Source organism: Amblyomma maculatum, chromosome 4 (genome assembly GCF_055883805.1).
Source record: "Amblyomma maculatum isolate TAMU_Amacu chromosome 4, ASM5588380v1, whole genome shotgun sequence".
Taxonomy (NCBI): domain Eukaryota; kingdom Metazoa; phylum Arthropoda; class Arachnida; order Ixodida; family Ixodidae; genus Amblyomma; species Amblyomma maculatum.
In genome coordinates this window covers 180844121-180988299 of record NC_139347.1, presented here as the reverse complement: position 1 = coordinate 180988299, position 144179 = coordinate 180844121, and the positions used below count along the sequence as shown (strand labels likewise).

The window sequence follows — 144179 nt, the reverse complement described above, 5'->3', positions numbered from 1 at the left end:
GGCGCCACAAGAGTGATTATGAATGCGGCATTACTCCCCTCTTTGAAAGGCGCCATCCTCGGAGCTAACCGTGGGGATCTGAGTGACAAGTAACATCGGTAGTGTCGGGTGGCGGGGGCGAACGAGCTTCTAACGGGCGTGGTAGGGCTTCATTTGTTCAACGTGTACTACTTGGGATGTTTTCCGTCGAGAGGAACGAACAGTTCCCTGGGGAAGAACTTCATAGTTCACTTCGCTGAGTTGGCGGACCACCTCATACGGGCCAAAGTATCGCCGAAACAGCTTTTACACGGATTGGGCTCCGCACCCAAACTCGATCTTCGGGCTCGTAACTCGCATTTCTATGGCGTAGGTTATACCGGTGAGCGTCTTTTTCTTGCTGGCGCCGGATACACTGTCAAGCAAGTTGGCGGGCGGCGTCGGTGTGCAGAACGAATTCATCAGCACCCATGACTGCGGGATTAACACTATCAAGACGCAGCATTGCGTCCAGCATAGTCATTGCTTGGCGGCCGTGGACAAAACGAAACGGAGTCGTTTCTTGCGGCGCAGTATTCTACGCGATGGCGACATAGGAAAGTATTGCGTCCAGTTTCGATGGTCGTCGTCGACATATATTGAAATCATATCGGCGATTGTCTTATTAATCCATTCGGTGAGTCCATTTGCTTGCGTGTAACAGGCGGTTTTTCGGTGGCTTGTGCCACTGAGTCGCATAATCTCCTGCGTAAGCGCCGAGGTGAAAGCCATTCCCCTGTCAGTTATGAGGATTGCAGGTGCACCGTGACGAAGTACAATGCTTTGCATAAAAATGTTAGCAATTTCAGCAGCAGTTTCGCGGAGAAGATTGGTTGGTTGGTGGGGTTTAACGTTCTAAAGCAGCTCAGGCTGAGAGTCGCCGTAGTGGAGGACTCCGGAAATGTCAACCACCTGGGGTCTTTAACGTGCACTGACATCGCAGAGCACATGGGTGCCTGGCTTTTCACCTCCATCCAAAAGTAGCCGCTGAAGCCGGGATTCGATCCCGCATCCTTGGGAACAGTAGTCGAGCGCCGTAACCACTGCGCCCCCCCCGACGGGGTCCCGCGTGGAAGAGCTTTAGTTTCATAGTATCGGCTGAGATAGTCGGTAGCGACCACAATGTACCGATTACAGAGCGAGGACTCCGGAAACGGGCCAAGTAAATCCATGCCGACTTGTTGGAACGAGACTTTGGGCGGATCAATAGGTTGTAGCAGTTCGGCCGGTTTAGTACGCGGCGTCTTTCGACGGTGGCACTCCCGGCAAGTTTTGGCATAGCGCCTGACAACTGCATTGAGCTTCGGCCAATAATACTTCTGGCGTATGTGTGCCAACGTTCGGGATAAAAACCCCGGTGACCAGAAGAAGGGTCGTCGTGGGACGCCTGCAGGACTTCTTCAGGAAAAGCCTTAGGTACGGCGGGAAGGTACTTAGCTTCCGTCGAACCGTAGTGCTTCTTGTACAGGATCCCGTCTCGTAATCAGAACGATGACAATCCACGCGAGAAGATTCGGGATGGAGTCAGATTATTTCCTTCTAGACACGCAATGAGATGCCCTAGTTCTTGGTCGTCTCTTTGTTGATGAGCTGAAGTGTCCGCGGAGAGAGCGCCAAGAAAAAGGGAACATCTTCAAACTCAGTGCTGTTATGCTGAAGACCCATGCGGGACAAACAGTGTGCATCACTGTGGTTCTTGCCTGATTTATAGACGATGGTCACATCACATTCTTGAAATCGAAGGCTCCAGCCTGCAAGCCGCCCTGGAGTATATATCTTTGAGGCTCGGCAACCAACAGAGTGAGTGGTGATCGCTCACTACTCGGAAAGGCCGGCCATGCAAGTAGGGACGAAATTTTGTCACTTACCACACAATAGCAAGACACGCCTTCTCGGTAGTAGAGTAGTTCACGTCGGACCGGTACACCATCCTGCCATTGTACAAGGACCGTTGCAATGCCGGCGTTTCTTGCGTTTTTATGCAGTTTTTAGTCGGCTTACTCGTCGAAGTGACCAAGTATAGGCGCCCTTTGTAGAAGACTTCGTAGTTTCTGAAATGACCGTTGTTGCTCTTGACCCCAGTAGAACGGTTAGTTCTCTTTTGTGAGGCGAGTTAGGGGCTCAGATATCAGCGAGAAGTTCTTCACAAAATGCCGATAGTAGGCACAAAAACCCAGGAAACGACGCACGCTTCGCTTGTCGGTTGGAACGAGAAAAGCAGCTACGGCGGCTGTCATGTCGGGGTCTAGGCTGACGTCTTTGGCGCTCAAAATGTGGCACAGAAACTTGTGCTCTTGGAAACCAAAATGGCACTTTTCTCACTTAAGGGACAGACCAGCTGAACGAATGGCTTCCAAAAACGGCGCGCAGTCGCCTCAGGTGTTCCTCAAAAGTGTCGGAAAGAATAATAACGTCATGCAAGACTGTCATTTTAGGTCAAAAAACACAGTGTCCGGCCTCCGCTGGAAGGTTGCAGGAGTCGAGCTTAGGCCAAAAGGGAGCACCCTGAATTCGTACAAACTGTTCGGGGTAATAAAGGCGGTCTACTCCCCGTCGCGTTCGTCCACCTCTATCTACCAATAACAACTCCGCAAATCGAGCGATCAGAAGTATTTGGCATCGCGCAGACGGTCTAGGGAGTCATCAATGCGCGATAGAGGACAAACATCTTTTTGGTAACCTTGTTTAGACGGCGGTAATCAATGTTGAACCGTGTGGGTCCCATCTTTCTTCGCCACTAGGACAACAGGTGACACCCATGGGCTCGTTGACGGCTGGATCACGTCATCCTGGAGCATTTCCTGAACTTGCCGGCGAATTGCATGTTGCTCCTTTGGAGATACCCGATAAGGCGACTGACATAATGGTCTCTGGTTGTCATCAACTATAATTCGATGCTTTGTGAGCGGTGTCTGTCTAACCATGGAGGTCGTTGCAGAACAGTCCCGGAAAGAGTCGATAATGATCTCTAGGCAGCGTTTTTGATTAGGAAGGAGGTCCGGGTTGACGTTGGTTTTAGTTGGAGTCGTCGACGTTTCTAATGACTGATTGCGGACAACGCGTACTGCCCTGCGCATTCCAGGAGTTCTTTAATACATGCAGTTGTTTTGAGGATGTTAAAGTTGGAGACATATAACGTTCCGAGATTCATTTGTTGACACCTTGCAACTGAACAGCTATGTAGGCCACTGTGGAAGGCTTTGGGGAGTATGCGCCGCCTTCTGCAAACGCGGGCACGAAACTAAAAATGTGGGCACGAAAGCAGGGCTTTGTCGCTTGATCATATTTGTCACCATCAAACAGCCAGATCAGCCAACGTAGGTTAGAAGGTGAGTTCATTAGCAGCAATGCGGCACTGAGACGAGGCAGGGCTGGCCGGAGCTCGAAAGAGGAAGACGAAGAACGCCGGGGTCGCTAACGTGGCTAAGGCCAGCTAAAATGTCGGTAGACCGGTCCGGCCGCATGACGGCGCCACAAGAGTGATTATGAATGCGGCATTACTCCCCTCTTTGAAAGGCGCCTGCCTCGGAGCTAACCGTGGGGATCTGAGTGACAAGTAACATCTGTAGTGTCGGGTGGCGGGGGCGAACGAGCTTCTAACGGGCGTGGTAGGGCTTCATTTGTTCAACGTGTACTACTTGGGATGTTTTCCGTCGAGAGGAACGAACAGTTCCCTGGGGAAGAACTTCATAGTTCACTTCGCTGAGTTGGCGGACCACCTCATACGGGCCAAAGTATCGCCGAAACAGCTTTTCCACGGATTGGGCTCCGCACCCAAACTCGATCTTCGGGCTCGTAACTCGCATTTCTATGGCGTAGGTTATACCGGTGAGCGTCTTTTTCTTGCTGGCGCCGGATACGCTGTCAAGCAAGTTGGCGGGCGGCGTCGGTGTGCAGAACGAATTCATCAGCACCCATGACTGCGGGATTAACACTATCAAGACGCAGCATTGCGTCCAGCTTAGTCATTGCTTGGCGGCCGTGGACAAAACGAAACGGAGTCGTTTCTTGCGGCGCAGTATTCTACGCGATGGCGACATAGGAAAGTATTGCGTCCAGTTTCGATGGTCGTCGTCGACATATATTGAAATCATATCGGCGATTGTCTTATTAAGCCATTCGGTGAGTCCATTTGCTTGCGTGTAACAGGCGGTTTTTCGGTGGCTTGTTCCAATGAGTCGCATAATCTCCTGCGTAAGCGCCGAGGTGAAAGCCATTCCCCTGTCAGTTATGACGATTACAGGTGCACCGTGACGAAGTACAATGCTTTGCATAAAAATGTTAGCAATTTCAGCAGCGGTTTCGCGGAGAAGATTGGTTGGTTGGTGGGGTTTAACGTTCTAAAGCAACTCAGGCTGAGAGACGCCGTAGTGGAGGACTCCGGAAATGTCAATCACCTGGGGTTCTTAAAGTGCACTGACATCGCATAGCACACGGGCGCCTGGCTTTTCACCTCCATCCAAAAGTAGCCGCTGAAGCCAGGATTCGATCCCGCATCCTTGGGAACAGTAGTCGAGCGCCGTAACCACTGCGCCCCCCCCCCCCGACGCGGTCCCGCGTGGAAGAGCTTTAGTTTCATAGTATCGGCTGAGATAGTCGGTAGCGACCACAATGTACCGATTACAGAGCGAGGACTCCGGAAACGGGCCAAGTAAATTCATGCCGACTTGTTGGAACGAGACTTTGGGCGGATCAATAGGTTGTAGCAGTTCGGCCGGCTTAGTACGCGGCGTCTTTCGACGTTGGCACTCCCGGCAAGTTTTGGCATAGCGCCTGACAACTGCATTGAGCTTCGGCCAATAATACTTCTGGCGTATGTGTGCCAACGTTCGGGATAAAAACCCCGGTGACCAGAAGAAGGGTCGTCGTGGGACGCCTGCAGGACTTCTTCAGGAAAAACCTTAGGTACGGCGGGAAGGTACTTAGCTTCCGACGGTAATCAGAACGATGACAATCCACGCGAGAAGATTCGGGATTGAGTCGGATTATTTCCTTCTAGACACGCAATGAGATGCCCTAGTTCTTGGTCGTCTCTTTGTTGATGAGCTGAAGTGTCCGCGGAGAGAGCGCCAAGAAAAAGGGAACAACTTCAAACTCAGTGCTGTTATGCTGAAGACCCATGCGGGACAAACAGTGTGCATCACTGTGGTTCTTGCCTGATTTATAGACGATGGTCACATCACATTCTTGAAATCGAAGGCTCCAGCCTGCAAGCCGCCCTGAAGTATATATCTTTGAGGCTCGGCAACCAACAGAGTGAGTGGTGATCGCTCACTACTCGGAAAGGCCGGCCATGCAAGTAGGGACGAAATTTTGTCACTTACCACACAATAGCAAGACACGCCTTCTCGGTAGTAGAGTAGTTCACGTCGGACCGGTACACCATCCTGCCATTGTACAAGGACCGTTGCAATGCCGGCGTTTCTTGCGTTTTTGTGCAGTTTTTTTGCAGGCTTACTCGTCGAAGTGACCAAGTATAGGCGCCCTTTGTAGAAGACTTCGTAGTTTCTGAAATGACCGTTGCTGCTCTTGACCCCAGTAGAACGGTTCGTTCTCTTTTGTGAGGGGAGTTAGGGGCTCAGATATCAGCGAGAAGTTCTTCACAAAATGCCGATAGTAGGCACAAAAACCCAGGAAACGACGCACGCTTCGCTTGTTGGTTGGAACGAGAAAAGCAGCTACGGCGGCTGTCATGTCGGGGTCTAGGCTGACGTCCTTGGCGCTCAAAATGTGGCACAGAAACTTGTGCTCTTGGAAACCAAAATGGCACTTTTCTCGCTTAAGGGACAGACCAGCTGAACGAATGGCTTCCAAAAACGGCGCGCAGTCGCCTCAGGTGTTCCTCAAAAGTGTCGGAAAGAATAACAACGTCATGCAAGACTGTCATTTTAGGTCAGAAAACACAGTGTCCGGCCTCCGCTGGAAGGTTGCAGGAGTCGAGCTTAGGCCAAAAGGGAGCACCCTGAATTCGTACAAACCGTTCGGGGTAATAAAGGCGGTCTACTCCCCGTCGCGTTCGTCCACCTCTATCTACCAATAACAACTCCGCAAATCGAGCGATGAGAAGTATTTGGCATCGCGCAGACGGTCTAGGGAGTCATCAATGCGCGGTAGAGGATGAACATCTTTTTGGTAACCTTGTTTAGACGGCGGTAATCAATGTTGAACCGTAAGGTCCCATCTTTCTTCGCCACTAGGACAACAGGTGACACCCATGGGCTCGTTGACGGCTGGATCACGTCATCCTGGAGCATTTCCTGAACTTGCCGGCGAATTGCATCCTGCTCCTTTGGAGATACCCGATAAGGCGACTGACATAATGGTCTCTGGTTGTCATCGACTATAATTCGATGCTTTGTGAGCGGTGTCTGTCTAACCATGGAGGTCGTTGCAGAACAGTCCCGGAAAGAGTCGATAATGATCTCTAGGCAGCGTTTTTGATTAGGCAGGAGGTCCGGGTTGACGTTGGTTTTAGTTGGAGTGGTCGACGTTTCTAATGACTGATTGCGGACAACGCGTACTGCCCTGCGCATTCCGGGAGTTCTTTAACACATGCAGTTGTTTTGCTCTCCAAACATTGCGGTTCGCAACCGAGTTCGTCACCAAAAGATCGGTTCACCTGTCCTTCAGTTCAATAAGTCCTCGAGCTACACAGACGTGTCGACCCAGAAGCAGCGACATGTTGGCTTCAGCGATGCCACGAGTTCCGGGGCTACTATCGCACTCTACACTTATAAACATGCTGGATCTTGACGGTATCACAACTGATCGTCACAGACTCGCAGCTTGGGTATGTGTTGCTGGGGTTCGGTATCAAGAGTGTGGTGGGCAGCAAACTACACGATTAGGTCCTTAAAGTCGATCACAGCGCCATACTCCCGGAGGAAATCCAAATCGAGTATCAGGTGTTTGGAGCACTCGGAGAGCACAGCGAAACATCCGGGGAAAGTTACGCCTCTGATCTGTATTCGCGAGGTACAGACATCATTCGATGTCACCACACAGCCGCCAGCTGTCCGGATCTGCGGCCCAGTCCAAGGCGTCAAAACCTATCTGAGGGTCGTGGTTAGCCGGCTGCTCAATACCAAAAAGTCAGCGCCAGTGTCCACGAGTGCATTCCCGTTACGGTTGTCAGCGGTTACTGTTATTTCAGCGGAAACCAATTTTTCGCAGCTCGTCGGTAGGCTCGTCAGGTCGAGTCGCCCTCGGTCGGCACGTGACAGTGAATCGTCGGGTGGGCGCTTCCGACTCTGTACAGCTGCAGCAGCCCTACCTCCGGAGGACACCATCTTTAGTTTTCCCACCGTGGGGACGTGCCTCTGAACTGTCCAGAGGTTGACGCACGGTTGGGAGAAGAGAACCTCCTTGGAGACGGGGATCGGGACTGGCGTCGTTGTGCAGTCGGGGGCTTCACGTAGGACATGTAGTGCGAAGAGAGGATAACCGATGGTCGCTGAGGGTAACAAACTGGATTCCAAGGGAAGGAAAGCGTATCAGGGGGCGGCAGAAAGTTAGGTGGGCGGATGAGATTAAGAAGTTCGTAGGGGTCAAGTGGATGCAGCTAGCACAGAACCGGGTTAAGTGGAGAAATATGGGAGAGGCCTTCGCCCCGCAGTGGGTATAATCAGGCTGATGATGATGATGACTATGATGATGATGATGAGTGCTCGATCTCCTGCAGTTGAGGTGCGTTGGGAGAAAAACCCCTGAGACCCATCTGGCGGTAGGAGCAGTCACGCTGAATGCGACCGGGCTACCAGCAGTGGTAGCACAATGGCTGGTTGTTTAGCGATCGCCACAGATGTGCTTTACGGAAGGTGGGCCTGAAATCCTGCTGTGGGGCGGGTGCAGCTGGGACTTGGTACTGCACAGGAGGTTGTTGTATCCAGACGCCAGGCCAACAGGAACAGGAGGTTTTATTCCGAGGTGCAAGCTCGCAGCCTCAAATCAACAACTCTGTACTTAGAGTACGTGCGCCGTCTTATACCTGCGTGAGCTGCCAGAGCAAGCGCAGACATGACGAACGCGATCCATCAACACAATACATAGCTAGCGTCCTACACGCGATACAACACCGCGTTATACCACTCCCTTCCTTTCACAGTTCTAAATGATCCGGCGGCCGTCACTGTCTGGTGCTCCTTCGCAGTGGCACCGGTTGGTCGCCGCTTGTTTGCTGTGCTGGCAATGGTGACGGGGTTGATTCAGCGGATGAATGAAGCCCTACGTCTAACGCGTGTGGCAATTCCACCTCAGGAGCTGATCTTGCACTTGGCATGATGCAGGATCGTCGCAAGTGGTCAGCGTGCACAAACCACCCTTTGTTTCTCACACACACACCAAATACCCGAATTTTTATACCCGAATGCTACGCGCGATACCTTTCTTTCCGCGCAGATACTAAAAATTTTAGGAGGGGCTGCGAACATGTAACACGCTAGTTTCTCGAGGCGTTCTTTATCGAAACTTCAGGGGATGCTTAAACTGTGCTTAATATTGGACGCGACGGCCTTTTCACACCTCCTTTACGTTTCGCAAATGTCCTTCATTTTGAAAACCACATCAATTTTAAAAAATACTTGTTGCTGGAGCACTACTACATATTCCAAACAGACGGTATTTATTTATACGCACCAAAACACGTTCATTAGGCAGTCCTTTAAAAGGCTTGGTATCAACTATCCATTGTATTTTTGTATCAATTACTTCTAATTTCTGAAATAACTAGATTAGAGTAACCACTTTGCCAATATTGACTTTAATTTTTCTCTTCCCCAATTTGTTGTGTAGGTTTGTCTTGAATGTGGGGTAGCATGTGTAGTGTTGTAACTTACATATCATGTCATGCGGTTGTGATGTCATAACCCTGTCTGCAAATAGGAAATTTTCCGCACGAATATCTCTGGCAAGCTGGGTCGCAACCGCGCCGACGGCATTTTGATGGAACGAGTTGTATACGCTTCACTCGGAAGAAAGATGGAAAGTGTATAATTGACCCTTCAGACAAACTGTACCTGATGAAGGCAGGGTTTCGGAATGCTTATGTATGTGATATACCGGTTTGGATGCGTCATTGCAATAGTAATCGGTCGCGAGTCTGAACTTGCCTTCTTGTCCTTGTCTCTTTGTGCGCAGTACGATTTTTTTATCACCTTAAGTACTCTTCTGCTTTTGTGTTAATGAAGTGAAACTAAGCACATGTCTAGAGATATTTTTCTTATTATAAAGCCGAGCTGAGATGAAATACGGGAACAAATAAGTTCATCTCGTAGAATAGCGAATCGTAAAAGGCTGTAGGAAATAGGCATACCCGTGATGATTTTCGACGTGAGGAGAATGCGGAAAACGTTTTACTGTGCTTTTCTACCTGATTCGAGCCCTCTGTCCAGGATCCCAGGCGTCGATTCTGTCCTGCTGGCCCACAAGAGCATGACATAAGATGAAAGGTGGAAGAATGCACGGAGTGAGGAGAACTTTTGCTGTACAATAGTAGTTTACAAGGATGAAACTGGTAGAGTGGTTTAGCGCGAGCTCGAGTGTATTAATCAGCGGAGCTGGGATCCTAAATTGTTTATGCGTATTCGATTTGGGGGCAGAATAGCATTTTGTGCAGCGTTAGTTTTATTAATGTAATGTTAGTTTTAATAATGTTTTAATTAACTCCGCCAAGTATTTGTCCTTCCGAGTGCAGCTACAGGATCTACTAAGCACTAACCCTCATAAGTTTGTTTATTCATGTGTTTTAATTACCACGTGATATGACAGATACTACAATGATTATTAACAATGAGCCTAACAATGATTCATTTGCTACATCTAATGCATTTAATGAGCACTTCCAGCCCGTGTATTCTCGTGACAACGACGTCATGAAGCCAGTAACCATTCCTTGTAGTGACATGCCAATCAAGGACATTAGAATTACTAAAGAACGCGTTTTACATATAGTGGTAAAACCTGGTATTAACAAGTGTACAGGCCCTGGTGGTATTCTGAACTCGCTTTTGGTATGCTACTCATTATGGACCTATCGCTACCCCACTTTCATGTTTTGCACGTAGCTTGCCTCCTGTACAGTGGCCTTACCCTGGAAAATAGCCGAGGTCCTCTCTTTGCACTTAAACATACCACAGCAAAAAAAAAACGCGATCAAATTTTTTTCTCAGGAATGCCAGGCACAATGTAAGCTAAAATGCAGACCTTGTGACCATTGGTAGAATGGGCGGTAATAAAACAATATATATATATATATATATATATATATATATATATATATATATATATATATATATATATATATATATATATATATATATATATATATATATATATGAAGGAAAGAAGCCAACAGTCGGCGAGGCCAAGGAAAGTGTTCGGGATGTTCAGTTCAGTTCAGTCGTTCAGTCGTGTCCGACTCTTCGTGACCCTATGGACCATGCCACGCCACGCTTTCCGGTCTCTCACTATCTTCCTAACATCACATAACTTCATCTGCAGTGCCTCGAGGATGTTACGTTATGTCCTTTTTTTAATGCTTACTTGGATAATCACAGAAATTAGTAATTTAATCTTGTTTAGGGGAAATATAATTAAACACAAAGTAGAAGAAGAAACAACGTGCCGATGGGGGGAACCGAGCCCACGACCTCCGAATATCGCGTCCGGTGCTCTTCCAACTGAGCTACATCCGCCGCTGTCCCCCCTGCTACTTGCTTGGGTATTTATGTTGTCTGTATAGGAACCTTGAGAGTGTTCACCAGCGCCACCCTCAAACATAGCGGCGGACGTAGAACGTCCTTTGTTACCGCCAGCATCACGTAGAACGTGATCAAGAGCGAGGGCGAAAGCTGTGCTAGAACCCTCTTACGCTACCTATGGCTTCAAGACTGCCAGAACCGAGACCCCCGTAAGCTACAAGCAGATCAATTAAGGGGAAATGAGGGTGCTCGTTATAACAGATGAAGGAAAGAAACCAACAGTTGGCGAGGCCAAGGAAAGCGTTGGGGATGTTACTTTATGTCTTTTTTTTAATGTTTACTTGGATAATCACAGAAATTAGTAATGTAATCTTGTTTAGGGGAAAGATAATTAAGCAAAAAACACCATCGGCACGTTGTGCTTTCATCTGCTTTGTGTTTAATTATATATATATATATATATATATATATATATATATATATATATATATATATATATATATATATATATATATATATATATATATATATATATATATATATATATATTGTTAGGTGCTTTGTACGCACGGGGGTTTATTTACAGGGATCGGTCCAAACAGGACCGCGGCGAAGTGTACAAACGTCCCTCTGCCCTTGTTCTTTTTTCTTCACCGATCAACCCGACCGTTCTTCCTTATCTTCCGTCGGCGCTCTACGAAGGCGCGTGACATTTCCCTCCTCGCAGACGAAGCCCGTCTGGCGCGTTACAGAGAACCTCTGGAATGAAATCGCTTGAGGCGGGCTGCATGCACCACCTGAGACTGCCATGACCATCGACCCTTCGCCGTTATGCGTGCTATGACGTAATTCGGGTCACTGATGCATTCTAACACAACAAACGGTCCGGTGTAATGTGACAGCAGTTTCTGACAAAGACCACGCTTACTGAGAGGTGTCCACAACCACACATAGTCACCAGGAGCATCAGAAACTTATCGGTGTCGGGCGTCACACCGGTTCTTAGAGCTTTCTTGTGAAGGTAAAATTCGAACTCTGGCCAGCTGGCGGGCTTCTTCAGCTCTGGAGAGTGTGGTAGCAAGACAAGGCTTGTCATGAATGAAAAATGGCAGTATGGTGTCGAGGCGCAGCGAGGCGTGCGAGCATAGAGAAGGTAGAAGGGACTGTAGCCTGTTGTCTCATGTTGCGCTGTGTTATATGCATGAGTAATGAACGGTAGAATGCCATCCCAGTCCTAATGGTCTGCAGCGACGTACATAGCCAACATGGTGGTAAGCGTCCCATTAGTTCGTTCTACCACACCGTTCGTTTGGGGATGATATGGCGTGGAGTGGCGAAAAATGCAGGCGCTGAGGCGAAGAAGTTCTTCCAAAATGTCCGCTGTGAATTGGCGTCCACGGTCACTCGTGATGATGACTGCAGGAGGGCTGTGCCGAAGAGTGACGAGTCGAAGTAAGAAATTTGATACTTGAGACGCTGTAGCGGATGGTATCGCGGCTGTCTCACAGTAGCGGGTTAAATAATCAACGCACACAAGAATCCATCATTTTCCTTTAGAGGACCGTGGGAAAGGTCCAAGAAGGTCAGTGCCAACTTGCTCAAACGGGGCTGTTAGAAGTGTGACTGGCTGCAATTTTCCATGTGCGCTTGAAGTCGACAGCTTAAAGCGCTGGCATTGCACAAAGCTGGCTAGATATCGCTTGATCGTTGAACGCATCTTCGGCCAGTAAAATCACTGCTGTGTGCGGTGGAGTGTTCGGGCCACTCCCAGGTGACCAGCCGTGGCGTCATCATGCATCATTTCTAGAACTGTGATACGTAGGCTTTCAGGAACGACAAGAAGCATACGTGCTCCCCCAGAGGCGAAATTTTTCTTGTAAAGCACTCCTTCGCGAATGCTAAATGTGTTCTTCATACGATCGTTGGCGGAATCAAACAGAGAAGTTAATGTTTTGTCTTTGCGTTGCTCGGTTCGGAAAACTCGGAGATCGAGAAGGTTTGTGAAATTGGAGCCAAATATTAATCGAAATTGTCTGAGTCGTAATCAGTCGTTTCAAGCGGCAAACGCGAAAAACAATCAGCATCTGCGTGTTTATGGCCGCTTTTATGCACCACAGTAAAATTAAACTCTTGTAGGCGTAAAGCCCATCGAGCGAGCCGCCCCGGGGGTCACGAAGACTCACGAGCCAGCAAAGGGAATTGTGGTCAGTCACAATCGCGAAAGCATTCCCGTACAGATAGGAACGAAAACGCTGTGTAGCGAAAACAACGGCTAGACATTCTTGCTACGTAACCGTGTAATTTCTTTCACATTTACTCAACGAGCGGCTGGCATACGCTATCACGTGCTGATCGCGTCCATGGCGTTGTATAAGTACAGCGCCGATACCGATACCACTTGTGTCAGTGTGTACTTCCATTGGAGCTGATGCGCAGAAGTGGCGGAGGATTGGGCACGAGGTCAAAAGAAACTTCAGTTGACGGAAAGCTGAGTCACATTCGCTGGTCCAATTGAATGGTGCATTTTTATGCAGTAGATACGTAAGTGGGTAAGCGATGTCTGCAAACCTTGGTATAAAGCGTCGAAAGTACGAGCATAGCCCCAAGAAGCTCTGCAGCTCTTTTACTGATTTGGGCATTGTAAAATTTTTGACGGCTTCAATTTTCTTGGGATCTGGTCGAACACCTTCTTTATCAACTAAGTGACCAAGGACAATTGTTTCACGATCGTCAAAATGACATATTTCTTTGCATTCAGTACAAGACCAGCTCGTTTCATGCAATGAAGTACGATATCCAGACGGCTGTTGTGCTCACTAAATGGTTTGCCAAAAACCACGCTTACGGAGAGGTGTCCACAACCACACATAGTCACCAGGAGCATAAGAAACTTGTTGGCGTCGGGCGTCGTAGCAGTTCTTAGAGCGTTCTTGTGAAGATAAAATTCGAACTCTGGCCAGCTGGCGGGCTTCTTCAGCTCTGCAGAGTGTAGTAGCGAAAGAAGGTTCGTCATGAATGAAAAATGGCAGTATGGTGTCGAGAGCACAGCGAGGCGTGCGAGCATAGAGAAGGTAGAAGGGACTACAGCCTGCTGTATATACATATTGCCAGGGGGCGCTCAGAGTGAAAAACGACGTTGAAGTGAATCGGCGCCGGACTCGCAGGACGTACCTAAACCTTGGACCGTGTAATTCTACCTGTACCGGCTCTGTTAACCTAGCCCCAGTCGCCAACACCGTGACAAATCTGGGGGAGGTCAGGTCTGACGTCCCGTACCCATACGCTAAGCAGGAGTGCTGGTCATATATTCGAGGAAACGCCCGTTCACCGCACTAGCCGCAGGCAACGAGGCCTACCACCTGAGTTTTCCCCCCTCGGGCATGACTACCAGTAGCCACGATGTCGTCGCAATGCCTGGCGCGACCCCCCCCCCTACGTGACGTTGCAAAACCCCGCGTCCCTAAGACCTTTCGCGGGGACACAAATGAAGACGTCGACGACTGGTTGCAGCACTACGAAAGGGTAGCTACATTCAACCTCTGGGATGACGCCGCACGGCTTCGAAATGTATATTTCAGCCTCGAAGATGGCGCTCGGACGTGGTTCGAGAACCATGAAGAGCAGCTGTCGTCTTGGAGTGAGTTCAAACGTCATCTTGCGGCAACTTACGGAGGCTCAGATCGCCGCGAACGGGCCGAACGCGCTCTACACGCTCGGATCCAAATGCCTAACGAAACTGTCGCGGCGTATATGGAAGACATGACGCGCCTGTTTAAGCGTGCGGATCCTACGATGTCCGAGGACAAAAAGCTGCGCTACCTCATGCGTGGCGTCAAAGAGCAGCTTTTCGCTGGCCTGGTGCGCAGCCCGCCGAAAACGGTTGCAGAATTCTTTGCGGAAACATCCACTATAGAGAAAGTGCTTCAGCAGCGAGCTTCGGCACGGGATCACACAATCCACGCAGCCTCCGTCTCTGCTGAGTTCCCATCGCATAGCATGGACACATCGGCGCTACGGGAGCTCACACGTTCCGTTGTGCGCGACGAACTCCGACTGATGTATGGCACACCTCAACCAGCTCCTTCCTCCATTGCCAGCGTTGTCCGCGACGAGGTGCAGCAAGCGCTCCGGCCTCCATTTCCAATCGGTGAACCTCGCCCTACTCCTCCTCTTACACCACCGGACTGTCACCGCCCTACATACTCCCAGGTGCTGCAATACTCTCCGCCCTCGTCACCGGCCCTGATTCCTCCGAACGTAGCTGAGCCGAAAACAGCAGTCCCCGTGATCCAGTACGTTACAGATTCTCGACCGCCTACACGGAAAGCAAACGAGTGGCGTACCCCCGACCGACGGCCGTTATGCTTTCACTGCGGCGAACCGGGCCATGCCAATCGGCGCTGTCCCTACCGTCGACTAGGTCTCGAAGGGTTTTCCGCTGATTCTCCGCGGCCTCGCTACGTCGACCGGCCTCGAGCCGTTGAAGATTTCGTCAGTGATAAGCGCCGGATCGTTCCGTCTCGTCTGCGACCATCTATATCAACGTCACCCAGGTCTCGCCCGTCGCCATCTGCTGCGAGTTCCTAATGGGCAGCGCAGGGCCGCTCGCCAGGTCCCCAGAAGGAAAACTGAAACCAGCGACCTTCGGGGGTAGGCTCGCTGAACATCGCGGCGCGGGAGACCCCCCATTGATGCGGACACGGAAAGACTACGCATCGACATTGGAAAAATCCACGGTTACCGATCATAACGCCACCTCGACGCCACCACGACGCACCTGCAACCACGGCGAATTGCCGGTGAAACAGACGACGAAACGACGCACCCGCAACGACGACGAATTGCCGGTGGAACAAACGATGCAAACACGCACCCGCAACGACGACGAATTGCCGGTGGGACATATGACGCAACAACGCACCCGCAACGACGACGAACTGCCGGTGGAACGGACGCTGCAACAACGCACCTACAACGACGACGAATTGCAGGTGAAGCAGACCGCGTACACCGACGCAAAGCACTCAAAGACTCAGAAGCCTGACATTCGCGAGCAGATTTCGTTGGACATACTCGTAGTACTGGATGGTCGCCATGTTCGACCTCTGTTCGATACTGGCGCTGATTATTCTATTTTGAGCAGCCAGTTTGCCGCAGTTCTCAAGAAGGTTTTGACTCCGTGGGCTGGCACAAATGTTCGCACCGCGGGTGGTCATCTGATTACTCCTCTGGGCATGTGCACGGCCAGAGTTCAAATTCAAGAATCAACATTTGTGGTAAGCTGCCTTGCTCTGAAAAGCTGTTCGCGTGACCTGATTTTGGGCGTAGATTTTCTTCGTGAATATGGCGCAATTATTGACCTCCTTAATTCGAAGGTCTCGTTTTCTACTGAGAAAGCAGTGGCCCTTAGCGGTGCAAAGCGACCACTCAATGTGCTTCGAGTTTATGAGGACAGTGTCACTCTGCCACCCCGAACCAGCACCTTCGTTAATGTCAAATGCAATGCCCTTAACGATGGTGACGCAATAGCCGAAACTAACGTATCGTTACTGTTGACACAAGGAGTCTGCGTGGCCCGCAGTTTGATACATCTTCACCGTGGTCAGTCCAAGGTACTTGTTACAAATTTTTCGCACGAGTATCGGCACCTTTTTCGTGACACTTCCGTAGCTTTCGCCGAACGCATCTCTGATGTCTCCGAGTGCTTGTCCACAGAAACCGTGCCACCTCCCACATTCCTCGACAATCTCGATGTCAGCTCAGAGCTATCGGTCAGCCAGCGTGACCAGCTGTTTTCATTGTTACTCGAATTCAAAGAGTGTTTTGCATCGTCGTCAAAAGTGAATCAAACTCCCATCGCCAAGCACCAGATCGTGACGTTCGATAATGTGCGCCCAATACACCAGCACCCCTACCGCGTCTCTTCGACCGAGCGCAAAGTTATTAGGCCACAAGTTAAGGAAATGCTCGAAGATGAGGTTATCCAGCCTTCCAATAGCCCGTGGTCCTCCCCGGTCGTTCTAGTTAAAAAGAAAGACGTCACGTTACGTTTTTGGTCGATTACCGCAAACTGAACGCCGTAACCAAGAAGGATGTCTACCCCTTGCCGCGGATTGACGACTCTCTCGACCGCCTTCGGCGTGCTAAGTATTTTTCGTCCATCAATCTAAAAAGTGGCTACTGGCAGATTGAGGTCGATGAGCGAGATCGTGAGAAGACGGCCTTCGTCACACCCGACGGCCTTTACGAATTTAAAGTTCTACCTTTCGGCCTGTGTTCCGCACCGGCCACATTTCAGCGGATGATGGACACTGTCCTCGCCGGCCTTAAATGGCAGTGTTGTCTAGTCTACCTAGATGACGTAGAATGACGCAGAATCATTTGCACATCTTCAGCGCCTGCGGTCAGTACTCGAAGCCCTTCGATCCGCTTACTTGACACGTAAGCCACAGAAATGCCACTTTGGCTACCGAGAACCTAAATTTCTCGGCCATGTCGTCAGCGCCGCCGGCGTGAAGCCCGACCCTGACATGATTGCTGCTGTTGCGGAATTTCCGATTCCACGTGACAAGAAAGCTGTTCGCCGATTTCTCGGCTTGTGCAGTTACTACCGGCGTTTTATCAATAACTTCTCTGATCTCGCTGAACCGCTGACTCAGCTCACCCGGGGAGACACCCCTTTTGTTTGGACTCACGAACAAGAAGCTGCTTTTGCCGAGCCTCGTCTCCGTCTCCAGTCGCCGCCTGTTCTAGCCCATTTCGATGAGCAGGGGGAGACAGAAATACACACCGACGCCAGTAACATTGGCCATGGGGCGGTTCTCGTGCAACGTCAAGAGGGTGTTGAACGAGTCATCGCCTATGCCAGCCGTACTTTATCCCGCGCCGAGACGAACTATTCAACTACTGAAAAGGAATGCCTCGCCATTATTTGGGCTGCTGCGAAATTTCGTCCCTACCTTTATTGTCGCCCATTTAAAGTGGTCACTGACCACCATTCTTTGTGTTGGCTGGCCAACCTGCATGACCCATGTGGCCGCCTGGCGCGATGGAGCCTTCGCCTACAGGAGTTCGATCTCACTATTGTTTATAAGTCCTAACATAAGCCTGAAGATGCTGACACGCTCTCCCGCGCGCCTATCGAGCTCGCTTCACCAGACACGGATGACACTGGCAGTTTCCTCGGAGCTGTTGATGCTTCAGATATGTCACATCAGCAGCGTGCCGATCCAGATTTACGAGCACTGATTGATTATTTAGACGGTCAGCCAGCCACCATACCTAAGTGATTTTCTCGGCGCCTCTCAACTTTCTGCCTGAGAGGTGGTGTGCTTTATAAGCAGAACTCTAGATCCTTTCCGCGTGCCACGATGAAGCAACATCTGGCCACTTGGGCTATTCTCGCACACTTGCTAGGATACGACAGACATTCTACTGGCCCAACCTTGCCACTGTTGTTAAGCGCTATGTCACGAGCTGTCGGCAATGTCAGCGCCGGAAGGTTCCGCAATCAAAGCCTGCGGGCCTCCTCATACCCATAATACCACCACGAGCACCATTTGATCAAGTCGGCATGGACCTTCTCGGTCCTTTCCCTCGGTCCTCTGGTGGCAACCGTTGGATAATCATCGCCACAGACTATCTGACTCGCTATGCCGAGACCAAAGCGTTACCTAGTGGTACAGTGTCTGAAGTTGCCCATTTCTTTGTACACCAGATCATACTACGGCACGGTGCTCCTACCTGTATTATTACTGATATAGGGACTGCCTTTACTTCAAAAATGATGGCCGAAGTCTTTCATCTCAGCGGTACGGCGCATCGAAAAGCTACTGCTTGCCATCCGCAGACCAATGGGCTGACGGAAAGGCTTAATAAGACCATCGCGGATATGCTGGCGATGTACGTCGACGCCCAGCACAAGACTTGGGATGCGATCGTACCATATGCGACGTTCGCATACAATACGGCAGTCCAAGAGACTACACGTTTCACGCCGTTTCGCCTCATTTACGGCAGGGAGGTTCGGACGATGCTGGACGCAATGCTCCCTTACCAAACAGATACCGAACTTTGTTCTGACGCCGAGCAGTTTGCCCAAGATGCTGAGCAAGCACGCCAACTAGCACGCGTCCACATCACCCAGCAACAGGACAGGGAATCACGCCGGTACAACCTCCGCCACAGACAAGCTTCCTACAGCACCGGGGAGCAGGTGTGGGTGTGGAATCCTGTTCGACGCCGCGGCCTTTCAGACAAGCTAATTTGCCGCTACTTCGGACCGTATAAAATCATGCGACGCATCAGTAACGCCAATTACGAGGTGCTCCCGGATGGATCAGAGCACACAGGCCGTCGGCTGCCTCGTCCAGAGACAGTTCATGTCTTGCGATTGAAGCCGTACTTTGCACGGTGACTGGCAAACTACATCTACAAACTTTTTTTTTGAGGGGGGGAGGTTGCTTTCGTACGCTTGTGTGCACGTGTAACTGTGTGCGTTACGCTTAAGGAGGGAGGAATGCCAGGGGGCGCTCGGAGTGAAAAACGACGTTGAAGTGAATCGGCTCCGGACTCGCAGGACGTACCTAAACCTTGGACCGTGTAATTCTACCTGTACCGGCTCTGTTAACCTAGCTCCAGTCGCCAACACCGTGACAACATATATATATATATATATATATATATATATATATATATATATATATATATATATATATATATATATATATATATACCCTATTGCAAAAACCAGTGCCATTGGGTGCCAGCGCTCCAGTGCCATACCTGATTATGGTCCCAGTATGACGCTGGAAACTGGGCGCACTAGGACGCGGCATACTGGCACGCTCCGCACTGGCGGCACTGTTCGCCCGGAGAAAAAATGGCGTGGGATAAAAATTAAAAAGTAAGAAGTAACGAAACAAGTTAGGTACATAAAAAAACCTAAAAAAGTAAAAAAAAAAATTAGTGCACCAATCGCGCCTCGAACTACGCCCCTAGGTGCTTAATAAACACGAGCTCAGCAGGCTAACCACTCGGCCACTCCGAAAAACTTGACTTTCGTGAAACATTTCTACATTTTATGTCATGCTCGCATTTACAAGGCCGGGACTTCATGTTTTGCAGTCTACAGGCCATTGCTACCGCTCTAACACTTGCAACTTCTAGATCATTTTAGCTTGCTGTCTGCTCTCACGACTTGAAACTAATGTTTTGGGTGCCTATGCGCGCTATTTTGTGCACTGCAATCATTTTAACATGTGGAGTTTGACATCTCTGGCAAATTTACCAACGCCGGCTCTTGGGTGGTGCTCTGCTACCGTGGGCGTAATTTTCGCTGAACACAGAGCTTTAGTAGAAGCTTTCAAGAAAAAAAGTGCGACCGAGCTTCAATACCGGCACGCGCCGCAGCGATGACCCTAATTGCGTGTAACTAAACCTTATTTGTATGTAAACATTGCGGGAAGCGTTGCGATGACCAAGGGCTCGGCTGCTTGATACGCAGAGTAAGAAGGAGCGCAAAAGCTTGAGAAACACGCCAAATATGTATTACAAACGCTGTATGTTGTTGATTTTTCTCTCATGGGCCCATCGCTCGGTAACCTACTCTCTGCCTGGTTTTAATTTTTCTTTCTGCTGTTTATGCTGGGCCGTGGTGCAGGCTAAGCTCGCCTGCGATAGAGCCCGCATTGAACATTTTGGCAGTAATAATTGTGTTAGAGTGCCCTTAAAATCAGCTGTGAAGTTGGTTATGCATGGTAGCCCACATTATTCAATTCCAGCTTTAGTTGTGCGTTAATCGTCAGTGCGTCATGAGATCGAGGCGCGGCGGTCTTTGTCTCTCTCGAAACGCTCGAAACGACCTATGGAAACATGGAAACTCTAGAAAAAAGATGCTGCCTTTGTTTTCTTACAAATGCGCAACGACTTCGCAGCAAAAAGCGCTTGCTTGAACCATATGTTTCATATGCCCCCCGATGGTCGATTGAAAGTACGCTGTTGCCCTGCTGGCCCCTGAGGGATGCTACTCCGGCTGACGCCGCAGGCCGCACCGGCTATACTGGGGCACTGGGACCAGTGCGGCCCCAGCGCACATACAGCGCTTCTCCCAGTGCATCGCCGATGCCAGCGACACACCCAGCGTCAAAAGGCTAATCCCAGCGTTTTTCTTTCATCGCACCAGTGCAGCCAGTGTCTTCCCGTTACTGCTCCAGTGAATAACGCAGACCTCCAGCGTGCCCAGCAGGTCCAGTGCAAAACCAGCGCGAAAATCGTACTGGTTTCGCACTGGAGACGCTGGTTTTTGCAATAGGTTATATATATGTATATACAACTATATATACATATATATATATATATATATATATATATATATATATATATATATATATATATATATATATATATATATATATATATATATATATATATATATATATATATATATAGCTCTACGAAGCGGCGGACCCATGTACGGTCCGCCGCTTTTGCGCACCTTTGCGCAGATGAGAACACAGAGAGAAATGCATGACGGAATAAGCGGCGCCGGTGTCGATGAGGGCTTCAACGTACAATCCTTCAACAATCCCTACTAACATATTCGACGGTCGGCCAGGAGGAATTGTAGATTTCGTACTCGAAGCAGCTTTCCCTCCAAAAACTGCTTCGATTAGTTATCCGTTCTAGGTTGGAAGGGTTGCGAAGCAGGACGAAGCGGTGACGTGCGGCGAAAAGGCGAAGAGCATCGGCGTCGGGAAGGGCGCGAGGACCGTGAAACATCGGTGGAATTCGGAGGAGAGGAAGAACGCCGGTAGAAGTCTGAGTAGGGCAGTGTAGAATCATCAGGCTGGCGTACGCGGGCACGTTCAAAGGGTGCATAACCCCGTTGCTCGTCTTGCTGGCGGCGGCGACAGACACGGGCAATATGGCCTCGTATCCCACAATAGTACCATATAGGGCGGGAAGGGCGCCAGGCTGTAACAGGACGGTGCACTGTAGGATATGGTACCATGGCAGCGACGTGACCGCACACGGGTGCCGAACAAGTAGGGGAAGGCGGGGGGCTGACGTGAAGTAATCTCGGCATAGGTTGGCAATGGATGTTGGAAGGCGATGGAAGGCAGCGAGGGAGGTTTGGAGGCAATGGGAGGTGGGGCAGGTGCCACAGTGCAGTTGAAATTCGTCAGTTCATCTTTGATGACGCTGCGCAAATTCACCGTTTCTGGCGGAAGAGTTGGAGATACAGCAGAGGGGTTGGTGAGGCTGTAGAGCTCCTCTCGGATTATGGTGCGTATTAGGGACCGCAAATTTCAATCTATGAGGAAGCCGCCATAACTGCAGTCTTGCATGAGGCGGCACGACAGTAGATGGTCCAGACGTTGACAGGTGGATGTGATGTCAGACACGGACGACGGATTTTTAACCACGGAGACATTGAAAGCAATAGTGTTGATGCCCTTAATTAAGTGGCGAACACGCCCAGATAAAGGCATAGCAGCGTCGACACGGCAACAAAGGGCCAGAACGCCCTCGATATACGACGTATAAGAGCCGCCGCGCTGCTGGAGACGAGCTTCAAGTTGTTTTATTTGCCGCCTCTAAGCGACCAGCCGGAGTGCTGAAAATTTTCTTTAGCTGGTCCGTGAATGTAGGCCAGTCAGCGATGTCGTCCTCATGATTGAGGAACCAGTTTTGACGACGTCAGCCAAGTAGAAGGCGACGTTAAGCAGTTTATGAGCGTCATCCCAGCGGTTAAATGTACTGACCCTGTTGTAGTTGTCGAGCCAGTCGTCGACATCTTCACCGCGAAGGCCGGCAAAGATCTGGGGATTGCGCTGGCGGCTGGTGACTGTCCAGGCAGGGGCAGCCGCAGTACGAGCAGGAGACGCCGGGGGTGAGCGAGCACCGTTGTCCTCATCCATAGCACAGGGCCGTTGACGCAAGCGAAGGCCTAAACGGAGCTCCAGGGAGAACGGTAGGTGGGTCTAGAGCGAGAGGTGGAGAATACTAATCGCACCGCCGCCGCTTGTAAGGCAGCACTTGCACGAATGTCTGTTCTTTCCAGACCCAGCTGGCACACAGCGCGCAACGCTCTGAGCAGCAGTCAGTGGTGATGATGATGGATCTATACAGATGAAAGAGGTGAAAGTTCACGCGCTGCGCTCACAATATATATATATATATATATATATATATATATATATATATATATATAGTTTAAAGGAGCTGACAGTCTGCGCGTTCAAGGCAAACGCTAGGGACTTTCTTTTTCATGTTTGGCGGCTCACATATATATAAATATTCAAAAACTGTGACAGACACATATCCGCTCCGATCTTTGTAGCACGCGAGCCAGATAGCAAATACAGAGATGCAGAGAGCAAGGAATTACTCCGTGACGCATGAAGGGGGATCAAGTTGAAATCGCAAACAGCTACGTCGCCTGAGGGCGGTGGTTAAAAGAATAAAACGAACGCCGACACAATAACTAAATGCATGCGGCAAAAACAGCGAAGCAAGAGCAGGGTTACAACCTAACAGGATGTACCATTATTAAATATTTCGTGATGCCAACGAAAGCTAAGGCGAAAATTGGTGGTCAAAAAAGTGCAAGACAAACCAGGCTATGACTCGGTAAAACAGCGAGTACACAGCCCAGGCAGAAATTTACAATGTGCACAATTAAATAAAAATAAACACAGAAAAAAACGCCGAAATCTTGAAAACAAGGGTTTTAGGTATGATGCAGGTAACGCATTTCTTTTTTGATCAATGAAATCAAGGGAGTGCTATAGAGGAATCACCCACCTTAGAAATGAAATAAGCCTGAATCACCTCCCTTTCAGTTTTGTTTTTGTAGTCCCCTAACAGTTCGCATTTGTGTCTAGACCAGTTTCTGTGATCCGAAAGATTTGTCTCGAATTTGCTTTGTACTTTGAGGAATGCAGCCTGGCCCTAAAATTAGAACACCGTTCCGCCTGGCCTATGTACACATCACTGCATGGGAGGGGTATCTGATACACCACCGCGGTACTGCAGTTGGTGTATCATTCTGCGCGTCTCGTAGCGCATGCCGCCTGCCTAGATCTGTTATTCGACGCACTTATCTTTCACAGCTTTCACGGGGCGGAAAAGACGTCCTGACATCGTAACTTCGGGCTATCTGTTTAACGTTGTGATACACCTTGTGAATATTGTGAAGATAGGGTATTACTGCCAAGCGGTTCTTCTCTTTTTATTTCGTTATCTTTGCCCCCTCCCCCCCCCCCACACACACACATACACTACGCCCTTTTAACTTTTGCAGCAAGGCCTCCCAAAGAGTAGCGACCAGCGAAGGCGGGTAACCGGCGCGGTAGAGGCGTTGCACTTGGTTGTCAAAGCTTGAGGTGCGCAATGTGGACACAACCCTTAATCAAGGCAGCCTGTAGCACGTCTGTCACTATTGTGCGTTTTATCAGCTTTTGAGCGCGCACTACGAAAAGGAAGCAGACTCTTTTTCGACCTTACGCTATATGACCAGCAAATGTGGGCGTCGCTAAAGCTAAGTAGAAAGTCTTGAAACTGAATTTGCTTATTCATTGCCATTTTGAAGCTGAGCCGCAGGCCGCCTGCCGAGGCTGTGAACAGGTTGGCAATTTCATGAACGGTCTCCTGTAATCGCTTAGCTGCAACGCTATTCAAAACCACAAGGTGATTGTCAACATATCTGTATACCTTAACGACATGCTTATATTTAAGTTGTTCTTAATTTTTTCTCTCCACTGCAGCTAGGTAGATGTCACACAAAACTGGGGCAACAGGCGACTCAATACAAATACCCAAGTTTTGTGCATTAAATTGACCAATAAGAGACACAACGATGGACGTCAGTTAGAACCTGAGAAGCTCTAAAAACGTATCCGCGTCAATGCCAGCTGTATTCTGGAAACCCAGAAGTCAAGTGAATTTTATACTTCAGCAAACCTATTCATAAAGACCATATGCGGAACAGAATATATAGAACATATAACTTTTTGCTGGCCTAGTTGGTACAACATTTCAAAAAAGGACGAAGCACTAACACGACACTCACAAGGAGACAAGGACAAGAGCTTGCTGATAAAATAAGCTTTTATTGAGAGGAAACATATATAAACACACTCTCGCGGCGCTATCAGAGGTAGTAAACCTCACAATGTGAAAAGGCCATAAACCTGATAAAAGAGAATAAGCATAAAACTGATAAAAACAGTTATGATCGGAAAAATAGGCTAAAACGATTGTTTTGATAACAAACATCTATACAAACATCGGGCCAGATGAACATGAAGAAAATCACAAAAAAACAATCAACCATTGTAAAAAGCGACTAAAAATTTCAAGCCCCTTAGCAAAAGATAGATAATGGTTTTCAGTTGCACGAAAATCTTGCACAAAATGCAACCGTCCTTTAAAACAAAGAGAACTGAGAAAAAAGAGATATAGCACTTTCGACAGGTCGCTAAAGCAATCTAGACCTTTCTTTTTTTATGAATCTCACGGGCTGCACGGTCTCGACTTCTATCCAGTGGAGTATTTTTTTTTAGGCGAGGCATGCATTCGCATTTCTTGCAATGAATCGGCAGATTGGATCCAGTGCCTTTCTTAAACGATCTCTCGTGCTCTCCCAAACGCTCACTGAAACACAGTCTGGCCGCCATATACTTTACTTTATACCATATCTTTCATTCATCTAGAACCAGCCAGGAACACTTGCAACAGCTCTTCACAGCCTTTATAAAGCTGCTCTTTGTCTTCTGTAATCTGCGATTTGCTGATGACATTGCCTTGCTAAGCAACTCGGGAATGAACTGAAAATAATGATTGATGACCTAGACAGAAAAAGTAGAAAGGTAGGCTTGAAAATCAATATGCAGAAGACTAAGGTAATGTTCAACAGCCTCGGGAAGGAACAGCAGTTTACATTAGGCAGCGAAATACTGGAAGTAGGAGGCGAATATGTCTACTTAGGACAGGTAGTAACCGCAGATCCGGACCATGAAAAGGAAATAACAAGAAGAATAAGATTGGGATGGAGCGCATTTGGCAAACACTCGCAGATTATGACTAGCAGCTTAACAGTACCGCTCAAGAGGAAAGTATACAACAGTTGCATCTTGCCTGTACTCACCTATGGTGCTGAAACGTGGAGGCTAACCAAGAGAGTTCTACTTAAGTTGAGGACAACCCAGAGGGCTATGGAACGAAGAATAGTAGGGGTAACATTAAGAGATAGAAAGCGTGCAAAGTGGGTCAGAGAAATAACTCAAGTTACCGACATTCTAGTGGAAATCAAGAAGAAATGGACATGGGCAGGACATGTAGTGCGAAGAGAGGATAACCGATGGTCGCTTAGGGTAACAAACTGGATTCCAAGAGAAGGAAAGCGTAGCAGGGGGAGACAGAAAGTTAGGTGGGCGGATGAGGTTAAGAAGTTCGCAGGGGTCAAGTGGATGCAGCTAGCACAGAACTGGGTTAAGTGGAGAAATATGGGAGAGGCCTTCGCCTTGCAGTGGGTATAATCAGGCTGATGATGATGATGATGATGTCTTCTCATCCCCACTTTCACCGACACGTTTATGCCGCCGTGCTTTTTCATCCCCTTCGCATTCTCCTTTCCCTTCACCGCGACCGGCAGATAGCTCGCCTCTCGAGCTTAGTTCATGGATGCTTGTTACTCAACCAGCTAACATATCCCCCATGCAGTCAGTCCCTCATAGCGGGCAATCTCCGGGCGGACGAGGTCGCACGAAAAGCCCACCAAGACGGCGATTGTGTGTTGATTCCATTTTCCAGGGCAGACGCCACGGGCAGGCTTCGCGCACTTGCGCGGGAACACACGCTCTCCTTGTAGAATTCTGACCAGTTTGCGAGCTGCCGTTTAAAATCCCTGGAGCCTGACCTGAAGCTGCGGCTTCCACCTGGCCTACCCCTGTGTGAAGAAAATTTGCTGTGCCACCTATGGGTTGGTGTAGCATTTACAAACTCTTATTATTTTGTTATAGGTATGGCAAATAGCCCTGGATGTACAAACTGCGGGTGCGACGAGTCTATAGGCCACATTCTTTGTGAGTGCCCCATATACAGTGAGGAAAGACAGGGTCTATGCCGTGCGCTGGAGCGTCTAGATGGACGCCAACTAACTGAAATTAAGATCCTAGGTCCCTGGCCATGGCGATCTTCTGCGGTGAAGGACCCCCAGGCACTGCAGCGCTTTATGAAAAGCACAGGACTGATCGAAAGGCTGTGATTTTAATGTTACGTGATATAACTGTGATGTGACTGTACTGTCATCACCCATCCCTCTCTCACCCACAACTTTTATACCAAACCAGGGTAGCAAACCAGTTCCTTTACCGGTTAACCTCCCTGCCTTTCCTCCTCATCTTCCTCCTCCTCCTGCCAACTCCTGCCCCTCCGGAGGCTATTAACCTCCATATTAGGCGCGAGGACATACTGCGGCGCGTTAAGGATGACGGCAATGAGACGGGCGCGAGAGCTGCCGCTTTCAACCATGGTGCCAAGAATTCCCCATCGGAAAGGAATGCGGGGTGTTTAGCCGGACAGTGACAGCAGTCCAAGTCGGGCCTCAGGAAATGAAAAGGTTCAAGTGAATCCCGGCGTCTCCCGCATGGGTCAGTACCCTCAAGGCGGCCACGCGGTCATCCCCTTCGTCTGGCCGACAGCGCGCGGCCGCCCTTGCAACGCAGACGTTTGTGCCCAGACCATGAGGCGCCGGAGGTCAACACTGCTCCGATTCGTCTTGCGTGGCGGCGCGCGGTGACTCGTTCGACACAGGTGTTTTCCAGACTATGCGACGCCTGCAGACAGCGAGCTCCTCGTGTGCTGCCCTCTACACCGCCAAAGCAGCTTCCTCCTTGCCCACCAAGTGAAACTTTCGAGGGGGCGTGTCTGTGAGAGTGAAAGTGTGTCAATTTGAGTGACATTAGAGTGATAAGGAAACTCCCTCGGCGACGAGCCCGCCCTTCACCTAGGAAACCTGGGGAACACGGACCCTTTAAAACTATGTGAGTGTGCGGGCATCATCAGGTCTTCTCCGGAGTTCTTTCCTACTGCTAACAATGAATTTAAACTAAGTTTTCGTCCTTCCACTCCCAACTCCTTCGCTCAGCGGAACTTCTTCCTGAGGGCGAGCGGGCGTCGATGCGGGCAAGGATCCGTCCAGCGGCCCCGGAGTCCCACCTCCAACAAGTGGATGGCAGCGGTGCGATCGATCATGCGACCTGGTACTGCTTCTGCGGGTGAGTGCTTGACATTTGCTTGAGATTGGCCATGCTTCGCATTTTCGGTTATTTAATTTGAACTGCTGGGAAGTTGTTAGTGGAGGCGCGTGTGATAACCTCACAACAACAGTGTGTCAGCAAAGTCAAAACTGAGAGCAGCAACTATGGATCCTGAGCCGGCCGGAGGCGGATTTGCTAGCGATGTGCGAGGAGATGGGTGCAGACGTTGATGATAAGATAGAGAGATCTGATATTTGTAAATCTCTCTTGGAAACTGGGAATGAAGAAATATCAATATTTACATAGAAACTCAATAATGCTGATCGTGAGAAAGAGGAAGAAAGAGAGCGCCGGCTAAAAGCCGAAGAAGAGGAATTAGAGCGCAGGCGAGCAGCAAAGAAAGAACAAGAATAGGAAGCAGAAATCGTGAAGCAGCAGAAAGAAATAGAAAGGCTCAACTCAGAACTAGAGATACTGGAGCTCAGAGTTGAGATGAAGTGAAGGGCAGTCCAAAATGGCAAAGCTGTAACTTCAAATGAAGGAAGGCAACAGAATGTATATAATCAAGAACACGCTCAAGAACTGCACTGTAGACTCTGAAAAGTCGCAACAAACTGCGCACGAGCGCACACTGTTAAAACTTGATCAGAGCTTTTTCGACGAAAAGTGGGATACAACGCAGTGTCAGCTGCGAGTGTTCAAAATAGGTGAAAACATTCATAAATTTCTACATCACTTCAAAAGCACCTGTTAGAGGTCAAAATTGGACAAGGATATTTAGAGTCACATGCTAGTGTCTGTAATGCCACAAGAGGCTGCTTATGTAATGCTGTGTCTGTCAGATGAGGACTTTGACGACTATGAACGAGCGAGAGCAGCTTTATGACGGCGTTTCGAAGCTAAGACAGATTACGTCACTGGTAGGTTCGACGGGAGAGTGAAACGCGATTTGGCCTACGTCCCAAGAAAGCCCGCTCAGCTTCCGAATGTTGCCGACTTGCCAAATTTCGAAGCTGCAAAATCGTCTAATTGGAACCGATGGAGAAGATAAACAAAAACTCCTAAGAGAGAGGCCGTTGGGGTGAGAGAGACCGTCGTTCAGCCGCGTAGGCGCGTTCACAGGATAGAGTATCCAATACAAGTTTCTAGCGAAGAGAAAGCTGTAAATTGCAAAAGTGTGACTCCTGTCTGAATGAAAACGGCATGCGAGACCGAATTGGATAAGCGCGACAACGTGGGATCGAAGTTTTTCCGAGCATCCAACCGGCGCGTTTAAAGAAAAGAGAGAGAGAGAGAGAGATGCCGAAAGGTACAGGTCTCGAACGTGATGTTGGTGTTGCTCTTGGAAGGGGTATACAGGGCAATGTGGAGTAAGGCCAGCACATGATTTGTGACAGAGGAACCAGGCAAGCTAAAAGGTAGCCAGGAATATGTGCAAACGGCCCAAAGCAACCCTCAGGGAATTGAGCTTGAGGTAGGGATCCGTTGTTTTGTAGAGGCTCTAGAGTATGCCCTTAGCTGCGAAGCCAGTGACTGCGTTGCTCATGAACCGGGAGAGCAGTGTACCCGCAGTGCCTATGAGAATACCGGGGAGTTTGTTAACGAAAAACAGGTACACGGGGAAGGCACGCAGCGGCGAGAAGGGGAAAGAGCAAAGAGTCTGCCGGAAGGGGAAGAAAATAAAGACCCTTATCTCAAGTTAGCAATGCTAGGAAACACTGATGAAGAGATGGGAGAGGTTCTTGTTTCGAAACCCCAAGAAAACATCTGCACTGCGTATCAGAAACAAGAGAGAATAAATTCTGATCGTGCGACGCGTGCGGATAGTTCGCACGCTAAGCCAAGAAAACGTGAGGGGCAATTGCCATCTAAGAGCACAGAGTAGGCAGACTTGACTCCTAACCAGAGTGAGACTGTCGAGGAATTGGGCAGCGAGAGTGCGCCTATATTGGGCCACACTGATGCAGAGAGGGAGATGTAAATAATAGATGAGAGATACAGGCCAAAGCTCAGTGTGGACGACTGCCAGGCAGGAATAGCGGAGTACACGGACCTGCGAATTGTGAAAGTAGCATCTTCAGGGTACGAAGTACAGCCAGTTGATTCAAGAGTGATGACGCTGCGCTGCGAGAATATAGATGCCATTTCGGTACAGGAAGTAGAGTGCTCACGCCGTGCAAGTAAAAATACACAGGAATTCCGATTTTGTTGGCGAAAAGCGCAAGAAACACTCTAGGCGTGAAAGAGCTAGAGCAAATACGAGATTGAAGCAGACTAAGTGTCAGGCTCCAAATTCGCTCTCTCGAACGACTGCGAGTAGCCGTAGTAGCAGGGGCGCATCGAAAACGCGCGAAAGCAGTTCGTGATCATTTGAACTTTGAGAGAAGTCCCAGCGCTAACCAAGGAAACGGAAAAAGAAATGCGCTTTTACGAACAACACGGGACGCCAAGTCTCTGAAAATGCAGCAGGCCCCGGAAGGAATAAAAAGCTGCCGTCCAGAAACAAAGGCCATGGGATCGCAGGTAAAGCAGCCCGAGGTGTCTAGAACGAATAGGTCCCCCGCAAATCAGCGTAGACGGGCACAAAATTCAAGAGGGAAAGAACAAATGCCTAAGTCGGGAAGAGCTCTAGCAAAGGCACGACGCAACGGGGGAGGCAAAGGAGTCGACTGGCTTGCGCTTCATTGTTCGGCCCTGCTTTTCGACTTTATGCACAACGTAAAAGTATGACGCCATGGGTGCGCAGGGAGACGGTGGTCAAGCAGAGACTTTTCGCGACGCTTTCCATCACGCCATCTTTTGTCACGGCTCGACAGAGGTAAAAAGAGTCAGGCTGCGACCCCGCAGGGCGCGCCTGAAAGAGATCTTTTCGACGGGGCAGGTCTAATCACCACCGCGTAGCATTTCTAAGTAGTTTTTTTTTCTTTTTTAGCTTTGGGATTCATGGAGAGAAATGCTACTTTGTTAGCGCTATTGCTTCGCAGTTGTTCAGTGCTGTGAGATTCATCGCCGAATTTCAGAAGGTATGTGCCTTTAAGATGCAAAGGCCAAGTATCCGTAATGGAACCGCTACCAAGAAAGGAAAAGAAAAGGCACTCAGAAGAGCTTGTAAGTCTCACGTAGACGAGATACGCATTCAGGAGACGTTTAAACTCAGATTGAGGCACATAGTTGACCACTTTTAGTTACGTTTTCCTTTAGCAATCGGTACACTGAAGAGCACAGACCACTGGTAACTGCCTAATTGTTTTTCTTAGCTATTGCGACAGTACTTCAGGAGCAAGCTTGCCGATCATAAACTGCCGTTTTCGGGTCTTCTCAATATTGAGTATTTTTTTTTTGCTGCTTCCTTGAGGGCTTCAAAGTAAGCCTGAACGTTCAGAAAAAAAGATAGGAAGGTTTTTCGGTTATTCTGATTGTAGGGGGATGAGAGTGGTACTGATGAAAATTTTATTTTTGATTTTCTAGCTCTCTAGAACACCCACCCACCTTCTCATACACAGACTGTCGGACTTGCCTTTGGTTGCCTCATACTGGACATGGTAGCATGCTCTGACTCGAAATTCGGGCAATATTGAGGGGATCTGGATGCAGGAATATCATTTGTTTGATTTAAAAGCCCGGTGCATCTTAAGTATATTCCGAGCGCTTGCGCGCGTGGTAGTGCTGTGCTGTGTGAGAGTTTGACCTATGCTTTCCTGTGTTGGTGTTGGTTGGCTTTGGGTGTTGTTGCCTGGCGAGTCGATCTCCTTCAAGACAGGACTCCAGAGCGAACGCAAGCCCATCTCTCTCCGACAAGTGATTGCGATCACTAGCCGATCGAGATTTTCCCCGGCCGCGAAGTGTCGTGTTAGCCCAGGCAGGGGGGGGGGGGGGGGGGGGCGTTGCACCCGCGCCGAAACGCTGCCCGAGAAAGCAGTCAAGACACCGCGCTCCCAAGCGACGAAAAATGACCCCTGTTTATTCTCGCAGTCAGCTTTTATACACTTGCGCCACAGATCCACTCTCGCAGTCGCAGCTGCCAGCCAAGCCAAGCCAAGCCAAACCAAAACAGATGATAATAGCACATCCCCCTTTTCAAGCACTATTAACTTTACATGAATACACTTCAAAATAACATTGAAACACACCCAAGAAAACAAGACAGAACACAGTCACTCCAAGCGTCAGTCGTCCACACCCAGCCTTATGGGTTTTGTGAACAACTCTGCCAAATCTGGTCGTAGTTACAATTCTAGCTTGATAATTGCCACCTTCAGTCTCCGTCTGAGTTAGAGGCACCAAAGCTTCCGGAGCTTCGTCAAATTGGTTGTCTACTCCAGTTACCAATCCGGCCCTGCTGGACTGTTCCTGACTATCCGGAAATTCGTAGTTCCCGCTATCTACCCGGTCTTTTGGGAGACGGTTAAGCATTCTCCTGTTTCGACAGACTTCAACCCCGTTTTCCGTTTGAACACGGTATGAACGCGGCTGTGGCGCTGCTCCGGGCACTGTACCTTTGGTACGGAGATCAGTCTCCCACACCACATCACCTGCTTCAAGCTTTGGGAGATTTTTAGACCGGTGACGTCGGTCGAAGTGGCGGCTTTGCTCCTTTCTGACTTTACGGACCTTGGCTGCCGCTTCTTGCAGACAGCATTGTCCCGGATTGCGGTGCGAAGGCAGCATTGGGACTCTCGTCCTAAGCCTTCTACCCATCAGTATCTCCGCTGGGCTGACGTTCAAAACCCCAGGCGTGGCCCTATAAGCCAGCAAGGCTAAGTAAGGGTCGTCCGATTTTAGAATGAGATCCTTAACCGTCTTTACCATACGTTCGAATCTCCCCGTTTCCCTGGGGGTGACTCGGACTCGAGGTGACATGACGGAAGCCATACAGTTTTGCACATTTCTCGAACTCGGCACTGACAAATTGGGGACCATTGTCGGTCACCACACACTCGGGAATGCGATGTCTCGCAAAAATGCTTTTCATTCAGTTTATCACGGTAGCAGACTTTGTTGACGGAAGAATTTGCAATCTCTGGGTATCGCGAAAGATAGGCTACTACGACAAGATATTGCCGTTCCTGAATTTGAAACAGATCGACCCCTACTCTCTCCCAAGGAAAAGAGAGCGTTGGCGATGCAATCATCGGTTCGATCTGTTCTGGCGGATGCATCGCGCAAACGCTGAACTGTTTCACGAATAACGCTATCTCAGTGCTAAGTCCCGGCCACCAGACAGAACCTTTCGCCACACTGCGGCATCGCGAGATGCCTTGGTGACCGTCATGCAGTTTGCTTAGCGCTTCCTTGCGAAGGGTCTGAGGAATGATAAGCCTCATACCTTTGAGCAGAAACCCGTTCACCAAAGTAATGCATGCACGGTCCTGCCAGTATGGCAGAAGATAACAGGGAACATTTTGTTTCCAGGGCCACCCTTCTTTGCACACTGTGCGCAAGCTTCGACAGACTTCGTCTTTTGCTTGACCTTCTTTTACTCTTTTCAAGAAATCGTCTCCTGTTTCTAAACCCAGTAAACAAGCTTTCGAGTAAGCGGTTACCTCTGAGGCAGTTAAACAGCTTTCCACTTTCGTGCAAGCTAACGGCGAACGTGAAAGAGCATGAGCAGTGGTTAGCGATTTGCCTGGTACATATAATACAGAAAAACTGTATCGCATCAGCTGCAGACGAAAACGTTGAATTCTTGGCGGCATAGCATCGATTGCCATGTGACCCAACAGCGACACCAAGGGCTTGTGGTCGGTTTCAAAAACAACTTCCAGACCACGTATATACTTATCAAACCTTTCCGCTGCCCACGTCAACGCCAGCGCCTCCTTTTCGATCTGGGAGTACCGTTGCTCGGTTTTGGTGAGCGAACGAGAAGCGAATGCAACTGGTCTACGTTGCCCGTCTTTTTGCTTTTGAAACAAAACTGCTCCCAGACGGAAAGACGATGCGTCAGCTGAAAGAGTGGTTTGTAGCGAAGCGTCGTACAAAGCCATGCATTGAGCTGAACAAATGAGCTCTTTGAGTTCTTGGAACGCTTTTTCCTGATTGCTGTCCCAGACCCAGTCCCTATCCTTGCGCAAAAGAACACGCATGGGAGCAGTCACTTGGGCTAAATGTGGCAGGAAGCGGCCCAAATGATTCGCCATGCCCAAAATGCTTCTAAACTCAGTAATGTTTCTGGGTACTCTCAAATGTTTTATAGCATTGACTTTCGCTGGATCAGGATGAATGCCTTCTTCATTCAGAATGTGACCCAAAAAACGCACTTGCCTAACCCCGAATAAGCATTTCTATTTGTTTAATGTCACATTTGCCCTTGTTAGGCGTGTGATCACGTTACTTAAACGCTCATCGTGTTGAGCTTTGCTTCCGCCAAACACTAGGACATCGTCCATGAGATTAACGACCCCCGGCAGGCCACCTAGTATCTCAGACATTCTCTTTTGGAAGTACTCTGGAGCGGAGGTAATTCCAAAGAGTAGTCGCGTGAAACAGTATCTACCGAAGGGTGTTAAGAACGTGGTTAGCTCTTCCGAGTCTTTACTGAGTCGCACCTGGTGGAAGCCTCAGTTGGCATCGAGCTTTGAAAACCATTTCGCTCCCGACAGTGACCCTAGAGCTTGATCCACAGTTGGTAACGTAAATCGCTCTCGAACTACGCATTTGTTCAATTTAGTGAGGTCTACGCAAACTCTCAGGTCGCCTGAGGGCTTCACTACCGGAACTATTCCAGCGCACCATTCGGTGGGCCCATCCACTTTCCTGATTATGCCTAACCGCTCCATTTTATCTATTTGGTACCCTGCGGGGAGCGCTTATGGCATGCGGGATAGCGCCAGCTTGTAGCCTGATGGTGTACTGCCCTGGCATCGTACCTAGACCGCGGAACATTTCTGGAAAACACGTCTCGTACTGCAGGTTTCCCGACTAGACCGCGTCTGCAAATTTCACGATACCTAAGACCTCAAGTGCAGGTAATCCTAGAAGGACGTCGCGTAACAGACTGACAACGTAGCATGTTTGATATACAGTTTTCTCTTTCCATGCGATCTCTGCTACGAATTTGCCTAGTACGTTAAGCTTACTGCCTCCTGCACCTTGCAAGTCTTCATCGGTTTTTACCAGTCGGGACGGTAATCCCGGAAACGTTGATGGTAATACTGACACTTCAGCACCTGAGTCAACCTTTGCAAAAATGGGCACAGAATTAATGCGCACCTGAACAAATAGCGCTTTTCTGCATGCATCTATTGATCCCACGAAAGTCTCTCCAGTTTCCTGGTTGACCGCTGAGACGCGTAGCTCTCCAGTTTCCTGGGCGACCGCTGAGGCGCGTACCTTTCGTTGAGCGGAAGCCGTTGCTTTCTTCAAGCAGGCCTTTGCGAAATGTCCCTTCTTGCCACACATTGGGGTCCTGGTCACGAATTTCCGATGACTGATGGCTGTGTTGTCCTCGTAGAGTACTTTGCTGCTGTTGGACGCTTTTCTTTAAGCGAGCCTTCGACAGCGCCGAAGCCAGCGTGAGCTGAGTATCCATTTGCAAAGCTTCCAAGAGCTTTGCGTCGCGGAGCTCGACAACAGTCTGTCTCGGATCATCCGTTCTTTTAGTTCACCGTAGTCGCAACGTTCCGCCAAGCCGTGTAGTGCAGTGACGAACTGGTCTACCGACTCTCCTGGCATTTGTACGCATCTGTGAAAGCAGGCGCTTTCGTACACGATGTTCCTCTCTTTTACAAAGTGCCCGTCGAACTTTTCCTTTACGGTTTCATAGTTCTTGGCGTCTTCGTCAGATAGTGAAAACGTCCTGAATATGTCACGAGCTTGCCTCCCCATTGTGTACAACAGCGTTCGTACCTGAGCCTCCCCGGAGCATTCGTTGAGTCCCGTTGCATATCGGAAGTCGTCGAAATGTTCGATCCACGCCGGCCACTCTGACGTGCGGTCAAAGTCCAGCGGTGGCGGTTGCTGCAGTCCATGCAGCAGTATTGAAGGCGTCTTCGACATCGTGGATGGAAGGTGCTGGCTCAGTGAGAAGATTCTTGACCATCTGACATCATGTCGTAGACGGCCACTTCTGACACCATGTCGTGTTACCCAAGGCAGGGGGGGGGGCGCCGTTGCACCCGCGCCGGAACGCTGCCCGAGAAAGCAGTCCAGACACCGCGCTCCCAAGCGACGAAAAATGACCCCCGTTTATTATCGCACTCCGCTTTTATACACTTGCGCCACAGATCCACTATCGCAGTCGCAGCTGCCAGCCAAGCCAAGCCAAGCCAAACCAAAACAGATGATGATAGCACACAGAGGAGCTGTTAAGGATGGCGACAAAGAGACGGGCGCAGGAGCTGCCGCCTTCAACCATCGAGGCACGACTTCCCCACCGGAAAGGAGCGCTGGGTGTTCGGCAGGACGGCGACAGCAGTCCAAGTCGGGCCATCGAGAAAAAAAAAGGTTCAAGTGGATCCCGGCGTCTCCAGCATGGGTCAGTACCCTCAAGGCGGCCACGCGGTCATCACCTTCGTCTTCCCGACAGCGTGCGGCGGCCCTTGCGACGCAGACGTTTGTGCCCAGACCATTAGGCGCCGGAGGTCAACGCTTCTCCGATTCGTCTTGCGCGACGGCGCGCGGCGGCTTGTTCGACACAAGTGTGTCCTAGACTATGCTATAGTGCTCTAGAATATTGGGCTGTGTGACGACCGGCGGCGGAGAGCGGGCCGCTTTTGCGATGCAAGAACCGACTCCCGCGAGAGGGCGCGACGTGCTACAGGGGTGTCACGTTCGCCGCTCGGCGCGTAGCGGTCACAAGATAGCGGGGGTGCAAAGGAAGTTTGCGGTTCTCTTTGGAGCGATTTTCAGACGCTATGCAATTAGTGTGATAATAAATAAAGAGGCTCTTTATAGCAAAGAGCGGGTGCTATTTGCAGTACTAACCAGACTATAATTGTTAACAAGGTTGATATTACACGTGAAATACTTTCAAGGGAATTTAATTACTTTCCCTTTGGGAACTCTTGGCGTGATTCGCTTACTTCACAAAGAGCGCAGCCGTAAAACACAATAAATTTCATTGCTTCAAGTGGGAGCTTTTCTGGTGCTCCAAGTAGTAAACTTTTTGAATCTTCACATTTTGCAGGAAGTTTGCAGTCTGAAGTGCAAAGCAGTCGAAAAGGACCGTGCATCCGAGCCAAATTTTCGAGTAAATTGCGACCTAGCTTCGAACCTAATGGCGCTATTTTTGTTCGTGGTGAGAAACCGTGCCGGCCTCACAACCTCTCTTTCGCAGAAGGATGATCTAGCGGAAGCCAATTAAGCGTACCCTATATAGCCTCCGCGTCCTCTATTTTCCGTCGTTATTTCTTTTTCAAAGCTATTCATTTTTTTTATTTTTTATGTACATAAAACAGGACTAGAGCGATCTTCTGGAGGCAATGACTTGCATATTACCGGCGGCTTGCACACCCTAGAATGGAAACATTTTCTGGAACATGTAGGTCATTGTTAAACTATAACGAATTGAGATTAAATGTTTTAAGTATAGCGCACATTTTTGGGTATTTATAAAGCTACCCGTTACAACAATGCTTCAGATTATGGAGAGAAAAGAAAATGGTGGGTTCTTAGATTAGTGTACAGTTTCACAAATTGTTGTCGCTTAAATTTCAACGCTTTATACGCGTTCGATTGCAACATGTTTGTGCACTGCGCTTTCCTCTTTCCGGGCCTTCATTTGGTTCTTATGCTCGGTTGTTTCCTCTTTTTTTATTGTTTTTTATATATCTCCATTTTTCTTCGTCTTTAGCTGCCTGCTTTCTTCGTCGTGCGTTTGCCGTGCCGCAAGAAAATTCTGAACCTTTATTCACATTCGCAGTCGCTCTTTTCACGGCGCTGCGTGCCTTCCACAAACCCCTTTCTCCCTCCCTGGTAGGCGACACGTTTCTTTTTATTTTCCTGTGAAACCGTTACCTACCACTTCTTCCACCTTTCCTGACCCACTGTGTTCCGTTATTCTGTAGCCAGTTGGCGTGATGTCGTTCGTTTTTCATGTCTTTACTATATCTCTACCTCCATGCGGGGTAGTCCACATTTAATTCATTCCAACTGAATGCCGCCTTCTCTTGTGGCTTCAGCGACGTACTGTAGTCGGCATAGTTAGCGTGAAAAACAACGAAATATACTATTTTGGACTGTTTTGATAATGGGGTTACTGTGACCAGTCTTAGTCAGCGCTCGAACGCACGTGTTGTATGTTTCACTTCTTCATACATCCTGCCTCCACACTACCCTCTTTTCAAAACGACTACATTTCTCAATGTGAATTAGGTGCTTTAGGAATGCTAAAGCAAGCTGTACGGCGAGTGAAGTGGGCTGTGCGAGTCGTAGCCCGGCCCTCTCCAAGCTGCTTTCTTCACAGCCAACTCCTGTCCTGTTACTTCCCCGAGGTGTTACCGACGGCCAAAATGGAAAATAAATTAGGCGATTGCTAACACTACTGAGCACCGTTAACCGGCATATTTGTAAAATCTTGTCGCGAACAGCTCGAGACGACGCACAAGCAAACAAGAACGTACAGTCCGCGCGGTATCCGCCCCGCCGCACAGCGCGCATACGCGGGCGTCCGGACGGCTGACACACCAGTTGCTGGTGGCGCCCTCTGCGCTGCGGCGCCTCCATCATCGCAAAAGCGGCCCTTCGCTCCCATGTATTTCGCGGCGCGGTTGACACACTGCGCAATCTTCTAGAGCACTATAACTATGCGACGCCGTCAGATACCGAGCTCCTCGAGTGCTGCCCTCTACACCGCCACACCGGCTTCCTCCTTGTCCACCAAGTCTAAACCTTTTAAGGGGCGTGTCTGTGAGAGTGAAAGTGTGTCACATTAGAGTGATAAGGACACTCCCTCGATGATGAGCCCGCCCTTCACCTAGGAATCCTGGGGAACACGGACCCTTAAAAACTATGTGTTTGTGCGGGCATCATCAGTTCTTCTCCGGAGTTCTTTCCTACTGGTAACAATGTAAATAAACCAAGTTTTCGCCCTTCCACTCCCAACTCCTTCGCTCAGCGGAACTTCTTCCTGAGGTGGAGCGGGCGTCGATGCGGCCGAAGATCCGTCCAGCGCACCCGAGTTCCACCTCCAACAGACGCTACCTTTCGGAAGCGCCTGCATGACGGAGTGGTATAACGTACGTTGAAATGCTGCGGTGGGATGCTTTTCTAGGCAGTTCAGTTGCGCTTTAGCATCAATTTCATTTATATATTCTATATACACCTCCGCCTGGGCCTGTATAACCTTATTTGAGGTATGAGACCCATTCATTCGGTGAAAAGAAGCACTTCAATGAGTCAGAGTTGTCGTAGTTGGCGAGCTTTACTGCTAAGTTGACGTACGCGCACCGGCTGCAGCAGTTCTGTTGCTGTGAAAAAAAGAACAGCTGAAAGCTACCACACAAAAAATCAGATGTAAACAGTCAGTGCACAGGTAATGGGATTCTTCTGCAAGAGCAGATGACTGTCAGGAGCCTGACATGCTGAGCGCCTTCGCATAGCGCTGGCGGTAGCGGCACCTTTCCCCTGCTCCCTTGAGCACTGTAGAGCAAAGAATTTGGACACTGGGGATGACATGAATGAATTTATTAGCAAGTGTGAGGACGTGCGTTTTACACAGCGAATTCTTCGCTTTGATACCGCCATTGCACTCTAGGTTAGAGAGCATATTTGTTTTCCCCGAGCACAGTATTTTTTTACGCCTATCTTGATCAGCCCATCACAACATCCTTTTCTACTCCTCCTCTCGTCTATTGTTTTGCTCACGGACTGTAACTTGAAATTACTATAGTACTGGAGACGCTGCTTGAGACATTTCATCATGCATACCGCTGCACGAGGCGGCAGAACCTTCTAGTTCATTTCAGTGAAACCTCCTTGCCAATGCGTTCATTTAGAACAATTTGAGACCTTCTGTCCCTTGCAAGACACCTACCTTTGTTGTGTGGGTACAGCTCCATGAAGAAGCCAGCATGTTTTCCATCTTTCCAGCTATAGTATCGTTAGCTATAGTATCGTTATCAACCTCCCATTATTCGTCCTATACACCCCGGCCCTCAGTCACCAGCGGCTGCGGAACAACTGACCACGGCGGCGGTCAGACCTGCGACGCAGATGGGGGTGATAAGAATTACTGGCTCCGCTGGACAGGCCGCCATTTGAAACTGACCCTGGCATCTTTTAACGCTAAAACCGTAGCTAGTGAAGCTAGTTTAGCAGTGATCTTAAAGGAACTACAGGGTATAAAATGGGATGTCATAGGCCTTAGAGGTTAGGAGGCCGAATGAGGCATATACTGTAATAAAGGATGAGCATGTATGCTGTGTTATCGAGGTTTACCCGAGAGGCGATAACTAGGAGTAGGCTTCCTTGCGGATAAGTATATAGCGGGTAATATAGATGAATTTGATAGTATTTATGAGAGGGTGGCCGGCATCGTAATCAAGCTTAATAAGCGGTATAAACTGAAGCTTATACAGGCATATGCGCCTACATGTAGTTATGATGACTAGGCAGTTGAAAGCTTCTACGATGATGTAGAATCGGCAATGCGGAAAGTAAAATCGCAGTATACTGTACTAATGGGTGACTTCAATGCCAAGATAGGGGAAAAGCGTGCAGCAGACTAGGCAGTAGGGGACTATGGCATTGGTTCTAGGAAAAGCAGGAGGGAGTTACTCGTTGAGTTTGCAGAGCGCAATAACTTAAGAATCATGAATACCTTTTTCAGCAAACGGAAGAACCGGAAATGGACATGGAAAAGTCCTAACGGGGAGACTAAAAATAAAAGTGTCTTCACACTGTGTTCAATCCCCGCCATTGTGCAAGATGTTGAGGTAATCGGTAAAGTGCGGTGCAGTGACCACAGTGTGGTGAGGCCCAGAATTAGCCTAAATCTGAAGAAGGAACGCAACAGATTAGTAAGAAAGAAACCCATCAACGAATTAGCGGTGAGGAGGAGGGCAGAAGTGTTCAGGATCTCGGTACAGAATAGATATTCAGCTCTGAGGATGGTGACATTACCCCAGAAGAAATAAAGAATAATTTCAGAGGTATCATTACTGAGTGCGCTGTAGAAGTAGGTGGTAGAATAGTTAGAGAGGTTACCGGTAAGGTGTCTAAGGAGACGTAAGATTTGACTAGGAAACGCCAGAGTGTGAGAGCTTCCAATTCAACAGACCAGATAAAATTGGCAGAGATATCAAAGCTAATCAATAAGCGCAAAGTGGCCGAGATAAGGAACGATAACAGGGGGAAAATTGAGCATGCTGTAAAAAACAGGAGAAGCCTTAAAGCCGTAAAGAAAAAAATTAGGCATAGCCAAAAATCAGATGTATGCGCTAACGGGCAACGCGGGAAATGTCATCACGAATATGGACAAGATAGTCGAAGTAGCCGAGGAGTTCTATACTGATCTCTGCTGTAGCCAAAGTATTCATGACCGCAACGAGATTGGCGGTAGGGAAAAACAGTCAGTCGTTCCACAGGTGACGAACGATGAGGTTAAGAAAGCAATGGAAACTATGAAAAGGGGGAAAGCAGCTGGAGATGATCAAATAACTATAGAATTGCTGAAGGACGGGTGGGAGGATATCGTGCTAGAAAACCTGGCTACCCTGTATACGCAGTGCCTGGTATCAGCGACTGTACCGGAACCATGGAAGAACGCAAATATTATCCTCATTCATAAGAAAGGAGACGCTAAGGGCCTTAAGAATTACAGACCAATCAGCTTACGGTTTGTTACGTATAAGGTATTTGCTAAGGTAATCGCTAATAGAATCAGGACAACCGCAGAGAGCAATCAAGCAAAGGATCAAGCAGAGGTTCGGAAACGGTACTCTACTATCGATCATATACTTACCATCAACCAGGTGATAGAAAAATGTTGGAAAATAACCTGCACTTATACATAGCAGTCATTGATTACGAAAAAGCATTTGACTCAGTAGAAAATTCGGCGGTGATGCAGGCATTGCGCAGTCGGGGTGTAGACGAGCCACACGTGAAGGTACTAGAAGAAATTGTTATGGCGCGTGCCTAGGAGCGCTACGCCAGAAAAAGAAGAGAGGCGGGACGAGCGCGAGACCAGCGCGTGGCGCCAGCGCGAAGATTAGAGAACAAAAGAAGAGCGCCGGGGCAAGTGGTGTTTGCCTGGTGTCCTCCGTTCTTCTGTGTCTATCTCTAGGCGGGCACAGCGTCCCACAACATTTTGGTGTCAGAAGTGGGATCATGCCGCTCACCCGCTCCCAAAGTCAAGGACACGACGTGCCAGACGACAGGACTCTGCCACCAGGCGATGGCGCCGACGACGCAGCGGCTGGCGCAGCTAGACCTGGACGCTCGGAGGGGCCCGGTCCTTCGCAGCGGCTGGATTGCGCTATTGAGCGCCTCCTGGATATAGTTATTCAGCGTATGGACGCATGGGAGGCCCGTCTGACTGCCCAGGCTGTGGAGATAGAAGCTCTCCGGCCCGACTTCCGTCGCCTTGTGCCAGCCGAGCCGAACGCAGGTCATGAGCCGTTAGGCGTCACCGCCACCGCTGCCTCCAGCCCTGCCGTCGATGGGCCTGCTATCGTAGCCGCCAATAACGTGCTCGGCGCGGGTACATCATTGGACGTAGTGGAATTACCCACGCTTGACGGCGCTATCTCTTGGGATGCTTACCGCATCAATCTGGAAGATATTGCTACGGCGAAAGGCTGGGACGAGAAAATGAAGGCATGGATGCTCGTCGCCAAACTGAGAGGCCGCGCAACTGAGCTGCTGCAGAACGTGCCGCCCGACCAGTTGGGCTCTTACACCATCCTGGTTGGCCTCCTGTCCGACCACTACAGTGCTTCAGGTCCATCCCGTGCACAGCACCACTGCCTGAGAGCTCACCCTCAAGAGCCCGGGGAGACATACCAGTACCAGAACCTCGCCGCCGCCATTGAGCGCCTGGTTCTGCAGTCGCTGCCGGAGGCACATCAGAACGTCGTGGCCCTGGTAGGTACCGAGGCGTTTGTCGACGCCATCCGACTCCCTGAGGTGCAGCGCTTGGCCTCTTTTGGGCGTCCTGAGTCCGTTCGCACCGCCGTGGCGCTCGCCATCGAGGCGGAATTGAATTTGTTGGCCACGAGGGGGTCGCCACTGTCTGCCGCGCGCATCGTCTCGGTGCAGACTTCTCGATTGGCAGTCCCTACAGTGGCCTCTAACCGACGCGGGCGTAACGACACCCGCATGACCTGCTTCCGCTGCGGCCTGAGGGGGCACTACGCGGGGGACTGTGCTAGCCTTCCGATGTCGGAAAACGATTTGGCGGCACCGTTCAGCCAAATAGAGTCCGTCCCCACACTCCGTTCTTGTCCCTTCCTTTCGTCGACTGCGATAACAACTGAAGCTCCCTAAGTACTCGTCGACGTCGCTCTGCTTGACCGGTACGTAGAGGCCTTTGTCGACACCGGAGCGGCTGTCAATGTGCTGGACAAATCGTTTATTGTTAACGAGCCCCACCGGCTTCTTCCAGCCGACAAAACGCGGCTCTTAGCTTTTAACGGCGCCCCAGTGGAGCAAGTCGGACGTGTCATCGTCAATCTGATAGCGCTCGGAAAGACCCTCTCCTCCGAGTTTGTTGTAGCAGACATCCCTATTTGGCCAGAGGTCCTAGGGTGCGGGTGGTCCCAGCAAGCCGGGCCGTCCTTAATTTTACCACAAAAGAACCACGGGCGAGCCGAACTCTGCGTGGGCCGAGTTGGCTTAGCCGGATTTCCAGTCTCGGTGTCACCCTGTGGCAGTCCCTGGTGTCGGCGACCAGCGTGCCTCAGAATCTGTGCGTTACCTCGCAACGAAGTGGCCACGTAGAGTCAAGCCGAATGACGTCCCTACCGCGACTGTAGCGTCTGCCGTGCCTCTGCCACCAAGTGCGGCAATGTGGGTGTATGCCAAGCTTGACAGTCCGATAACAGCGGAAGTGCTTTTCGCACCCATCCGGTGTTCAGCTCCCGCCCGTGAGATCACCTTCCCTCGAAGCCCTCTGCCTGTACTCAAAGGAGAGGCGCACGTATTTATGCTTACCATCAGCCGCGCACCTCTCGTGCTGACTCCTGGCACTCAATTGGGTACAGCCTCAATCCTGAACTCCGGATCACCGTTTGCGTCTCTGCAATTTGAAGCACCGCCTCAGCACCCTCCAGCGCCGGTGGTCCTACCATGGGAAACATATAACTTTGGCCCCACCCTCACCGACGCGGAGCTTGCCTCTCTCAAGGCCTTGCTGCTCGAATATCGCAGTTGCTTTGCTCGGAGCGCCGGTGAACTCGGGTGCACTTCCTAGGCCCAACACCGGATCAACATCGAAAACCGCGGGCCCATTAATCACCAACCTCGCTGTGTAGCGCCAGCCGAGCGGAGAGTCATCCAGCAGCACGTAGGCGACATGCTTTACCAGGAAATCATTTGCCCCGTCTTGTAGCCCTTGGTCCTCCCTTGTAGTCCTAGTGCGCAAGAAGGATGGAACACTCCGCTTCTGCGTTGGTTATCGCAAGTTAAATGCTATTATTCACTTCGACGTGTACCATCTTCCCCGCATCGACGATGCACTTGATCGCCTGAAGGGGGCCAGTTATTTTTCCACCCTAAATCTACTCTCGGGCTACTGGCAGGTGCCTGTTCACCCCGATTATGCGGAAAAGCCGGCTTTCGTGACCCCCGACGGCCTTTACCAGTTCAACCGTATGCCCTTCGGTCTCTCGAATGCTCCAGCTACCTTTCAGCGCCTCATGGACCGCGTATGAGGCAATATGAAGTGGACTATGGCGTTGGTCTAACTAGACGACGTAATTGTCTACCCGGCTACGTTTGAAGAACACCAAACGCGACTCAAACTCGTCCTCGAAGCCCTTAACTCTGCTGGGATCGCTTAAAACCAAAGAAATGTTGCTTGGCTTTGCAGAGGTGATGTACTTGTGTCACGTTGTGAGCCGGCAGGGCATCCGTCCCGACCCTGAAAAACAAAGCGTTTACGGCTTACGAAGCTCCCACCACCGCCAAGGAGCTCAAAAAATTCCTTGGATTAGCTTCGTATTTTCGTCGTTTTATTCCGGATTTTGCCAAGCGAAGCGCCCCGTTGACCGCCCTGCTGAAGAAAAATGCAGCGTGGAGTTGGACGCTGGTCCAGCAGCTCGTGTTCCTTGACCTCAAGCACGCCCTCCTCAAGCCTCCCACAGTGGCCCACTACGACGAATCTGCCCCCATCATCCTCCACACGGATGCCAGCCAAGATTTGCTCGGCGCTGTCCTTCCGCAGGTAGACGAGTCTAGTGACCACAAAGTTCAAGCTTATGCCAGCCGCCAGCCTTCCGACGTAGAGCGCCGCCGCCACTCTTCGGATCTCGAGTGCCTCGCCGTTGTCTTGGCCGTTGAGAAGTTCCGTCCCTACCTGTGCGGCCGTCATTTTACCATAGTCACGGACAATAGCGCTTTCACTTGGCTACAGTCTGTCAAACACTTCAATACCAAGATTGCACGCTGGTCACTGCAACTTCGAGTGCGATTTCACCATAGTGCATCGGCGCTGTTCTGCCCGTCAAGAAGCCAATTTCCTTTCTCGTCACCCTTGTCCCGTGACGGCTTTGACGGACAGATGTTTGGTTTGGGCTAGTTGGTAGCAGTTTCTTGAAGACATAGCGCAAAAAAGACGGAAACAACTAACACAGATGTAGACAGGACAGGCGCTATGACGGATTTCAGGACTGTACAAACGCAAGATCCTGACATTGCGGCCATAGTCCAATCCCTTGGAACCGCCGCCGGAGCAGGTCTCTGCAAACTGAGCCGGGTCTATCGAATTAAAGGTAATCTCTTTTGTCATGTGCGGCGGCTCCGTGGTCGACCACCCATGTGGTTGCCAGTGGTGCCAGCAACACTGCGGTCGTAGGTCTCGCGCGGACTACACGACGCCCCCATAACTGATTCACCTTGGTCGCGGCACGACCTACGAACGAGTGACGGAGCGCTTTTGGTGGCCTAATATGTCCAGAGACGTCAAGGAACACGTTGCGTCCTGCCAGACGTACCAATACCGGGAATCGTCCACATGAATAACCAAGCCACCCCCGCAGGATTTTCGCCGCTGAGTTCACCTTTCGAATTGGTTGGACTGGACCTTTTGGGCCCATTCCCGAAGACGCCCGCCGGAAACAGTTATATTCTGGTTGCGATCGACTACTTTTCCAAGTGGGTCGAAGCACTGCCCGATCAAGACACCGTTCCACTGATGCCGTTTTGTTTGTGGAAAAGAATCTCGCTCTTCGGCATGGTGTGCCCCGACGCCTCATCACGGACCGTGGGAGCTGCTTTATGTCCCATGAATTTGAGCAAGCCCTCCGCTCCTTCGGCATTCCGCATTCCACTACATCCGTCAAGAAGCCCCAGTGCAATGGCCTCGTGGAACGTGTTAACCGAACCCTCACGGATATACTAGCCTCCTACGTTGCTCCGTTCCACAGAAACTTGGATCGTTTTGTTTCTACGGCTGCTTTTGCACTCAACACGGCGAGGCAAGAAACAACGCATGTCACGCCGTTCTCAGTCATCTATGGCAGAACACCCTCCATCCCTCTCGACGTGCATTTGCGCCTTTCCCATCAGACTGCATCACCAACTGACTCCGCCCAACGACTTCGTTACGCCCGCCTCGACGCTCAGCGCACCCTTCTCACGGCTCATGAGTGTGTGCAAGTGGCCAATGCGGTAGCACCACCACTTTCCTCCTTCCGGTCCGATGACTTGGTCCTCGTTCGCCGCACCATCCGCGCAACTGGCCGTGTCACGAAGCTCATGCCCCGATACCGTGGCACTTACCGTGTCGTCGAATGGCTCGGCCCCGTGACATACCGCCTCGAAGGCCTCCCCGAGCATTTACCATGCGGTGTGCACCACATTTCCCGGAGCATGTGTCAAACATGAAGCGATATGTCAACGGCTCCAGCATTGACTCCGACTTAGATACCGGGTCATCACCACTACTGTCGTCGCCTGCTGCCTCATTGCCTTCCCCACGAAATGCCGCCCCATAAGTGGAGCGCCTGCAGCAGCTCACCGACACTTTCTCCCCCCCCCCCTCCCCCACTCCCCGGTGGAAAGATGTTGCGGCGCTCACCAAGGAGCGCTGCACCAGAAAACGAAGAGGCGCGGGACAAGCGCGAGCCGAGCGCGCGGCGCCAGCGCGAGGGTTAGGGAAGAAATGAAGAGTGCCGGGACACAGCTGATTTCGGAAACTGAAAGTTTCTCCTCTCCTAGCTCATTTCCATCTCCGTCGCGCTCTACCCAAGCTTCTGCATTTAACTTGAGAGGCGGTTCAGTTACTGATAGTTCCCCACACTCATATGATGGAACTGTATCTCCTACAGCTACTTGGGTCGGCGTGCAGTTCACCTCGCTTAACGGCGTCACTTCGGCCTTCTCGCCATTGGAGCCGGGGCTAACCTTCTTAGCTAGTGGCTCGACTAAGGTAACAGGATACTCTTCTGTGCGAGGCTCGGTCGGCTCGCAACTGCGGTCACGTTGCTCGGCCGTTTCCCCAAGCTGTTTCTCACACTCCGGTGGAAGTTCGATTTGCTCCGGAACTTCTGCACTGTCTAGCCATTCGCTTACAGCGGCTTTCAACTGATACACCCCTATTGAAAAAACCTACTCATATCTGGTTATTGGACATGGGTGTTGTGGGAGTTGAGGGAGTGGTAGGAGTAAAAGGAGTAGTAGGAGTAGCAGGCTATGTGCGTCGTAGAATGTGGTCAGCGCCCCTCGTTGTGGGGAAAATGAGGATGCAGGCTAAAAAGACGTTCAGGTACATAAAAAAGCGCGTAAATAAAAAATTGAAAAAAAAAACTTGCCGCACCAGGAATCGAACCATGATCAGACGAATTACACCGCATACCAGCCTAGCACGCTAACCACTACACCACGGCTTTTTTTTTTTCTTTATTGCCGACTTGGACATTCAAAACAGTGGTGATCAATAAAACGTGCTGGCACATTTTATTGTTCACCACCACACCACGGCGACAGGTGGTTATACTTATATTCGTCGTTTTCTATTGCTAATTTCTGTTTCGCACTTTGCATCTTTTTCTTAAGTTCGGTCGTCCTTCGACGATTGCGCTGTAAACACGCTGAACCTTTTTCTTTTCTATCAATACACATAGGCAATATCATCTATCATTCAAACGTATCAGTGTTTTGCACGTACATCTAAGAATATGCGAATATATGTTACGTACTGGCTATTTTTTCGCCGTGTTAGAGCGCACTTTTCTTTCTACTACAGGGATATCTCGTACGGATCCGCTTGTCATATATATGACCATTTAACTTCACATGCTGCCAGCGGAGCAGCGGCGGCAGTATTTTACTTCCCATCACTCCTTTTGAATATGCAAACCCTTAAATAAGCATCGCTGTTGATATGCAGCTATCAATGAATGGTTCGGTGGGCGGCGACGTGTGTTTAAGGGTATGCTCGAGCATACTTATGTTCATGTGGAAAGGCGAATTTATTCCCTACACTTCCGTATTGCAGACTCGTCGTCAGTTACAGATATGAACGTGCGCCATAAGGTCGGAAGACATGAAGCGATTGTTGATTGCAATTACCGTATGCGCTCATAGCAGCGCATGCAGAAATCGAAATGCAAAATAAACTTTCATGTTCATATTATTCAAATTTGAAAAATGCTTTCTTGTTTTTAATTCTTGATTCAGTTTAGCGGGGACACCGCATGCGTATATCAAACTTTGCCATTTCAAACTTGCATAAACAAATCCTGATTAAGGAGCCCATCCAACTCCTGTATCATGGTACACAGGACCTAATCACAACTCCGATAACTCCTGATATATATCCCACATGTGATACACAGGAGTTAAAGGAGTCTGAAAAGGAGTAACAGGACCTATATGCATATCCTGCGTGTCCTCCTACTAGTCCTGAATGCGTCTTTATGGGTCCTTTATGCCCCATTTCGGCTCCTGCGTACTCCCATATTATTTCATACAGGACCTATTAAAACCGCAAATAGGTTTTTTCAATAGGGACGCCAAATAGAGTACTTCGTGTCACAATGTTTCTCGCTCTCATATCTTTTCCGAAGATCATGAGGCGTTATCTGATATCGTATCAGCAATGACTCTTTTAGTTTATTGTAATTTTTCAAGCCGTCGCCAACCAAGCACTTGATTTCTTCCGACGCTTCAACGGAGAGAAGAGCTACCAACTTCTGTGCCCAACTATCTCGCTCGAAACGTTTACTTCTGGAGACATTCTCAAAGTCTGCCAAATAATCTGCCATATCCTCGGCGATGAGGAACGGCGGTAGATCATATCGCGGTATTGAACCGTTACACTGCATGGCATTGTTAATGGCATTGCAAAGCCTTTCCGCGCTCATTACATGTGCTGACATCTCCAGCTCTATCATTTTCATTACGCGGGCAGACCGCTTTTCTCTCTCCTCGCGACGTTCCCTACGTTCACGTTCCTCTTCCTCGTGACGTTCGTCAATGATTTCGAGGCATTCCGAAAGCTCGTCATCTTCAGCTTCCAGCGCAAGAATAGCCTTTAACACTTCTGGTTTTTTTTAGTTTGCCTTGGCAAATTCAGACCCAACTCCTTCGCAAGCTCCAGCAATTTCGGTTTGCACAACGACTTCAAATCCAAATCCATGGCTGTACAGAGTGCTGCCTCCTCTACTGCCCACTATTGCCTTGCTGCAATTAACCCAGCAACAACGACAACCCAATTACCAGCTCTCTTCTCTACTTAACAAAAGCCTGGCAAATTTCACTAGAAGAAAGTCCCGCACTCACCGAACCTCGTAGCCAAGAATCCAATGCAGTCGTTCTGCTGCAGGCAACCAGTCATCACACAGGCCTCGTTGCACTGCTCCCGGCTTTCCGCTGAACTGCTTGTCGCACGGGTCAAGCCTCTGACATCTCCGCTCTTCCAACCAGATGTTGCACCTCGGTCAGGCCTGGCTTGTTGCACCGACCACGGTTACGGCTTGGTCGTCCTCGTCCCTCCGCTATTCACCAGTTGTTGGACGACGGTATCAACGGTATCGCCTGGCTCGTCCCTCCGACCACGGTTACGGCTTGGTCGTCCCACCGCTGCCTACCAGTTATTACGTTTGGGTCGCGTGCACCTGAGTATCGTACCGCTGCCAGCAGTTATTATATGCGGCTAGCGGCCCCTCAGTAGCGTTGGCCTGGAGGCTCCGTGGCTCGGTGGACGGCATCAACTGTCCCTGCAAAGACGAGGCGTCTTCTAACGAAACAACCTTTACTACAACATCATGAAGAAACGGGCAGAGAAGCTGGCCCGGAGAGAATACAGACACTCTCACACAGCTGGTGTCTAGCGTCGTGTCAACGGCGCGTCAAAGTAGTCTCTGTCGCAGCGGAGTCTGCCGCTACTTTTTATAGGCATACAAGTTCACAGGGAAAGCCCTCACAGGGAAGAGAGAGCCCAACACGTTTGGACAAGACGGGATGACTCAATCGTAGGTGGCCCGACCGCATCTCCTCGACCTCTTGCAGACGGGCGAGGGCAACGCACTTTTCCTCGAGCTCCGGGCTTGGCCGGCGTTTGCACACACACGCACGCACACACATTTGGCGCGTGGCAGGATCACGTCGAGACTTGCCCGCGGAAGGAAGCGTTGGTCGGCCGATGAACGGCGCTGAAATGGCCGATCCGCTCGCGGTTCTGCCCCTTGCTATGCGGTGGCCGCGTCAGCTGTCCCACTTGTCGGTGGCGAAACGCAACAGGCGCTAGACTATTGTTCCCAAGAATGCGGGATCTAATCCCGGCCTCGGCGGCCGCTTTTCCGTGGCGGCGAAAAGCAATGCGCCCGTGTGCTGTGCGATGTCAGCGCACGTTTTTTTTAAATCGATATTTATTGCCCCAGGGCATCAGTAGGCTATCCTTCATCTCATAACCTACTGATGCCCGGAGGCAATAAATATCGACTTAAAAAACAAAAAAAAAAGAACCCCAGATACTCGAGATTTCCGGAGTCATCCACTGTGGCGTCTTTCATAGCCTGAGTCGCTTTGGGACGTTAAACCCTACATACCAAACTAAGCCAAAGATACATACATGCATACATACTTTCATACATGCAACATAAATACATACGTACCTACATACATACCTAAATACACACATACATGCATACATACATACATACATACATACATACATACATACATACATACATACATACATACATACATACATACATACATACATACATACATACATACATACATACATACATACATACATACATACATACATACATACATACATACATACATACATACATACATACATACATACATACATACATACATACATACATACATACATACATACATACATACATACATACATACATACATACCGTCTGTTGCAGAAGTTTGCGGCCCAACGCACCGGGCAGAGGAGCAGTATCGCTCCCGAGAGGCGGCGCTGCGCCCGCCGGCGCTGCCTGGTGACGTAGCTATAAAGAGAGAAAGCTATATCCTCCCGCGGTTGATATCGCACATCTTTGCTCTCAGCCGCGGGATGAGGGGAAGAAAACAAGTCTCCTCACTCTTTATAGCTGCGTCACCAGGCAGCGCTAGGCAGCGCCGGCGGGCGCAGCGCCGCCTCTCGGCAGCGATACTGCTCCTCTGCCCGGCGTGTTGGGCCGCAAACTTCTGCAACAGACGGTACGTACGTACGTACGTACGTACGTACGTACATACATACATACATACATACATACATACATACATACATACATACATACATACATACATACATACATACATACATACATACATACATACATACATACATACATACATACATACATACATACATACATACATACATACATACATACATACATACATACATACATACATACATACATACATACATACATACATACACTTGCAAATGTGGATTACAAGATTTTCGCCAAAATTTGATGAAATCGCCTACAGTTGGCAATGTCGGTTCTCATTGGCCCTCAGCAGACATGTAGCTTGAGGGGTCCTACCATTCAAAGTAATGTACACAATGCGCCCACAATCCTCGAATCATGCTAGCTCCTGCTCTCACGAGCAGGTTGCTTTACTTCAGGTCGACCTAGCAAACGCATTTGACCGAGTTCGTCATTCATTCCTGTTTTCTCTTCTGGAGCGAGCGAATGATTGTTCTCAGTACTGAAGGGGGTGCAACTTTGTTATAGGAATGGTTCGACTCACCTGATTGTAAATGGCCTCCTATCAAGCCATGAGTCAATCAACTCTTCTGTGAAACAAGGCTGTCCGATGTCTCCGCTGCTTTTTGCTCTTTACTTGGAGCCACACGGTCTGAGTGTTTTACGTAATGGTAGTATCCATGGCTTCTCTCTCCTTGGAAATGAAGTAAACGTGCTTGCATATGCGGATGATATTGCGCTTTTCTGCACTGACAAACCAAGCACAGAAAAAGTGATGTCCAGCACAGAACTATTCGTCATTGCTTTTGGTGCTCAGATGAACCACTCCAAGAATATTGGCCTTTGGTTTGGCTCGTGGGGCTATATGCAGGAGCGGAATCGAGCGAGTTCCTGTCATCCAGCATTATGCTAATATATCTGTCCTTATCGGTTTCAATCTTTGGTCAGGCTCGGGCCTGCAACATGTTTATGGCGACAAAATCATATTACGTGCTCCAGCTTCTCCACTGTGCTAGACATTACATCCAGCGTTTTCACCGAGTATTTGCGATGTTTTTTTGGTGATCAAATTTTGAACCGATTTGACGTGATAACCTATTCAGACCTGTTTGTGCAGGGGGGCTCGACGAAGTGCACCTGTAGGTGAGGCAGTTAATTGCCCGTTTCTTCTTTTTTCGTGAAAGTTCACATCCGATTCTTAGGCTATTCCGGCAAGTTAATTTCATGAATTTGCTTCCCAACTTTGTGGTTTCTTCAGATTTTACTGACCGCCCACAGTAACGAGGATTTAATTATGTAGGAAGTTTGCGCTTCGGTGCGGTTTTTGACAGTATGGTTCTAGAATGAGTACCTAAATTCTGTTTCCCACAAGGGTCTATAAAAGGAATTGACAGCAATGCTTTTTCTGCCACCATTGTATCGTTCTTTACACTTTGGCCTTTAGAGCCACGATGTGCTAAAGAGGGTGCGTAAAATGAAGCTTTCTCATTGAAAGAAAACATTTTTCATTAAATTAAATATCGTAACTGGCTCCATAGAAAAAATATTTTTGCATCTTCTGTAAACTGCCGTCTGTGTGGTGTACTTGAAACAATTGAGCACACCGGCGACCTCCGGCGCTGCATGGTCGTACACAAAAACAATACTGCCGCGAAACCTTCAAACCTGTATTTGTTGTTTTTCAACAGCCGCCGGCATACAGGCTTATCACTCTGATTCTGGATCGCGTATCAGTTCCGTAATCTTTGTTTATTAATGCTCGATGTCGCGAGTCACACCTTTAGCAGTTTCGTTGTAGCGCAAGATGCCCTGAGATCTATCTCCAAGATTCCGGCCACTCGTGTGTCTTTCCACATTGTTCAAGCCAGTGCTGGTAGCTGTTTGCAACGTTATCTAGATTGTTCTGTGCAGCCTTCAAATTGAGCGTTGACGAGTGTGACGACCATTTTTTGTTCGACGATCGACCAACACGTTTGCTGCTATCGCCGCCGCCGAGTTGCTTAGTTCTTTTGCGGGCGCAAGTCAGCCCAACACAAAGTTAATTTCCGTACCATCAAGCCTGTGTCTTCATTTGTGTGATCGACCCTGGTCACCACCATATGACATGTGGTGGAGGTGCTGCCCATGATCCTTCAAGCGAAGACCTCAGCCTTATTCCTGTCGCCCTGGAAGACCAACCTAGAGGTCACCGAGCCAGCCGCCGACTCCAAGGCCTACAACCCGAACACGGTCTGCTGCCTGACCCCATTCGATCTCGGAAGGCATCGGCGCTAACAATGACCCAGCCTACAGCACCGGTTGTTTTCGTCCAGCCCCGTGAGACCCCCTGCTTCCATGGACGACAGGATGAAGATGCGGGAGACTGGATGGACCTTTTCGATCGTGTGGCAGAATTCAACGGCTGGAACGACGCCGCGAAACTTGGCAAGTGTAGTTTGTTCTTCAAGGACATGCCCGAGTTTGGCTCGAAAATGATGAGGCAACTATGAAGGATTGGGAGACTTTCAAGGAAGCGTTTCTCACTGCCTTTTCAATCGTCGTCCGAAAGGAAAGAACCCAAGCCCTCCATCAGTCAAGACTTAAACTCCCTAACGAGCCTGTCCTGGCGTACGTTGAGGAGATGAAGCGCCTCTTTTGCCACGCCGACCCTAATATGACTGAAGGTGAGCGAGTCAAACGTTTATTGCGAGGCGTTAAAGAGTCGCTCTTTGCGGGTCTTGTGCGAAATCCGCGAAGAACTGCGGCAGAATTTGAAACAGAAGCGTCTACTATCGAGAAGACGTTGGACAACCGGATCCGCCATTACGAGCGACCTTCAACCGGACTAGTCAAGCCACTACCCCAGCGCATCTACAAGCGGAGAGAACCTTCGGGACCTCATCCGGGAGATCGTGCGAGAGGAGCTCCGCCGACTGATGCCATCATCGCAACAACCCCAGGTGGCGACGCTCGCGGACGTCGTCCGTGAAGTCCAGCAGGCGCTGGGCGCTCATCAAGCGACGGCTGCAACTGTTCCAGCATAAGAGGCAACAGCGATGAACTACGCTGGTACATTACGTCGTCCTGCGCCCTGACGTGATGACTATCCGATTACTCGCCGCTACCATCCTGTTCCTGAAAACCGCCCCTTGGCCCCCGCCCGCCAAGCCTACCAACGACCCCCAAGTCCCAGAAAGTACGACGCCTGGAGGACAGCAAACAACCGACCGCTCTGCGTCCATTGTGGTGAGGCAGGATACATCCTCCGTCATTGCCCGTACAGGCGGATCGGCCTCCGTGGTTTCGCTGTCCTGGCAAGCGACCACAGGAAACTAATGACTTCCTGCGCAGCGGAGAGCACTCGTCGCCAAGGCGTCTGTCACGCTCCCCATCGCCGTACAATGGCCGATTTGCGTCGCCGGGCAGCAGTTAGTGCAAGGACGGTCTCCTAGCCCACGTAGGGGAAACTGAAGGCAGCAACCTTTGGAGGTGAGGTTGCTCAACGGCGAAAAGACGACGATCCTCCGCCGACGACGACCACTAATGACGACACAGCTATTTCACTGCCGCTCCACACGACGACATCGACAACACGGCCAGAGTGTAAGCAGACACCGCCGCCCAGCGAAGTAACAACGGTATGCTCCGGACATGACCTGAAGAAACGACGGAGCCGAGATAGGACAATAAGTCCCACGTGCAATGCGAGGACGCGAACAACTGACCTTGAAGTTGATATCGACGGTCGCAGAGTCACTGCCCTAGTAGACACCGGAGCTGACTATTCAGTCATTAGTGAACCGTTAGCCTCTCAGCTCAGAAAAGTTACCACCGCTTGGGATAGTCCGCTCATTCGCACCGCAGGTGGGAACCTGATTATTCTATTGGGACGATGCACTGCAAGAATAACAGTAAATGGGCGTACTTACCCCACCAGCTTTGTGGTCTTGCAGCAGTGCTCCCGCGACGTGATTTTAGACTGTACTTTCTTAATGAACATAGGGCTATCATCGACCTGCGATCCAAGCTCATCAAGCTCTCTGCAGACAAACCATTTCTGCTACGGCGACTTCGACGCAACACATCGCTCTAAACCTCCTCGATGAAGAATTTACCGTCCCGCCCCGATCAAGCATTGCAGTCTGCGTAGGTAGCGCAGACATCGAAACCGCTGAAGGCATCGTAGAAGGAAATATCCAATTGCTTTTAGAACGAGGTGTCGGCATCACAAGAGGCATTGCGAAATTTCGGAGAGGTCAAGCTCAGGTGCTGGCAACAAACTTCTCCGAAGGATACCGGCATCTCAACAAGGGCACGACGATCGCTTTTCTCGACGAATTAGCGGACCTCAAAGATGTAGTCGCCCTCCACGACCAAACGCTGGAAGACGCACCGGACCTATTCCGTCCGCCCAAATTTGACATCAACCCGGCATTGACCCACAGCAGGAAAGACCAGATTCTCAGTCTTGTTTGAAGCTACGCGGAGTACTTCTCGTCATCATTGAAGGTACGGCAAACAAAACTGGCCAAGCACCGCATTATAACGCACGAACACGCTCGACCTCTGCGCCAAAGCCCATATCGTGTATCACCGCGAGAACGCCAGGCCATATGCAATCAAGTTCAGGAAATGCTGCGTGATGATGTAATCCAGCCACCGAAGACCCCTGGGCAGCACCAGTCGTTTTGGTGAAGAAGAAAGACGGCACACTTCGCTTCTACGTCGATTACCGCCTCTTGAATAGCATTGCTAAGAAGGATGTCTACCCGCTCCCCCGCATCGACAACACTCTCGACCGGCTCTGCAATGCAAGGTACTTCTCATCGATGGACCTGAAGAGCGGATATTGGCAAATTGAGGTCGACGAAAGAGATCGCGAGAAGACAGCATTTATCCCACCGGTCGGTCTTTTTGAGTTCAAGGTGATGCCATTTGGCCTCTGCTCCACATCAGCCACATTTTAATGAGTAATGGACACAGTTCTGGCAGGCTTGAAGTGGAAAATTTGTTTGGTATATTTGGACGACGTTGTTGTCTTCACGTCAAACTTTGAATACCACCTAAAACGACTACAGCCAGTGCTGGATGCCATCAAATCATTGGGACTAACGCTAAAAGCAGATACGTGTCACTTCGTCTACGAATAACTCCGGTTCCTCGGTCACACCGTTAGCAAGGACGGTATTCGCCAAGACCCGGAGAAAACAGCTGCAGTCGCACAATTCCCACCGCCTGCCGACAAAAAAGCTTTGCGCCGATTCCTTGTGCTGTGCGCTTATTATCGATGATTTGTCAGAAACATTTAGCGGATTGCCGAACCGTTGACGCAGCTTACAAAGGCTGACGTACCTTTTAAATGGGAAGCGCAGCAAGGAGAAGCCTTCGACGAACATAAGCGCCGCCTGCAATGCACTCCGGTACTTGGCCACTTCGATGAAAACGCCGAGACCGAAATTCACACCGACGCAAGCAGTGTGGGCCTAGGAGCCGTTCTCGTCCAGAAGAGTGCCGTACAGGAGAAAGTAATCGCCTACGCCAGCAGGTCCATCACAAAAGCCAAAGTCAATTACTCGACGACCGAGAAGGAGTGCCTCGCGATCATCTGGACCACTTCTAAGTTTCGTCCATACCTATATAGCCGATCATTCAAGGTGATAAGGGAGTAATTACTCATTGCATCCACCCAAGCGCAGCCATACGGCTACAAAGGAAAGCTAACAGCTTTCTCAGAAACTTCGTAGTTAAAGAAAAATTCGTCCTGATCCGGGAATCGAACCCGGCACCACCGCCTTTCCGGGACAGTCGCTCTACCGACTGAGCTAACCAGGACGGTCAGCAGAGCAGACGGTAGGGTAACAGCGAATTGATCTATAACTCGAAGTGGGAATGGTATTGGTCAAACATTTAGGGGAATCCCCCAAGGTGGAGTAGATTTTGAAATAAGGCAGTTTCTGAGTTGACTACGAAGTTTCTGAGAAAGCTTTTAGCTTTCCTTCGTAGCCGTATATATGGCTGCGCTTGGGGGGATGCAACGAGTAATTACTCCCTTATTGCAATATCTGCTCCAACTTGGGGGATTCCCCTAAATGTTTGACCAACACCATTCAAGGTGGTAAGCGACCATCATGCGCTCTGCTGGCTGGCTAATTTTAAAGATCCCTCCGGCCGCCTTGCCAGATGGAGCCTACGACTTCAAGAGCTTGACTTAACTGTAGTCTATAAGTCGAGCCGGAAACATTCCGACGCACACTGCTTATCACGTGCTCCCGTCGATGCTCCCCCGAAGAACGATGACGATGACGCCTTTTTGGGACCTATAAGAGCCAGCAGATTCGCAGAACAGCGATCAGACCCTGAGCTGAAAACGCTAGCCGATTACTTAGAAGGAAAGACCACTTCCCCTTCTGGTGTTTTCAGGCGACATATATCTTCGTTCGCGTTAATAGCCTCCTCGTGAAGAACTTCGCACCCAACAGGACTGCGCAACTTCTTATAGTGCCTAAAAACGTCCGGCAGGAAATTCTGCAGGCGTTGCATGATGAGCCCACAGCAGGCCATCTCGGATTTGCACGCACGTTGCGTTTATCCAGGAGAAGTACTACTGGCCACGACGGTCTGCCGAAGTTGCCCACTACGTGAAGACATGTCGTGAGTGCCAACGACGCGAAACGCCGCCTATCAGACCAGCAGGACTACTAAATTCGATTCCGCCCCCAGACCTGCCCTTTCAGCAAATTGGGATGGATCTCCTCGGCCCCTTCCCAGCTTCGTCTATGAGTAACAAGTGGGTCATAGTGGCCCCTGACTACCTTACCCGTTACGCCGAAGCAAAAACCTTACCAAATAGTACCGCGGCAGAAGTCGCCAAAATTTTTGTCGAACAAATTCTCTTGCGACCGGCGCCCCAGAAGTGCTCATCACGGACAGGAGAACGGCGTTTACGGCAGAGTTGAAGCAAGCCATCCTGGAATAGAGTTATACAAGCCATCGACGAACAACTGCGTACCATCCCCAGACCAATGGTCTTACGGAGCGCATGAATAAAACGATCGCGGACATGATCGCCATGTAAATCGACGCTGAACACAAGACCTGGGACGCCATCTTGCCGTACGTCATCTTCGCGTATTGCAGTGCAGAAGACGACCAGAGCGACCCCGTTTAAGCTTGTGTACGGCATGGAGCCCACGACGACGCTCGACGCAATGCTGCCGCACGTAACCAATGAGGACAATCTTGAAGTCGCCGCCTACCTGCAGTGTGCAGAGGAAGCCCGACGACTCGCACCGCTGCGTATTACCGACCAACAGCGCCTAGACAGCCGACGATACAACTTACGACGACGCCACGCAGAGCACAATCCAGGAGACCAAGTGTGGGTTTGGACACCATTTCGCCGTCGCGGATTAAGTGAAAAGTTGTTGCATCGATACTTTGAGCCGTACAAAATCATTCACCGCGTCGGACCACTGGACTATGAAGTCATTCCCGACGGAATGTCAGCATCACAACGGCGACGCGCACGCCCAGAAATTGTACATGTTGCACGACTGAAGCGATCCTACGCGCGCTAAAGCATGTGTGGTGTTTAAATTTTGTAGTGTTTATGTTTAAGTTGCTGTGTTTTGGAACATCGAGGCGATGTCTTTTTTTAAGAGGGGAGTAATTCCGCGAAACCTTCAAAACTGTATTTGTTGTTTTTCAACAGCAGCCGGCATACAGGCTTATCACTCCGATTCTGGATAGCGTATCAGTTCCGTAATCTTTGTTAATGCTCGATGTCGCTGGTCACACCTTTATCAGTTTATCAGTTTCGCTGAAGCGCAAGATGCACCGAGATCTATCTCGATGATTCCGGCCACTCGTGTGCCTTTCCACAATGTTCCAGCCCGTGCTGGTAGCTGTTTGCGACGTTATCTATATTGTTCTGTGCAGCCTTTAAATTGAGCGTTGACGAGTGTGACGAGCATTCTTCGTTCGACGATCGACCAACACGTTTGCTGCTACCGCCGCCGCCGAGTTGCTTAGTTCTTTAGCGGGCGCAAGTCAGCCCAATAAAGACTTAATTTCCGTACCATCCAGCTTGTGTCTTCATTTGTGTCATCGACCCTGGTCACCACCACGTGACAATACACACACAAGAGAATAAACCAAGATGTTACACAGATGATGCGTTATTGGTTTATTCTCGTGTGTGTGTATTGTTTTTGTGTATAATCATGCAGCGCCGAAGGTCGTCGGAGTCGTATAGCCAAATAGCTCGCTCGCAAGCACTAATTGAGCACTGTTTCATTAATTGCAGACGCAATTCTCTTTTGGGACGTGCTGCAAAGAACTCTAAAGAAAGACTTTGTTCTAAATCCGTACAGTGTGGTATCTTGCTGTTACACAATCTGAATACGAACAATAGGACATGTTTTCTTTATTTGGCTGCACAACTTGTGGCATACATGCATGTTGGATAGCAACCCTGAACCTGTTGATCCACCTATACTCTATTTTAGCAGAATGATGTTGCAACTGAAGGAGGACATTTATGAAGAAAATGACTTTCAACCTGACTGGTTTCCGCTGGTGGCACAGTGTTTATCTTTGCCTGCCTTTTAGGTGTGTTTTCTGTTGTGCAGCTCAGCAACGGCTGAGTGCTTTGGAGTCTGCGTACATAACCCTTTCTGTACATGACTACGTGTAATAAATACTGTGAGCGCAGTGCGTGAACTTTCACCTCTTTCATCAGTACAGATTCATCATCATCATCATCGCTGACTGCTGCTCGGAGGGTCGCACGCTGTGTGCCAGCTGGATCTAGAAAAAAACCGACGTTCGTGCAAGTGCTGCCTTACAAGTGGCGGAGGTGCGATTAGTATTCTCCACCTCTCGCTTTAGACCCACCTACCGTTCTCCCTGGAGCTCCGTTTAGGCCTTCGCTTGCGTCAACGGCCCTGTGCTATGGATGACGGCAACGGTGCTCGCTCACCCCCGGCGTCTCCTGCTCGTAAAGCGGCTGCCCCTGCCTGGACAGAGCCGCCAGTGCGATCCCCAGATCCCAGATCTTCGCCGGCCTTCGCGGTGAAGATGTCGACTACTGGCTCCACAACTACAACAGGGTCAGTACATTTAACCACTGTGATGACGCTCACAAACTGCTCAACGTCGTCTTTTACTTGGCCGACGTCTCCCAAACCTGGTTCCTCAATCATGAGGACGACATTGCTGACTGGCCTACATTCACGGACCAGCTAAAGAAAATATTCGGCACTCCGGCTGGTCGGTATGAGCAGGCAAAGAACAAACTCGAAGCGCGTCTCCAGCAGCCCGGCGAGTCCTACACATCGTATATCGAGGACGTTCTGGCCCTTTGTCGCCGTGTTAACGCTGCTATGCCGGAACCTGAGCGTGTTCGCCACCTAATTAAGGGCATCAACACTGCTGCTTTCAATGCCTGTGCACCCCCATGCGACGTGGTAGGCGGTGAGCTGGTCATTGCACCAAGGGCATATGATTGTGTAGTATTCTGGGAACATTATGTTGTATTTATGTAGGTTGGGGTACGTGTTGGTTGGGAGCTGTCTCCATTCCCGCATTTCTTGTGCATTTAGACCCTTGTGTGGAGGGGGGTAAATCCTGCGTTGTTCCCGTAGGTACTTAAGTCGCGCTCCGTAAGTCGCTGGGACAGGAATGCTGGTTGTGAGATCGGGATTGGTGGCCGCTCGGTTTGTGTGACCTCGAGCTTGCCTATCCGCGACCTCATTACCTTGAAATCCAGAGTGCCCCGGAGCCCAAGTGATCTGATGCTTGAGCTGTGAGGTTGTACCCAATGGGTTAGTTGGGAAGCGAGCTAATTTTTTAGGGTATTCTGCCTGCAAGAAGGAGCCTACACGCCGCTTGTGAGTCGGCGATTACGTGAAGCTCTCGATTGGTCGCGTCTCCGTAGGTAATGGCCAGCGCAATCGCCGCCACTTCCTCTTCTGTGATAGTACAGTGCGGGATTGACATGCTGGAGACTTCTGTGTATGAAGAGCCCACCACCACGGCTGCTGCTGCGTTCGATGTATGCTCGTATAAAGCGGCATCCACATAGACAGTTCTCAGACTGCGTTCCACTGCACGCTTAAGATAATTCACTCGGGCGTGGCTTCTGCCTTCGTTGTGGACTGGAGACATGTTCTTTGTGAGCGGGGACACATGCACTCTTGCCCGGTACGGAACAGGAATGTTAGTCGTTGACTGTATAGCTTGTACGTCCGAAGGATAGCCAACGCGCTCGAGAATGAGCCGGCCAGTCTCAGTTGACAGAAGGCGTTCCCTTTGGGACAGGAGTACAGCCTCTTGAATTTCTTCAAATGTGTTGTGCAGTCCAAGCGCTTCCAATTTGACGCTGGAGGTGTATGGTGGGAGGCCTAACGCTTTCCTGTAAGCTGCACGTATCATTGCGTTTACTTTGTTGAGATCTCTTCGGAGCAGGGCGAAGTAAGGTAGTCCATAGGAGAGGCGACTGATGACCAGCGCCTGCACCAGACGGATCGTGTCTTCTTCCCGCATGCCTTTTCTGTTTCTGGCCACCCGGCGGATCATTTTAGAGATCTACTGTGTTGTATTCTTGAGGAGGTGGAGCACGTGGTCTACTTTTCTGTCGCTTTGGAGCCAGAGAGAATTGATTCGTATGAGTGGCACTTCCCGGATTGGGACCCCATGCAGGAGGATGCTAAGATTGCCTGGTGATGTATAGTGGTACCCACGTATGCGGATGACTTCAGATTTATCTGGGGAGCATTGGAGCCCGCATCGAAAGGCCTCTGTTTCCAAGCAGGTTGCGGCTGCTTGAAGTGTTTCTTCTTTCTGGCCTAGAGAGCCGGTGGTTGTCCAGATCGTAATGTCATCAGCATACAGGGTGTATCCAATGTTCGGTACCTGTTGCAGAGCCCTTGCGATTCTAATCATGGCGATGTTGAAGAAGAGCGGGGAGATGACCGATCACTGTGGCGTGCCCTTGTTTGGCATGTCTTAAAGATCCGATCTCATGTCACCCATTCCTATTGTTGTCGTTCGGTTGGACAAAAATTTCTTGACGTATCGGAAGGTGTGTTCGCCGCAGTTTAGGTTATTGAGCTCGGATAGGATTGCCTCGTGAGACACGTTATCAAACGCGCCTTTTAGATATAGCGCCATAATGAGGTGCTCGCCTCCTCTCGGAATGTTAGAAAGTACCTCCTCCTTGAGGAGAAGAAAAGCGTCTTGAGTGGACAGGCCCGATCTGAAGCCGATCATGGAGGGATGGAAGACGCCGTTATCTTCTATGTAGTGTTGAAGTCGCGTCTGGATGACTCGCTCGTAGAGCTTGCCCAAGCATGAGGTGATTGATATGGGTCGTAGCGTTTCGACCACCGGCTTCTTGCCCGGTTTTGGAATAACGATTATCTCCGAGCGCTTCCACTCAGAGGGAATTTCATTCTTCTCCCACGGCGAGTCGTTCAAATACTTGGTGAGGTCGCTGATTTGTGCCTTGCGGAAATTGCGGATCATGGCATTGCTGATCTTGTCCGTTCCCGCCGCCGTGTTGCGGGTGCATGATCGAACTGCAGCATACACCTCGGCTTCAGAAATGGGAGCATCGAGTGCCGGATATTCCTCGCCCTGGTAGGTCAAAGAGCAAGGAGGAGCTGTACTGGTGTCGATATACTTGTCCTTAAGAGCCTGAAGCAGCGTGGCGTCGTCCCCTGGAAAAAGGTGAGCAATACGCTTCAGGGTCAGGGGCCATGGAACCATATCCTACAGTGCACCGTCCTGTTAAAGCCAGGACGGTGCTCTCTAGGCCAGAGAGAAGAAACACTTCAAGCAGCCGCAACCTGCGTGGAAACACCAGCCAGGCGCCCCTCCCGCCCTGTGTGGTACTGTTGTGGGATACGTGGCCACATTGCCCGTGTCTGTCGCCACCGCCAGCAAGACGAGCAACGGGGTTATGCTCCCTTTGAACGTGCCCGCGTGCACCAGCCTGATGATTCGACACTGCCCTACTCAGACTTTTACCGGCGTTCTTCCTCCCCTCTGGTTTATACCGATGTTTCACGGCCCTCGCGTCCTTCCCGACGCCGATCCACTTCGCTTTTTCGCCGCACGTCAGCGCTTCGTCCCGCCTTGCAACCTTTCGAATCTAGAACGGAAAACTAACCGAAGCAGTTTTTGGAGGGAAAGCTGCTTTGAGCTCGAAATCTACAATTCCTCCTGGCCGACCGTCGAATATGTTAGTAGTGACTGTTGAAGGATTGTACATTGAGGCCCTAATCGACACCGGCGCCACTTATTCAGTCATGCATGTCTCTCGGTGTTCCCATCTGCGCAGAGTCCTAACGCCATACATTGGTCCACCACTTCATCGAGCTAATGGAACTCTTATGAAACCCACCCGCCAATGCACAGCACGTGTCCTCATCGATAACCAGCGGCATCATATTGATACGGGGCAGAAGGCTAGCCCAGGAAACCACAGCAGGTTATGAGCAAGTGTTAACAGCACAGCTGAGCAGAACACAGCAGGTGTTCAGGCAAGCTCAACGGTTTCTTCTGCTTCGTCGTCTCTCACTCTATTTTCTATCGTCGTCCTCTTCGGTGGCATATACGTAACATTACCCCGCCACGAAAAGCACAGTCCCGGTGCGCACTAGGAAATACTACTGCAGGGGTAGTACGGCTTCATTCTGGCGACATGAACAATCTCGGTGCGTGGCATAGAGGACTGTCGCGGTGGATGTACAGGGGCGACCTCGTATGTCACAGGAGTGACTGGCCGTAAAACACGGTAGGGTCCTTTGTAGCGCGGCAAGAGCTTCTCACACAGCCCAACTTTACGAGCGGGAGTCCAGAGCAGGACGAGAGAGCCCGGAGAGTAGTGGACATCCCGGTGGCGAGAATCATGGCATCTTTTTTGAGAATTTTGGGAGGAGGCCAGTCGGCGGCGAGCAATAACACAGGCGGCGTCAGCTCGGGAGATGGCGTCACGAACGTAGCAACTGGCGTTAGCGGTGGGAGGCAGTACGCTGTCAAACGGAAGGGGAGGGTCGCGGCCGTATAGAAGATAACACGGTGAGTAGCCCATTGTGTCGTGACGAGAGGAATTGTACGCGAACGTTACAAACGGCAATGTGATATCCCAGTCACGGTGATCATCCGAGACATACATTGACAGCATGTCCGTAAGCGTGCGGTTGAGGCGTTCGGTGAGGCCGTTCGTTTGTGGATGGTAAGCGATGGTAAAATAGTGCTTAATGGAGCAGTACTGAAGAATTTCGTCGACTACTCGAGCAAGAAAGCAGCGGCCACGGTCAGTGAGCAGCTGGCGTGGAGCACCATGGAGCAGGATGACGTCATGGAGAAGAAACGCGGCCACGTCAGTTGCACAGCTGGTGGGTATCGCTCGGGTGACAGCGTAGCGTGTAGTATAATCTGTGGCCACCGCAATCAATTTATTTTCCGACGCAGAGAGTGGGAAAGGCCCGAGGAGGTCAAGGCCAACTCGGGAAAACGGGTCTACTGGGATGTCGATCGGCTGCAGGGATCAAGCAGGCATAACCGAGGGCTTCTTCCGTCGCTGACACCGGTCACAAGAAGCCACGTAACGACGAACAGAACGATAGAGTCCTGGCCAAAAGAAGCGGCGGCGGACGCTATCGTACGTACGAGACACGCCAAGATGACCTGCTGTGGGTGCGTCATGCAGCTGTTGCAGAAAAGTGGTACGCAGGTGTTCGGGGACTGCGAGCAGAAGCTCGGCGCCATCTGGTCGCATATTTCTTCGGTATAAGGTGCCGTTGTGGAGCACAAACATAGCAAGGGTAGCACCAAGGTGATGGCTGCTGAGGCGATTAATAATGCTGCAAAGCTTGGGATCTAAGCGCTGCTCATGGCGAATGCTTAAAAGGTGAGAGACGGCCAACACATATGTGTCATCGTCGCACTCACTCGCGGGTAGCGGATCTACCCGGTTGCGGGACAGGCAATCGGCGTCAGCGTGCAGACGGCCAGACTTGTGGACGAGAGAAAAAGTGTATTTCTGAGGTCGGAGGGCCCAACGGCTCAGGCGACCAGTAGGGTCCTTCAGCGTAGAAAGCCAACATAAGGCGTGGTGGTCGGTGATAACGGAGAACGGGCGGCCAAACAAGTAAGGGCGAAATTTTGTAATGGCCCACACGAGGGCTAAACACTCACGTTCTGTGATGGAATAATTCCGCTCAGCCGCTGAAAGGAGCCGACTGGCATAAGCAATGACGCGAGTGCGTCCCATCTGCTGTTGGGCGAGTATGGCACCAATACCGTGATCACTGGCGTCGGTGCGTACTTCTGTTGGTGCCGAAGGATTGAAGTGTGCCAGGACGGGCGGGTTGGTGAGGGCTGCAATGAGCGCAGAAAATGCTTGGGATTGTTCTTGGTGCTAACAAAATGGAGCGTCGTTCTTCAAAAGATTGGTGAGTGGACGAGCCGTCTGCGCAAAGTTGGGTACAAACCGCCGAAAATAGAAGCAAAGCCCAAGAAAACTACGCACGTCACTGATACAACGGAAATGCACTTACAGCACGTATTTTGTCAGGATCGGGTTGAACGCCACGGGCGTCGACCACGTGACCGAGCACCTTGAGTTCACGTCGGCCGAAGCTACATTTCTTCGAGTTCAGCTGAAGGCCAGCTCTTCGGAAGACGCCAAGAATGGTATCAAGGCGATGGAGGTGACTCTCGAATGTAGAAGAAAATACAATTACGTCATCGAGATAGCACAAGCACGTCGTCCATTTCAAGCCACGCAGGAGAGAATCCATCATGCGCTCGAATGTTGCGGGCGCATTACACAAGCCGAAAGGCATCATCTTGAATTGATATAGGCCATCGGGAGTGACGAAGGCGGTCTTCTCTCGGTCTCGTTCGTTTTTATTCGAATTGAATTGAATTTATTGTGCTCCCCACGTGCGTTCATCTCATGAACTTGGGGTGGGATTTCTTATCGTCGGCGTCCGCCCTCGTCTCTTGCCGTGATCGCCTTATTCATCTTGCGGACCCCGATATATTACAAACTTCAGATTGTTCGCCACCACATGTGTTCGTCGCAGTTGATTTCGTTTTGCCCCCAGGACGCGAGCAGCTGATCATCGTAACTATGGACTACCCTATCGATGGCAAGGCTTTCGTTATGTCCGCTCCTCGGTGGACCTCCGACGGCCTAGCTCTTACCTCGTGCCTCACCTCCTTCACCCGTGGTTGCGCGGTGGTTGCGTCCCTGAATACAACTCTCCAGCCGTTCTTACTGCCCAGAGGAGCCACAGTTGGGTTTATTTTGAAGGCGATCCCGTTCCCCTCACACTTTCCAGTGCACCACCTCCTGCTACCAAGCCTCTCTTTCCGACATCCTCTGCACTCGCAGCCGCCATCATCCCTGACCTTACATTTGAGCAGTCCACAGCTCTGCTAGACGTCCTCTTGCGGCAACGAGAATGGTTTGATGTGTGCGCCTCAGCGCTAGGGAAGACCTGGAAAATATGCCTATGTCTCGACGACATCATTGTTTTCTCGTCGAACTTCGCACAGCACTTACAGTATCTCACTGAAGTGCACACGTCCCTTGCCCAGGCGGGGCTTCAGCTGAATACCAAGAAATGCCACCTTTCCCAGTAAGACCATCAAATACTCGGCCATGTTGTCAGTAAGGAAGGAATCCAGCCTGATCCCATAAACATTGCGGCTGTCGTTAATTTTCCTCGGCCCCCAACATCAGAAAGATATCCGCAGTTTCCTTAGCTTAGCCTCCTACTTCCGCCGTTTTATTCGGAACTTTGCAACAATTGCGGCACTGTTACAGAAGCTCGTGTCTTCCCAAGTGTTTTGCACCTGGTCCACTGAATGTTCAGACACCTTCAAAACTTTCCAACAGGCACTCACTTCCACTCCTGTGCTTCACCCTTTTGACGCTGACGCGCCCACCATACTTCACACAGAAACCAGTGGCCCCGGTATTGGCGCGGTTCGCTTGCAACGCAACGCAGTGTCTGAAGAGCAAGCTGAGCGTAACTATACAATTACCGAGCGAGAGTGCCTCACCGTTGTTTGGTCGATTCAAAACTTTCGACCTTATTTGTATGGCCGCCACTTCACCATTGTCACAGACCATCACGCACTCTGTTGGCTGTCATCGCTAAAGAACTTATCGGGCCGACTGGGTCGGTGGGTACTACGTCTTCAAGAGTACACCTTTACCATCACCTATATATCTGGGCAAAAACACCTCGACGCTGACGCCCTCTCTCGCTGCCCATTTATTCCTACTGACGCGGCCCCACATATGGTCTCCTCTCTCTCCTGCCATCCGAGTCAGCCTTCTGCTGGCCACCTGAATGTTGCACCCATCGCTATAGCTCCACTTGAGAACAATGCTGATTTCTCGTCCCTGCAGCTGACTAACCCTTACTGCCGCACAATTGTCGCTCGCCTCCGTGGAGAATCAGTTGTCCCAAACATTAGCTTGCGCCGTCAGCTTCGTCGGTTCCGATTTCACTATGGAACATTTTACCGCGACGTTTATCACTCAACGGGTCAACGCTCGGTACCCGTTGCACCTCGCTCCTTTCGTTTTAAAATTATGGAGGCTTACCACGATGACCCCACTGCTGGACATTTAGGCCACTTTAAAACGTACGACCGTATCAAAAGCCGCTACTGCCAGCGTCGCCAAATACATTTCATGTCCGTCTTGCCAGTATCGCAAGTGTTCAAAATTCCCTCCTTCTGGCCTACTGCAACTTCTACCTTGCCCATCTGTACCTTTTTACACGGTCGCCATTGACTTGCTTGGTCCTCTTCCTTTGACGCCAGACGGCAACCGTTTTGTTGTCACTGCCATCGACCATCAAACGCGGTACGCTAAAACCGCCCCTCTTTGCTCCGGTGCCGCCTCTGAAGTCGCCACTTTTTTCCTGCGTGCGATAGTTTTGCGTCATGGAGCTCCCCGTGTTCTCATTAGCGACCGCGGAAAGGCATTTCTTTCTCAAGTCATTGAGGGAGTACTGCGCGCCGCCAACACCGTCCATAAGACTCCTTATAGCTACCACCCTCAGACCAATGGACTCATCAAGCGGTTTCATCGCACTTTGTCCGACATGATATCCATGTATATCGCTCCTGATCACCGGAACTGGGACAACATTTTACCTTTCGTCCCCTACGCCTACAATTCCGCTGTTCAGCGGACTACTGGTCGTATCCCTTTTTGGTTTATGGCCGTCAATCATCGACAGTATTCGACACTACTTTCTTCTCTGCTCCCTCCTCTACGTCTGAATCTCTGGGCGAAGAGTTTGCCACTGGTATGGCCCAGTGTGGCCAACTTGCCCGTTAGACACTGAAGATACCCAACAAGACCGCAAAACCCTGTATGATGAACGCCATCGAACTCCCTCCTTTTACCCCGGCGATGAAGCTCTCCTGTGGACACCAGTCCGCATTCCTGGCCTGTGTGAGAAGTTCCTCCATTGTTACATTGGCCCTTATACAGTAGTTCAACAAACGTCTCCGGTGAACTATCGCGTTATTCCCTCGCACACCGTCGCAGATCGACGTCGTCGCTCCGAAGAGATCATCCACGTCTAGCGCACGAAGCCTTATGCCCGTCGTCCCTCATCCCTGTAATCAGCGACCAGGGTGGCCGCTCTCTTGTCGGGGGATTTGTGTGAGCGCAGTGCGTGAACATTCACCTCTTTCATCTGTATACATCCATCGTCATCGCTGACTGCTGCTCGGAGGGTCGAGCGCTGTGTGCCAGCTGGTTCTAGAAAAGAACAGACGTTCGTGCAAGTGCTGTCTTAAAATACAAAGGAAAAAAAAACTCCAGGGCGTGGCGGCGCAGTTGGTAAAGCGTTCTGCTCCAAGCTGCCTAGGGATCCAAGGGATGAAGGTTCGATTGCCTGTGGAGGCAAGGCTTGTTATTTATTTTTAACTCTCGCTCTCAAAAGCGTGACACCTCTACTGGCAACCTTCTATCGACAACGATGAGGCATTAAAGGATTTCGTCCTAATAACATCCCCATAACATCCCCAATAACTTTGGACTCCTGGACTGCTGAGCTGAACGATATACGCTGCGTACTACATTTGAGCGCCTGGACGCTCACCCCTTAACGGAAGGCAAGATCTTGTGGCCATGCCACAAACGGTCATTTGCGCTCAAAGCCTACAACGTACTTCTTCGCTTTTAAGGGAGACTAGCCTGATTGAAAGACTGTGACTTTCGCACCTCCTCTCCTTTTCTACTCTCCACCTTTAATCCCCCCTTCCCTTTCCCCAGTGCAGAGTAGCCAACCGGAATTCATTCTTTCTGGTTAACATCCCAGCCTTCCGCCCTCCTTTTCTCCCTCTCCGTGGACTGCTGGCTTCTTTAATTATTAATTTATTTTGTCACTAATCCGTTTACTACTTGAATACGCTTCCCCTGCTTGGAATCCGCATAAACTACGTGAAATTAAACTAATCAAGCTAGTTCAGAAGAAAGTCATTCATTTCATATGCCACACGTTCGACAAGAATGTTTTTCCCTCCACAGACCTTTTATCACTTGGCTTGATATCACTATCGGCTCGTCAAACGACTGATTCGTTAAAATTTATGCATTTAAGACCTCTTCAAATCATTACCTAATTCCTGCGGCATCATATAAAACAAGACATTTCCACAGGCTACACATAACGCCTTGTTCGGCGTTACTTTAAAAAACAGTTTTTTTATTCTTGTAATCGAATGCTGGAATTACTCGTTATCTACCTTTAGACTTGTTTTGAGGAGCTTGAAAGATTTGCTTTTTTTACGTTTGCTCGCTTTGCTGCAATTGTCTCTGCTATTTGCCACTTTTTTGTTATTTGTTTGTTTTACACCCACTACTGCAACAGCCCAATAGGGCTAAAGTATGTATAAATTAAACATAAGTAAATATACATGCCAAGGTATTCATATGATGTGAAAACTCTTGTTCAGTGCTTTTTCATGCGGCGTAGCCATCTCTCTCCCGCTCTGCCCTGCGTCGAGTTTAGCTTTGTTCAGAAGACAAGTATCAGTGCCAGACGATGTGAAGGAAACACGTATAACTTGGAATTTTTAAGTAAGTTATATTATCCATAATTTAACCTCCAAAAGGATATGAAAATGAGAATGTTTTGTGCGGCACAGACGTTGTTAATGTTGCTAATGTCACGAGAAATAACGCCGTCATCAACGAATAGGTATATGTTAGAAGATACGCAAGTGGGTAAGTCGTTAATATCAATCAAAAAAGGAGAGGTCTGAAAACCGAACCCTGGAGTACATCAGATTCGACGGGGACTTAATCCACCATTCCTGGGCCCGTATTCCGAGTTTGCGTCGTCATCGAAGTGTCGCTATCTCACGGACCTCGAGTCATCTGATTGGTCGAAACGCCGGAACTGGGTGTGCAAATACGGAACCGGAAAAGGTGGCCACATCATATTCCGGGGTTTCCATCAATCAGATTACTCGAGGTCGGGGAGATAGCGACACTTTCAATAACGACGCAAAATCGGAATACGGGCCCTGGTGTCCATCCAAAAGTATCAGGTGGCTTCCTTTTCCCAAAAATTAACTTAAAACAAACTTATGAAAAAAAAACGGATAGAAAAGACGGTGTTATAAAGGATTTTGTTGCAACACACATGCAGCTTTCCCTTTTTTCCGAGGTTCAAGCCATGCTTAAACCACCGCAATGTTTTCATTGTTTCATCAGCATTTTATTCTACAGCAGAAGGCTGTGCTCAAGGCGGATTAGCAGTGCTCAGGCTGATTTTTTCAGGCACCCTTCCATGACGGATCAACCTGGGCGTCATATTGGCTCATTTGCAAGCCGTAAGTGAAGGCAACAGTGCAATGCATAGGAAGAGGAAATGTAACACGTCATTACGTTGCGAATACTGTTCCGAGGCTGGCCTTCCCCAATGTGCAAACTTCGGGAGAACAGCAGAACCACATTAGCTGTGAATGGCTCGATATCTCCGTATCATTGTTTCCAGATTATCAATCACCCATTCTCACAAACCCCTTTTATTTCTCTAAAAATTACTTGCTTGTATTTTCTGTAATAAAGGCAATAACTCTCGGCAAAGTGTCACATGGCTGACGCTCTCGCGCGTCAACACAACTGAGGACATTTTAGATGAAGTATGAAGGTACTTAGAACTTCCCAGCACCATTGCTAAGCAGCGCACCGTTATTTTATTTTATATACTTTAAAACTAGACGATAAATTATTTTTCAAGCACATTGACGCAGTAGCAAATGTTTTACGTAAAGTAAGGCTCCCAGTTGGCCAGAAATTCTCTCCAAATGCTAGGAGAAAATTTTTGAACTTAATGTGCCCCCTATTAGTAGCACTGTTTCAGTCGAACATGCGCACGACCTACTTTGTCAGACCCGAAGATTTATGCGTTTGTTTACAAGAAAAAATACTCCCAAATGTTTCGGCGGAGGACAGAAATCCTCTTTCCGAGCGCAGGAGATTTATGACGAGGAATAATCCTCTGCTCATCAGATGATCGAACAATTTCTCTTTATATGCTCGTGAAAGCCACTTATATTTTTCTACACTAGCCATACAATTAGTTTCAAGAAAACAGCACATTACGTTTTTCCGCGGCAGTTTAAACTTCCCGGTGGGAGTGCAGAGTTTATCTCATATCGGTTTAAAATTTTTGTTTGGTTTGTGGGGTTTAACGTCCAAAAGCTTTAAACTTTTACTGGAAGTAAAAATCTCACTCGGTTCTGATAGCAGAAGTTTTCCACTTGAGGGTGGCAGCGCTTTATTTCACATGTAAAATATTCCATGCTGTAGTAGGGTTCATGGAATAAAAACTAAAATCTGCAGAATTGGGTCGCTTCACTCACTTTCATTGGCGTTTTTATTTAAGCCCAGATGTTTAAGCCAAGAAATTTAAGCAGAAAACTTAAGGGGAAATGAAAGACTCCTTATGACGCACGAAAGAAGACAACCGTCGGTGAGGCCAAGAAAAGCGCACAAAACTTTTGTTTTACTTTCTGCAATTTTCTGTTTACCTGAATTAGTACCTTAATCGACTTATGTTGACAAATAACTAATTAGGAAGTTGAAGGAAAAACAACGCGCAGATGAGGGGAACTGCGGTTTTGCATCAGTTTGCATCATGAAATGATATGCTGACCAACGAATGCCAATTTCAGAAAACGTGTAGTAGTTCAGTATCACGAACAACAGAAAATGCATTTTTATTTTGTTTATTTTAAAACACAGCCCACTGGTCTATGTGATTCATGAGGGACTGGCACAAAAAAAAGGACAAGTTCGCCCTTTCCTCATGTCCTGTAAGGTGACTGGGGCCATAAGATCAAATCTCTCTCCTATAGTTCGCTATCTGCGTTAAACGAAATTTGTTAAGTTTTATAAACACATGAATATAAAATTCAAACAATAATACATCAACTCTCTTACAAGAACCACAAATTGGAGACACAAAGAGAAATGTAGCTCTTTCTAGCTTCATTAGCCTGCTATCTCAGCGCTAGACGTGCGCAGAGAGAGTCCTAATTGGACAAGTTCACCGATATATATAAGCGAGGTTATAAGGCGGCACGATGCATGAACAGAATAAGTAACAAACTAGGTTCTTTATCACGCCTGATTATTATACAGTTTGACCAGAGAAACGTCTTCAAATACAGCGCAGGTATATTCAGCAACAACGTGTTCCACGAGATTTCTTCAACACAAGCTTCAGACGTAGGTATCACTGCCTTTACACGCCCCATTTAACAGCTCCTAGAACATAGTTTAACACAAAACACGGTGTAATTCCGCTCAAAGCCTAGCTAAAATGCATTCCTGGTGCACTTGGGGAGGTGCACACAGCCTGTGAACACGTGACAACCTTTGCAAGCAACCTATCCTTCGTGAATACTGAGTTGTCACCGAGGGGGGCGCGCGGCGATAATACTGTGGAACGCTTCAAACACTTAATGGTGTACACCGCCAATTGAATGTGCGCATAGGCTGCTCATTGCAACAGAAAAAGCACGAGCTATAGGCCCTGCAGCATGTAGACGGAAAAAGAAGTAAATGAAGGCTTCAGAAAAGTTCAGACACAAAAATAGCTGACAACGTGTAACTAGTTATCGCAGATTTTATTTGCGCAACAAATTAATTTTTTTTGCAATATCTCATTTCTATCATTTCCGTAGAGGTAAACAATTTACCGGTTTTTTGTTTTTTAGAAAAGCGCAATCTTTTGTCTTGCGAAAACGTTGCTCGGACGCGCAGAGACAGCGTCTAATTGAGCCATCAAAAATGCGCAATAAGGGTGATGAACTTACCCCGCGTGGTGCTTTCATGAAGACAATACGTTTTTTAGCTTTTTGGGGAAAATTCATGCCTGACAGTAATGCGTAAACGTAGTCAAACCGCGCTGAATTTCTTGCGGGTGCGGAAGATGCTTCAGTGGAACGCGGTCGATCATTTCATCGAATCATCAGCAGCCTTTTTCTCAATTCAAATTAAGTGCAACCTCACGCAGTGGCGGTGCTATATATGCCAGTGGTTTGATTTCCAGGAATTTTATACTTCGGACGAAATTCCCCATCACTCACAGCTACCTCCAAGGAGCCTGGTGTGGTGAAAAGGTACCCTGCATGGATATGTCGTAGCGCTACAGTAGGAAATGAAACTACCGCAGATGAGAAGATGGGTGGTCAGTTTTTAATTCATTGTTTTTTTATTATTCTAACTAAGGATAAAGATAGAAAACAGAATATTTTTTTATAATCTTTCTTTGGAAATTAGAGTTACTCATAGCTGTTCTCGCGTGTACGCCATTATAATAAGGCAATAATGCAGCTCAGCGCTTTTATCTAACAGAGCAAATTATTTTCCGTAAACAACTTTTTTGACATCAACAGGTGAAGGAAAGGGCTGTCTTGTGGAGTTCCAAGTTTTGCTTGAAAGAACAGGCGCAAATGTTTCCAGTCAGATGCCTAATAATCATAAGCGTTTGGCTGAGACTGGGTAAGTGAATAATATCTGTTCTGTAGCACTGGGTCTAAATTGAAGATAAGATTTACCTCAGACAGTGCATAAAAAAAGAGAACAAGCCTGGACCACATGTGCTGGTATTTAACTGGCGGGTTCTGGAAATGCAGTGATATATACAGGCTCAGAAGCCATGTAAATCTAATATAAGTTATCCAGTTAAAGGAATCAGCGTTTCGAGATAACAAAAAATATACCGCGCCACTCTAGCTACTAAGAGATGGATCGGAAGTGAAAATGAAAACTAGAAACAGAACCAAAGAAAACAAGAAGGCATGCAACCATGCAAAAGTGAAATTCGGGTGAATCACCAATCATCCAAATATGGACTCAAAGCGGATGCACACAGCTTATACATATTATTACGGACACCTGCATTTATTCCCGTTCCATACCTTTCCCCTTCAGCAACGCTCTAGAGGGCGCTCTATGAACGTATATGAAAGAACAAGTATATATATATATATAAATGGAAGTCCTGTTAGAAACGTGGTGATGCACAGCGAACTCATGCTGCTTTCTCCTTGTTAAAAGGACCATTTCTTCTAACAAGCGAAAGTAACAACTGCATTGGTCATAATCAAACTCAGCTCGAAAAGGTGTTGCTTCCTTTGAAATTTTGTGCTTTAGCCACATTTTCGTCACATAATGAATGTAGGTTTACTTGCATATAAATTAATCTAAGAAAACAATTATTAAACGGCATTTCGCCTGCTTTCAATAAGCTCCTGCTTCACGCATTACATTTCACCAGCATTCACTTGTCACTGAATAAAAAGTTTGTCTCATGAACAAAAGGTAAATCTTACACCGACGATTAGAGCTGTTTTATTGCGCCTGCGTGACACATCGCGCATGCAAGGATTGATGCGGCGCCTTATCTATTAATGACGAAGATACTCTTCTGAAGGCCCCATAAATCTGTGGTAGATTTCAGCCACACTTCACTAATCTCCAATTTACGCAGATATCAATCGGCGTATATTTCGGTAAAATATTCGTAAAAGACCTAACGCAAGTGAGATGCGTAGTTAGTATTCTTGAAAGCTGAATCTCGCATCGACATGCCTAAAAAAAAGAACGGCGGAAGCTGTATTTCGCATCAACTACAGTTCCGGGTAAAATAACTAGCAGTGGGATTCCTAACTACGGGACTGAAAGACGAAATGAAGGAGGCTGAAACAAACAACGGACGTAATATAAGCTATTGCGTAACGCGTCCAGACTTTACGGTTTGTCATGTAATTGTAAAAGTCGTAGTTAAATTTTACTGTAACACAACTGTTTTCCTGTGTAAAACTAGCTTGCCACCCTTTACAAGCAAATATCACTCTTATGGCTTAGTGTGCATTTACAAAGAGAGTAGTCAAAAGATTGCTGAATACAAGGCAAATATCGGTTATAGAATTCCTCCCCTCTGTTGCTGCATGTAGACAAGAAACTCAGAATACAATATTTCTGAAAATGTTCAGCCAGATATTTGGAAGCATACCTCAACACACACAGGTGGCAATTGCCATGAGCCAGTTGAGGCAATTGCCATGAAGTCCCTCAGTTCCACCTTGGAAAAAGCATGTTATCATCAAATGTCTAGAAGCGTTAAAATACAAACAGAGCGTTTGCGCACGCCCGGCTATCCTCAAAATATTTTGTGAGCAGTTGCACAGAGCCTGCTATAGAAAACGAAGATCAGGAAAACGCAAGATAAGCAAGATCAGAGGCTGACTACTCAATTCATGACGTACATTCACAAAATGTCTCATAACTTTAAGAAGGTTACAAAAAATACAATTTAAAAACCCCGCGCCATATATAATCTTAAAATATTCTCGAGTGATGGTGAAAGAGAAGAAGCCGTACTGGTACCATCAAACATCAACTATGGTTCACCCACTGCACTACGAGAGTAGATTACAGCATTCCGCTCACTTGTAATGTAGTATAAATTGGGCAGCAGGACTCTGTTTTAACAAAAGAGCCTAGGAGCACTACTGAGAAGTCACAGATGGAAAAGGAAGTAATCCCGCCATTTCCTGCAGAGACTGTAAAAGAAAGCTCATTTCTCGAAAAATTGACTTTCTTGGGCGCGGAAAAGGTACCATTGAAAGAGGTTGTTGAGGCGTACCACATCAGAAAAGCGGGAGATCAATGTGTCAGCACTCTGTCATTGTTTTTGCATGATAATAAGGGGCCTTTCTGAACAAACATGGTTGACTACAACGTGGCAATAGTAGCGCTCTACTTAAGCTTGGCTTTTTCCGAATAAAATTCATTTGTAAGTGCAGCATTGGTCCGGTCGTGCGTGTTTCTTGGTGTCCTCGCTTTTGTTTTTTTTCCTACTGCGAACACGTTAAAGATGCACCCTGCTTTGGCTGCAGTATGCATTGCCTTTAACACATCATAACGGTTTTTTTGTCCCAAGATTCTATTTTTATCTTTTCCAATGTTTTATATCTCATGTAAAGTGGCGTATAAAAGGTGGTGTCTTCGGTAATAAACTACGTTGGTATTAGGCGCTCTTTCTATCCCTCTTCTTTTCCTCCAGTATTTAGTTGAAGAACATGCGGTAGTGGCATACTGAAATGTTCTAAACAACAACAATTAAGTCGTCGGCAAAAATAGATGGTCGGATGAATGTGAACAGTTCATGAGGGCCAGGAAGAGGCGGTTACCGTGTTATAATGGGCAGAAAACTGCGTCACCATAAATACGTTGGAAGCATCTAGGATAACTCGGGTTAGCTGGTGAAGACGTGAAAAGCATAGGAGCGATATTTTCAAATAGTTTAGGTACAAATAAATATACCACTTAAAACAGTGTGCCTCAATTTGTTTGCTGAAAAGAAAAATATCGATAATTACTATCGATATTGATTGGCTAAGAAATCATTAAAGGGAACTAGTTAATCGTATATCTTAAAATGTAAAGTTGAACAATCTCATATGGAAGCGATGAAGGGGTAGACTTTCCCGTAGCACACTCTCTTGGGCCACTGTATTCCTTCCAAGCTATGGGGTAGACTTTAATGACTAGAAGTGCGAAATAACTAAGATCTGCAACGCAGCTTACTTTCAATAGAAACTTGCGAAGATCTAGTAATAGTCAATTTTCCAACCAAGGTGTTATTGTTTTTATTGCTATCTTCAAAACGCCTCGTTCAACCGTTAAACATCTCGTGCCATACCTTGTTCCCTCCTTTAAAATGTACAGCAAAACCAACTTTTAGTGGTCAAAACCTACACCAGACCTTGGCGTACAAGAATAGATGCTAACAGTACAAGAATTTATGTTACACTATTTTTACTCCTTTATGCATTATTAATATTTAGAGTCTAGCATATAAGGATTGAGCTCACTATAATAATGAAGAGAGTACACAAGACAAGTAACGATTAGGCTTGTCGTCTTGGGCCATCATTTCTGCAAAATAGGTAGCTACAATTAGCAATGAGAAGTATAGCTTTATCGGATCAATTTTATAGACAAGTTTAGGCCATGAGCATCATATCTAATACACTTGGCGCGCCCAAATTGCTTGCAACAGTTCCAAATTATGCTTGCGTATTGCTGGTCTCATCCATGTATGACGCCACTACCTTATTGCTGTCGAGCTCTCGAGTCAATCAGCGCATCTCATCAAGCATATACACCCACTCTGACGACGCTTGCTTGTTTTGAGTGATCAGTAAAATACCAATTTTTTTCGTTGCAAGGAACATTCCATGAGGGTCTCACAAAAGGTATTACTCCACCCTATTGTAGAAGTAACCCACAAGAAGCACTTATTCGGTTTCCTCTACATGATGCTTCACTCCCGCTGACTTCGAGTCGAACAAATTCCCGTTCAAAAGACATCTGAAAGCTTCAGCTGAAGCAGTGTCTATTCGTCTTTGCAGCTCTTGTAGCTCATATGCCTTGTAAAACGATTTGCGTTGCAAAATGCGTGGTTGATCTATTGTAATTATTGTATTTGGCCTATTGGTTGCTTTCATTACAAGTGATCGTTCCGCACACACTGCTTCCATACTGCCGGCAAACATTTCACACCATCTGCGGTAGCATACCAGGCTAGCCAACTCTCATTCACATGAGTCCCTAATGTTTCATATGTGAAAGGACGGACTGCTAGATTGCCAAGCTAAGGTCGAGCATTTATCTGGTTGTAGATCCGTGAAGCCAATGAGACGCCAGAGCAAATTATTGCATGTCTTTCCCGAAAGACACATATCAAGAACACATTCGATTGCAAGTATGCTTGTATTCAGATAAAGCAGCTTACTTCAGCAAAATGCTGTCATGTTACTCATTTGAGGCGAGATGTAAAGCAATAACTTTGACACATGTTAATGGGGCCGTATCCATGTGACTTGCCATCAGCCGACTTTTTCGCAGCAGGAAAGTCTGAAGGCGCAGTCTCATGAGGCGACGACAGGCTGTCAACTACTGGGCCGGGTGACTCGGATGCGTTCCCTGCCACGGCAGCCGTCTTTTGAGGGGGGGGGGGGGCAGACGCAAGGCGCCGGTGCGCTGCCGCATCACAGGAAGCGCTAAAGAATCCCATTAATTTAAATTGTTCAGGGCAATTCAATATGACGCACTCAGAGCCGATGCAGATTTCTGATTGTTAACACAATAAGAACTTAAAAACGGACGAGAGTTGCTTTCTACTCTGTCGTAAAAACACGGTGTGGTCAATTTCAAAACAAACATTGTACTTAATCTGAAATAAAGCCCCCATAAAGCCACAAAATAATTACGAAGTTTTTCATGGTACTTTCATGGTACTTTCACTACAATTTTTTGTTTCTTCCCTGCCTTTGCATGTGTGCTGGCCAGCAGCGAAGTAATACTAAACTCTTCCATTCCAAGTTGAACAACCGCTCTTTGTTAGTCACAATAGCCTCCAATCAGCGGCGCCTATATAAATATTAAAAGCGTTTCACGTTACTTACTTGGGTGGAAGTACATTCCTCACTGCAGCAATTATCATTATCTGGTTCTGTAAGGTTACAACATTGCTATCTTTGAGATGTACCGTCGGTTGCATTATGTACTTATACAAAGCAACACGCTTCTATAATAAGAAGGAAAATAATGTCGCAGACATATGCCTCCATGTGGATTCAGCAGCATGTGTACAGGTACTACATTTGCCTCATTCATCGCGGTAGAAAAACGGGCTGGAAGTATCGGGAACACATTTTGCTTCGTATTGATGTAGCCGAAAATTTTCAGCTAAAATTTTACTAATTTTCAATCACTGGCCAGACATTCTCTCGTCACACTCATCTATGGAGATCGCCTTACGGATGGTTTTTCTCAACAACCACTCAGATGCATCAATTCTACGCCAGAGCGAAACCCTGCTCAAACTATCTAGAACTACTATATAAAAGAGAATGGGACTTCGCGGCATACGCGTAACCCTCTCTCCTCCGCCATCAATTTCAACTGTTGCAGCTCCCATCCATGGTCCTATGTTTATGACACTGCCACCGGCGCCTGCCTCAAGAGCATGACCACTAAACTGGAGCCAGAGCTAGTAGCTCCTTTTATCTTTCCGAGTAAAAAGGCGCAGATAATTTTGGACCTTTGTGGTGAACTAAAAAGCATAAGGAATCATTGCACCAAAAGTCATTTTGTAATAGGCAACAGATTTGTGTTCATTGTAGTGCTGAAGGCTATTGGGCCCTTATGTATTTGCTTGAAAACCTCTTATGTCAGAAATACAGTCCTTCCTTCATATATAGTGCGATAAATATAGTAAGGAGGGATTTTGTGGTCATGGCGTCATAGGCGATAAAACATTACGCAGATGGATACTTAGGGAGGTAAATCGGGGATCCAGTAAGCTAAACACCACTTTTTATTCATAGCTCTCGGATTTGTCCCAGTGGGCTCCTACAAATGTCGTTGCTCAAAGATTTTCTCTTCATAACACACATCTTAAAAATTGAGCGAATAAATGCACACTCTTAAAGTGACAACCCTCACTGCTGTTGGGCAAGTGCCTAGAAATATTCTAAAATGATAATAATTACACGGTTTCTTAAGCGGACAGTAGTTTACTATAATATTATCAAGGTGCTAGAAGTTTATGAATTGTCAAAGCCACGTAGTATCCGCAGATGTGGAACACGAAAGATAAATAACTAGGACAGGAATGGTATGGAGCAAACTTTGTAGGTGCTATCGGATCGGAGGGTAGTTTACCGATATCCCTTGATAGTACAGAACATAACACCTGTCTCTTGGCAGTGATCAGCTATGGAGCAGAAGCGCAAAGGCTAACGAACTGTTGAACTTATTTGATAGGTACTGCATGCATCTGCGGAAAGAAACGTGATCGGTTTATCGTTAACAGATAATTAGTAAAGAAATGCAGAGAAAATAAGTCGCATTTTTTTTAAATACAAACCAGGCTCTGTTGGCTTCCTTGTTAAGAGACAAAAGACATTCAGACCTTTTCACCGAACAAAGGCAATTTACTAACACTCTAGCTTAAATCTAGAGGGTTAAATAGGTAGAGCGGGGAATTTCTTGTGAGGCCAAGGCATCCAAAGGCGGTTAAAGATATATTGATATATTATAACGGAAGGTAAGCTTAGCAGAAGCATCAGACAGGTGCGCGGCTGGTATATGATATTCAACAGGTGAAGATGGGACGTAGCTGGATCTGGCTTGAACACCTGAGTACCATGGGACCTTTGGAGAGAAGTCGGGTCAGTCAGGCTGGTTTGGATGACGAGATATTTGTCGCTAAAAGGTTTTCTTATTTTTTGACCGCAGCTAGGACTGGCCAGACCGAGAGGGCGCCAATAAATTTGTTGCTGGATGTCGACACCGGAGTAGACGATGCCATGGCGATAGTGTTCGCTGCATCTACACCACATGTATGCCTAAAGGCGATCACCGTTGTTGCTGGCAACACAGATTTACCGTCTGCCTACAACAACACGTTGAGGGTGCTCAATGCAATCAACCGAACAGACGTGAGTCATTGGTTTCCCTATTATCAGACCACCTTCAATATCAATATATGCGGGAACGAGGTGCTAGTGGTCTTCTTAGTAAAACGCATACACAAGCTCTTATATAACTTCCGTATATTTTCTTGTGTATTCATCAATATCATTAGGCCACAGTGCAGAAAAGTAGCTTAAAATCGCTTTATTCTTATGCAAAGTTCATTTACGTTGCCTTTTTAATTACAAGGAATAAAATGGATACGAAGGAGAGTAGTTACAAACGTCACAGGAAATCACCGCAGCACCCGTGAAAATTCGAATTCCTCCCAGAGGTGCATGTAATAGCATATAAATATAAATTTTTGTTGGCATAAAATGTGTTGCGAATGAAAAACAAATATACGGTTGTCTGCAGCCCTAATAAATATGAGCAACTTTTGCCATCCCGATGGCACTCACTAAATTGCTGGTTTCCTACGTGCCACTCAACCCTAGTGGAGGTATGCGTCGAGCAGTAGAACAAAGTAATGGAAGGGCCCTTGATTCACACAGGTTGCCCTTAACTTTGTAAGTCTGCAAATAGTGTGTGAAACGGAGTGTATTTCATTTCCCGGATATTTTAAAACATATAACTTTCTGCAGGTGAGGGTACGAGCCAAGTTCTCGCAGCGGTACAGCGGCTAGCACTATGTTTGCAAACTATATTTCATATGAAGTTCGCCTGTTCGATTGTGGGTTGTGAAAAACAAAATACATATAACAAAATTTACAAATTGAAAGGAATCTCTGCCATGGTGGTATGCTTGAAAGGGAGAAAGAAGGTGGATACACTCTAGGAAAGAACACTGCAGAACGATCATCACGGACGGTGGTTTAAATACGTTTTTGCTTTCGGGCAACAAATGCCAGATAAAGGGCAGGGAGGGAGGTAGAGAAGGAAGACGTCAAGGAGTGATAGAAGGTTCCCTTCGATATGAATTTCTGAGCCTTAACCGGGATGCCGTGGCCTGAAAATAAAAATAAAAGAAGGGCAAGGAAAACTACAATACCCGGTGAATGATGAGACCGCACCTGAAGCAGCTTTCATGCTGACACGCCTTTTTTAAATGGGACATGTATTCGAAAGGGTCCTAATAAAGAACACAAGTGTAAGGGAATGGTTAACAAGAGCTTTCTACAAGGAGAAGAGAAGGACAAAGAAACATAACAAATCATATGAACCATACTTGCCACGGCTCGCATTATCTGAAAAAGGTTCAATGGGGAACCAAAGTTAGAAACGATAAGAACAAAACCTGTTTCGAAAGGCACGTGCAGCTTCTAATACTGCGAATAGGGAGAGGGGACAGTGTGTTAAAATGCTATAAAGAAATTGTACGATCATCAAGTAGTAACAAGACAGGTTCCACTTGTCGAAAAGTTGGCACGGCTTGTGAACTGAGGCTCCTCCTCAGTCTTTGATTAGTGATTTTTTTCTACATATTGTGCTATGCAAGGACATTCTATACAGTCTCTGTGCCCGAATATATGTGCCTGTGTGTTATTTATTTATTTATTTCGTACTGTTAACTGCCTCTTAGCGGTCCAGGCAAGTTTGATGATGATCGCTTCTGGTAATGGTTAAGAATGTAGTGATTACTTTTATAAGATGTGATACATTGCTCACTCTAGATGTATGTTGTTGTGAGACGCTGTGCCCACCTAGAGATAGACACAGGACGGAGGACACCAGGCAAACACCACTTGCCCCGGCGCTCTTCTTTTGTTCTCTACCCCTCGCGCTGGCGCCATGCGCTCGTCTCGCGCTCGTCCCGCGCCTCTTCTTTTTCTGGCGCAGCGTTCCTCGGCGTGCGCCGTAACATCTTTCCACCTGAAGGGGGCGGAGGGGGGAAGAAGGTGTCGGTGAGCTGCCGCAGGCGCTCCACTTATGGGGCGGCATTTCGTGGGGAAGGCAATGAGGCAGCAGGCGACGACAGTAGTGGTGATGACTCGGTATCTAAGTCGGAGTGAATACTGGCGCCGTTGACATATCGTTTCATGTTTGACACATGCTCCGGGAAAATGTGGTGCACAACGCATGATCGATGCTCAGGGAGGTCTTCGAGGCAGTATGTCACGGGGCCGAGCGTTCAACGACACGGTAAGGGCCGCGGTATCGGGGCATGAGCTTCGTGGCACGGCCAGTCACGCGGATGATGCGGCGAACGAGGACCAAGTCACCGGACCGGAAGGAGGGAAGTGGTGGTGCTGCCGCATTGGCCACTTGCACACGCGCATGAGCCATGAGAAGGTTGCGCTGAGCGTCGAGGCGGGCGTAACGAAGTTGTTGGCCGGAGTCAGTTGGTGACGCAGTCTGATGGGGAAGGTCCAACTGCGCGTCGAGAGGGATGGAGGGTTTTCTGCCATAGACGAGAACGGCGTGACATGCGCTGTTCCTTGCCTCGCAGTGTTGGGTGCGAAAGTCGCCGCAGAAACAAAACTATCCCAGTTTCTGTGGGACGGAGCCGCGTAGGAGGCGTGTATATCCGTGAGGGTTCGGTTAACACGTTCCACGAGGCCATTGCACTGGGGCTGATTGACGGATGTAGTGGAATGCGCAATGCCGAAGGAGCGGAGTGCTCGCTCAAATTCATGGGACATAAAGCAGCTGCGATGGTCCGTAATGAGGCGTCGGGGCGCACCATGCCGAAGAACGAGATGCTGTTCCACAAACAAAACGGCATGAGCGGAAGAGGTGTCGGGAATGGGCAGTGCTTCGACCCACTTGGAAAAGTAGTCGATCGCAACCAGAATATACCTGTTTCCGGCGGGCGTCTTCGGGAATGGGCCCAAATGGTCCACTCCAACCAGTTTGAAAGGTGAACTCGGCGGCGACAAAGCCTGTGGGGGTGGCTTGGTTATTCGTGTGGACGATTTCCGGTATTGGCACGTCTGGCAAGACGCAACGCGTTCCTTGACGTCTGTGGACATATAAGGCCGCCAAAAGCGCTCCGACACTCGTGCTTAGGTCTTGCCGCGACCAAGGTGACTAGCTGTGGGCGCGTCGTGTAGGCCGCGCAAGACTTACGACCGCAGTGTTGCTGGCACCACTGGCAACCACACGGGTGGTCGACCACGGAGCCGCCTCACATGACACAAAAAATTATCTTTAATTCGATAGACCCGGCGCAGTTTACGGAGACCTGCGCCGGCGGCGGTGCCAAGGGATTGGACTATGGCCGCAATGTCAGGATCTTGCGTTTGCGCAGTCCTGAAATCCGTCAAAGCCGTCACGGGACAAGTCTGGCGAGAAAGGAAATCGGCATCTTGATGAGCAGAACCGCGCCGATGCACTATGGTGAAATCATATTCTTGAAGTTGCAGTGACCAGCGTGCAATCTTGGCATTGAAGTGTTTGGCAGACTGTAGCCAAGTGAGAGCGCTATGGTCCGTGACTATGGTAAAATGACGGCCGTACAGGTAGGGACGGAACTTCTCAGCGGCCAAGACAACGGCGAGGCACTCGAGTTCCGAAGAGTGGCGGCGGCGCTCTACGTCGGAAGGCTGGCGGCTGGCATAAGCTAGAACTTTGTGGTCACCAGACTCGTCTTCCTGCAGAAGGACAGCGCTGAGCCCATCTTGGCTGGCATACGTGTGGAGGACGATGGGGGCCGATTCGTCGTAGTGGGCCAATGTGGGAGGCTTGAGGAGGGCGTGCTTGACGTCAAGGAACGCGAGCTGTTGGACCGGCGTCCAACTCCACGCTGCATTCTTCTTCAGCAGGGCGGTCAACAAAGCGCTTCGCTTGGCAAAGTCCGGAATGAAACGACGGAAATACGAAGCAAATCCAAGGAAACTTTTGAGCTCCTTGGTGGTGGTGGGAGCTCCGTAATCCGTAAGCGCTTTTGGTTTTTCAGGGTCGGGACGGATGCCATGCCGGCTCACAACGTAACCCAAGTACGTCACCTCTGCAAAACTGAAGAATCATTTCTTTTATTTTAAGCGAAGCCCAGCAGAGGTAAGGCCTTCGAGGATGCGTTTGAGTCGCGTTTGGTGTTCTTCAAACATAGCCGGGTAGAAAATTACGTCGTCCAGGTAGACCAACGCCATAGCTAGTCCACTTCATATTGCCTAGGACGCGGTCCATGAGGCGCTGAAAGGTAGCTGGAGCATTCGAGAGACCGAAGGGCATACGGTTGAACTGGTAAAGGCCGTCGGGAGTCACGAAAGACGTCTTTTCCGCATCATTTCCGCATCATCGGAATGAACAGGCACCTGCCAGTAGCCCGAGAGCAGATCTAGGGTGCAAAAATAACGGGCCCCCTTCAGACGATCAAGTGCATCGTCGAGGCGGGGAAGAGGGTACACGTCGATGTGAGTAATAGCTTTTAACTTGCGATAATCAATGAAGAAGCGGAGTGTTCCATCCTTTTTGTGCACAAGGACTACAGGGGAGTACCAAGGGCTACAAGACGGGGCAATGATTCTCTGGTCAAGCATGGGCCCGCGGTTTTCAGTGTTGATTCGACGTTGGGCCCAGGAAGTGCATCCGAGTTCACCGGCGCTTAGAGCCAAGCAACTGCGATGTTCGAGCAGCAAGGCCTTGAGAGAGGCAAGCTCCGTGTCGGTGAGGGTGGGGCCAAAATTAAATGTTTTCCATGGTAGGACCGCCGGCGCTGGAGGGTGCTGAGGTGATGCTTCAGGTTGCAGAGACGCAACCGGTGATCCGGAGTTAAGGATAGAGGCTGTACCCAATTGAATGCCAGGCGTCAGCACGAGAAATGCGCGGCAGCAAACAAACTTGCACCGGCGCTCCTCTTTTGTTCTCTTACCCTCGCGCTGGCGTCGCGCGCTCCTCCCGCGCCTCTTCTTTCTTTGGCGCAGCGCTCCTCGGCGCGCGCCGTAACAATATACTATCATCACACGAATTTCGATATTGGTGGATGTACGTATTCTGTGGAGGATAGATGCTACAGCCTAAATTATAGCAGTGAAGGTTATTTTCTTTGTATAAGCGAGCGAAGCCTGGCCTTGATAATGCCTGAAGAGTTCACTCCAATATTCTTTTTATTCTAATTTCCTACTCGTTTACTGCCTAACCTTCTAGGTACCAAGCCTGATATCTTTGTTCCCGACGCGAGATGTGCACAATGCCCTGTCGAAAATTGGGATCATATATAGTTCTTTACAGAAACTTCAATATGGTTATCGATATCTTAGGCGCCCACCTGCATTGCATACACGTTTCAAAGCAGGACGCACATTTCAAACAAGAAGACAATCGAGAAATTGTTGCCTTGTCGAAACTGTCGAATTCCTTCTCTTTGCATATCTAGATTGCTACAATAAATAGTTCTTCCCCAAGAAAATGACCTAAAACACATCGCCCTGCCTGGGAAACCACTGGTGACAATCGTCCCAAATAAACAAATTCCCGACCGTTATTACCAAACTCTCTGTGCACTTACCTCGACGCTATCAATTCCATTTTAAAATATGCGCGTTAGTTCCGCTAGACTTTTTATCAATATGTGGCTCAAAACATTGTCACGCGATCTGTAGTACTTTTATGCGGTAATATAGGCCCGAACATAGGAATGGTGAAACGAAAGAGACAATAAGATTTTTAAAGCCAGTATAAGAAACAAAATTTGCATGAATAAATATGTACAGCACTAAAATATTTTTTTGTTTTAAATCTAGAAATGTAAACTTATGGCAGCCAGTTTACTGTCATAGCCTTTTCATCAGCAATATTAGCAGGAACTACTTCGCAAATTCGTCGATAATGTGTAGAGGCGAAGAGCCTTTCGAATAAATCTAGCTGACGTAACCAACGTCTTGTTAAATTCTCCCACTTTAGGGTCACACCGGCAGTGATTTAAGTTCTGGGAAACCAAATTGCTCTACAGAAAATAGTTCACCTGTCACTGCAGGCACGTTTTCATATGCCTTTTCTTCATGCTCTTTAAAAAAAAAAGAAGAACATGATCAAAAGAATTTTCTAAACAACTTAGAACGATTAAAAGTGACGAAAACGATCGCAAACTACTTTTGGTAGAATTTTATTTTTATTTATTGTGGATGCAGATCGGCTCACATGAAGATTAGAATTAGCTCTCCAATGTTTTGGATCGAATTCGCAAGATTAATTCATAATTTTGGGTCAGTTTGCTGATGATATAAGCATATTTCAATATTGTCTGCATAAAGTTAAAAACATGTGTGCAGAAGCAGCCTACAGTGGTATGGATGAATCTGTGGATTTCCAGCTCGTTTACATTACGCCGCCACGTTGACGTGTATCAATAAGGTGCACATCATTATCTTATGGAGCCTTTATAAAGTTCTCCTTAAACACGGAAACGTTTTAAAGCTCTAGTAAAAATGAAATTAATATATTTTGGCCGGGATATGTAAGTGGAAATATAAAAGCGAGATACTTGGCAATAGCCCTGGGTAAAGGTGTGCATCGTTGAAATCATAGTTAAAAAGTGAAGGGGACGTGCTGTTAATAAAATACATCACTGCACTTTTAGGAAAATTTATTTTTACTGGTGAGTCATTGCACCAAGCGCAAGAATGAGTAAATGAGGCGTTTATTCGCAATTGATTTTTGGGTCTATTTTTGAGTGATATATAAATAGTACTGTATACAAGCATATTTTTATATATGCTTGTGAGTAGTGGTAAGGGAATAAGGATTTTAGGAATAGCAAGTTTCAAGCACTCAATGTTGACGAACTCCAGATAATACATCGGGGGTACAGAGTTTAGTAAATTATAAAGAACGAACACAGAAAATAAACGAGCAGTCCGTCTAACCAAGCAAAGAATTTCATAAATGCATTTATTTTGAGTAGGATATTAGAATGTAGCAGCGTCAAAAATTTTAGAGCTATCTCCAAATATAGCATCTACCTGAGTGCAGAGGAAGTCGTGCAAAAATTCAATTATTTGTGTTACAATAAAAAGCCCTTCCCTAAATCCCTGCTGAAATGTGCAGCTTAGGAGACCGCTACGTTCTCAGTATTTTGCATAAGAGTTAATTGCCTAGACCCGATACAAAAAGCAGCAGAGAATAATGACGCCGAAGAAGCATGTGCGCATCAGTGAGTATAGAGGAGAGCAAGAAGCAATAAGGGAAAATTTTATGCGAAACGAAGCGCACCGGGTGCAATAACTCAATCATTTATCGGATTCCTCGGTCCTGTGGAGAGGATTGCATAGTGCAGGAAGGAAGATGTGTCAGCTGTTTGACAAGGCAGCACTCCGCACATTGTTGGGGAAGTCTGGCGCCTACCTTGCTTTGCACTGCAAGAACTGCGATAAATGCATGCAATGGAATGCAAACGCCCAACCGATTTTCATTAGATACAGTTACGGAAAAAGAACTCAACTTGTACAAATGTATTGGGAAAATAAAAGGTAAGCGGGCAGGCGGGGTATGAAAGGTGGTCAGCAGGTGCATCTGCTAGTCTGAAGATTCCGAAGGACACAGGCCCACTCGATGGCTCGGGTTTTGATGTCACATACGCTGAATTTGTATTTATTTATTTATTGACAAATACTGCAAACCATTACGGCCCCTGCAGGAGTGGTGCAAGGAAACTAGCTGCCAGCTTGATACATCATACACATTGCTCAAAACCATAAAACACGCAGAAACACACAAAAATCTTGGAGAAAGCCATGGTGAATCGTACAAATAAAAAATACAAATGAGAAAAATTACATGAGATAATCTTCGAGTTCCTTCGCGAAATTATTTGATTCCGTTATTTTTACCGACAAGAAATTCCAATCTGCAATGGTTCTTGGAAAAAAAAAAACTTTATTTGAATGCTTCCATGCGCGCAAAAATTGCGACCAAGAAATTATTGTGGCTATGTCTGGTTTCGCGCTGTCGATTCTGTGGAGATATTAGTGCTTTTGTTCAGAATCGTCCTAGTCTATGTATTTCTGTGCTGTAGTTGTTTTCTCTAGTGCTAAATATCCACCTTATTTTCTTGCTTAAAGCCACGAGCCTAGGAATTCTTGCCGTAGGTCGGAATTCTATGTTTCGTTGAGGTTTTAGCTTCTTCGCGCTAATTATTCTTGGCCTCAGAGCACATGTTACAAAAATATTGAACCCTTCAATCAATTAAGAAAGTCACCCAAATTATTACTGTTTACTTCACTTAACACGCTTTCCGTCCTCACTATGCTTATGAGCTGTAATGAGATATACGTGAAGTTATAAAACAAAAATTGTGTTTAATTCGTATTTCTAATTTCTTATGTGTCCAGGCTAATTGTTACTTTATTGCCAAGTCGTCATGTTTGTCACGTGCGAAAGAGCGCAGGGCTTCAGCTGAGAAGATCAATGCCACAGTTTACAATCTAACAGGCAACGCCTCCGCCTTACTGCTTACTCAGTGTAAGCTGGAACGCCAAGGAGCTAGTGCATGTAGGCTGTATGCAAAATGCGATATGATTTCATTTCTCGCTCTTTCTCGGGAGAAAGAAACAACCAGAACGTTTACTCTACACCTTGATCTCTTTATTTCTAAAAGCATTGATTCTGGGCTGTGTTCGCGTCTCATAGCTATAAGTGTAATTTCTTAAAGAGCAGCTGCTCCCTTGCTGATGTCTCTAAGGCTGCTTGCACCTGCTTACGGAGGAGGAGGGGGAGGGGGAGGAGAAAAGGCAGGAAGGTTAACTGGAAGAAGAAACCGGCTTGCTACCCTGCACTGGGGGAAGGGGATGATTGGATATAAAAGTGATGGGTGAGAGAGGGATGGGTGAGGCCAGTATAGTCGCATCACAGCCATATAACGTCACATCACGTCACAGCGATATCACGTCAGATCACTGCAAAATCACAGCTTATCGATCAGGCCCGTTGTTTTCATTAAGCGGGACAGTGCCTAGGAAGTCTTCACCGCCGACCATGGCTGCGGCCACTGACCTAGAATTTTGATTTCCGTCAGTGGACGTACATCTAGACGCTCACGTGCACGATAGAGACACAGTCTTTCTACACTGAGATGCATAATGGAAGTAACGCTGGAACCGCAGCGTTTGTGTTCATGCGATACGCATGTAGGCTGATTATTCTCTGCTAGCTGGGAGCCTGAGACTATGTCAGTTATATGAGGAAAGTGGCCACGACAATCCGTGGAGCAATTCTTATTCACAGCTCCCTCAAACTGAAAACAGTAAAAAACCCAAGCTTTTCTGACACTTCGTCTTAACGAAGTTCCTCTCATTTCTATTTTCCCGCCTTGCAGATTCCTGTCTACAAAGGGGCTGATCGCCCCATCGATGGACAATGGGACTATGAAGAGACATATTTTGGCCCCGACAACTTCGGGAATGCGAGCAGACTGTATCCGATGGGTGATAATGCAGCCCCAGACAAAGACAAGTACGGATACATTAAAATGATAGAAATGATTCAAAGCAACCCGAACAACCTGACTTTGGTCCTTCTCGGGCCGCTGACAAACATGGCTATAGCACTTTTGGTGGAGCCACGGCTAACTGAGAATGTCAGTGCTATTTACATCCTAGGTGGAACAATTCACGGTACGTCCTGATTCATCAGCTTCGACCCAGAATAGTTAACCCATTGCTTTTCATAGCGCGCGTCAAGATGTTTACGTGGTGCATTAATAATGTTGCCAGCCGTGCTAGTTTTTTCACTTTGATTTCACAGAAAGTTAATGGCATCCCTTTATTCGAATACCTAAAATCTCGTGTTGCTGTTCATGACATTTCAGTAATAGTGAGAGCTGTTAGAGTGTAACATCATCATATGTCTCCTTATAAACCGGAAGAACACAAAAAATGTAGGTACGGTCAGTCCCTGTTGCTCTATAATTGTCCACAAAAGTGCTGCAAATGTCATGGTGAAGCTTATTATCTGAAGATATTATTCTAGGCACGGTTGAATTAAATTTCCCACTCTCTCTTCTCAGACACGACACGGAAATTCGGGCTCACTTGCTGATGGCGATAATCTGAAAGTCCTATTTAGAAAGAGTGTGAGCAGAAATGTCGCTCACTGAAATGCTTGGATCGATAGCGATACATTTTCAAAACAGTTCACATAGAAAGCACACTGATGAAATATAGGACTAATGCTTCTATTGCAGAAATAACAGACAGAATATTATTAAATAACATCCAAGACTCTTTCCTGAGGCAATGAAGGATACTCGAACATACATTTAAGGTAAAACCCCTTTAGGTAATAAAGCCGCGTTTTGTGCGATTCTTCATCTCTTCAATTATTTGCAATAGACAGGTTGGTATTCTTTGCGATCAAACTCTCATTAGCTTTTGCATGATATGTTTTTACAATAATCCGCGAAGAGAAATCACGCCTCTAAATAGAGTAGCAAAATTTAAAAACTGATTTTGATATATTGCCAAAGAAGAAAGACTATTATTTTTCACGTGCCTGATAGTAAACTACAATAGAGAATGCCACTAGTGCAAGATAAAAGAAAGATGATGAATGCACATCACAGCTGAAATCAACAAAATAATTCTCCATCGGACGTCTGGCTAACCTTTCAATCGCACTTTTCATTAGCCTCATGCCCGAAGGAGCATTAGTCTTTTTCAAGCTGCATGGACTTTCGGAAGAGAACAATGTTTGCATTTTGAAAGTTTTCCGCCGACAAATCTACCTTTCGGCGTAGTAGTGCGCATTTGCTGCTCATCAAACAGACTGATTCCAGAAAATCGTTCTAGTAAAGCGCAAAAACCCAACGCATTCGTGAGCAACTTCTCTAATGTCAAACCACTGCTCTTACTACCTCCACAGGTAGGGGCAACATCTTGCCGGGCTCAGATTTCAACTTTCTCACCGACCCTGAAGCGGCGCTAGTGGTGCTGCAAAGAGCGCTGTGTCCAGTGCACATTATTCCATGGGAGACAGTTCTGGAATCGACAATACCATGGGTACGTACGTGCACATTTCTCCTGTTTCTCACATACCATGCAGACAAAGATAACATGTTTTGAATTAGTTGCGTGCTTCTTGGAATACAAGAACGCATGGGAGGTCATAACGATTGCGGAACGAGATTTGGCCATCTTCGTGATTATAGGAGTCGAATTAGACAAAAATATACTACTTGCTATATAGGTATTTTCAAAGCGTTTTGAAGCATTTGCTGCATTGAATGTTTGGAAATGTCGAAGAAAGTACTTTTCTGGGACACCATCTGTTTGTCTATATATATTTTTTATTTATACGCAGGTTGCTGAAAACAATTCATGCACCAGATTCGCTTAACTAAGACTCTTTTGCAAAATTCTCAGAAACCATTTTGTAGGCGCACAGTTAGCGAGAAACAGAAGTCAGGCTTATATTTTCTATTGAATCTTTAGTACGCCAAATGCTATGATCTTCACTGGCGACGCTCGTCCTGTCTGCATCTTTTCTGTGTCCTGTATCCTGCGTAGTTTTATGTCTTCAGAATGCCTTACCAACTAGCCTCTGATCACAAACTTTTTATTAACCCTTATAGCATGTTTGTTACTTCATCTACTATGTAGTCTTTTGATCCGGGATTAGTTATAAAAAAATGGCTGCGGCTTAGCTGGTCTAAGCCCGGTTATGCAAGCAAAAGCTTTGTTATTCTTTGCTTATACTGTGCTGCTGATCCAGGTTAGACTCATATACATAACTGAGTTCACAGCAGGAACTCAAGGCAGCGCATGGTTAGACACGGTTTTCTCTTGTTTAATTCCTTCATGGCTCCCTGCGCATGTCAAGTAAACGCACCTGAATCACTGGTTCCAATTACCGACCTCTCCATGGCACTCTCTGTACATCAAGGACTCCGCGGCCGTGTGTAGACGACACGAAGGTGTTGAGGGCATTTTAAAGGCAGATGAATCCAGATGGACAGTGGTGGCAATGTACGAAAAGGGGCTTGAATGCTGTGTGGCGTTGTATCAGGCAACGTTGTGATATGTACCGGTAAGAAGAAAGTTTGTCAGGTGTGTGATGCAGAAGGTGAGCAAAGCAGAAGAAGCGAGCGTTGCTGACTCCGTGCACCGCACATGAAAAAGACGCGCGGCTCCGGCTCCTCGCTCGACCCCTGAGGTCAAATTGTGGCTCCCGTGAAATTGGCTTGACAAGGCCAGCAAATCCGCTTTAAAAATCCGCGCCTTCGTCGTTGCACTGCCGGCCATATGCAGCCGTGTTCGGTTAAAAGAGCTACAAAAATTGCATAATATTGCGACCAAGTTGCCGCGAACTGTTTAAATTTTTATTTGTTCTTGTTCGACAGCCGCTGGCATGCGGTCTTATCATTGTGATTCTGGCGCACTTATCAATTCTCTATCCCGTGCTTGTTCATGTTCGTTGTCGCGTTACGTCGCGTCATCATTTTTTTTGTTGTTGTTTTTTTTGTCACGAACGTTGCGTCGGGACGAATCTCGAAGATTCCAGCCGCTCGCGTGTGTTTCTACAATGTTGCAGGTCATGCTAGTGCCGTTTGCGGCTTTATCTACTTCTTTCCTCGCACCTTTAAATTCAGTGCTGACAAGTGAATCGGGAATTCTTAGTTCGACGATTGACGAGAACGTTTGTTTGCTATCGCCGCCGCCACGTTTCTTAGTTATTTTGCAGGCTTAAGTCAGCCCAATAAAGAGTTAATTTCAGTACCATCACGCCTGTGTCGTCGTTTGGTGCATACGGCCTTGTCACCACTACGTAACTATATCTTGTTTCTGCAGATCCTTGGAGTTTTGATATATATTTATTTTATATTTATTTATGCTTAGTATCAGGAGTGGGTAACCATATCATGATAAGGCCATGTTGCCGCTGACAAAATACAAGAACCTGCACAAACACGCATAGTTACGCTAGACCATCACCTCATTAGTGTGATACAATTCTCGAAGACATAGCATACGTGTTCAGCTATACCACGCGTATCCAGTTAACGTCAAGCAAATATTTGCATTAAGACTTCGATATCTTTCCTAATCCTCATTATAAGGAGCATGGTAGTGCTCTATTACTGGTTTATGTGTTAGGACAATACCTGGCTAGGATGTAAACTGTTGCTTTTTGTATTTGCAGGGGTTATACGAGAGCATAACAAACAACACTAGAGGAAGCCCTCTCCGAAAGTTCCTTGGTGACATTACCTCGCTGACAGTGAACTGTTGTATGGAGAAGAAAACTGGGTTCAATCTGGGTGACTGGATCGCTGTGCTGGCTGCAGTGAAACCAGAAAGCGTCACCAAAACTCTGGAGCACCGCGTTTCTGTAGAGCTTACAGGCACTCATACCCGCGGGCAACTCGTGCACGGGTGGCTAGATTATATGCTTACAGAGGTGACGAGAACCACCACCATTATAAGGGGGTTCAACATGAGCGACGCCGAAAAATATTTCAAGAAAACATTCGATCAACCTTCTTTAAGATACACAACTGACATGTTTTGTTGTTAGAATAAAAGAGATAGGTTTTTTTTACAGAAATTAGTGTATTGATCAATACCTGACAGACGAATGAAGCCATTTTTTAAATCTATCATTTCAAATGAATGGTTTGTGTTGGCATGATTTGGCGCTTAAATGGAGTATAACACCCAAAAACGACTAAGGCTTTGAGGATTGCCGTATTGGAGAACTCCATAATATTTCTAAAACATGGGGTTGTTTAACATGCGTTATCTTCTATCCCATAGCACAGGCATCTTACGTTTCGCCTCCATCGAAACCTTGCCTTGACCAAACATGGGTCTTGTCACCAGCATCAGTAGCCCAGCATCTTGGCTCAGAAAACCTACAACAAAATTTTAAATAAACTCTGTTTGAATTTTTAATTATGTTAGGTTTTAGATAACAACCGCGCTTGCGACCGTGACAATGCAAGTAAATCGTGGTAACCTGCCAATTGGTTAACTAAATAGTTGCAGTTTGTTTTATGCACTACAGAACGGCGCTTTGATGCAATAAGTAATTTTTGTGTATTGCCATTACTCACAGCGTTTGACTTTAGGAACTCGATAAAGCTATTGCACTGGGCGCCATACAATAAGTTTGGGAAATTGGTACGTAAAGCGACGGACGCCTATAAACTTCCTGCTTCATTACCGTGTGCCTCAAACCTCGGACGTATCTTTCAGCTTCGAGAATCAACGCAGTGCGGGCAGGGCTTTCGGGGCCATTAGAGGAAATCACGTGGCTTGTGAGCCACTCAAGGGCACCATTGAATTCTTGCTGTGGAATTAGTGCTGAAGTGCTAATTTACAGCTTGTGAATCATTGCAAATCTCTAACCACTGCGCTTATTTTATTCTAGTGATAGACATTGCTATGCCGGACCTACTTTCATAGAAAGTCGGTTGCCAATCATTATTTTATAACAGGTGGCTTTGTTATCTTTAAAATTGAACCATTAAAATTTATTGGAGGAACTCACTATTTGTCACACGTGCTAATGTTTTGCCGAAAAAGCCATGTTTTTATCTTAAACAGCCCATGGTAGAGTACTGGTGGGCTTACCGAGAACCTCAAGTGGCAAGCCTATGGTCGGCCCGCGCTCGGCCCTTGTAAATATAGCCGACTAAAACTCATCGGGCCGACCTTGTCCACTGACCTCGGCCCGATATCTGGTATTGACAATGACCGAAGAACGGCCGATCGTCGGCAATCGACCTCGGACCGACGAGTATGACCGACTTGGCCAGCCTACTGCCGCGCTAGGGTCATGCACGGACCATGGCTTACCCTTACATGGCCCAACCACTCCTGCGGTACTCGCTGCCAGGTCTTTCACCCATCTCTAATCAGTGGTCTACTCATTTGTGGCTTATGGTTTACCCATTAAAACGTCTTCAGTTTGATTGTGTATGGAAATTACTGCTGCGGCAGCATTTTTAGATGCGCATCTTTTTCTCACAGCGGGCTCATCAGCAATGATGACGTTCTCCAGGCAGGTGAAAAGCAACCTATACATATGTAGTTTAAAAAAGCCTGATCATCGAAAAGGGTAGATTTAAAAGGCATTTTTTATTATTTTTTCTTAAATAATCGAAATTGGCTCAAAACCCTTTTAATAATCAAGTGGCAATTTTCTACACCTTATTAGGTTTGTAAGGCTTCGCTGCAATTTATTCCAGCTTTCAGCTTATAGGCTGTGTTGGAGAGGTCGCGTTTCCTGTTCCTTGTGCCCGCCGTTCCATTACTTCACTGTTGCGAGCCATCGATTGACTATACTGCAGCGGCCTTCCCGGACAGGACGTCACTCAGGTACACGTCGCTTTTCAGGCATCCTAGAACACATACGAAAGAAAAAAATCAGCCTTCATTCCGTACTCATAAAAATAATTTTCTAGCCTGATAAAGTGATCAAGGGCTGTCACTTAGGCACTTATCATAAGGACCTTCACAAGGGATCAGCGGTGGATTTCGGTGTTGTTGTCATCGGATGATATCTGAAGTCAACTGAAATATGGGATACACAATTTTACACATACATGGCGTTCGACCGGGTATCACACAGGAAATGGATCTATAAACTCGAGCATTTATTTGGTGATGGTCACATGACCAAATTGATTGGCAATTATTTAACGGACCGTTACCAATTCGTTCATCATGACGGACATATCTCTGACATCATTCCAGTGGTATCCGGAGTCCCCCAAGGATCTGTGCTGGCACCTCTAATATTTTTGCTATTTATTAACGACATAACAAACCAAACTGATTTAAAAATGAGACTATTTGCAGACGACTGTGTTCTCTACCATGAAGTTAGACACCCGTCGGACCAGGTCAAACTAAACAGGGCATTAAACAATGTCTTTCAATGATGTGAAGACTGAAACATGGTAATTAACAAAGAAAAGACAGTTTCTATGTCCGTCACAATGAAAAAATTCCCACTTAAGTTCACCTATGGCTCTGACACTACTGCACTACGAGCTGTAATAGAATACCGATATCTTGGCATTCTTATCACATCGGACTTAAACTGGACAATGCACGTGCAGCATATAGCAAAAAAAGCCATGAACAAGCTCTTTTTCCTTAAACGTGCCTTAAATAATTCGCCTTCCGGAATAAAGCTCCAGGCATACACTACGCTTCTCCGCTCAATGCTAGAATACGGCAATATCGTATGGTTTCTCTACATAACAGGCTGCTTAAGTAATTCGCCTTCCGGAATAAAGCTCCAGGCATACACTACGCTTCTCCGCCCAATGTTAGAATACGGCAATATCGTATGGTTTCCCTACATAACAGGCTGCAAAAACATACTCGAAAGTGTGCAGCGAAAAGCTGTGCGATTCATCTATAACTGTTACAGAAGGACAGATTCACCGACTGAACTTTTACATCGTGCGGGGCTTCACACTTTATCTAGCCGGTCAAGACTGCATCGCCTGAAATTCTTATACCTACTGCTACACAATTCATACAAGATTAACCCTGAAGACTTCGTGAAAAAAAATGTCAGTCCAGAATAACACGCCATAAACATCCCCCCTTTCCTGAAGAATTTTTCTGTAGCAACAACACTTTTTACTTTTCTTTTTTTTCCGCGAACAGTGCGCGATTGGAATGCCCTTGACACCTCAGTTGTAAGGCAACCTACAGTTCAAAAATTCTTAGAACTTGCCGAGCCTACTTTCTTTGTTGTCATGAAGCTGTCTGAATTTGTGTCAAAGCGCCGGTGATATATGCTTTTCATTGTATAACTGTTTTTTGGTGTTTTTTGTGCTATTCTATGAAGGTTTTTCATATTGAATCTGCCGCATCAGCAATTATGTCCATGTCATGCAGTTCATGTCCACTTCCGTAAAAACCCCATTGGGGTTGACAGTGTATCAAAATAAATAAATAAATACTGCCTGTCCCAGCTAAATAAATTTAATCCAAGGGATAAAAAAGACATTTCAGAGGCAGGCGAAGGAATCCAGTTACATATTTGTTGGCCGCTACCTTGAGCGCCCAAGAAATGACGTTGTTTGCAATTTTTAATTGACATTATCTACCTAAATGACTGATTATTGACTTACACAATAAATTGTATTTGCTATATTGAAGAGCACCCGCACAAACCAAGCTTCATTATTTGAGACAAAGAATTCTCACGTCTGCAAGTTTTTCCCTGATAGATTAGGAAACCCCGAAAATAGAAAAATCAGATGGCCGGATAATGTAAATGCGGCCTTAACTTGGCTCGACAGCCCAGTGCAGCGGTACAGCTAAAAGTTGGCGATGATTCCTTCGCCCGTGCCAGCACAACCGTTCAACATGTTTGTATTTGGTTTTTATTTGTTACAACTGACAAATAATATTCCACTCGTTTATATCCAGTGCGCCAAACGGCTGACGCGAAACAAGCATTGCCAGCATATCACCTTTACTCTGTAAGGGTGCCACCCATCATGGCGGCAGGTAGTTTCGTCCTCTCAAAATAATGTTGAGAGCAGCACAATTACGGTGCGCAAATGGACTGCTAACAGTTACGGTATCAAGATTGCGCGGAATACGCCTATATATAGGGGGTGCTCAGATAAGAAACGTAATCAAGGTCCCATGACCATTTTTGTTTCCAATGCAATTTTTATATGTGATGGGCAAATAGCTCGACAAAAAGGTATGAACCTTAGTTTCGCAAGATACGACGTAGTTTGCTAGGAAAGCAAAGTCGTATATCATTAGAGGTAGAAAAGGGTGTTTTTGCCATTTCAATAAATTGCAAGTTTGAAGACGATGATTATGTCGTCTACTATTTTTTACTTAATAAATGTATGCACGCTTTATATTCACAAATACTATTAAAACCCGTTTTGTTTTTGCAGTTGAGTTAGTAAAACGTCGTCAATAAACTTTGCTTTAGGAGCGACGCGCTGCAAAAGTATCAATTTTTAAACTTACATACTGGCATGATGCGTTACGTTGGTTGCACTAAATTTTTTTCAGTTCCTTCGCATGTTCTTAATTTCAGATAATATTTGGAGCTTCAGACTGGTAGGTGTGTTCTCCACAACGCATTGAAATCGCCAAAAATTCATAAACGGCAATAAAGGGCTAATTTGCGGCAATTTAAAAAAAAAAGGTCATGTTCGATTTTCATTCAAATTTCTCTCAAGAATCCTCAGTAGATGAAAATATCACGGACTAAAATGTGTTGCATTCTATTGCTTAAAAATATAACAATAAATATAAAACTGAGTGCTTGTCCTGATAATGACCAAATTCAGCCTGCATTCTGGCAAGATTCAATAATATGTTGGCATTATATCTATTTCTTTACATTATCCTGGTTCCGTTCTTTATTCCTGGAAACACTTGAAGCTCTATATTTGTCTGTTTTTTCTGCATATTATTTTGAAATCGGCCAAAAGTTTAAAAAAAACGGCAGAAGACGGAAAACTGATTAGAATATAAGAAACTGCCGCCACTTCGATTTATGTCGAAATCCCTGGACACAGTGCTAAGCACTTTGTTATTATCAGGCACTAAATATTTTGAATTCCGCAGTGCAATAAAAAAAATAACAAAATCTGCGATCGTATTTTATAGATGTGCTTAAATGGCTTCCCCTTACGAAGTAGTCTTCAAAGTATCGATTTATTATTTGCTGTATTTTGTTACATTTTATCTTTATGTAAAGCCTTCTCAGTGCTTACAAAGCCTTTTTCTCCTTGTTAGCAAGGGCTGAATGGCACCTTAAAATGGTTTTAATTCGTTATTTCTGCTATTTCATGGCAGAAATCAAGTAAAGGTTGAACGTTTTCTCTATCCTGAATTCTTTTTTATTGCGAGGTTCAGAGGTATTCAATCTAGTTTCTTAATTATGTAAAGTGGAAGATGTACTTTATAAGATGAAAACGAAGCTTCCGCGCGCTGTCGCCAATGATATCGATATCGATGTGTGCTCTGGACCTACTCGTAAGTGGACTGTTCCAGACGGGCTCCTAGATCGCGTCCCAGTACTCTCTAATAAGCCCTCATCCTACAATTATATTATTTGTTTTTCAGCTCTGACAATAACTAACAATACTATAAATTTAAAGATAGATTTTTTTAATATGCACTTAAGTACAGTCACAAGCAAATCGCAATGCAGCATTATAATTTTGGGGACGTTGTGGAGAACAGACCTAGCGGCTTAGAGCTCCAAATTCTGTCTTCTGGTGATGTCAGACTGTCGGTTTTCGCAGCAGTGATTCAACTCAATCGTTCCATTTCTACCTATTAACACTCCCTATGTGCATCTAGAAAAATGAAAGCATGCATGTGTAAGCGGAATCATTCACACACACACACACACACACACACACACAAAAATGATTTGGAAAATAAAATCAAATAATCACACTCGCAGCAACAAGAAAGTGGTGGAGAGATAGAAATTGAAGCAATGAAACGCGGTTATTGAACAAGGCCAATGGTAAGAGGTCCAGTGTCTATAAGAATAGGCAATAAAATTATTACCCATTTAAAGGAGCAAGCACCAGTTAGAGTGATGCAACGTGTTACATTTTTTTTTATCACCGTAGTGGTTGCTATAAATATTACAGCAATTTCTAGGCATCTCAAGTACTCCCATTGACAACCCCTGCCTAGGAACCGAGCAGCAGTGGTGTGTTCTTTGCAGCTATTAATAGAAAGACAGGCTGTCCTGTAATTCATGCGCATTTCCTCCTTTTTTCTACCTTGACTGCAAGCAACTGAGCAGTCGGTGTTGTAACGGGTGCAGCGTTAACTAGAATAGGGAACAAATTTAAGTTGTGCTTACAAGAAACAGAAGTACAAAAAGGAGCAAATATGACTGCAATAATAGCATAATGGCCTGCCTGTAAACAACCTGTCACTGCCAGTCGGTTCTTTGGATGGGGTTGTCAATGCCAGAGCTTAAAGCTAAGAACAATATGAGTAATATTTATTGCGGCCACAGCCGAAAATAATTAGAACACAACACTGCATTACTGTAACTTTTAACCATCTATTTATATATATGTTCATTAAAAACTATGCACATCTGTTAAAGTTGCTGTTTCCCACTTCCAAATGATTTCTTAGAATTAGAACACTTGGATCGCTGTTTTGATTGTAACATTTCTACGATGGCTATGACCTGCACGTCATGCATAAGGTAGGTGAGGCACAAATAACTATAATTGCTGAACTGTCGTACCTGATGTCCTGTTCCACTTAGCCGAAAAATGCGCGCTTGATCGAGCGCTTCGCGAGTGATGTATCTGGGACGATAGAGTCGCCGCACAGCCATCAGTGACACGGACGCCGTGCACACATGGCTTGTGCACCTTTTTGCTTCTTTTGTTATTCTCTTCCGCCTTCGAAGTGTAGCTGTCCGCAGTGGCGAAACCGGTCTGGTACGGCCCATGCCGCCCCCCCCCCCACCGCACTCTCCTATTGTCACCGCCTTCTGACAACACCCTCTCCTTAAACCGCGTGCTCAAGAGCGGGGGAGCGAGGGGTGGGGGGGGGGGGGGGCAAGAGAGGGTGTCGATTAAGAAAATTTAAAAACGGGGCTCACTTGCGCTGTTGACGGGATTTCAATTCTTCAATAGCATCAGTTCTGTCGTTCAGTCGTGTCCGACTCTTCGTGACCCTATGGACCATGTCACGTCACGCTTCCCGGTCTCTCACTATCTTCCTAACATCACATAACTTCATCTGCAGTGCCTCGAGGATGCCATCTAACCATCGCGTTCGCTGCCTACCCCTTCTCCGGCGACCCTCAACCTTTCCCAACATCAAATCTTTCTCCAGTGACTCCTCTCTTCTCATCATATCACCAAAGTAGCTGAGCTTTAACTTTAGAATTTGACCCTCCAATGAGCAGTCAGGGTTTATAGTCGACAACACCGACTGATTTGATCTTCTGACAGTCCAAGGAACTCTCAAGAGTCTTCGCCAGCACCACAATTCAAACGCGTAAATTCTTCGGCGGTTAGCCTTTTTCACAGTCCAACTCTCGCATCCATACATCACAACTGGAAAGACCATAGCACGAGTTATACGGATCTTGGTTGGCAGACTAATGTCTCTGCTCTTTACTAGGCGGTCAAGGTTAACCATTGCTCTCTTTCCCAGAAGCAGGAGTCTCCTAATTTCATGGCTACAGTCTCCTTCCGAGGTAATCTTGGAGCCCAAGAACAGAAAATATGTCACAGCTTCCACTTCTTGTCCATTGATACTCCAGAACTCGATAGGGCAAGGCGCCATGATCTTTGTCTTTTTAATGTTCAGTTTAAGCCCAAACTTCTAACTCTCTTCTTGTACGCGCAACAGAAGTCTCTTGAGTTCCACTTTACTTTCTGCCATTAAAGTGGTATCATCCGCATATCTAAGGTTGTTGATATGTTTTCCAGCAATCTTCACTCCAGCTGAAGACTCGTCCAGACCGGCCTTCCTCATGATGCACTCTGCATATAGGTTAAAAGGGCAGGGCGACAGTATGCAGCCTTGCCTCACTCCTTTCTCGATCGGAAACCAATCAGTAAGATCATGCCCAGTTCTGACTGTGGCCTCTTCTCCTTCATCCAGGTTCCTGAGGAGACAGATGGGGTGAATTGGAACTCCCATCTCTTGGAGAGCTTGCCACAATCTGATGTGATCTACGCAGTCAAACGCTTTCGCATAATCAATAAAGCAGAAGTAGATGGGTTTCTGGAACTCTCTTGCTTTTTCCATGATCCAGCGAAGGTTGGCAATTTGGTCTCTAGTTCCTTTGCCCTTGCGAATCCCAGCTTGCACGTCCGGAAGCTCCCGATCCACATACTGCTGCAGCCTACCTTGGAGGATTTTCAACCTCACCTTGCTAGCATGCGAAATAAGCGCGATCATGCGGTAGTTGGAACAATCTTTGCCACTGCCTTTCTTTGGAATGGGGATGTAAACTGACCTCCTCCAATCCTGTGGCCACTGCAGCGTTGTACAAATCTTCTGACATAATGTATGCAGAATGTGAACAGCGTCATGGTTGAGGTTTTGAAGCAACTCAGCTGGAATGCTATCAATTCCGCTAGCTTTGTTCTTAGCAATGCTGGCTAAGGCCCATTCAACTTCACTCTTCAGGATGCCCGGCTCGAGATCAGTAATCACAACCGTCTTATGTTGGGTTTGCACATTCATGTCCGTCTTGTACAGTTCTTCTGTGTATTCCTGCCACCCCTTCTTTATCTCTGAGGCTTCAGTGAGGTCCTTGCCTCGTTTGTCCTTTAGCACGCCCAGCTTAGCACAGAAGCTTCCTTTGATATCTTTGATTGTCTTATACAGAGCTCTTGTGCTCCTTTATTGGCTGTTGTCCTCAACAGCTTGGCACTGTATGTTCAGGAAGGCATTCTTATCTCGCCTTGCTATTTTCTGAAAATCCGCATTGAGAAGCTTGTATCTTTCTCTTTCCTCCATAACTTTTGTCATCCTCCTTTACTCCGCTATTTGCAAAGCCTCTTCAGATAACCAGTTTGCTTTCTTACATTTCTTTTGCTTTGGAACTACCTTAGTAGCAACTTCCTGTATTATATCACGAACATCAGTCCACATCTCTTCAGGTTCTTTGTCTTCTATATCTAATTCTTGAAATCGATTCCTCACTTCCACAGCATATTCTAATGGAATTTGATCCAGATCATAACTGAAAGGCCATCTAGTTTTCCGTGTTTTCCTCAATCGAAGGTTAATTTTGGCAACAAGAAGCTGATGATCGGTGCCACAATCGGCCCCAGGCCTTGTTTTTACTGCTTGTATAGCGCTTCTCCATCTCTGCCGGCAAAGAATATAATCGATCTGATTCCTGTACAGACCGTACGGTGAAGTCCATGTGTACAGGCGCCTCTTGTGCTGTTGAAAATGAGTATTCGCTATGGTCAGGTTGTTTTCTTGACAAAACTCTACTAGCCTCTGCCCAGCTTCATTTGGCTCGCCAAGACCGAACTTGCCTATAATTCTGAATATTTCTTCACTCCCAACCTTAGAATTCAGTCTCCTATGAGAAAAACGACGTCTGATGACGGAGTGCGGTCTAAAACGCATTGTAGGTCCGAATAAAATCTCTCAACGTCAGCTTCTTCAGCAGTAGTGGTCGGTGCATAGACTTGGAGAACTGTTATGTTGAATGGGTGACCTTGGATCCGAAGTGAAATCATTCGGTCGTTTTTGGGGTTGTACCCTAGCACTGCTTTGCCCATTCTTCTGTTTACTATGAGAGCGACCCCATTCCTTCTCTTGGATTCGTGCCCACAATAAAAGACATAATGGTCGCCGGAGTTAAATTCTCCCATTCTATTCCACTTGAGCTCGCTGATACCCAATATATCAATGTTCAATCCGTCTATTTCTCCCTTGGCGACATCCAGTTTACGTTGCGTCATACATCTTACATTGCATGTTGCTATATGATATATCTCCTTGCAACATCGGACTTTCCGGTCGCTTCCCGACACATCCACAACTGAGCGTCCTTTTGGCTTTAGCCCAGCCGCTTCATTCGTCCTGGAGCCACTAGGAATCGCCCTTTGTTCATCCCCAGTAACATGTGGGAAGCCTTCCAGCCTGGGTGGCTCATCTTCCGGCCCCATATCATTAATGGTATCGTGACTGGCCATAGGGTTTTTTTTTTGGGCAGGAAATACTGGAGTGGGTTGCCATTACCTTCTCCAGTGAATCACATTTTGTCAAAACTCTCTGCATTGACTTGTCTATCTTGGGTTGCCCTACACAGCAGAGCTCACGACTTCATCGAGTTCCGCAAGTGCCTCCGCCACGACAAGGCAGTGATTTACCCATTAAAACTTTGGGGTTCATTATGACTGAATTATAGCTTAATCATCAAGTGGCACCACGCACATAATGTCCGTCACACTGTAAAATTCATTTGCACAGACTGTATTGACAGTTTTTCAAAACATCGTTCGTACATGTGAAAACAAAAAAAAAAAAGAAGACGCCCTGTATACGCTTTAACAAAATATAAAAACTGAGTGAGCATGGATTTCTGAGCGCAGAACAGGCGCTGTCCGAAATATATGTACAAAGCCGGGTGCGTAGTATCTTGTTACTGATTGGTTGAGGAGCGCCGCGCAATCAAGACAATTAGCGCAATGCCTGCCTACACCGTTCATTCGCGCGTTGGTGGCACACACATCTGAAAAGCACGGCTGCTCAATTTTCGGCGCAAATGCTATTCAAATTGCAGCCAGCAAATAAGTCCACGCACTTGCTTGCATGTATTCGTCGGACGAAAATTCGCTTAGCTCTTGAAGTCATGCTTCGCGGAGTTTGTCGCGCAGGATAGGAAAAAGAGAACATTTGGGATTGGTCCATTTATGGGGTAATGGCAGGCTGATGACGGTCGAAAATGACGACGTTCACCGAGTCCGACAATGCCGATGGTTTCCCGCCGTTGCTGTACTCCGTAATCCGCCAACACTTAAGAGCTCTGATATTCACAAATATGTAGCAAGCACGAACCGGAGCACATGTAACATATATAGTCGCAAGAGAACGAAATAATACACAGGACAAGGTAAAAGAAAATTAACGAAGGAAGAAATTAAAAAAAGGCATAAGAAGAGGTCACAGGTCATGTAGCATCTTCAACCAAATCTGCAGCGCAGCCGTGCGCCGCACCGCTGGGATGCTTTCTAAGGAAATAGAAAGCCTCCCCATCCAACCTCCAAGGTTTTATTTTTTTTTTCAATTTTCTGCTTCCGGTTTTCTGATCCCTCTACAAGCGAGGGCGACTGTGCTGACGTCACGCCTTCGGGAGGCTACTGGGGGTTGCAGCTTCTGGTTTTCTGCCGCCGGCCACCGTCTTTATGCTAGCGGACATCTCAGCCGGCCGGTACAAACGCTCCCCGAGTACCCGAGAGATCAACAGAGGGAAAAAGAAGCCCGCCGCGGGATGCGAGCAGATAAGATATACGCCACACCGGCCTTTTGTATTCGACCCTTCTTCCGCGGACCCCTTCCATTTCGGACGAATTTAAATTATTTTGCGTGCTTTTTTTTTCACTGAACTTGTTTCCCTGACTACTAAAGAAGCGTTAGTAGGTCAGAAACGACTTTCGTGTGTACTTCTCAGTTACTGTCCTGCTGCGTACGGCTTGAAACAGTCGACGTCTCTCTTCGGCGACTCTTCATTGCCTGTGTGAATGTATGATTTCAGGAGCGGGGGCGAGTTTGCCCAGCCAGGGATGTCGTGCACCTCCTTTCCACATCCATCTCCGCGGGTCTCTCCCGTGTGAATCCCGCTTTAAAGGTAAATTGAGATGGTTCACCAAGAAGGGTAAACAACGCCATAACACTGATAGATATTGAACCACCCGTCATTCTCCCGCAAAAATTTTCGATCTAGCTTCTGCAACACAAGAGTATCGGCGATTAAAAATGACCCTTCCAATTTTCCTTCTCAACTCGTACGCCGAAGGGAGCCATAAAAAAATAAAGAATACAAGCAAGTTCAAAGCTCCCCCCAGATATACGTCACTTCGACGAACTTCCGGTTGCCGCGCGCTCGCTCGCTGGCGTACTCGCGTCAACCCGTCCTCGCTCGTACACTCCTGAGGAGTTCGCCAGTTCGCGCAGCGACGGTTAGTGTAACCGCGAACCTGTGGTTAGCCTTTGTTACACGGCGGACCAAACCACGGTTACACCACTAACCGCAGTTATCGCAAACCGAGCTTGGCGACCTCGGTTTGCGTAGTTTACCGAGGTTATGACGGCGTCTGTTGACGGAGGCTACTCGTCGGCGCCCGAGTGCGCGAAACTTACGAGCTGGTCTGCTTCACAAAGTTATTCATTTGCCCACTGTATCCCGTTTAAAGATCGATGTATGGAATATGGTGCCACCCAGCATCTTCGACTAGGGCCGACAGCGCAGCGACTGCGTACTGAAGCCTTGTCTTGCCTGTAGTATCGTTTGAACGGCTTGTTGCGGAGCAGAACGTCAAAAAATGCGCGGCCTTAGCTATGAAAGTACACGAGTTTGCAACGCTTGCAGCACGGGTAGCGGCGAGCAGGCTGAGGTACGTTACAAGATTACCGCGGGGGTGGGGCGCCCGAGCGCGGCGAACGACGGCGCCGTGCGTGACTGTCCCTAGTCGTCGCTAGGCCTAAATTGTTTCGCTTCGCAGCCATGGCGGTCGACGCTTTGGAACTTATCAACGCTGTCGTAAATCGTCTACTATGGCAGGATAGTGAATCCTATCCTGCCATAGTAAAATAATTATAGGATTAACTCTGCCGACGCATTAATCGCAGAGCTAGTACGAGCAGATCGGCTGGCTTGAGCAGAAACTTGCTTGTATCACGGCTATCGCTTCTACCAGCAATTTACTACTGGTCAGCGATCCTCACGAGGGCTTCATACTTGATATTCGGCTCAATATTCCAGACGCCAACAAATTTTAGCACGCTTTATTTCGGACATCGGTGCTAACGACCCGCCGTGTCTTTCGCGAGCGGTATGCGGGAGGAGGGGCCACAGCGGCGGTGTTTACGGCAGTCGAGGAGGTGCTGCCATCGTGTGGTGCTTGACCGTGCTGTTGACGCCTCGTCGGATGACACTCCGGTACTCCTGAAACCACGTTATATAAATAAGATATTTGTAAATGCAGCTTCGTTCTGCCGATCACTGCGTTGGTTCGGTTGTTGTACTTGATGGGCAATGGCCGCCTAACCGATAAGGGCGGCGAGCTGTGTAACAGCCCGCACAGAGTTCGAGCAGCGCACGAGCAGACGACTTTCGCAGCTACCGGAAGTGTGTCCGTAATGTCATGGCTGCAGTGGCCGCAGCGAATGGCAGCTTCTAGCAAGCCTTGCCAGTCAACTCACCCGTGACGTCACGGGTTAAGGAAATAGTTCCATGCGACACCGCCAAGCGACATTCTCTCTGCCCGCGAATTTCAAAAAACACTGTTTTTAAAAATTAATAATAAATCGCTGACTTTGTTCCAAGGAGTTATACTTTGCTTTAATGCTCAAAGAATGTGTTCAACATACTGAAAACGTTTATCAGTGGCTTCTTGGGGGCCGTTTCCGTGGAGCTTGAAGTGTTGTCTTCCAAGAAAACCAATGGGACGGCATAGATGCAGACTGATAGCTACAAAGGAACGGGACAGAGGGAGGGAGAGAGCGAGCCTCGCCTGCATAGGGGTCGAACAATTCAACGGGTGGCTCCGCCTCTCGGCGCATCGCTCAATTGCTGGCATGCGCCGGCAACAGCTGGCGCATTGCCAGCGAATTGGAGCGTGCTGTTTGTGGTTGGTTTGTGTGGAAATTGTAAATCCTAAGGTTTAGATGATGGTGTGCATGAATATATCCTCAAGAGAGCAGAAAGTTGTGCTAGTTGTGTGAATACGTCCAGTGAAACGAAGTCTGGCCAAACAAGGCTGGCGAAACGTTGTGCGTTGTTTGCTGCATTAGCAGCTACGAAAACTCGTCGAACGCTTTTAGGTCGATTCATTTCTACGGATTTCCGCACAAGCATGAATGGCGGGTGACCTAAACATGGCTCTTTGAAAGGCAGAGGCACGAATCTACGTGTTTAATTACTGTGTTGGCATGCAAACTGCCGAAGTTTTTAAATTAGGGTTGCAACCGGATGCTTTTTGCCTTCTGTTCCCGAAGCCGCACTCCTTCATCTGTAGTCACTTTATTGGCAATCGGAAATTTAAGAAACCCAACAGCGTAAGCTGCAACGCTAGCATTTCCCCACCTGTGTACAAGAAAACCCCCGCACGGAAAAAGAAAAGGCAGACACCATCGTCATTCGGGCTGCGTTACATCTTCAGTGATGGGCAGAGACAATGTTTGTGCAGCTACTTTCACTGACATAGTCACAGATAATTCTTTCTGCTCTTTACAGAAAGAGCAGATAGGAGGCATGAACAATTCGTATTACCATGACTTTGTCCTTTTTCTCTCTTCTTTTGTTAACTAATGAAAATGTGCTGAGAGCCTTGCGTTGATACTCTGAGAATTTGTTTAACATTTGTTTGTGCCATGTCCGTCTCGCCTAATAAAATCACTCATTTCACAGTTCATTTACCGCCGCATGGACAAAAAATCTGCTATCGGCTTCATATAAAAACCGAACAAGAAAAAATACAATTTAGTTTGTGGAAACAAGCATTTTTTTTTAATTTTGAAGGCCGAGTAGCAAATAAAGATTTTTTTAATTTCGCATTCACGTTGCACCTGACACGGGTTTACGTATTTTCTCAGCAGCGCCCATTTCCTGGCCCGCCTAAATTTAGTGTTTCTCATTGGCGTTTTATTGAACGCGAGATTTCTTGATTGTACAGTAGCAAGACAAGACCGTTTTACCTCTCAGAAATTGCTTCTATGGCCAATGCTGTAAGCAGATTTAGCGGCAGTCCAGCAAGCTTACTGTGACAAAGTTGTAAAAGAAATGACTTTCAGTTATTCGGATTCCTTTACGCGCAAATAGAAAACTACCTACATGGTCGTATTCCCTCACACGTATCAGGTAGCGCGGTCAGGTATCGGCGCCGAAAATTCGTGGCACGCTGAGAAAGTAGAACACCTTAGCGAACGAGCCATCAGAGGGATTCCTTTAACAATAGAAAGCTCTCTTAGATGTCGGCGGCTTATCTTACAAAATATCACACTGTGTGTGTGTGTTTTTTTTCGGTTGTATTTAACAGTTTGATAATATTGGACTACTACCTTCAAATGCTCAAGGCAGCCGCGGTCAATCGCATTGAACTTCCTGCGCTGAGAGAGCGCCTAAATAAGCAACAGCCAAAAACTATCAAGATAAGAATAAGAATAAGAATAATGTTTATTTAACATCTTGAGGATGTTGGGTGCGCCGGCAAAAAGCCAGTAGAAAGGCTTGACGAGGCCGACGCACCCTACAGAGGCATTGCAGTGGTACATAGCATAATATCATTTTTAGAAACAAGAACAAACATAAAACAATCAATTTTTCATTATTTATACATTCGTTCATACTGTTTATTTAATTCATGCGGGAGAGTGTAGCTCAGCATTTGGTAACCATAATGTGTTCGGATCTTAGGTACAAGCCATTTGGGTGTCGTTCGTGTAGTGTATATGGACTCTTTGCGTTGCAATCCTGATAGTTTTATTACCAGGCAGTTGTTATTGTGAACACCGATTTCATACCGCCGCAAGAGTAATGTTTCGTATAATTGTGGCAAGCGGATAATTTGAAGTTCATTGAAAATTGGTTCAGTGTGTCCAAGTCGGGGAACATTCATAACATTTCGAACGGCTTTCTTTTGATCTCTCTATCATAGCAGGTGACTGAAACAATACGGCCGCTGATAGCAGGAAAATTATTTTTGTTTCTTTTCACAACCTCCGCAGCATGTCGAGAGATACGTATTTATAGTATAATAATTACAAGTCAATCATCTGTAGCAGCTCTGACGTGTTCAACAAGATCATTGTCGTATATGTAAAAATCATGCTAAGGTGCATGAGTTCATATTATGATTAAGTTTGATTAAGGACGGGTTCAGTGAGCTCTGTAGCGTAATTGTGCAAGAAGTTCTGGAAGTATGCGTGTTTGCTTTTCTAACCATAAATAGCATCCTACTTTTGCCTTGTTTGTTTATTTTTCTCCCTTTCCAGCTCTCGTTGCAAGGTTGAAACTGGAATGTCATTTGCTATTATTCTATTCTGAATCGTTTGAGCCTAGCTATTACCAAAAAACACAGGTGCAGCATTTGTTTTTACATTTTACCTGAACGCTGACCATAGCAATACCAATACTTATGGCGCCATGGCTACATGGCTCAGCGGTATTTGATCTCCATGCGGGTTTCGACTAGAACAAATATAAGATGAACGCGCAGTGCAGCGCGATTCCCGTCTCCGTAGTCACCTTTATAAGTACCTAACGAAGGACTTCCTAGCGTATGATGAAATCGCGCGCGCGGCTTTTTCGAGTATATAACAGAAATACATTCCTCCTGGCGGTACAAAAAAATCCACGCACGCCTTGCCGAGGACGGCCTTTTCCTTTTTCAAGATTTCCAGGTCAAAAAAATGCTCCTTGCGATTACTCAAGCTCAAAGCTCTCAAAACCACACCGCAAAACGAAGGGTAGGGGCATGCTCAAAACCACCTCGCAGAACGGAAACGACTGCACCGCTCAGATGCCTCAGCACTCCGCCGCGGGCGGCGCTGTTCCGCCGAGGCGACGGTGGCGCCATACAACGGGCGCCCAGATGCCTATCTCTCCTCGGTGTACAGCACGCTGTACGCGCGCGATCCGGGCACTCTCCCCTATAGTGAACTGGAATATTGTCTTAGTGGCGCGAACGAAGAGGCGCAGGCGTGCTCCTTGGCGTAGAAACCACAAGACGGCGCCACTGCAACTTCCTCTAGCAGCTGCCTCACACAGTTGTGCGTGTTTTTCTTGGTTTCTCTGTGTCGTTAACCCATTGTAGTGAATTTATGCTTCTTTAGTAAATACGCTTCCAGGCCGCTGCTTTAACTAGCTTCGGTGCAATTATCTAAGCATTTTTTTTCGTACCTTGGCTTTCTGAGCAGTTCAGCAGTGGTGAAAAATTGCGTCGTTCTGTGTTCTCTGCTACCAAGAAGGGGCGATGCGAAATGCGTGATTTGTTGCTGAATGTCAGTTATTTACATGCACCTGGCAGGCTAAATTTGTTTACCTGCGAACAATATTCTAGTTCACTTTACCTGTGCATATGATGAACTATTCATGCGATTCATCTGTCCGCGCACCAATGCTCATGTACATACATACACGGATTTTTTTTCTGAAACGGCTCAGTAGCCTCTGAAACGCATTTAATTCACTTTTACCCAAGATTGAAAATAATCCTAACGCAATTTCCGGCAAGTCTCACTTGCGGCGTGTGCATGACGTTACCAGGGTGAAGATTCTGTCAGTGGTTTGTCCTCCCTATGATAATTGCTCCAATTGCGCTCCCACCTTTTCCTGAAGTCATCTAGGAGCGGCGAACAAAGACGCCTTAGGAGCGCCCGGGTAGTAACCTCTCCGACAAGCCGGCGCAAAGCAATGAGTGTCCGTTTCCTCTTCGGCATCGTGCCCCTCAGCACGGACTACATAACACTACAATCAGGACGACAGCAGACAAGAGACGATGTATTAATGTGAAAGCATTACTTCGCTATGATCAGAGTTTTCTGTCCGCAGACCGCGTCCCCAGACCACGTCCGCATGCCGCGTACGCAGGCCGAGTCCGCATGTAGGCTGCCTATACAGGCCGCATCCACAAGCAGGCCGTGTGCGCAGGTCGCGTCCTCAGGCCTCGTCTAGCCGTCTAGCCACATCGAAACGCAGAATGACCTTCCACAGCACGTGGTCCGAGAGCCGTTGCGACTGCCCTCAGCATCACGGAGGCAGCGGTGCGGGGTTAGAAAAAGGCGTGGCAGCGCCCCTTGCGGAAGGCGAGCGGTTTTGCTTCAGCCGTTCCACTGGCGTTCCACTAGATGAGTATTCTAGTTTACTATACTCTCCCCCCTCTTCAAAGAACAGTTATGGCGGACCGCGCTGCTAACAAAAGGAATGCACACATCCGCAAGTATAAGAACTCCTGCAACAGCTTGAAAGGATGACATTTTCAATCATGTAATGGCCAGCAGATTTCACCCTGTTCTCAATGACGTTATAGTTTTTGGCAATGTAACAAACGCAAGAATCCATGTTGTAGATGCAACAAAAAACCGCGCGCGTCATCTTTCCTTTCCTTTAGCTTCCCTCTCAAAGAAAACGCTCCTACTGGGCGTTTCCACGTAAGATAAAAAAAGGATGATAGGTCGATCTTTTATATTTCAAAATTTCCCTTTCGGAAATTCCATATCTGCTCCAGATATGGAACATATGCTGCCAGTTACAAATATATAAGGCAGCAAATAAGACCTTATCTTGGCAAATCAAATCAGAAATCAGGCCACGTAAGGTCATATATGTGCAAAATGTTGCCCTTATATCACTCACATTTGGCCATATCATGCAACATATAATCCATATATGAACGGGTAACGGGACGTTATATAGCTTGATCAGGGGAATATATGGTATCCTCGCGACCTTATGTGGCTTGATAAAGGGCATATATGGCGTTGTCATGACCTTATATAGGCAGACCAGAGCCACATGCCTGGCGTCAACAGCACTTTATATAGCCTCACCGGGCCTTAATTATATAGGTGCCATTGTGACTGTATATTAGCAATATATGGCTTTCGTCTTAAATCTGCAAATATCCAATATTGGCGTTATGGGGTCGAGCTTAAATTTTTCTGCACTCAGCATGGCCTGCATGCTTAGTGTTAATTGTGTCCAATTTAGAAAATAGCTTCGATTCCTAATATTTCAAATATTCTGCAGATTTCGCTGCACTATAATTATTATACCATGTACTCCTTAATCCAGGAGGGCGCTGGGTTATGGCTACATGCTCCTCTTTCTGCCTACTGACTCGCATTTTCATTAAAAATGCGGTGGCAGTCCGGTACACAAAAGCGTGGTCGGTTAAGTTGAGCGATTCAAAATATCAAGAAAATGATGGAAGTTCAGGATACGGCCCCCTCCGCGCTGTCTAGACGGTGACTCATCCTTAGATACAGCTGGCAGTTGCTGCGTCGAGGGCCGCACTGGCTAGACAGTGACTCCTCCTCTCTCGCATTCCCCTCTTCCCTCTCAGACAGCGGTGGTGGTGGTGAAAAACTTTATATTTGGGTGCCTTAAGGGAATACATGGGTCGGCTCTTGGCTGCGTGTTGTGGCCGGAAGCTGGTGCTTCCCAGCGACACCCAAAGCCCAGTCTGTCACCCGCTTTTGAACGGCCGGGTCAGAGCTGGACACCGCAGCCTCCCATCGCTCGAGGTCGGAGAGTTGCCAAGTGGCTGGAGGGTGGAATTCCGAGCATTTGATCATAATATGCTCAAAATCAGCTTTAGGTGCCCCACACAGGGTGCACTGCGGCGAGAACAGTCCTGGATGGATCAAAGATAAGAAAGCAGGGGATGGGAATGTACGGGACTGAAGCTGGCGCCACGTCACCTGTTGTAGCTTAGTCATAGATTTATGAGGAGGAGGGTAGATGGTTCGTTGATCACGGTAATGGAGAGAGATTTCGTGATAGGATATCATGCGCTCGCGAGCATCTCCCCAGGCAGTGGCAGTCCCTGCTCGGCTGATGTATCCTCGAGCAAAAGAGTGAGCTGCTTCGTTTCCTGGGTGACCCGTGTGAGCGGGCACCCATATTAGTTAAATAGGGTGTTCGGGTGGGGAGAGGGAGGCGAGGAACCGGAAGGCTGGGGTAGAGATCCGACCACGGGCGAAGTTCCGTACGGCGGATTTAGAATCGCTAAAGATGGTTGTGGCTCGGGTGGTAGCTATGGCGAGGGCAACCGCCGCCTCCTCCGCCTCCAGGGAAGTGGAGGCAAAAGTTGTACCGGCCGCGACCAGTTGCAAAGAGTTGGAAACAGCGCTGAGGGCGAACGCTGGGCGGGAGGGGTATGAGGCAGCGTCTACGTAAACGGTCTCTGGCTGGAAGCCATAGTGCTTGCGAATGTTGTTGTTGTTGAAAACTTTTATTGTCCAACAGAGAAGGACCACACCGCCTGGGCCGCTCTGTCTCACCCCCCTGTAAGGGGGAGGGGACTTAGCGGCCCAGCCGCACGGGATGGTCGCATTAGATGCTGGCCGGTTTGGTTTCGAAGGCGGCCTCTGCTGCCAGTTGGACGGCGGTGAGTTGGAGCTCAGGGTCCGAGCTTCGCAATAAGGTTTCCCAGGCTTCCCTACTGCTAATGTTTTGCGCCCTGCCTGGGGAGTAAGCGCACTCCCAAATTATATGGTCGAGGGTTCCTCTCGCCCCACACTTTTTACATTTATCGTCCTCGCAGTCCGATCGGATATGTTTATTTAGTACTGGGTTTGGGTATACTCCAGTCTGCAGGCGTCTCCACGCCATTGCCTGACCTCTATTTAACGCCGTGTTTGGTGGGGGGAAACGCCTCCGGCATTGCCTGTAATGTTCTGTAATGTCTTGATACGAAATTAATCGCCCTTCTCTATTATGTTCTACCTGAGCCGAGCCATCCTGTACAGCTCGGAGGTAGAGATCTCGAGCTGCACTGTGGGCCGCCTCGTTACCGCTGACAGATTCGTGCGCCGGGGTCCAGATGATGTTGATCGTCCTATCAATCCCTCCTTGTGTTAAAATTTTGGTGGTGAGGGGGTTTACCCTCCCCCTACTGAAATTTTGGATTGCAGTTTTACTGTCGCTAATAATATATCTAGCTTTGGTGCCAACGCAAGCGATCGCTATCGCAGCTTCCTCCGCTATCTCGGTTTCTTTCCCTAGTATGGTAGCCACCGTGATGAGGGTGCCTCCCCCATCTACCGCCGCTATGGTCATGTATCGACTGTGTCTGTTTCCTGCCGCATCTACGTAGGCAACTTCATTTGGGGGTTTGCTCCGACATATTGTTTCTATCGCTTCCGCCCTTTTCTGTCGCCTTTCCCTATTAAACTCAGGGTGCATGTTTTTGGGTAGGGGAGGGATTCTTAGGTGCGCCCTGATTTTCCTGTCAATGTCAACCCTTTCCTTTTGCCCCCTGTCTGTGGCTATTCCAAGGTTACTTAGCGTAGCTCTTCCCACTCGCGTCGTGCTGAGTCTTTCAAGTTGCGAGGTTTTAACCGCTTCCGTGATTTCTGAAATCGTATTGTGCAGTCCTAGGGCCAGTAGCTGCTCCGTCGATGTACATGTTGGGAGGCCTAGGGCCTTTTTAACGCATTTTCTGATGAGCGCGTCTATCTTTCTCCTCTCATCTGCCTTTAGGTTCAGATATGGCGCGGCGTAGCCCACTCTGCTAATGATGAAGGCTTGTACCAATCTCAGGAGGTTTTTTTCCTTGAGGCCGCCTCCGTTACGTGAGACCCTCCTGATGAGGTTTAATGTCTGGGTCGCGTGGTTTTCTAACTTTTTAATGGTGATCGTGTTCCTTCCGTGTGTTTGTAAGTGGAGTCCCAATATTCGTATTGTCTCTACTTTTGGTATCTCCCTTCCTTCCACGTGCACCTGTGGGTCAGAGGGAGGTTTGTTCCTGAGTGCCTTGTCATTATACACGAAGATTTCTGATTTTTCAGGCGAACATTTAAGTCCTCTGTCCGCCGCGTACTTAGAGATGACATCTGCTGCCGCCTGCAGCGTTTCATTGATCTCTGCGTCGCTCCCTCTGTTGATCCAGAGATTGATGTCGTCCGCGTACAGGCTGTAATTTAAGTTGTAATTCCCAATTTTCCGCAATTCCTTCGGGAGCCCTCTCATGGCCATGTTGAAAAGGGTGGGTGACAGTACCGATCCCTGAGGTGTCCCCCTGTTACCTAGCCTGATCACCCCAGATTGTATTTCCTGGAAAGTTATAACCGCCGTGCGGTCCGTTAAGAAATTTCTGACATAGCGATAAGTTTTTAGATCTATTCCTGCCTGCTGGAGCCCTTCCAAGATGGCTTCGTGCTTGACGTTGTCGAAGGCCCCTTTTAGGTCCAGTCCCATAATGACTTTCGCATCTTTGGTTCTGGAATTAATTATGTCTTGCTGCAGCCGCAGCATGACGTCCTGTGTGCTCAGATGGGGCCTGAAGCCATACATCTCGTCTGGCCATTTCTCTTTTTCCTCCATATAATTTGAAATTCTGGTCTGAATTATGTGTTCCATTAACTTTCCTACACATGACGTGAGCGATATAGGCCGGAGATTTTCCAGTTTCGGTTGCTTCCCGGGTTTTGGGATCAGGATCACGGTAGCCTCTTTCCACAGCGGTGGGATCTCCCCTTTTTCCCAGCATTTCTGCATGTAGCTGGTAAGGACCTCGATCGAGTTGTCATCTAAATTCCTGAGCATTTTATTCGTGACTCCATCTGGCCCTGGAGCTGACTTGGTTTTGAGTTTCGCTATCTCCGCCCTTATTTCAGCTCTCGTGATGGGCGCATCTAACTTCTCATTTGGAATTCCCTGGTAGTCGGGTAGCTCTCTAATTTCGGTGTCCCCTATGTACGTCTCGACGAGTTTCTTCATGAATATGTCATCGTCCTGCTCTTCGCATGCGTGTCTAACCTTAGCCATTTTGACTCGTGCTTGTGTTTTGGACGTTTCAGGGTCTAATAAATGTCTTAGGATATTCCACGTCTGCGGGAGGTTCATATTCCTTTCCATGTCGCCACATTTGTTAGTCCAATTTTGTTCACATAGTTTAAAGGCGTAATCTTCTATTTCTTTGTTATGACGCGCCAGTCTTCTTCTGAGATTTTTGCTGCTTCTGCCCTGCCTTTTAAGTCGACGTTCCATGCCCTGTTTGGCCTCCCACATGTGTAGAAGTGGGGCGTCCGCTATTTCCGGAGCTTTTTCCCCTTCTAGCGTCTTAGTTGTTTTCCTGGTGTCTTTCTTTACCGCTTAGCACCAGTCCTCTATATTTCCTATCTCTGTTAGGTCTCTGTTCCCCCTAATCTCTCTAAATCGGTCCCAGTCTGTGATTTTCGTCCGGAAGCACTTTTTTCCTTTGACTTTACTCCTGATTTCAACCGTGGTTTCCACTATTGAGTGGTCGCTCCCCAGGTTGAGTTCCGTATTTAGCCATTGCGTTGTTTCTACGTTTTTAATCAGGGTCAGGTCCGGTGAGGTATCGGCGGTAACGCTGTTCCCCGCCCGCGTGGGGTGTAATGGGTCAGTGAGCAATGTTATCCCCAGGTTATGCGTGTCCTCCCATAACTGTCTCCCCTTTGCGTCTTCCTTAGTGTACCCCCACTCCGGGTGATGGGCGTTAAAGTCCCCCACTATAATTAGCGGCTGGTTCCCTGCTACCTTAAGTGCCTTGTTCATTATCGCCCTGAAGCGGACCTTCCGTTGTCTCGGTGGGCTGTAGATATTGAGTAGGAAAGTGTTTGATTCCTCCTTTTTTCCTGTTAGAATTTCTACAAAGACGTTTTCTATGACGTTGTCCTCTAATTCGTGTTGGATTGTTGCTATGTTTCTCTGCACCAGTGTTGTAACTCTCGATTTGTCCCCTTTCCCACTGTGGAAGGCGCGATACCCTTGCAATTTGGCCGGGCCGCCGGTCTCCTGCAACGCTATAGCAAGGGGGGCTGATTCGCGGATCGACAGCGTGCTCTGCAATACCGGTCGCTTGCGTCGATACCCGCGACAGTTCCACTGCCAAATTTGGATGTTATTGGGCGATCTGTCCATTATTCGACTTTGTTTTGTTCTCCTCAAGTATAGTCACTCTCGCATTTAGGTTGGCGGTTTCCCCCTTTAATTGCTGGAGCGCCTCTGTCATGAGGTGAAAGTGATTTTGCATCTGTATCTGCATATGTTGAATCTGCTTGGCTAAGTCCTCAAGTTTACTGTCTCTTTCCTTAGCGAAATTCTTAAGACTTCTGTCCAGTTTCGCATTTACTTTCTCTAGCTTTTCATCCACTGTTAGATCTGAGCTACTATCTTCCCTAACTTTGCGTTTAGATGGGGGTGGAGAGGTATCCTCGACCAGCATATTATTATCCGCTTCCTTGTTGTCGACTTGAGCTGTAAGATGTTGGCCTTCGATTTTGTTGGGCGCCCCTATTTCAGATCCGCCTGCTTTTGTTTGAGATTTAGTCGCCACTGTATTGCGCTCTGTTTTTAAATTTTGTATTTCCTCCTTTAAACTAAGGATCGTTGCATTCATGCTCTTAATAATGCTTGTTAATTTTTCTATTTCCTCGTCTTTTTTGTCCTTCTTAATATTTCGGCCCTGGGTAACCTTGCCTGCGAAGCTCACGCCTTTGCTCTCACCATTCTCGGTTGTTGGTTCGTCTCGGTCTCGACTGGGGGTCGTGGCTCTCGAGCTTGACAGTCCCCTGGATTGGCTCCTCCGCCTGGAAGAGCTTCGTCCCCTGGAGGCTGTCCGCTGCTCCTCTCCTAGTCTAGGGAAGGAGCTCGTCCTGGGCTTGTATCCTTCTTTCTCCCCTTCTTGTCTGGCTCTTGGGCGGCTCTGGTGTTCTTGGGTTTTTGCGATTTGGTTGGTTGCTCCCTCCGATTCCGCTTCTTTCTTCATCTTCTTTTCCCAGATTCTCTTTTTGATTTCGTACGGTGTACGATGGATCAGCTTGCATTTGCTGTCCCCCAGCACGTGCTCTTTCCCGCAGAGTTGGCACTTCAGCTTGCAGGTGTGGTCCTCTGGTGGATTTTCCTGTCCGCAACCACGGCACTTGATGTTTGTCGGGTTTGGACATACGTCGATTCTATGGCCTAGTCTTCCGCATGCCTTGCATACTTCATATTTCTTCTTATACAGGTAGCATCTGTGCGGGGCTCCCCCAAGGATGACGGTCCTCGGTACTTTCTCCTCCTTGAAGAGTATTAATATAGTCGTGGAATCTTTCCCGAGTCTTCTTACCCCGATAGCCTCCGGGTTTGCCTTGTGCCTTAGCATTTGCATGATGTCCTCTTGGGTGAAAATCCTATCCACCCCGTGCACCACTCCCTTGCCGCACCCGTCCGGAGTGCCCACGTAGGCGAAGACTGCCACCTCTTCTTCTTCCCCTAGCTTAATTCGGTTTATGCTCGCGTATTTCATTTTCCTTTCCCCACTTGTTGTAGCGATGAGAATGGAATGTTGCTTCGTGTTGGGTATCACGATGTCCTCCTCTTCCGTTTCTTCAATATTTACGCCCGCCGACGCCCTGATCATTCTTGTTAAATATGCGGCTCCACGTTTAAGGAGTCTATCTAGTCCTCCTTGAGCTTCTGCGCGTGCCTTGCGGCGAGTGACATGGTGCTCTGGGTGCATATTCTTTGGCAGGGGATGCACCTTAAGAACGCGGTGTATCGCAGGGGGAAGTGTATGTTGTGTAGAGCAGTGACCGGGAGGTGAGAGATGGATGCGAGCAAGGATGTTCCGGCCGGTGAGGGTAGATGATAATCGCTCCAACTGGGCGGTCCCGCGTCGCGGGCTCGTATCGCATTTCTCCTCCTAGCTACCACGCTCTACCGCGTAGGCCGCGAGCTCTCCGTTATGTGTGTGTTTGCTTCTTTCCCCTCCCCCTTTCAACTCCGTGCGCCTAAGCACTTGGTGCCTCGTTCCTTTTCGGTGGCAGACATCGGAGTTCGGCGCGGCTGGTGGGCGTGCTGCATGTTGTGTATGCTGGTGTGTGTATGCCAGCGCCTGTTCGCTATTAGCTGTGTGCATGCAACAAAAATGCGTGTGCTGTGCGATGTCAGCGCACGTTAAAGATCCCCAGGTGGCAATGGAACTGCAGAGGCTACCGCAAAAAACAGGCCCTACTAAAACAATACATAAACACACAGCTCACACCCCCCGATGTGATTGCGCTCCAAGAGACTGGAACCAGGCCCTCTCTACAGGGGTACGATGTTTACGAGAGCCAAAACGGAGGTAAAGCAGCCGTTCTAGTCATCAAAGCCATCACCGCAATCAGGCACGATACCATCGCCGACACGGACATCGAGAACGCGCTTGTCGAAATCATTCCGAAAAAGCGAAAGGAAAGGAGCACATTCGTACTAAACGTGTACAGCCCGCCAAGACAAAGAAAAGCCAAATTCTTCGAACTCTTCCACGGAGCGCACAAGCTGGCCAAAGAAAATGCACTCATTATCGTGGGAGATTTCAACGCCATGGACACGAGTTGGGGATACCGGAAACAAGATATCAAGGGAAGAACATTAGCGGACGTAGCCGAATATTTTGGCTGTAAGCTAATCACAGATCCCGCGACCCCAACGAGAATCGGTAATAGTGTGAGCACGGACACTTGCCCGGACCTCACGTTCGTAAGGAAGAGCAAGGAGTCACAGTGGGAAAACATGATGGAAAACCTAGGTAGCGATCATTTTATCCTCCGGACGCGAATAGCATCGGAAAGGGTAAGATGCCGGATCCGACAAGCAAAACTCACGGACTGGAACGCGTTCCGCGGGGCTTGCAAAAAATCTGAAGGCGGCATTCAATCACTAGAAGACTGGAGCGGCATGTTGACAGAAACGCGAGACAAATGCACAAAAAGTGTAAGACGAACAACAACAACGCCCGAAGTAGACGGGCACCTTCTGCGACTATGGGAAGCCAGACGCTGTCTCACCAAAAGATGGCGGAAGCAAAAACACAACAGGAAACTAAAACTAAAGATAGCAGAAGTTACGGCAAAAGCTGAAGAATACGCAGCGCAACTCGCGAGACAAAATTGGGAACAATTCAGCAACTCGCTTAAGGGAACCTTAGGTACGGCCAGAACCTGGAATCTCCTAAGAGCACTAATCAATCCGACCAAAACAAAATCAGAAAACAATAAAAGCATCCACAGATTCATCCACTCCTTCAAGGGCTCGGACACCGACCTTTTAGAGAAGGCACGAAAAAAATGTTTCGGTGATCGCAACCCCTCACGATACCAAGGAAACTATCGCGGAGCCGAAAACGAGAGACTCGACCGCCCAATAACTGTGGAAGAAGTTTATGCGGCCATAAGGAATACGACCAGAAACACGGCAGCAGGAGCCGACAGAATCGACAATGCCCTGATCCGAAACCTGAGTGACGACCTCATACAAGATCTCGTAAGTTTTCTAAACAAACACTGGGAGGCGGAGACGGTTCCTGAAGAGCGGAAACACGCCGAAGTAATTATGATACCTAAACCTGGCAAACAGCTCCAAATTGAAAATCTCAGGCCCATATCGCTCACGTCGTGCCTCGGCAAGCTTTACGAGCGGGTGGTGCTGCAAAGACTGCAAAATTTCATGGAAGATAATGAACATGTACCCCATACCATGTTCGGCTTCAGAGCAAAACTCTCGACGCAGGACGTGCTGCTTCAAATACAAGAAGATGTGCTCCGCAACGTACCCCGAACAGGTGAAAATGTCATAATGGCCCTTGACATCAAGGGAGCATTTGATAACGTCAGTCACGTAGCGATCCTTAGAGGTCTAGACGACCTGAACTGCGGACGCAGAATCCACGGGTACGTCAAAGCCTTCCTGTCAGATAGAACTGCCACCATCGGCATGGGAGACCTTCGATCGAAAAAAATTCACGCGCCAAACAAAGGAACACCACAAGGATCAGTCATCTCACCTATCCTCTTCAATATAGCTATGATAGGTCTAGCACGAAAACTAGAGAAGATCGAAGGCATCAGGCACGCCATGTATGCAGACGACATAACAGTCTGGACGAACACCGGTTCCCTCGGGGAGAAGGAAGGAAAACTACAGGAAGCGGCCTCCTGTGTACAGAAATATCTCGGAGAAAGAGGACTCGCATGCTCGACCGAGAAATCGGAACTGCTTCGAGTGTGGAGAGGCAAACAAAACCGGACCGTCCCAACCAGTGAGAGCCTGAAACTCAACATCTACCTGGAAGGAATGCCCATCCCTGAAAAGACAAAAATAAGAATATTAGGTATGTGGGTTCAATCGAACCAACGCAGTAGTCACACTTTTACCATGCTCAAAACTACAACGCTACAAGTGACACGCATGATCACCCGCATCACCAACAGGCGGCATGGCATGCGCGAAGAGGACACACTAAAACTAGTTAGAAACCTGGTAGTGAGCCGAATTATGTACAGCCTGCCCTACCAGTGCCTCAACAAGAGTGAAATACAACAAGCTGATGCCCTGCTACGCAAAGCGTATAAGACGGCGCTCCGATTACCGCGCAACACGTCTACAGAAAAGCTCATGGCGCTTGGATTGCAAAACACATTCGAAGAACTACGCGAGGCGCAGCTTGAGTCGCAAAAACTCAGGCTGCTGCAGACAACGACTGGAAGAGCGCTTTTACAGAGACTCGGATACTGTGAGCAGATGCGAGAAATAGCGAGGACGGTAACGATCCCCGACGAACTTCGCAAGTCCCTCAAGGTAGCTCCAATCCCGAGAAACATGGACCCTAACCTCCACCAAGGTAGAAGAGAAGCAAGGGCCAATTTTATTCAAAAAACATACGCTCCTGAAGACACGACTGTGTATGCAGACGCGTCCTCGAGAGGAGGACAGAACAAAATTGCAGTGGCCACGGTGGTCAATTCGTCTCTACGCGAAGTGACCAGCGCCTCTATCCGACACTGCACAGCAGCAGAGGCCGAGGAAGTAGCCATTTCTCTAGCGGTGGCGGAGGGCTATAGAGCTGGGCGGTCGCTAACGATACTCACGGACTCTCAAACAGCCTGTCGAAATTTCATGAATGGTAGGATTGGTCGTCACGCGCTTCGTATACTCCTCGAAGCGAGCGACAGATTTAAAAACCACGAAGAAAACAAGACCAGACACAAAATTATATGGGTACCGGGGCACATGGGGGTGGCAGGGAACCAAGAGGCTGACAGGATAGCTCGAGCATACACTACTTTCCGAGCATCCGACGGGTCCGCGGAACTTTTGCCAGCACCCAAGGCATACTCGGCCATACTAGAAAACTATAGAGGAAGAAGAATGCGATATCCCCCACCGCACAGTTCTCTCACCAGAGAGGAAACTGTCATATGGAGACAATTACAGACGGGTTCATACCGAAACCTACACATACTAAACAAAATGCACCCTACCTTATACGCTGACAGATGTCCGTGGTGCTATGAAAAACCAACACTGTATCACATCACATGGGCCTGTCAAAACATAGATGTGGTCCCCAAAATTCGAAACCCGAGTGCGGAGCAATGGGAGACTCTGCTGTCCAGCGACCGCTGCGAAGACCAGAAAGGTCTGGTACAGCGAGCCCAACGGGCGGCAGCAGCCAGCGGAGCCCTGGACTGAGGGCAACCGACCATTGTAAAAAGTGGACGAAGTCGACGGAGAAGACTCTTGTGGATACAACAAGCAGACATCTCTGAAGACGTCCAAAAACCGCCAAATAATATAGGACTAAATAAAGTTTTTCCTCCTCCTCCTCCTCCCAGGTGGTCGAAATTACTCCGCAGCCCTCCACTACGGCTCCTCTTTCTCTTTTTCAACTTTCACTCCCACCCTCCTCCCTTCCCTTACGGTGCGGTTCAGGTGTCCACAGAGCAAGTGTGACAGATACTGCACCTTTCCCTTCCTGTGAACCAACCAACCAAACCTACAAGAGCTTCAGTCTGACCGTCGGCACAGAGGAAATTACTGTGTCCCACTGCGAGTGGAAGCTTCCTCCCCAGCCTTGGCAGCGAACCTGATGGTCGATTGAGTTTTTCGGGGCTTCTGCCCTGGGTGGCCCCGGCTAAATCTTCACCATTGTGTAGAAACTGCAGGCGGATCGCACCCTCATCTTGCCGCCTCATCTTCACGCCCAATCAACATAACCGTGAGCGTCTGAGATTTCTTGGGGGGAACTAGCACTTGCCAGCCTCAGGATATTGTTCACTTTATTATTTTGATAGAAAATTATTTTTTCAATCAGTAAATTTGATGGTAATTGCCAGTATGTGATATTTTTCCTTACATTTTCGTTGTTATTTTTGTTTGCCGCTCCAGCAATTTCGACAAATTTAGTGGGTGGATAAGATCCTTCTTTGTTGATTATTATTTACACTACCTAAGTAGCTTCATGCTTGATTTGGTTTAGGGGCAGAGCTGTCGCTGTCATGACTAATGCCATCGGACATGTTTTTTTCTTTGTTTTCTCTCTTACTTTCAAAAACAACCGCGAGGTAGGCACATTCGCTCATTTTGCACTGCAGTCTGCTTAAGGTAACATCAGCACTTCCTGACAGCCTATATGTACTTTGCTAAGGTTTAGGTATTATCAGCAGTCCCAGCAGTGTGGTTTACCGCCCTACGGCTTAGCGGTACCTTTTCCGGGTCTAGACAAACCTTTAAATTTGATTTCAATAGTATAGTTCGATTAATAGCCGTTGTCTATTTTATTTAGCTTCGCAAGTAAACCAGCTCAAACTAAAAGCATTTACTGGTTAAAGCTCTGTGTGTAACAGAGTAGAATAAAAATGTAATATCTAATTTACTAGGTTAATGTCTTTCACTTTAGCTCCTCGTCAAGACAGGTAGGTCCATTATTCTGTTCAGATACCTCATTAGTTTGTTATAGTATCGCGCGTAAATGAGTAGAATATCAATAGATCCTCGGTATACCCACGTAATTCAGGCCCGTCTTTGAGCGATTCCATATAGGCAGGGAAAAAAGAAAACCTGTGGTTTCAAAGCTGTTTTCCTGTAAGGTTTGAAATAAGAGTGGAAATTCAGGTTTCCCTTGGCAAACTTGATTGAGCGTGCGGGACGTTTAGCTGGAATACTGAAATTGTCTTGTGTGTGTGTTGTAATAAAGTGTTATGTTGATATGCAGACATATAGATCAATAGTTCAAAACGTACATGTCATGCGGACTAGATCTTTAAATCAGGAATTGGGTAGATAAGGCATATCTGACCAGATATGCCATATCAGGTACTCGAAATCAGGAATTGGGCAGGTCAGGCATATACAACCAGATATGCCTTATCTGGTACTCGAAATCAGGAATTGGGCAGCTATGCCTCATCTGGCCCAGAATTGTTCTAATATACCATATCTGCCCAATTACTGATATACCTGATCTGGATTTTTTATAAGTCCAGATAATGGCATTTCCGTAAGGGTTTATATATTGAAGACCTTGAAGGCCTGAAACCACCAGGCGGAGCAGGACTTTCTGGCGGGGGTGATGAACGCCGGGGATAATCAGAAAATAAATGGTGGTTAGAGCCGGAGAAGCGAGGAGCGCGCAGCCTGCTTCAAATGAGTCATAGCCGCGGCGTTCATTTTGGAGCCTGCGACGACAGAAACGGGAAATATGGCCTCGGTACCTGCAGTAATAGCAAACAGGGCGGGCTGGGCGCCAGGTGGGTAGTATGTCGGCGCCGCGGCAGGTGGTGCCAATGCGGCGACATGAGCAGTGGTAGACGTCGGTGGCGTAGGCGCTCCAACTTCAGGTGGCGAGGACGTGACCTGGGCGTACAAATTGGCACATGACAGATGGTAGGAGCGACCTGTGTTGGGGGAGAGGTTTTTAAGGCCAGCTCTCCTTTGACAATGCTACGAAGGCCGGCATTTGAAGGATGTGGCTCAGATGCAGGGCGGCACAAATTACCTTGAGCCGAAAGCTATTCACGAATTAGTCCGCGAATAAGCGTACGGAGGTCAGCGTCAGCAGTGAAACCAAAGGAAGTGGGATCAGGCTGCAGGTGTATTGACTGTAGTTCGGCAAGGCGTTGACAAGTCATTATGATAACGTCGATAGTGGTAGGGTTCTGCACAGCCAGGGCGTTAAAGGCGAGTGGCCCAATACCTTTAAGGACGTTCCGAACCCGCTCAGACTCTGGCATGGTGTCATTATATGCGCCGGCAAAGTGCAAGAACATCTTCTATATAAGAGGTATAGGTCTCATTGGACCGCTGAAGTCGGGCTTCTTGCTTCTTTTGGCGGGCTCCGCGCGAACGGTAGGGGCGCAGATAATCTGGCGTAACTTTTGTTTAAATGTAGCCCAGTCTGGAATCGTCGATTCATAATTTAGGAACCATAATTTGGCCACATCCGTCAAATAAAAGGACACATTAAGTAGTCTAAGAGAATAGTCCCACCGGTTGAAAGCACTGACCCTGTTGTAGCTGTCGAGCCAGTCATCAGCGTCTTCGCCGCGGAGACCGGATAACATCTGCGGGTCGCGCTGACAGCTACTGACAGTCCAAGCGGCAAGGGGAGTTGGGGTCGAGTTGGTAGAAGCCGGAATAGCGGAGTGGCCCTTTTGAGTCATGACCATGGTGGTCGGGGTCAAACGGCGGCCAGAACGGAGCTCCAGGTCAATGCAGGTGACGAAGCAGCGGGGAAATCAAGGCGCACCTCCACCACGTGTAAGGTAACGCGAAGGTCGGACTTGAGGAATTAGGTTTTATTGGAGACCTGAAGCCTCTGTCGCACACTGCAGCCAACCACACTCCGCGATGACGATGGGTATCTACAAGAGGGAGCAGGATGAATGTGAAGCAGCACGTTCAGCCATGTGGAAGATGAAGCGCCACACAGTGCTCACAATATTGTTGCCTGATGACTTATTAATAATGACGAAGAGGCGGAGTACCGCGCTCATCTCATCTGCTGTTTTGGCCAACTCTATTTATGAATTACAGAATATAGGTTTATTTTCTTTTTATTTACATGTATTGCAGCCCCGTCAGGGGCTATGCAGGACTGGGAAAAATTACAGCTTGATCAACTGTCAACACCAAGCAAACAGTACAGTGAGTTAGTGGCTGAGTCAGGAATTAGCAGCCATCAAATGATCAATCGTCAAAACATCCAAAAGCATACAGCATAACAATAAACAACATAATCAGGAATTTCCAACAATGCTCAGAGAGTGTTCTAACGGCAACGAGCGTACATCACCGGACACAGAATTCGAGCTCTCAATGCCATGAGGAAGAAGCTAAATTTGAAAGTGTGTGTGCGTGAATGAATGGTATTTCCTTGTAGATGAAGGCTTTGAAAACTGTAGGTATTTATTCAACAGGGCCAAATGGTATGAATGAAGAATAATGTAAAAATTATTTAAACACTCATTATGGCATCCAGTACTGAAGGATAAAGATTGAGGTCAGGGATAGCAGATGATAAAGTTTCTATCATACCTTCAGCATACAAACCGCACTGATTTCCTTTGAACCGACTCAATCTTATTGATGTCGGTTTGTTTATAAGGGTTCCAAATTATTGATCCATACTCTAAAAGTGGACGGATTAGAGCTTGTAGGTACCTAATTTAGTTTCTTGAAGGGCAACAGTACCCTAGCCTACACAATACATTGTTGCATAATGTGTTATTGTGCTTTGGCCCCTACAAATTAGATGAAAAAAGAACACCTAAATATTTGTATTCAGACATCTGTTTCAAACATTCACCATTGAATGTATAAAAGTAAGATGATGCGGCTGCTTGGTTACTGAATGACAAGAAGACAGATTTATGAAAATTTATGTGCCTTTGTCATTTTTAACACCATGAGCAAAACGATGAAAATTAAGCATTCAGTTGCTCGTGATCAGGTGAGTAAACTGATCGGTACACAACACAATCGCCTGCATACAAGCGTATTTTAGAAAAAAATATTTTTTGGCAAATCATTATTGCATGAAAAGAATAGCAGCGGACCTAGCGCAGATCGGTGTAGCACGCCGGATGATACGTCAGCAGTTTCAGATGAACATGAGTTAAAACGGACGCACTACTTCCGATAAGAAAGAAAATCTGATAACAAATTCACTAGTTAGGGGTTTTTAAGTATTGCATTCAGCTTCAGTTCAGTTCAGTCGTGTCCGACTCTTCGTGACCCTATGGACCATGTCACGCCACGCTTTCCGGTCTCTCACTATCTTCCTAACATCACATAACTTCATCTGCAGTGCCTCGAGGATGCCATCTAACCATCGCGTTCGCTGCCCATCCCTTCTCCGGCGACCCTCAAGCTTTCGCCACATCTAATCTCTCTCCAGTGACTCCTCTCTTCTCATCAGATGACCAAAGTAGCTGAGCTTTAACTTTAGAATTCAGCATTCAGCTTACGAAGAAGTTAAGTGTGAAGAACCGTATCGAAGGCTTTAGATAGATCAATAAATAAAGTGTCAACCTGGGAGCAGATATCAAGGGTGTGAATCATAAGATGTCTAGTGTGAATTCAACGAGTTGAGAAATGGTGCTAAACACTCGCCGAAATCATGCTGATAATTTCACAAAATGTTGTTAGCTTCAAGAAATTCTGAACTGTGATTGTGTGCTCAAATAACTGACATGATTGCGAAGTTGAGGATATTAGGCGATAGTTGGATTGTATCTGAGGACTTCCAGATTTAAAGGAGGAAAAAATGTTTGCAACTTTCCAAGAATCGGAAGGTGTGGCAGATGATAGCGATTTCTGTAATATGATAGTCAGATAACGGCTATTTCAAAGAGAATAACGGTGCAAAAACCTATTCGGAATGTCATCAGGGTCACAGCTCTTCTTATTTTCGTTCAGTATAAGGTTAGGAACGCCTTATTCACTTATTGAGACGTCATCAATGGAACATTCTATGTTGCTAGAAACATTATTCACTCCCAAATTGTATTGGAAAGACAGATTGAAAATATGCGCTGAAACCAGTTGCTAAGGTTAATGAATCAGACAGGTTCATCATCAATAATGAAGGTATTTGGAATAGTGCTCTTGGTAATATGGATGCCCGGAATTTTCTATGATTGCTTTTCATTAATCGCTGCAATCTATTTCTATAGTAAAAAATATTTCGCCCTGTTAATATTAACACCCAGTTGTTCTCCAGTACGGGGTCTAAAAACACGGCGAGAGAGGTGTAGTATGTCCCTTGTTATCCACGACATATTAAGATTTTGTTTTGTAGTCTCTAACGGAACCAAATGCTGAATAGAAAACTTAACAGTGTTTTCGAAAAAGGTTGCCGTTGAATCCACATCACGAGAGTGGCTGAGACTTTTACACGTTTCAAGTGAGTCTCCTAATATATTTTAGAAGCGCTCGTCGTTGGCTGTACTAAAATCCGGAAATGTTGAATGAATGAAATGCGACTCAGGTATAGAAAATGGAACCGAAATGAGAACAGCATCGGGATTGGATATTCCGAATGTAAACATTCGGTCAATCTTGCACTGTGTAAAATCCGTACCATTGCTTTTTGCGGCTTAAGATTGTGTTACGAGGAAAAATACCCCAAGTGGTTCCTGAGGGCGTTCAGGGAAGCCCCTCTGGTGATCCACGAGCCGAACCGAAGCGTGCGACTTGTTTAAGTCTGGACCGTTTAAGTCTGGACTTAGCTCCAACTTTATCGTGCAAGCCGGCCCAGGTCCAGTGTTGCAGCAAGTCTTGTACAGTTATCGACTATCTGTTTCAGCCCAAAAGACATTGAAAAAGTCACTAGTTCATTAGGCCAGTGGATTCCTGGAAGATTGCAATCTCCTAGAATAATTATATTTGGATTTCTGATGTGATGATCATGCAAGAAATTACCTAAAGCGTGCAGGTTGTCTATGGAAGTACCTAGTAGTTGGTACACTACTCCAATCCTAATAGTTTTCAGCTATGTAGAGCTTGCACCAAGTAGACTCCATTGCGGCAGGAGCAGAAATTTTAGCGAATTTCAAGATAGACTAATGAAAAGAGCGGCACTGCCTCCTTTACCCTGCTGCCTGTCTGCCCTAATTACAACGAACATCGGAAGGGTTATTTTTGAGTCCAATATACCGTCTTTAAGCCACGTTTCAGTCACTGCGATGATATATGGCGAATGCGCAAGAAATAAAGAGATGAAGTTTGGAAGCTTGTTTAATAAACTTCTGGCATTACCGTTCAGAACAGGAAGATTACTGATGGCGTCCGGTCGGTGGAAAGCCGACGTTGATGTGTCCGAAGTAGCGTCAGGGGAGGGGGCCCTTGAGTTGGAATCTTTGAATAAAGAATTCTCGACATCATCCTAGTTATAGCGAACGCCATCAACAAACACCTGGTCATATCGCTAGCGCATTTTTTACCCACTGTCCCGATAAGACTGCGTACCACCAAAAAGCTTTTTCGTGATCGATCGCACACGTACAGAAAAATCCTTCGATAAGCGAATGCCTGAATCTTGAGCCTGTGTGTATTTTTAGGGTTTACGTTTTTCCCGAAAATCTAGCAGCCTAATGATGACAGAACGAGGGCAGCCGTCCTGCTTTCTACCTATACGATGGCACCTTTATCTTGGGGCATTCCAATTGAAAACTGTCAATGAATACTTTCGTTATGGCAATGTAGAGGGCTTTGCTGGTTTCTTGGCCATCTTCTACAAGACCGTGAAAAATAACGTTGTTTCTGCGAGAGCAATTTCCCAGCTCATCGTTCCTTAAAGAAAGCCTGGCGACAACCTCAGACAATGAATTCAACTTGTGTCGCACTGTGTTGTCAACTGCATCAACATCTGATACTTCTGCTTTTTGTTTTAAGTGCAGATACGCGTGATTCAAGAGCTTCAAAGCGTTCTTTCACTGTTTGCTGAAATATTCTTATTTCTGCGATATATTCAGCCATCTTTTTGTGACCTGCCAGTAACTGAGCAAGAATTTCAATTATAGCTGGCAGATTTGAATTTGCAGAATTATCGCCGGTGCTTACCGTGTGAACGGTAGCTAAATGACATAAAGGCATTTTACCGGAATTGGTTTGATTAGGATCAGGGTTAGTTTCTACGTCTCCTCCTAATAGGACTTAATAGTAAGGCAGAAAACCAACTGTGAATACAACGACACAGATACATGGCGGAAACCGCGATTGTGTGGGCGAGGAAACAGCATCCCAAATCTGTCATCAGAGCTCACGCATTGTGCGTTTTCAGAATAACGTACCTGCATAAAAAGCAAAATACGGGTCAGCATCTAACCACCTTCGCAATTCTCTAGCTCACTGAAGATGCATCGTGCAGGCACGTCTTTTATATGGAGCGTGGTTGACGTCACGGGACTTGGCCTCACGATGACTGGTAGATCAAAGATGATGATATCACTGAAGGAAGACACACTTCGGCCTGGTAGCGCACGGGGAGACAGATTCACACTATCTTTCTTGAGAAAGGCAGGGCAGCCCCTACTCGAACCAGTCATCCACGTGCGGGCCAGGCGATGGCCCCCAGGTCGGGCGACATCCTGGGCCCACGAAATAAGTTCAACTTGTGTGTTCTTGTCTGGCTTGGTGAGGAGTTGGTCCCAGTTTGCCGCAGCAGGAGTTGGCCGGAGGGCCCTTGCGGGCGGCTCATTTTCGCATCCCGAGAGGACGTGCGCCTGTGGTGCGGGTTCTCCATTGTTGCAATTTGGGCATGCGGGGTCGTATTTCCTGTTACGCGTTATTAATAGCCTGTAGTGACTAAGAATTGAGTCTGTGCGGAATCTGCAGAACAGAGTGGCTTGTGCTTGTGCGCCACTGCAGTCTCGATGATTGTACCAGTGAATCAGGTACAGAACGCCGTAAAGAGCAAAATCTTGCCACCTTCGCCGTTTTCTAGCCAAAGTTAGCTAGCTGAAAATTATCTGACTATGCATGGTTTTATTTGTATTCGGTTAATTTCCGCTTTTATGGGTAATGTGTACGTCGTTATAAAAGTTTTCAAAATCGTTCCAGGAAACAAAAGTTTACTAATTTGCAGGTCTTTCTTTCAAAAAAGGTTTATGCAGACCAGCAATAACTTCACACTATGTTCTCGGCATAGCTACCTATCAAACAGCTAAAGTTTATATATGTATGTATATGTATATACATATATATATATATATTGTTACCAGGAAGGCATAGCCGACGATGCCTTCAATCTTCTACTCTGTCGAGACTGCTCTACGGTTGACTCCGTTCTGCAAGTTTGTCGACATTTCGAGCAGGCCAAACACAAACGCATTGCACATCGCTTCAATCGGCTCCCCAACACTGCCCCTAGCTCCACGTGCGAGGATCTGCCGACCCTAAGGCAGCCTTCCAACACTGACAATGTGACCCGCATCGTGCGTCGGGAACTGGAAGCGCTCGCTCCTGCTGCACCCAACCCACCCTCCTCGGACAGTAACCTAGCGACGATATCTCTCATTCAAGCCGTCGTTCGTCAAGAGGTTGCTAACTTGGGCGTCCCCTGTAGCCACAACGTGGAACACCACAGTTCGAGACCCATCCCTCCCATGGTCGCCCACGCTGCACCCTGCAACACCTACACGCCACGCTACCGATACCGCAATCCTGAGGAGTGGCGCACCCCTGACGACAGGCCGATCTGTTTCACGTGCTCACGTGTTGGCCACATCTCTCGCCACTGCCGCAGCCGCTGGACATCACCACCTCGACGTTTCCCTTACGTTGACCGCTACTCCGATTACGGTCACCGCCGTTTCACGCCTCGTAATGAGCCGCCCCGCACCGATAACACTCCGCCTCCTCCTGTGTCCAGTCGCTCTCCTTCGCCGCCAGCCCGCCGTTCCCGTTCACCTCTTCCTAGCCGCAGTTCCTCGCCGTCCTCTGCCGCCCGCTTCACGGGAAACTAGCCGATGCAGCTCCCGGAGGTGACGCTGCATTGGTACCCCGACCTGGAAATCCTCTGCCCATTTCTTCGCCCTGTAACCTCCTCTCCCTGCTCGTGGATGGTGTTCCCGTCTCTGCCCTCATTGACACTGGTGCCCAAGTCTCGATCATGAGCTCATCATTTTGCCGCCGCCTCAAGAAAGTACAGACCCCCGCCGCTTCGCCCACTGTTCGTGTTGCCGATGGCAGTACTGCTGCCGTCACTGGGCTGTGCACTGCCCGAGTCACCCTTGCCGGTCATCACATCCCTGTTTTGTTCACCGTCCTCAACCAGTGCCCTCACAATGTGATCCTCGGCCTTGACTTTTTAACGGCCCACTCTGCCCTTATCGACTGTTCCAGCGGCCTTCTTCGTTTGGACCTACCTGTCTGCTCAGAATATCCTCCATCTACACCCCGCCTTCGCTCCACCGAGTTCGCTCGCCTGCCCCCTGACTCTGCTGTTTACCTACCTCTGTCACCTTTCCCGCCTGTGCCTGACGGTGACTATGTTGCCTGCCCTATCACCGAGGTCTTTCTTGACCGTAACGTCGTTCTTCCTCATCTCATCGTACGCGTTACACAGAACAACACCTACCTTCCTATCCTGAACTTCAGTCTGTCACCCCAAGTTCTCCCCGAAGGAATATCCCTTGCTACCTTGTCTCCTCTCACAGACTGCACCATTTGTGCACTCAACTCTGGCCCACATTCAAGCGTCCTTCCAACATCCGTACTCCCCACCACAATTACCGACCCTATTTCCGCAATGATTGCCTCTGACCTCAGCCCCGAACACGCTCAGGACCTGCACAACCTTTTGTTATCCTTCTCCGACATTTTTGACTTTGCTGCCGGTTCTCTGGGCCAAACAACAGTTGTGACTCACCGCATTGACACCGGCGATGCAAAACCTGTACATCGGAGGCCTTATCGTGTGTCCATTTCTGAGCGCCAAGTCATCCAGCAGGAGGTCGACAAGATGTTGGCCAATGATATCATCGAACCTTCGAACAGCCCCTGGGCTTCTCCTGTCGTGCTCGTTAGAAAAAAAGACAACAGTTGGCGCTTTTGCGTCGACTATCGACATCTGAACAAGATTACAAGGAAAGATGTTTACCCGCTGCCGCGAATAGACGATGCCTTGGACTGTTTACATGGAGCCCGCTACTTTTCCTCTATCGACCTTCGTAGCGGCTACTGGCAGATTTCTGTTGACGAACAAGACCGCGAGAAGACAGCTTTTGTCACACCCGATGGTCTTTACCAATTTAAGGTTATGCCTTTTGGACTTTGCAACGCCCCTGCTACGTTTGAACGAATGATGGACTCCTTACTCCGCGGCTTCAAATGGACGACTTGTCTATGTTACTTGGATGACGTGATTGTCTTCTCGCCCTCGTTCGAAAGCCATCTTCGTCGCCTTTCTTCCATCTTCGCACTTTTTCGCCGTGCCGGACTTCAACTGAACTCAAAGAAGTGCAGTTTTGGTCGCCGCGAACTTAAAGTGCTTGGGCATTTGGTGAATTCCACCGGCGTGCAACCCGATCCTGACAAAGTTCGTGCTGTCAGTGCTTTTCCATCTCCCCGTTCACCCCGTGATGTCCGCAGCTTTATAGGACTGTGCTCTTATTTTCGCCGGTTCGTCCCAAACTTTGCCGCTGTTGCTCGTCCTCTCACCAATCTCCTGAAGAAAGGCGTTCCTTTCTCATGGGGACCAGAGCAGGCTAACGCATTCTCCACCCTCATCGCTGTTCTCACCAATCCTCCTGTGTTGGCCCATTTCAACCCGTCTGCCCCGACGGAACTTCGCACCGACGCCAGTGGCCACGGGATTGGTGCTATTCTTGCACAGCGACAACGCGGCCAACACTGCGTGATTGCCTACGCCAGTCGTCTCCTGTCATCAGCAGAACAGAACTACTCTATTACGGAACGGGAGTGCCTGGCTCTCGTCTGGGCCGTTGGAAAATTCAGACCCTACTTGTTTGGCCGACCATTCACTGTAATTACCGATCACCACGCCCTATGTTGGCTCTCTTCCCTCAAGGATCCTGCTGGCCGCCTCGGCCGCTGGGCACTGCGCTTGCAGGAGTATACCTTTTCCGTTGTATACAAATCAGGTCGGCTCCACCAGGACGCAGACTGTCTGTCCCGTTATCCCGTCGATCCCCCTTCCTCTACTGACCACGAGTCGGACCCCTGTGTGTTCTCTATATCGGACTTTTCTCACATAGCCGACGAACAGCGCTTGGACGCAACCCTCAGTTCTCTTATCGACCGCCTCCGCACACACAGCCGTGACTCTTCCCTCGCCCTATTCTTCCTTCATGGAAATACGCTATACCGCCGCAACATGCGACCTGATGGCGCTGAGCACTTGCTCGTTGTTCCCCAACACCTACGCTCTGCCGTTCTAGAACAAATGCACGACGCCCCTACAGCTGGTCATCTTGGCCTCTCACGCACATACGACCGCGTGCGCCGGCGTTTCTTCTGGCCTGGACTCTACCGCTCTGTCCAACGTTATGTAGCCGCTTGCGACCTCTGTCAATGCCGGAAGAAACCCCCTGTGCTGCCACCTGGACACCTGCAGCCGATTGCTATCCCGACTGAGCCATTTTCTCGTGTTGGCCTTGACCTCCTAGGGCCCTTCCCCGAGTCCTTGTCAGGAAACAAATGGATCGCTGTGGCCACCGATTATGCCACGCGGTACGTGATCACTCGCGCCATTCCAACCAGCTGCGCCACAGACGTTGCTGACTTCCTTTTGTACGACGTCATACTACATCATGGTGCTCCCCGTCAACTACTTACCGACCGTGGCCGCTGTTTCCTTTCCCGAGTTGTTGAGGAAATACTTCGTTCTTGCTCGGTTCGGCACAAGTTCACCACTGCGTACCACCCTCAGACGAACGGCCTTACGGAGCGTATTAACCGCACACTCACCGACATGCTCGCAATGTACGTATCCGACAGTCATCGCGACTGGGATATTAGTCTGCCATTTGTCACCTTTGCATATAACTCTTCGCGTCATGACACTGCTGGGTACTCTCCATTCTATCTTCTCTTTGGACGAGACCCCTTACTGCCCTTCGACACTTTGCTTCCCGCCGCTGGCCCCGTCACAACCTATGCCCGCGATACCATCGCCCGAGCCGACGCTGCTCGCCAGATTGCTCGTCGCAATCTCACCGTCTCTCAAGAAGCTCAAAAACGCCGCTACGACGCTCACCACCGCGATGTGCACTATCCTCCCGGATCTCTGGTGCTGCTCTGGCTTCCGTACCGTCGTGTGGGATTGTGTCAGAAACTTTTGCCCCACTACACGGGTCCTTACCGTGTACTACGCCCAGTGACCGACGTGACCTATGAGATTGCACCGCTCCACCCGAAGTCACCGACTGCTACACCTACTTCCGAAATTGTACATGTCGCCCGCCTCAAGCCATATTACTCCCCCTCCACACCGCACGCCTAATACGCACCGGGACGGTGCCTTTTGCCGAGGGGGGTAGTGTTACCAGGAAACGCGGGACCAAAGTGCGCTCACTGACAAAGACGACGATCGAGGAACGCGGGCACGAAGAAGCGTTGAAAAAGAGAACGACGCTGAGGGAGTAGATTCTGCACGGCTACCGAAGTCTTAGCGTCGAGTTCAGCCCATCGCAGTGCTGTCACATTAAGTACATCCCCGTAACAATATATATATATATATATATATATATATATATATATATATATATATATATATATATATATATATATACCAAGTCGAGAAAAACTAAAGAAATGTGTCAAAATACGACAAAATATCCTGTAGTTCTGACGTAACTATACATTGTTCTGTAGTTCTGTAGTTTTTCTGTTGTGTGTAATACTGTAGCACTTTTCTGTTGTAACTACAGAAAGTTTTGATGTTACTACAGTACATTCTGTTGTCACAACAGGTATTCCCGTCAAAAACTGCACGGAAATTCTGTTGTAACATCAGAACATTTTTTGTACTTTTTTCCGGCTGGGTATATATATATATATATATATATATATATATATATACACACACATCACATTTCATTACAAAAATACTATCGCGCTAATATCAAGTACACAACGACCAATTAAATTTTCTTAGAAAAAAAAGCTTCTGACATTTTTTAAACTTTGTCTTCCTTGTCTCCTTTACTTCAGCTTCAAAATAAATAACAAATATTGCATACTTTTGTTGCACTAGTAATTATAGCCACTTCAATAAGGCCCTTTGCAAGGCATAGCGCACCACGCAGATCTGAAGATGCTACAGAATATGTGAATCGTTCAAGGTTTATAAATTTTGGCATTCTTGCAACAGGCAGAAATATATTTACAAAAGAAAATATATACATATATGCATTGAGATATATACATATAGATATATACATTGAGAAACAGCCAAGGAGCCAGGGCATGAGGGCCCTCGTTCGACGCAGTTCTTTTTCTTCAGCTTCCACAAACGAGCACGCCACTTCGTCCTCATCATTATCCGGTGTAACAGTATTTCATCTAGTCACTTTTTGCATCTTAGTTGCAAATTAGCTGTGACAGACGCAGCAATGAATGATTCAGAATCAGTTTTGTACGTTTAAAGTTCCCGGTGCGCTGTGGCACTCGAACCGAACTGGTCCTTCGCAATCACCTTCACCTTAACGTGGGCTACACAAAAAGACGATGAAGTTGAATGAGCAAGCAACATATTCCGAGTAATTTTAATGCAATTGAAACATTGTAAAGGCCCCCCCCCCCCATAATGAACTGCCTCACTGAAACACAGTTTTTCTGGCCTCCATTCGTTTACACGAATAATTCCACAACGCACATTATTTTCATTCCTATGCAGTTTCTTTCATGCAGGAACGGATATGCGTGCCAGCATGAAGCGTGAACAGCAGATTGAACGCGTGGCAAAAGGCCCAGTTCAAGCTGTCTGGATGCCGTGTTCTGAGATGGGCGCTAGCACCCGATTACCTGCTTTTTTTTATTCGATACCTCATTTTGCCACTGGAGCACCACATTCATGCTTTCCACCGATCGCATCGGGCGCAGCTGTTTCTCATGAGGCAGGGGCTGTCGCCCGCGCTACAACAGGAGAGGTACTACTGTTTCGAAGTCTGTCTTCCCGAGAACGCGAAAACGAGTTCACTGCACCGCCTCTTAAAACGTACGTCTCAGGTGAGCATACCCCCACGCTCATGGCCGCTCCGGTGACCATATCATCTCAACATTGGCGTCCTCATTACTGTCGACATCTTTTCCATAGTGTTGGGCATTTTTTTAGAGCCTGAAATTCAATCCTGCTTGCATTTTTTACGCTTAGTGGACAAGAAGTCGGATCTACAGCAATTGCAAATTATTTTGTAAGAGATCTTATTGGATTAGCCGCAGTTACTAGTCCATCAACATTATGCGATATGTTTTATAGATATTGAGAGCTGATATAGAAGAGAATACTTGGGCAAAATATAAAAATATTTAAAAATGTGCTTTTTTTATATGTCCTCAGACATTTTTTATTGTTATTGTGAAGGTGATTGCGAAAAACGTCTCTGTGCTGTCCTATTCCACAGTCCATCGGGAACCCTACGCGTTATTAGGTTTTGACTGCGCGACTGGGTATCGCACCGCTGCCACCAGTTATTACATGCGGCGCGCGGCCCCTCGGTAGCGTTCGCCTGACGGCTCCGTGGCTCGGCGGACGGCATCAACGGTCCCAGCAAAGACGAGGCGTCTTCTAACGAAACAACCTTTACTGCAACATCATGAAGAAACGGGCTGAGAAGCAGACCCGGAGAGAATACAGACACTCTCACAGAGCTGGTGTCTAGCGTCGTGCTAACGGCGCGTCAAAGTAGTCTCTGTCTCAGCGGAGTCGGCCGCTGCTTTTTATAGGCTTGCCAGTTCACAGGGAAAGGGAGAGAGCCCTTCAAGTTCAGACAAGACGATGACTCAATCGCAGGTGGCGCGACCACATCTCCTCCACCTCCTGCAGACGGGCGAGGGCGACGCACGCTCCCTCGAGCTTCAGGCTTGACCAGAGTTTGCACACACACGCGCGCATACACATTTGGCGCGTGGCAAGATCACGTCGAGACTTGCCCGCGGGAGGAAGCGTTGGGCGGCCGATGAACGGCGCCGAAATGGCCGATCCGTTCACGGTTCTGCTTGCTGCTATGCGGTGGCTGCGTCAGCTGTCCCACTTGTCGGTGGCGAAACGTAACAGACTGCCCCGCCGGGGAAGGGAGATCCCGAAGGGCAGGGGACTGCATCCTCTGTCCGGTTGGATCGGGATTTTGCTGCTAGCCGGCGTCGTCCGATTCTGCTTTCCTTGAGCCCAAACAGTCTGAAGAAGTCCTGGGCAAGTCCGGGTTTCCAAGGCACTCTGCAACTTGTCTTCAGGAGAGTTTTCTGACAACCCACAACGTCACAGCCACGCTAAAAACTCAACTGTTCAGCCAGCAAACACGGCACAACCTTCACTAAGTCATGCCAGACTATTTCCCTCTTATGCCCCCATCTATATATACTAAAGGGCAGCTCAGCAGCACTTGGAACGCGTCCACAAATTTGAAAATTGCATTTTCAAAACATCACTTTCAAACAAAGATAATGAATATAAATGTTCAAAACCCTATGTCAGGAAGAAAAAACACCAACAAGCGAAAACTGAGGCTTCTCACATTATGGGCTCCGACGTAAGCCATCGGCATTACCGTTTAGATCACCCTTTTCGCTAAAGCTTCGGCTGTCCGTTTCCCGGAACAACCGTACCTTCCTGTTTTTGTGCAAAGAAACGCATGAGCATGAGTCGCTCACCTTTCCAAACAACCTATCCCTCTCCTTACGCTTTGCGCACCAGTCACGCATTTTCTCGGCACGGGCGCATTTGTGCCTTCGGGATAACCGCTTTCTTTTTCGCGATAGCCTCAACTTGCTCCATTCTTTCTCGCGCCTGCCTTTCCGTTGTTTTTTTTTTTTCTATGGCAGCACTGGAACACAGGCTTTCTGCTTTCTTTTCGCAATCGTTTCAGTTTGCTCTCCTTACGATGGCAGCAATCTTTCTCGCGCCTGCCTTTCCGCGTTTTTCGGTGGAAGCACTTGAATACTAGCTTTCTGCTTTCGTTTGGCGCCATCTCTGACAAGCTAGCGGTAACCGTTCTAGCGGTAACCGGAGCTAGTAGGGCACCGGTGTCGTCAAAATGGTTAAAGTGTGGCGCCGCGTATGCATCGCGGCCAGCAGCGCAGGACTCACTTTCAGTCAATTCCGAACCACATCAACGGCTGACATCAGTTCCCCTTCTAGGCATTTGCTCTGGCGGCTCGCCACTCAGTGCGTCGCCTCGCTCAGAGCTAACCGGCGCACGATCAGCTTTTTCGACAGGTGGGGCGCTTCGGATTGCGTGAGGGCCATATGTTCCACGTCCGCGTTCGCACTGGGGTTGCTTTCGCGAATACAACCTAGCGTGGTACTGGGGCACGAACGATTCTGACTCTGCTCTGGTCGCTCGCTGTCGCCTTCGCAAGTCTCGCTCTTTACAGCGTACGCGCACTCCTCGTCGGTCTGCCCTGGCTGATCACATCTCGCGGGCTGCGCAGTTTCCCTGATCAGCACTTCATTTTTCGGCGTGCCTTGCTCTACGACACAGCTGATTTCGGAAACCGCAATTTTCTCATTTCCTAGCTGCTTTCCATCTCCGCAACGGTCTAAACAAGCTTCTGCTTTTAACTGGAGAGGCGGTTCAGTTACTACCAGTTCCCCACACTCATTTGATTTAACTGTATCTCCTATAGCTACTTGGGCCAGCGTGCAGTTCACCTCGCTTAACGGCGTCACTTCGGACTTCTCACCGATTAAGCCTGCGCTAACCTTCTCAGCTAGTAGCTCGACCAAGATAACACAATACTCCTCTGTTTGAGGCTCGGTCGGCTCGCTACTGCGGCCACGTTGCTCGGCCGCTTCCCCAAGCTTTGACTTTTCAGGCTCACTTGTGTCTACCGCGTACGTGGTCTTAATCTAAGCGTGCTGTGCCTTCGACCCTTTCTCATTGCTTCACCACCTCTCCGGTACTACCGCCTTTGCAGCAAGCTCCCGAGCTCTAGATCTGGTCAAGGCCTGTACGCTACCCTCTCCCACGGCCGGTCTCGAGGGAGAGAGCGCTTCTCTTCTCTTACGGCCTCTCCAATAAGGTCTGTCTCCACCGCCCGCCGCGCCTCGGTGGGGTCGCCACCGCCCCACTGCTGCTCCTCCGCTACAGCCGTTCACGCGCAAGGGAAACGCGCGCTCGCTTTTAGCTTCGCCCGCGTCAGTTGCAACTGGCAGGTCCTGACATTTCGCCCCTTATGGTTTATACAAAGTCCGTAATCAGCATCGAACATTTATCGTGTACGAGGAATAAAATACAGTCAACAATCCGCTCACGCGCGCGCTCCTTCGTCAGTGCGGCCGTGCACGGTCGAATGAAGCTTCGGGTACACTTCAACATTTTTTACCCCTAAGTTTTGTACAAAAATAAATTTGCCAGGCTATGCAATGTACCTTTTATTTATTTATTTTATTTATTTATTCAATCCTCAAAGGCCCCATTTAAGGGGTATTACATGAGGGGTGGGCTGGAAGTACGGCGGTTACAAAAACAAAAAATGTCTTTCGATGGCAGTCTTTAAATGATAAATGTCGGTTAGTGAGGCGATGTGGTCGGGAAGGTCGTTCCAATCCAGGTCGGTGCGGAGAAAAAATGATTTTTGGAATGTTATCGCATGGGCGCGCTGGGGGTAGACGGCATTGGAGTGGAGATGACGAGATGACCAATGGGCTGGACGGATGAACACGTTGTTAGGTGGCAAGCTGTGATAAAACTTGTGATAAAGAGAAAGGCGAGCTAGTTTCCGGCGTAAAGCTAGATTGTGAAGTTCAAGTTTGGATTTTAGTACGGTAATACTGGTGCGATAGGTGTAATCTGAAATAATGAAACGTGAAGCTCGATTTTGAGTAGATTCCAGTAAATTGATCAGATTAGTTTTGTGAGGATCGAATATAGCTTGAGCGCACTCAAGTTTGGGTCTGACAAGCGAGGTGTAAACAATTAGTTTGACAGAAGAGGGAGCTAATGAAATGTTGCGGCGTAAGTAGCCAAGAACGCGACAAGCGGAGTTGGTTATATGAGAAATATGACTGGACCAGGATAGGTCACTGGAGATATGAATGCCTAGATATGTGATAGTGTCAGTTTGAGTTATAGGGAAATCGTAAAGATGATAGGTAGAAGGTAAGTAGTTACGCCGGCGGTGGAAAGAGACATGAAACGTTTTATTAACATTTAATTTCATAAGCCAGGTGTCGCACCATTCTTGCACGTTAAGCAGATCATTCTGTAGGATAGCGATGTCAGATTGGTTGTCAGGTTGTCAGATTGTCAGATTGAATGTTTTAAGCAGGTGTAGCGCGACCTGACGTGAGTGCATAGTGAACTGTTGGGTGGAGATTCTGTCAACCGCTATCGTTTTCATTTCGATCAGAAGAGGTACCGACGAAAAATCATGACGCGTCTAAGATTCAGAGTAAAGAACAAAAATTTATTCATATAGTAAAAATTTCACTTCTCTAGTGGAGTGGGCTGTTCTAGCTTCGTTCAAAACATATCAGTCGGTTGAAAGACCGAAGATGTATATGTAGTCTCGCGGCTATTTTAATCAAGAAAATGGGCATAAACAGTTAAGCAGAATCGAAAAGAGCGGCAAACAATAAAAAAATTGTCCTTCAAAGTTTCACATTGCACTATATGTTCATCAATTCATCAAAATGCGACCTGCGTCTATAAAATTCAGTCTCAAAATCTTCCTGCACGGCTTGTGCACATAAGGGCTTGGCCTCTCGGTCTTCTCTGTCACTTTCCTGGTATAATTAATTGAGAAGAAGAATTCTGAGAAATGTTTCAAATATCAAAGAAGCGGACCTAATAACATAGCTGTTGTCAATTCCTTTCGGGCAACTCAGTGTTGAATTCTGAAATGCTGACTGAATCAGGATCTTAAGTACTTCGAGAACATTTGTGTGTATAGTAGGTACAAGACAGCTTTTTCGAAAAAAAAAAAAGAACCTTGTCCAATAGGGCAACAAGCTCTGATTTCGGATAATGCAGTCCACTAGAATATTGTCCTCGTAGAAGAGCGTACTATATGGGTCTGCTTCTTTCGCTAGTTTCAAGAATAGCGCAAGCGTCACACCCGAAGTTGA

The 144179-nt window shown here is 47.8% G+C and overlaps 1 protein-coding gene across 1 annotated transcript; it reads left to right on the top strand.

Annotated features, from left to right (window-relative positions):
* Positions 1 to 36291: 36291 nt before the first annotated feature.
* On the top strand, positions 36292 to 93350 carry LOC146193766 (uncharacterized). The gene is made up of 7 exons (XM_084600599.1): positions 36292 to 36455; positions 42856 to 43006; positions 45144 to 45318; positions 81632 to 81834; positions 91062 to 91359; positions 92606 to 92742; positions 93315 to 93350. Exons 1-7 carry the CDS (start codon positions 36292 to 36294, stop codon positions 93348 to 93350), a joined length of 1164 nt encoding a protein of 387 aa, XP_084456725.1.
* Positions 93351 to 144179: the final 50829 nt, after the last annotated feature.

Excerpts from the sequence above, each read along its gene's own strand:
- LOC146193766 (XM_084600599.1), top strand. The coding sequence starts at position 36,292 with ATGGCGACAAAGAGACGGGCGCAGGAGCTGCCGCCTTCAACCATCGAG. Across the intron at positions 81,835-91,061 it reads ATGCAATCAACCGAACAGAC|ATTCCTGTCTACAAAGGGGC; the intron begins GTGAGTCATTGG and ends CCCGCCTTGCAG. Across the intron at positions 91,360-92,605 it reads CCTAGGTGGAACAATTCACG|GTAGGGGCAACATCTTGCCG; the intron begins GTACGTCCTGAT and ends CTACCTCCACAG.